This window comes from Lathyrus oleraceus, chromosome 1 (assembly GCF_024323335.1).
Source record: "Lathyrus oleraceus cultivar Zhongwan6 chromosome 1, CAAS_Psat_ZW6_1.0, whole genome shotgun sequence".
NCBI classification, from domain to species: domain Eukaryota; kingdom Viridiplantae; phylum Streptophyta; class Magnoliopsida; order Fabales; family Fabaceae; genus Lathyrus; species Lathyrus oleraceus.
In genome coordinates, this window is record NC_066579.1 from 332,935,695 (window position 1) to 333,079,873 (window position 144,179).

The 144,179-nt window shown below is 36.6% G+C and overlaps 7 protein-coding genes and 1 pseudogene across 7 annotated transcripts in view; 2 read left to right on the plus strand and 6 right to left on the minus strand.

The window, feature by feature from the left end:
- LOC127105329 (uncharacterized) overlaps window positions 1-1,700 on the minus strand; it is a 2,619-nt gene extending 919 nt beyond the window's left edge. Inside the window, exon 1 of the mRNA XM_051042508.1 lies at window positions 1-1,700. This exon is cut by the window's left edge and continues 919 nt beyond it. Within this exon, the coding sequence (XP_050898465.1) occupies window positions 1-1,700 (1,700 nt within the window).
- Window positions 1,701-13,562: 11,862 nt separating this feature from the next.
- Window positions 13,563-14,759, minus strand: LOC127105341 (uncharacterized; annotated as a pseudogene).
- Window positions 14,760-18,722: 3,963 nt separating this feature from the next.
- LOC127134358 (protein FLX-like 1) lies at window positions 18,723-24,364 on the plus strand. The gene is made up of 4 exons (XM_051061797.1): window positions 18,723-19,625; window positions 20,242-20,414; window positions 20,716-20,807; window positions 24,001-24,364. Exons 1-4 carry the CDS (start codon window positions 19,012-19,014, stop codon window positions 24,103-24,105), a joined length of 984 nt encoding a protein of 327 aa, XP_050917754.1. The 5' UTR covers window positions 18,723-19,011; the 3' UTR covers window positions 24,106-24,364.
- Window positions 24,365-24,986: 622 nt separating this feature from the next.
- Window positions 24,987-55,201, minus strand: LOC127105352 (uncharacterized). Its single transcript, XM_051042526.1, has 3 exons — window positions 54,873-55,201; window positions 54,005-54,785; window positions 24,987-25,079 (listed from the first exon to the last, which is right to left on the minus strand). Exons 1-3 carry the CDS (start codon window positions 55,199-55,201, stop codon window positions 24,987-24,989), a joined length of 1,203 nt encoding a protein of 400 aa, XP_050898483.1.
- A 5,834-nt stretch (window positions 55,202-61,035) lies between these two features.
- LOC127105361 (uncharacterized) lies at window positions 61,036-61,989 on the minus strand. The gene has a single exon (XM_051042538.1). It carries the CDS (start codon window positions 61,987-61,989, stop codon window positions 61,036-61,038), a length of 954 nt encoding a protein of 317 aa, XP_050898495.1.
- Window positions 61,990-78,293: 16,304 nt separating this feature from the next.
- On the minus strand, window positions 78,294-81,330 carry LOC127105372 (uncharacterized). Its single transcript, XM_051042550.1, has 3 exons — window positions 81,002-81,330; window positions 80,134-80,914; window positions 78,294-78,530 (listed from the first exon to the last, which is right to left on the minus strand). Exons 1-3 carry the CDS (start codon window positions 81,328-81,330, stop codon window positions 78,294-78,296), a joined length of 1,347 nt encoding a protein of 448 aa, XP_050898507.1.
- A 5,834-nt stretch (window positions 81,331-87,164) lies between these two features.
- On the minus strand, window positions 87,165-88,118 carry LOC127105381 (uncharacterized). The gene has a single exon (XM_051042558.1). It carries the CDS (start codon window positions 88,116-88,118, stop codon window positions 87,165-87,167), a length of 954 nt encoding a protein of 317 aa, XP_050898515.1.
- A 33,666-nt stretch (window positions 88,119-121,784) lies between these two features.
- On the plus strand, window positions 121,785-131,830 carry LOC127134374 (uncharacterized). Its single transcript, XM_051061798.1, has 7 exons — window positions 121,785-122,336; window positions 122,651-122,706; window positions 122,809-122,854; window positions 124,109-124,186; window positions 125,585-125,698; window positions 126,029-126,108; window positions 131,587-131,830. The coding sequence occupies exons 1-7, from the start codon at window positions 121,935-121,937 to the stop codon at window positions 131,660-131,662; spliced, it is 852 nt and encodes a 283-aa protein (XP_050917755.1). The 5' UTR covers window positions 121,785-121,934; the 3' UTR covers window positions 131,663-131,830.
- The last annotated feature ends 12,349 nt before the right edge of the window (window positions 131,831-144,179 follow it).

Below are 144,179 nucleotides of genomic sequence, written 5' to 3' on the forward strand. Positions count from 1 at the left end.
TCTGTGATGTACCTTTCAACAATAGATGCTTCAGGACGATAATAATTCTTCACATAGCCTTTCAATATCTTCATGTATCGTTCAAAAGGATACATCCACCTTAAATAAACAGGACCACACAATCTAATCTCTCTAACTAGATGAACAATCAAGTGAACCATGATGTCAAAAAATAAAGGAGGAAAAAACATCTCCAACTGACACAAGATAATAATTGACTCGTTTTCCATCTCGTCCAATTTATCAGGGTCAATCACTTTGTTACAAATATCATTAAAGAATAAGCACAATCTAGTTATGGCATGTCGGACATTTATTGGCAAGATGCCACGAATAGCCACAGGTAGTAGTTGTTGCATCAAAATGTGGCAATCGTGAGATTTTAAACCAATTAGTTTGAGATCTTGTATTGACACGAGACTTTTGACATTTGAGGAGTATCCATTTGGCACTTTCACACCTTGTAGACACTGGCAAAATTTTCTTTTCTCTTCTTTTGACAATGTATGGCACGCCGGTGGCAAATAGGTTTTGTTACCTCTTGGTTGAGGAGCTAACTCCTCTCTTATTTTCATCTTAACCATATCTAAACGAGAATTTAAACCATCTTTGGTCTTACCTTGAATATTAAGAAGTGTTCCGATTACACTATCACACACATTTTTTTCCACATGCATTACATCAATACAATGTCTTACATCAAGACTGGACCAATATGGAAGGTCAAAGAACACTGAACTCTTCTTCCATATATTATTACTTGTAATCTTTTTTTGTTTTTTTCCAAAACTAACACTTATGTTCCTCACCCGATGATAGACTTCTTCTCCAGTTAAGGCCTTTGGGGCAACTTTATACTCCTGATATCCATTAAAAGCCTTTTTCAATCTTCGATATGGGTGATTATGATTAAGAAATCTTCGGTGTCCAAGGTAAACAGTCTTTTTTCCTTTCTCTAATTGATGGTAGCATGTATCTTTTTCACATATAGGGCATGCTTTATGCCCCTTAACTTTATAACCAGACAAGTTACCATAAGCTGGAAAGTCATTGATGGTGCAAAATAACATAGCCCGCAATTTGAAAGTTTCATTTGAAAAACTATCAAATACATCAATTCCTTCATCCCACAACTTTCTTAAGTCATCAATCAACGGGCTTAGATAAACATCTATGTCATTTCCTGGTTGTTTTGGTCCAGAAATCATCATAGATAACATAACATGTTTCCTCTTCATGCACAACCAAGGAGATAAATTATAGATAATCAAGAGAACGGGCCATGAACTATGGTTACTACTTAAACTACCATATGGATTCATTCCATCAGTAGAAAGTCCAAGCCTAAGGTTTCTTGGTTCAATGCCAAAGTCTGGAAATAAAGTATCAACCTTCTTCCATTGCAAAGAGTCGGCTGGATGCCGAATTTTTCCATCACACTTCCTTTCTTCTGCATGCCATCTAATATTCTTCGCATCATTTAAATTACCAAACAATCGCTTAAACCTTGGAATAATTGGAAGGTACCATAACACCTTTGCTGGAGGACCCTTTGTGGTCACATCACAACCTTCATCATCACTCTTCTTCTTATAGCGTGATGTCATGCACTTGGGACATTTTTCTTTCTCTTCATTATCTTTCCAATACAATATGCAGTCATTAGGGCATGCGTGTATTTTCTTATATTCTATACCCATTGGACATAATATCTTTTTTGCCTCATAGGCCCGGTTCGGCAACATGTTTTCTTCCGGTTCTGCAATTTTTCTGGATAACTACATCTGAAGTGACCTTAAGTGCAGCAGGAATATTTAATTCATGTGGCATGGCAAAGGCCCAAATTCATATAAGCAGGTAAAGTATTTCACTGTATTCATTCATGAGAGATTCATTATGCAGACCAGAACAATATCATTGGAGTGAAGGCATTTTAATTAGTTTATTCATGAGAGGTTCATTATGCATCCCATCTTCTAACTTTCCCTGTATTCATTCTTGAAAGTCTTTTAAAATTTCTTTTGTAGTATGAGTTTATTAACGATGAAGCAGTTACGTATGATAGCAATGGAAGTGAGGTATCTAACTGTAGTTGCATGCCCGAATATAATAGCAGAAGATATGAAAGAAAAGATAGAACGACAAAAAGAAAAAGAAATTAAAGTGCCAATAGTGTTTTGCTTTGTTAAATTCTTGTGCAACTAGTTAGTGTGTTACTAACACTCAACAACTTTTGTAGAATGGTTACTATATCCTCCCTGTTTTTAGAACATATACCATCACCCTTATGCTTTCCTATATCGAGTATGTGTTGTAATTATAATTTTTCTATGTCTTTTAATCCGCTGTCCCGTACCTGAGTTTAGATTGGAAATGTGGCTTACCACAATGATGTGTTGTATGAAGAGCTGAGGAGGTCGATTCCTCATCTGGAAAATTTATTGCAAATAGCAGAGGAGGACAAAACCAAATCAAATGCAGCAGGTGCACTTAACCAAATTATGTATTATGTATTATGTATAAATTATGAGCAGAATGTTCCTATATGTGAGAGAGCATTGTCAAACATCACAATTATAGTATTCCTTATCAGAATAATACTACTTTAACCAAATTTAGAGAGTAACACTACAGCATGGTTATGAAATAGAAAGTTCATGAAAGAGCAATTTGCCAAACAACTACTTACAAGCTATAAGCAGTACTTCATGATTAAAATTTCAAGTTTCATCAACTCATTACTGGAAATCAAAATGGTTACAAACTTATAACAATAAAACTCTAGCTTCATATCAGGCATGTACATTTTAGCTGATGTCAACTACAACTGAGCAATACTATGGCTGCGAGTGTAAAACCTACCAAGAAACAGTTCTATATGGAAAGACACAAGGCAACCCCTAGCTTGGTTGTTTGGGTGATTGAAAAGTAAATTTAATTTAATTCTGAAGCATCAGTATTTCATAATGGATGAAGAGGAAAGTTCAACCGCAGTATGAATCAAAGCATATTGCAGTCAATTAAACAATTACTATAACTTCTAGGTAGTTTTCATCTTTCAACAGAGAAGCAAATGCCACACAAAGAAAGTATTGAGCTTAAATAGATTGGCACGGAAAATAGAATCCTACAAAGAAAGTATTGGGCACTGGTGCTCGGATGTCCTAGACGTTCACGGGGTTGGTTACTGCTCCACTAGGTAAGGTTGTATCCATATTGACGCTTCATAACTGTTTATCAGAATTGTTCAGTTGGCTAATCCTTTAAGCTATTTAAATCCATCTCCACAAAATATAGTTACCTATAATAGTGTCTGCATAATTGAGAAAGTTTTGCAATGGAGACTGATGCCATTCCATTGCAGCCCGTGTTGGCATTGCCAAAATTCTTATAACCATATATTGGAGACTGATGCATCGGGCATTTGAGTGGGGGAAGTGTTGGTTCAGAATGGACACCCTATAACCTATTTTTCAAAAATATTAGCACCTAGAATGTAGAAACATTCAGCCCACATCAGAGAGCTATTGGCAATTACAGAAGCACTAGCCAAGTTCAAACACAACTTGTTGGGAAACAAGTTTATTACTAGAACAGATCAAAGAAGTATGAAAATCCTGATGGATCAATCACTGCAAACTTCTGAACAACAGACGTGGTTACAGAAATTTCTGGGGTACGATTTCAAGATTGAATATAGACCAAATAGCTTACCAAATAGCTTACCATATGCAGACTCATGAACATAAAGAACAGGCATGCTCTGTTAAGCAGGCTTGCGACAAATCCAACAATCCTAATATAAAAGAACAGGCAGGCTCTGTTAAGCATGCCAGCAAATTCCAATGAAAATCCCATCTTGGAATTGTCGTTGGGCTTGGGAACTCGCGGAAAATGCCCTAAACGTTCAATCATAACATTGATACTACAATTTTAAATGAAAATCAAACAAGAAGCTGAAACATACTCAAACTGTTTCAGCATTACACAATCTGTGAAAGAGATCAGAATAATAGAACCATACGAAAATATACAAAAACTGTTTCAATGTTAATTCCAAACAGAACCAATGCACAAAACAATCAACACAACCAATGCACAAAACAATTAACACAACATTCAAAATCAACCATGTGTTCAAATATTATAGAGGCAGTGGGAAAAAGATTTACCTGATTGTCTCAAACTTGCAAATCAATAACCCGTTGTTGATGTTGCGTTATGTTTCTATGGAGATGAAAAAACCTTCTTCGATGAGTCGTCGAGCAGCTGCTAGTAGCTTTCGTAAAGATCGTCCAGCACAATGGTTAAAATAATTTTGATGAGTAAAGATCGTCCAGCACAATGGTTAAAATAATTTTGATGAGTAGATGAATGAAAACAAACGAATAAATGAATAAAGTACCTTCCAAGCGAGTTCGAAACTGATGGAATTAACGATGAAACTAGAAGAAACCCAGCAAAGAAAAGTAAGAACAACAACGAATGAATCAACTTTAATATCCAAAGCAGCGTAAAAGAGAGTATAGAAAACGGTAAAGAAGAATGATGAAGCCGTTGTGGGTTGTGAAGATTTCCGAGCAATCACGTTCTTTGTTCCTTTTTCACTATTTCTTGCACTTCATCGATGATGAAAAGTTTCTAAAATGTGAAATGAAAAGAAAATTTGGAACATGAGAAGTCATGGTTATATTTTAGGCGGTAATGATAAATTGTACTTAGGGATTCCTAAATTTACACCCTATTTTAATATAACGGGTTTAATATAAATTTAGTCATTTATATTGTTATAATTATACACCCTATTTTTAAATATAGGGTGTCTATTGTTATATTAATATTCCAAAATTTACACTCTATTTTAATATAACGGGTTTAATATAAATTTAGTCATTTATATTGTTATAATTATACACCCTATTTTTAATATAGGGTGTCTATTGTTATATATTAATATTAAAATTTATTATTTTTTTAAGAAAATTTAAGATTAAACAAATAAGAATAATAAAAGTTATTGTTTAAGGCACGAATATTTTATTTTTATTTTTAAATTTACACCCTTTTTTTGAATATCAGGTGTAATATAGAGTTGATAATAAATAATATTTGAATTTACCCCCGTTATTTAAAAATAGGGTGTCTATTGTTACGTACTAAAATTCAAAATAAGACTTTATTTACAAAACTGCCACCGCATTTGCTTTTTACACCCGTTTTTTGTAAAACGGGTGTAAATTTACAAATTATATTATTCTTTTTGTACTAGTGAAGAGATCACTTTGACGATTTTTTCATTTCAACTACTTACTTAAAAAGGTTAAATTATTGTATAAAAATACAATTCGTATCCAAATTTAAACCTAAAGCAAATATGTATTCCTTTTGTAACGATTTCTTATTTTTATTATAATAAGTATTAATAATAAAAAAACCAATTTAATATGGTCCAGAATCAAGCCTATAAATAGTCTTAGGTCCGTGAACCGTAATAAAATTATTTTTAATTATTTTTTTGTTTTTGATTCTGTTCATATCCATATGATTTCATTTTTATTTATCATTATGCCTTATTATTTAATCTTTGAATTAAATTTGTGCATAAATTAAAATTGATTTATAATGTTATTATCTTGTTAAACAATTGTATAAGAGATCTTATTTATTTAATTTTGTTCTCTCATATAATTGAGTTACTATGTCCAGTGATCATTATAATTTTGATTAATTTGGATTAGCCACAACATTCTTAAATTAATTGAGATTATTTTTTTAAAGTTTTGAGATCACATAAATTATTAGACATAAAATTGTAATTAATTATACGTGGTATAATGAATTTTATCCTACAGGAATTTTTATTATATTTGTATGATTAATTGGGATAAAGTATCAAAATATTTTCATAACTTGCCCACAGGAATTATGAATTGGTACATAATTTGATAGTTTTATCATAAAGTATTAATTTTGGATAGAAAAGCAAAATTATATCATGCACGTAAAGTGTGAGGTTTGAAAAATCTATCGCAATTTTTTAAAATCTTATTACATTAAAATTTAGCCCACGGGTAATTTTTATGTTGGAAGATTTATTTTATGATATGTTTATATTGATAATACATACAATTTAGATTATATTTATGCCTCAAATTTTGACATCAATTTTGTTTATCTTTTTAGCCTCTCAACCTGTTAATTTTTCTGATACCCGATGTGATATTCCCGAGCTCAGAGGAGATAACTATAAGGTGTGGAAGGAAAGAATTCTCCTTCATCTAGGATGGATGGACATAGATTATGCTATTAGGAAAGACGAACCACCTGCAATTACAGATGAAAGTACTCCAGCTGCAATCACACTATATGAGCGGTGGGAGAGATCCAACCGGCTCAGTGTGATGTTCATTAAGCCTAAGGTCACAAGTGGAATACGTGGTTCTGTCGATCAGCATAAGAATGTCTGTGATTTGCTGAAAGTCATTGATGATTAGTTCGTCACTTCTGAAAAGGCTTTGGCAAACACATTAATTATGAAATTTTCCTCCTACCAACTCACCAGTGTGAAAGGTGTGCGTGAGCACATACTGAAAATGCATGACATTTCAACTCAACTTAAGAAACTTGAGGTTTATATGTCTGACTCCTTCCTGGTGCACTATATTCTGAACTCTCTTCCGTCTGAGTATGGGCCTTTCAAGATCTCTTACAATACACATAAAGACAAATGGTCAATCAATGAATTTAATGACCATGTGTGTTCAGGAGGAAGAAAGGCTTGTAATGGAACAGAGTGAGAGTGCATTGCTGACAAGCACTCGCGGGAAGAACAAAGCTTTCAAAACTGATAAGTCACAAGCCAATCAGAAAGGGAAATTCAAAATACCACCGCAAGGTGATATCAAGAAAGAAGCAAAGTGTTACTTCTGTAAAAAGGGAGGACACATGAAGAAGGAATGCCCTGGATTCAAAGAATGGCTTAAGAAGAAAGGTAATTTTTTCTCATTTGTTTGTTATGAATCTAATATGACTGGTGTTAATATTAACACCTGGTGGATTGATTCTGGACCAACAATCCATATAACAAATTCCTTACAGGGTATGCAAAACCTAAGGAAGCCAGTGGGAAGTGAGCGGACTGTCCTATCAGGAAGCAGGATGGGCTCACATGTGGAAGCTATTGGAACTTGCAATTTAATTTTGAATAATGGTTTTGTTTTGAAATTAAGGACCTTTTATGTACTAAGTTTCTCACGAAACTTGATTTCAGTTTCTAGACTTGTACCTTTTGGATATTCCTTTAATTTTAAAGACACATTGCTTGAATTATTTTATAATTCAGAATGTGTTAGGAATGGTATATTATCTGATGGTCTTTATCGTATTAATTTACAAATCGAATCCATTTATAGTTCAATGCATGTTCAAACTGGCACTAAGCGGTGTAATATTAATGATAATTCTTCTATGTTATGGCATCAGAGATTAGGACATATCTCTATAGAGAGAATTAAAAGGTTAGTAAAAGATGGGGTACTTAATACCCTAGATTTTGCTGACTTTGAAACTTGTGTTGACTGCATTAAGGGAAAGCAACCCAACATGTCTAAGAAAGGTGCCAATAGAAGTTCAAGTATATTAGAAATAATTCATACAGACATATGTTGTCCTGATATGGATGCACATGGTCAGAAATATTTCATCACTTTCATAGATGATTACTCACAATATATGAATATTTATTTGCTTAACAATAAATATGAAGCATTGGATGCCTTCAAAGTCTTTAAGGCTGAAGTTGAGGACCAGTGTGGAAAACAAATAAAGATAGTGAGATCAGATCCGGGTGGTGAATACTATAGTAGATACACTGAGAGTGGACAAGCACCTGGTCCATTTGCTAAGTTTCTTCAAGAACATGGGATTGTTGCCCAATACACCATGCCCGGTTCTCCGAACCAAAATGGTGTTGCAGAAAGAAGAAACCGAACATTATTGAACATGGTGCGGAGTATGCTTAACAACTATAATCTTCCTAAATCATTGTGGAATGAAGCACTAAAGATGGTTGTGTATATTCTAAACCGGGTTCCATCCAAGGTTGTCCCAAAGACACCATTTGAGTTATTTAAAGGATGGAAGCCGAGTTTATGACATATGCGCGTTTGGGGATGTCCGTCTGAGGTGAGGATTTATAACCCACAAGAAAAGAAACTAGATCCGAGGACCATTAGTGGGTATTTCATTGGATATGCCGAAAGGTCTAAAGGTTATAGATTTTATTGTCCATCTCATACAACTAGGATTGTGGAGTCAAGAAATGCAAAGTTTCTTGAAAATCATTTGACTAGTGGGAGCGATCAAATCAAAAATTCAATTTCTGTGCATGATCATATAGAGTATGAACCTTCCACTTCAAGTAATAGATTGGTTACTATTTACAACATCCCTCAAGTTCAAATGGATGTTGATAAACCAATCATCGAGACTCCATAAGCTACTAATGATCCAGTAAATCAAGTTGATCATCAAGATGATGAGCAATTAGTTGAACAACAAGATCCACAAGAAAATGTTGATCAAACATTAAGAAGATCTACTAGGACAAGAAAATCATCTATTCCTAATGATTACATTGTGTATCTACAAGAATCTGACTATAATGTTGGAGCTGAGAATGATCCTGAGAGCTTTAGATAAGCCATGAGTTACAAAAAGTCAAATTTGTGGTATGATGCCATGAATGATGAAATGAATTCCATGAAAAACAACGACGTATGGGATCTTGTAGAGTTACCTAATGGGGCAAAGGCCATTGGTTGTAAATGGGTCTTTAAAACCAAGAAAGATTCATTAGGCAACATTGAGAGATACAAGGCCAGACTCGTTGCTAAGGGATTTACTCAAAAGGAGGGAATCGATTACACTGATGCTTTTTCTCCTGTATCAAAGAAAGATTCTTTTTGTGTCATGTTGGCATTAGTTGCATATTTTGACCTTGAGTTGCATCAAATGGATGAGAAAACAGCCTTTTCTTAATGGTGATTTAGAGGAGGAGGTTTATATGAAACAACATGAAGGTTTCTCTTCTAATAGTGGTGAGCATTTGGTTTGCAAGCTTGAGAGATCCATATATGGGTTAAAACAAGCCTCTCGTCAATGATATCTTAAATTCCATGAAACTATATCCTCATTTGGGTTTATTAAAAACCCCATGGATCAATGTATATACCAGAAGGTCAGTGGGAGTAAAATTTATTTTCTCATTTTGTATGTGGATGACATACTATTTGCAACCAATGATAAAGGTTTTCTACATGAGGTGAAATAATTCCTCTCTAAAAACTTTGATATGAAGGATATAGGTGAGGCATCTTATGTCATTGGCATTAAGATCCACAGAGATAGACTTCGAGGAATTTTGGGTCTATCACAAGAAACCTACATCAATAAAGTTCAATAAAGTTTTAGAGAGATTTAGAATGAAAGATTGTTCACCAAGTGTTGCACCCATTGTCAAGGGCGATAGATTTAATTTGAATCAATGCCCTAAGAATGATTTTGAGCGGGAACAAATGAAGAACATTCCATATGCTTCTGTTGTTGGAAGTCTTGTGTATGCTCAAGTATGCACAAGGCCCGACATTGCATTTGTTGTTGGAATCTTAGGAAGATATCAGAGTAATCCAGGCATGAATCACTGGAAAGCTGCAAAGAAGATGTTGAGATATCTTAAAGGAACAAAAGATTACATGCTAATGTATAGGCAGCCGAACAATCTTGATGTGATCGGCTATTCAGACTCCGACTTTGCTGGTTGTGTTGATTCTCGCAAATCAACATCAGGATATATTTTTATGATAGCTGGTTGAGCTATTTCATGGAGAAGTACTAAGCAAACCTTGGTTGCTACTTCTACTATGGAAGCCGAGTCTGTCTCCTGTTTTGAGGCTACTTCTAATGGTGTATGGCTTAAGAGTTTTATTTTTGGGCTTAAAATCATGGATTCTGTTTCTAAACCTTTGAAGATTTTTTACGATAATTCAGCAGCTGTCTTTATGGCTAAGAATAATAAAAGTGGAAGTCGAAGCAAGCACATCGACATAAAGTATTTAGCCATTAAAGAAAGAGTTAAAGATAAAATAGTAGTTATTAATCACATTAGTACTGATTTAATGATCGCTGATCCTTTGACCAAGGGCATGCCACCAATAAAATTTAAGGATCATGTAGAGATCACGGGACTTGGGTCCTCCTTGTGATTGTATACATACAATTTATTAATAAAACTCTTATATTGTGATGTTTTCTCATTTTCATGCGCGCATCAGTTTGAGAAAATATGTTACATCTGAACCAAGAGTAAACATTGGTTTATTCATCAAGTTAGTTACCACATTACAGATATATACTTGAAAATAGACGTGTTGTAATACATAGATGGAACTACTCGCTTTAAGAGGGACTATCTCTATAATTCACATATTTATTTCTTAAGTAAGTTTTCCACGACTCATTCATGCCAATAATCAGTTCTATGGACCAAGTGGGAGAATGTAACGGTTTCTTATTTTTATTATAATAAGTATTAATAATAAAAAAAAAATTTAATATGGTCCATAGTTTTGGGATTTTGGTTCTGAAAAGGGTATGATTTATTTTGATTTTAATGTAAATTGATATGACAATTTAATTGGGCGGTAATGAGTTTTAATGGCTTTAAATTCTTGATGATAGAATCAAGCTTATAAATAGTCTTTGGTCCCCAAAGCTTTCTCTCGTCAGAAAAGAAATACACCATCTATATTGAGAGAGCAAGAACTTGGAAGAATCAAAGGCAGTGCACTCACAATACTACAACAATGGCTGGAGGTAAAACCTCTAATTCTATTTCTGCATTTTGTTTTATTGATCTTGTTGTTCTTTTGTTATCAGGAACATATGATCAATATATATATATATATATATATATATATATATATATATATATATATATATATATATATATATATATATATATATATATATATATATATATATATATATATATATATATATATATATATATATATATATATATATATATATATATATATATATATATTAATCTAACACCTTTACCTTTATATTCATCTTCCGAAACAACAATAAAAATCAAATGTTTATTGCAGACTATCAATAATAATTATACAAGATGTATGAAAAATAAAGAATAAATATATTTGTAAAATACTCCATAGATAATATTTTTACTAACCATATAAACTGTAACATATAAACCATCTATAAAAATACCTTTATATTCTTTATTTTATTAAACTAGAACATATATAAACCAATGGTTTATATATAAACCTTAACATATATAAACCAATATTTTAAATATAAACGGTAAAATATATAAACCTATATTATATATAAACCTTAACATATATAAATCAGTATTTTATATATATACTATAAGGTGTGATAAGGCATACGTAAATATCAAACACAAAAAAAATCTCAAATATGAACTTTTGAACTATCATTGATTACATTACTTCAAATTAAATGAAACTCAATGATTGATAATCAACATTAAGAAAAACATAAACCTTACACATATTGTAAAATAAAATAAAAATCTCAAATTTGGAATCCTAATATCAAAAATAAAATCTCAAATTTAAATTGAATCAAATATGTGTAGCTCTGATACCACTTATTAGATCTGTTTATAACCTTATGATTTCTTTCGATATAGAAATCAAGAACAAAATTCTAAACTAATCCCTATGAGTCGATAACCCATCAACTTGTATCCCTTAAACCCATATCAGAATTCAATCGAATGATAAAAGTGCAAGCGTACCTGAGTTTTCCATTGGAAATCACTGAAGGTTTGCGAGTATTTGATCTTCCACTTTGTAGATTTTCTTTACGGCTCATTGATTCTCCTTTGATAGGGACGAAGAGAGATTCTAATAAGTCAATTTTTGTGTTGTCTATAGATGAGGATCATAACCCTTATAATTAACCTTAGATTTATTTCTCACTTTTCAATATTCTAATTTGACCCCTCATCAAATTAGATATTAATTTATGGTAGCTACACATTAATCTTACCTTTCATGATATTTATGCTTTTAGCTACGAGCTTATTAATAATTAGACCACTACAACTTTGGCTAATTACCTTATTGGCATTAAACGTGTAATATTACAATTGTGACCTAAAAAATTCTAACAAGAAAAAAGATACATGTTGTGCGAAAGAGACATGTAATCATTGACATGTAAATCAATAAATTTTAGTTGCAGGTAAAAGCTTATAACAAACATGAAAATTTCAATAAAAGTTTCAAACTTTAGTCATGAATAGAAAGTAAAAGATGTATATAAGACTGAAAAGGATACCTCGGTAAGCTGGCTTGCCAGAATACCCAAGAATTCGGTTGTTCCAAAAAAATTTCATAGTGTATTCATAGTAACTTTAAAGTGAATCAGCTTTGGTTCCAGATGTGACAGTTTGAAAGTTGATATCTGGTTGTTTGAGAGTTGAGATCTGACCATTTAAAGTGAAACGACAATAAATGATATGACCATTTTGCAAACACAAAACTTGATGCAAATTATTAATTAAAATAAAAGTAAAAATTAGGTGAATGGGAAGAGAGGTTGTGATTGAGAGCGTAGAAGTGGAAGATGATGAAGAGTGTTGATAAAGAGAAGTTGAATGTGAAGTTGAAGGTTGTTGAAGAGTGGTTGTGGCCAATACAGTAAGAGTAGAAGTAGTGAAACGGCGACGTAAGAGTGTTCCAGGGGTGGGTAGTTTCTCAACTTGAGAATAACTTATTTTCTTTGTCTGGACGATTGAAATTAGAGTTTTGAGTAAGAAAGTAATGAAATGAAACTAGGCTTCAAAGTGTATCAAGCTTTTTATTACAAAACTTATTAAATTCAAAATATTAAAAAAAAGTCACATCAAATAACACAATACCACTTAGACGACCGCATATGCAAAAGTTAACATTTTTTTTAACATTTAACCAAAATAATTAAATTGACTAACAAAACGGTTTTTAAGAGACTAATATGTAACATTTATTAAATAAGAGACTTAAATGAAACCTTAAATTAAGTTAAATGGCCAAAAAATGCATCAAGCCTAAGATTTATTAGTGTCGTATTTATTCAAAATAACTATAATTTCATTATTTACAAAATAGATAATTAAAATGACTTATTTAAAAATATGACAATTAAAATTCTAAAATAAATAAATAACAAAGAGATAAGTTATAATTTTTAAACTTTTTATGGGTAAATTACACTCATCTTAAAATGACATTCTCTTTAATTTCAAAACTAGTAATTCTACACGTGCGATGCACGGAAAATAAATTATATTAATAACAATTTAATAAGTAATTAACTAAATAAGTTAACATTAATATGAGCCATAATAATATCATAAAAGCAAAATAATAAAAACTAGATAGCATTGTTTGTTTTATAATCGTAAAAGAAAAACCAAAATAATATCATAATAAATAGTAATATCTATATGTAAACCTGATCTATCTCAAATTTTAAAAGATTTATTTATAAACTACGTTGTAAGTTTTGTCGGAGACATGATCTTCATCATCACATACAAGCAAATTCAACCCAGCACACAGAATTACGGGTGAAACAACAACATTTAATTGACCATGTAAAAATACAGTTTTTAGAAGATATATACCAACATTTCGAAGAGATTGACCTTGTCTCTTATTTACAGTCATAGCAAATGAGACAATAATAGGAAATTGCTTACGTGGAAATATGAAGAGAATTCCTGTGTCAGATGGAGTCAAAGACAATCTTGGGATATAAACCTTTTGTGCAATACTACTTTGTGATATAACTTTTGCCTCCTGTACATAAGTTCTCATCTATGTAATTATAAGTCGAGTTCCATTACATAAACCTGATTGTTGATCAATATTTCTCAACAACATTACTAGAACACCAATTTTTGGTCTTAACTCATGTGCTGGTAGACCAGAAGAATGAATGGTGTTAAGAAATTCAGGAGTATGAATATCATCAAGACTATTGTTGTTTTCACCAAACGAACATTGACTATCAACATTTAAGTATATTTTTTCATCACCTGGAATCAAAGTCATAATGTAGTTATTCAATGTATCAACAATATTATTTGCAGGTGCTAAGATTGCCTTATTCTGAAAAAAAGAAGTATAATTCATATTATCCAATAGTGGTGGATATGTGGTATTAAGCATTGAAGCAATATGGTTGCATATCTTCTTAATTAGCAAGTCATTTGGTATTGTAATTTCATTTTCACCATCATTATTTTCTCCGATGTTCCCATCACCAACTTTTAAAATCCAACTCAAGAACTCTTTTATGTCATTGAGATCCGAACACAAAAATGTAGATTGGAGTCTCATGCTTTTTATCAATACTAAGACTCGACAAAATTGCCAAAGGTATGAGGAGTTAATGCTAGCATGTACAATATATTGTGTCGTCCCTTTTGGAATAACAGGAATAATTTTCCCGGAATCACCGCCCAAGACAAAAAGTTTTCCTCCAAAAGGAAGATTCATACTTCTTGGATTAAAGACTCTAAGTATATCCCTAAATGATTTATCAACAACTTCAAAGCAATGTTTATGAACCATATGAGCTTCATCCCAAATAATAAACTTTGACTTAACAATTAATTCAGATAAAGGATCACCTGGCTTAATACGACACATAGAATTCTCAATGATATTTATTGGTATGACGAGTCTTGAATGGGATGTCCTTCCACCAGGAATAAGTGATGATGATATTCCACTCGAGGCCAGTGTCAAAACAATACTCCCTTTGATCTAATTGCAGTAGGAATCATACACCAATGTCTTACCGGTTCCACCATAGCCATATAGGAAGAAAAGTCCGCCACGATTATCATTCACGCTACTTATGATTGTGTCATATATGTTCATTTGTTCTTCAGTCATTGTGGAAGTGGAAGTTAATGTTTGGTTCTTTTATTTTTCTTATGAAACAAATCCATTAAAAGATTTAATTTTGGAAGTTCAAATTTTCCCTGACTATAACCTAAAGAAAACTTTGGAGTTGTTGGATTGTAGTGTTTTTGAACTCGTTCATCATACCACATAATTGCTCCACAATTATGACATGTTAAAGAAAGATCACCAATATCCCAATAATCTAATACAAATAATACTTAGAACATGAGAATAGTATAATAGAATAAATAAATAATTTAATATGAATTTATAAAAGTATACCTTAATTTGAATCAATAGTTGACCCCGTGTTTTATAGGGTAAGTTCACTTTCTTGCATACCATCGTGAATATCATGTTCAAATTCAATTGCTGGAATTCATTAGAAATCTATTTAAATGTCAATAAAACAACAACATATGAAATAGAAAAATATGCAAATAATTTGTTTAATACACATACAATTAAATACTTAAATAAAATACCATCATCATTCGTGTCTAAATTGTTATTCACATCATTCACATCATTTGGATTTAACGATTTATATTTGTGCATGGGTTCCTCAAGACCTACAATAATACCATCATCGAATAATTGATTGATTTAGACCTGATTTTCATATTGATGAGTTGACTTTGAGACACAAAAATTAAAAAATAATTTATGCGAGATAATATATATATATATATATATATATATATATATATATATATATATATATTATTTTCCTAAAATTTTAATTAATTTAAAAATCTTAAACAAAAAATCATCTTATTAAAAGTATAATTTTAAATATGTCTGCATGCTTTAATATTCAATGCATAAACTCTAGGAAATAATTTGATATCCAATAAATTAATAAGAAAAAATTTCTATCAATATTAACTACAAACAAAATTAACCATTACTTATGGTTTTGATTTAATGCACTTAGTTTTACTATAATTTATTAAATAATTATTTAATGATTCTTGAGTGATTACAATATTATTTAACTTCTATATTATTTTTCATATTGAATTTCTCTAATATTTTTTACCAATAATTTTGAACTATCTAAATTTGAAAACATGACTATTGTTTTTTGAATGAAATAAAGTAAAAAAGATACCAACCGGATGAATACTGAGAAATTACTTGATATCTAATAAATTAATAAGAAAACAATTTGAAAGGAAAATTTATATAAAATTTAATCACCTGACAATTTCTTGAAGTACTACTTGATTCTTCATTTTGTTTCATTATTCATAAATCAGTGTTTATGAGTAATGATTAATATAATTAAATAAGTTATTAGCAAGAAAAATAGAAGAAAACTTTTCTTGTTAATAAAAATAATATAATATGTATAAAAAAAGATTATCATCAAATATTAATAGACCAAATTTTTTCCTATAGTATAAACAACCAGTAACTTAATAGATTTTCCATCTTGTTTAATATCCTTCTTCTTGAAACTTGAATCTTTGACAACTAAGATTGAATAAACAAAATATTTTGTGAGATATAAATATAATAAAATAACTATAATTTATTTATAAAAGTCATATTAATATACCTTTTCATCAAGGAGGAGCAATTCAATACTGGAAATTTCTTGTGGGTTGTTATACTTAGGAACTTTCTAAAAACTAATTACCCGACCGTATATTTTTCAATTAACTTTTCCAGCCACAATGAAGAGTGATATTTGAAATAATCCGTAAATTATATAAAGATGAATAAAAATACAAAAAGTTAATTATTATGAGATGTGATATTGAAGAGATATTAAAAAGGAAAGACAAAAAAAAAAGGAAACATGAAGGAATAAAATATTAGTAGAAAGTTAGAAATAAAATGAAAACCATATATTCTCAGCATTGTTATTTTTTAAAAAGCCACCTATAATTAACTGAAAAGAGAGACGTTATTGAGTAATTAAAAAAAATATAACATAAAAGAAATCATCAAAGATAAGGTGAGGTTAATTAATTTTATTTAGGTAACTGTCTAAACAAAATGCAATGTGCAGGATCCACAACTGATTTAGTGGGGTGTCATATCCACATATATATTTTGTTAGACTATTTCTCATAACATATATCATCAATTTTTTAATAAAATGTTACCATCTTTTACCTTCTAAACTACTCAGACTATTTCTCATATTATAACCTCCCAATTCAAAATTACCCATTTTTTTTAAGTTGATTATTATATTCTTAACATTATGACTCAAAATAAACAAAATTTTAACAAACTTCAATTTAAAAGTTTGGTCTATTAATATTTGACACCCTACTCAAAATAAGCAAAATTTTAACAAATTTAAATTGATTTAGTGAGATGACGAACTATTTCTCCCATTACAACCTCCCAATTCAAAATTAGGCACATTTTTAATAAGTTGATTATTATATTCTTAACATTATGATTCAAAATAAGCAAAAAAAATTATTGATTAAAAGAAAACAATATTAAATTAGAGAGATATCATTATTAAATAAATAAATATAGTCAGTATTAAATAAATAAATAAAATAAATATAATAAATTATAGATTTAATGGGATAATATATTATAATAATTTAACTATTAATTAATAAATTAAAAGAAAACAATATTAAGTTTTAGTCATTATTAAATAAATAAATAAAAGCAAAAGTTTAACAAACTTAAATTGATTTAGAGGGATGACGGGCTATTTCTCATATTATTACCTCCCAATTCAAAATTAGGTACATTTTTATTAAGCTGGTTATTATATTCCTAACATTATGGATGAAAATTAGCAAATTTTTTATTAATTAAAAGAAAACAATATTAAATTAGAAGAAATAATAATTATTAAATAAATAAATATAGTCATTATTAAATAAGTAAACAAAATAAATATAATAAATGATAGATTTAGTGGAATAATATATTATACTCATTTAACTATTAATTAATTAATTAAAAGAAAATAATATTAAGTTATAGTCATTATTAAATAAAAAAATATATTGTAAATTACAGAAGTAACCTCCGTTTTATGGTTAAAAATACTAAAAGACTTAACAATCTTAATATAATATATAAGATATGCATAAATCTTCCTTAAATTCTATTAAAATGACATAGACACCTCTTTTAAAATCTATTAAAATAACATTAACATCTCTTTAATCTTAATGACAACTATGGTGACAAAATTGTCAGACTCGTTAAGCATGTCTATGACTGTTTTGGCTCCACTTTATTGTGGGATGAACAAAGTGTTTAGGTCCGCACCTCTACTATGCCCGCTCCATCCACTATTTTTGTATAAAATTTTACAAACATATGTATTAACTCAAATTTTTGTATTTTAAGCCTTAAAAAAAATGTATCAATCCCTTTCCATAATGACTTTTTACGGATTTTTTAAATTTTAAACATTCTCAATTATGTCCGTTCAATTTTGCTCTATCTTTATTTTATTTTTAAAAGACTAATTTAAACGAGACAGAAATATACACTTTCATTTCCATATTATAAACAAATTTCAGTTTTTAGATTTATTAAATAAGTAATGTATGTTGTCTATAGACTAAATATATTAATTATTTAATAAATCTAAAAATTGAAATTTGAAGGGGGAGTATATCTACAATTTTCTTTTGTCAATAAAAACTTACTTCTATTAGTATATAATATAGATTTAGGGAGTGCCTATTGTCAAACTAAACTTTTTGGTGTAAGTGTTATTTTAACCAAACCTGAGGGTCCAAACGTGTGATGGTGGGTGTAATTCTTTTATTTATTGAAGAGAGAGAGAGAAAAAGTGCTAGTAGCAACTCCTAAGATAGAGACATCTCCGAATACTTGAGACCGAGTGCGGCAGTTTCCTCCATCAACAACCATTTTTCATATTCTCTACTTTCGCATTCTTCAACCCAGCTTCTTAATTTCCTTCACTAACATTTTCAAAACCTAAAACCACAATCTTACTTCTCTATTCTCAACACTTTCAATTCAAACCATGTCAAATAGAAACCGCGGCCACCCTCATCCTCCTCCGCCACCTCACGCCGCCTTATCTCCACCCATACGTGATCCAATATTTTCCATGCGAGGCGGAGGAGGAGGCCATCCTCCACATCCATCTCTTTTAGAAGATTTCCGTGAATCCCAATTAGGGTTAGGCCACCGTCCTCCTCTTCACCTCCACCCCGCCGCCGTCATCGAGGAACGTCTCGCCGTGCAGCATGGTGAGATTCAGGGTCTATTAGGTGACAATCAAAGATTCGCTGCCACACACGTGGCCTTGAAACAGGAGCTGGAGGCTGCTCAGCATGAGCTACAGAGGATGGCGCATTTTAAGGATTCTCTTAGGGCTGATACAGAGGTGAGGATGAGGGAAATGTATGAGAGGGCGGGTCAGTTGGAAGCAGAGCTTCGTGGCGCTGAGGCGGCTAGGGCGGAGCTTCAACAGATTCATGGTGACGTTAAGGAGCTTACTGCTGTTAGACAGGATTTGTCTGGACAGGTGCAGGCTATGTCACAGGATTTGGCGAAGATGACTGCTGATTTGAAACGGATGCCGGCTTTGAGGGCTGATGTTGATGCTATGAAACAAGAATTGCAATGTGCAAGGTAGTACTAGTACTAGTGTTCAATGTTTTAAACTGTGGTTGTGTGTGATTGTAATTATGTTGTGATCTTTGATGTTGCGAAAATTTGCATACTAATATGACTTATGGGACCGAAGTTGAAGTTGTGTTGTAGTCAGAGATTCAGAAAAGAATTTGATATTGTGACTGCAATTCATAAAATTGTTGACATTGTGACTGCAGTTTATATATGCTGCATATGATTATGACTTAGTTATGCTTTTCTTTGAATTACGTTCTGGTCATTGATTTGTGGACTGATTACCCAAGATTGATTCCTAAACATGGAAACCGACAATATATGTGCAAGAGTTTCAATTGCAACTCTTTAATAAATATTGGAGAAAGCCCTTTAACGGTCATCGGGGGGAGATAGTAATATGGATCAAATAATACCTTGATATGATGTCGTAGTCCTATTATAAACTGTGTGAGAAGAGATCACACATCATTTAAGTTGAAATCATTTTCATCGTTTGTTATATATGCATATATTTGTTATTTTTTAAATTATGTTTTGAATTTTAGGCGTGTAGGTCAGGTGAGCCCTGCGGTATGTTAACACTGTTTTTATTTTTTTGTTGCTTCTTCCCCTTTAGAGCTGCCATTGAGTATGAGAAGAAAGGATTCACGGAAAATTATGAACATGGTCAAGTGATGGAGAAGAAATTAATTGCCATGGCTCGGGAGATGGAGAAGCTTCGTGCCGAGATTGCAAATGCAGAGAAAAGAGCACGTGCTACTGTTGCTGTCGCTGCCGCTGGGAATCCAGGTATAAAATTGGGCTTGTGTGTGTATTTATATTTGCCTTGTGGAACCTCTGCTGATTAATTGACTACATCTTGCCTCTTTCTCTGAAAATCAAGAATTTAGACTAGTACAACAAGCAAGCCTTATCCCACTAAGTGGGGTCGGCTACATGGAGCAACTTTTGCCATATTGTTATATTCAGGACATTGCTTCTATCCAAATTGTTAATTTCAAGATCTTTCTCAATAGTTTCTCTTATTGTTAATTTAGACTAGTAATGTTTTAAATTTCTTTGCTGTCTTCTGCTTTGATTTTATTTGTAGGTCCAGGGTATAATGCAAATTATGGAAATTCTGAGACCGGATATGCCGGAAATCCTGGAAATCCTTACCCGTCCTATTATGGCATGAACCAGGTAACATTTGTTATATTTTCTTGAGCATTGTTGACTTTATAATACGTTTTTGATCTGAACTGAGAAGCTAAGTTGACCTGCCCTAATCATAGAATTACTATTGCTTTTCATTTCTCAATTAAATCACTTCCATTTAGGTTTCTTAGAAAATCTTTGAGTTGTTTGTTACTATGGTTGAATTGGGGGGAATGGCCCATCTATGCAATAGTAAAACCCATAATTTGTCAATAAGTACTCATGTATAGAGATGGCGTAATATTCATATGATATTTTAATGGACTCAGTTAGTTGGATTGAGGTTAATTTCTTGATATGGATCGCCTAGAATCCATTTGATATCCACCAATGATCTGCTTTAACAACCATTTTGACGAGTAGTTAATTCAATTGTGTACTGTATACCGGATAACCAATCATTGATCGTGGGGGTACAGATACAAATTTCATGCACACAGGAGGATGTAAGTAATAGAACTGATCAAATCAAGGCAATGAAATTGTATTTTTTTGAATGGAAAAGACGAGCTCAATAGTTCTACAATGGTGGAATTGGAAAATGAAAGGATAAACCAGAGTTCAAGAACTCCTAATCGGAGCAATACGTAACACTCCTACCTCAGGGAAACTCTGCTAACTAACTTCTCAACAATATTTCTACAGTTTCCAGGTTCCAACTGTCAGTAGCTTGCCAAGCTAACTGCAAAATATTGAACCACCAGAATAGTCTCAACCCCACTGTACTCAGGTGGAAAATTGTTACATTCTTCCAAATTTAGAGAGGTCACTATGGCAGCAATCATAACTTTGAACTAAGAAAAAAGAGAGCTTATTAGAAGAATCCAATGTATTTTTCTTAGCTGTCCCTTCTACAATTTCTAGAACTTTGACCAAACCAAATCTTTCCATCTTTGAGAAGATATTTGTACAGAAGGATTGTAGTACTGATGCCATTTTTGTTTCCTTATTATATTCATTCTTAGCTAGCAAACATTCACTAGAATTAAGATAGGAACAATCCAAATAACACCTGGAGAAGCAATTCCCTGATCATCAACAAATGCTCCCAATAGATCCAAGCCTTTATCTGTCCATATCACTAGATCAATACTCTTGATGCAGTGTATTACTTTATTTGGCAACTCGGGAGGAAAAGATAAGAAGATTTGCATCACCCGACTCATTTTCTCTGATGAAGAAAAATTCTGCATTTTTATTCCAAGTCTCTGCGCCTCCTTAAGATTTACATCCCTCTTGTTTGGGTCTTGAGCCTTTGGTTCTTTGCATCTCCTTAAGATTTACATCCCTCTTGTTTGGGTGTTGAGCCTTTGGTTTGGGCTGCTTCATCAACTTCACTAGAAGGGTTCGTGGAGGGAACAACATGCGGGCCCTTGAAATTTTCATAGACGACTACAAACTCACCGAAATAGATCGTTGATGAGACGCTGTACGATTCAGAGATTGCTGCAACAGAGTTAGAGCATGCACCTGAGATGGAGGCAAGGGTTGACTTCGTGTACGCCATTTCCGTCGGATCTGACCTGGATCTAAGTGGGGCTCTACTATGCCCAACGTTCTACTTTCCTCTCCAATTTACTGGAATTATGTTGGGCCTGGCCCATTAGGTTAAAATGACACCCAAATCATCAATTTCCCAATTTTTCCTTATTGTATCTTCAATTGCCTATTTTACCCTTACTTTCTCTAAACCTTTCTGTAAAGATGTGGGGTCATAACGAGGTGCTTTAGTTGTAAAAGCCGAAAAGGTGAAGTGAGCCATATACAGATATACCAACTCTAAATCCCCAAAATGCAAAAATATTAGGTTGAAATTGAAGCTACAGACTTACAAGCAGAATCAAGTTTGTTTCCAGCCAATTTTTTTGGTAATACGGCCTATTATCCAATTCAGAAAGCGAGTTGAGCAAGTATTCATCTAGCGGCAACACAGTTGTATCTTGAAGTCATCCTTGCTCAATTCCCAGGTTTCGACCTTGCGGTCAAGGTTGCTCATTTGGGAGGGGGATATTATTGGGAATGAGCCTGAGCACAATAGAAGATATAAGGTCTGGATGGGTAATCAACGAGGAATAAGTCGTAATTCAGTAGTTAAACTCATTTTCAAACTGTAACAGCTAGTTTTCGTGTGTGAAATTAAGGGGGTCTGGAATAATTACAAACAACAACTGGTTCTATGATATGGTACTCCCTCCATAACGAGATATAAGTAGTATTTGGCACATCTAAGTTGTAACAAAATATAGCAAAAATTGATTATTTTCACGCTATTTAATGATATACACCGAAGACGCCCTTCGTAATTAGCAACTCTTTTTTATGCAATAAAATGAGATGAGGGGTAATTTAGACAATGGAGTTAAACTTTTAAATGAGATTAAGGAAGAGTAAGTGTGAAAAAATAATTATCTTAAGAACCGTGTAAGCGGTTAGTTGTACTTATATTTGTTATGAAGGGAGCTGCTATTAAATAGACAGACTGCGAATACAAGTTGTGACAGCTTATATTGAGGAATACTGGGTGATAGTAAATTAGGGGATTTTGGATTGGCCAAGGAGGCATTGGAATTTTTAAAGAAATGTGGTGTTCAGGTGTAAACCGACCCGTCCTTTGTAAATATGGATTTTTCCTCTTTACTTTCGTTGGTGATAAACCTGGGCTTTTTTCGCCTGGTTTTCCTTTTAATATCAATTTTGTAATATTTATGTTTGTTCTGGAACTTTTTTTCTGCACATGTAAATGGAAGCTCTGTGCAAGATTCAGATAGTCAAATTTGTTGATTTGAGGTTGTTATTTGCCTAACTTCCACCTGTTTTAGTGTTGTCAGTTTGTCTCCATGGCATTATGTCGACAATGCTTATTATATCCGCCATACCATGTTTATATGGTGGATTTTGGGTTGGCCTCCATAATTCGCCATTGATATCTAACCAGCAGAACACCATGTTTGACGTCTCAAACTGGTCTGTTTAAATTGGTCAATTCGTTATGCGTGGATGACAGAATTTTACTGTGTAGCTTGCAAAGAACTTTGTTTATTTACTACCCTAAATGTATTTGATTAGTTCATTTACAAAATCCTAAATGAATTTGACTATACATGTATTGTTCATTTTCCACCTTTATGTCGGTTTGGATATGTTGTTACATACTAATACTTTTACCGGCAAATTTCAGGTACAGCCTGGTGTGGAGAATTTTCAACAGTATGCACCTGGACCTGGACCTGGACCTGCTGCTTGGGGTGCATATGACATGCAGCGAGCTCAGGGACATCGATAGACTTGTATCCTGTTAAGAAATCTTATAACTGGTTACCTGGACTGCCACTTTCTAGGTTGGCTCAAGGTTCTACTCATGGGTATCATGGGAAATTGTTTCTTGGATGCTCCTCAAAATTGTAGTTATATTAGAAGGCCTGTATTGGCTTGATCATGCAGTAGATGGTGTTTGTGGTGTCGATGAATTGGATATCTTGTTATATAGTAACAGCCTATTTTTGAAGTGTGGCATTTATGCTAACCTTACACCTTTGTCTTTAGCTTATGTTTTTCTTCCACTCTTATCTCATATTGATATATAAGGTCGCTTATCATCAACATTGTTCACTTACAGTTAGATTTTATGTAAATACTAGTTGTGGTTAATCACCACCAAAGAGAACAAGTTAAATAAAAGCTGTTCTTTTGTTCCTTTGTTCACTTGTAAGTTGTAATAGGCTTTCTGAAATTGTTTGTTTGAATTTGCGTAAGTACAATACATCATGCATAAGAGAGAATACAATTGTTCACAAAATAACAAACACAAAATAAGAGAACCAATCAAGGAAAATTAAAACATAAACATGTTGCTTAATTAAATCACCATTAGAAAAGTTAAAATCCTTCTTCTTAGCTTTTAACAACCCATAAACAACTTTTAAACTTTATTGGGCATCTCACAATTTGACATGGGTGATGATGCACATTATTATGAACAACATAAGAGACACTTGGCCATTTTAGTATAGTTAACTACTCACATCACATTCGAAGAAATGATTAGCATTTTTTTTCTAACCTAGAATCCCTTGAGCAAACTGACGAATTTTGTTCTAAAATACCATGAGTTAAGTTATCATTTGTCGTATTCTAAATGTTCTTCGTATGCGCCAAACGATTTGACTAAGATTTGATTGATAAGAACTTATATATTTCTTTTGCTGAATAACCTTTGTCATTATCGAGACTCCATGTCCATTTATCTGAAACATTAACCTACATAACCACATAAACCACACATCACAATACTATATAACATTCTCTTCCTCCCACGCAAAAATCTTCGGTCACCACCGTCAAGATTCCACCTCAACTAATTCATCACAGCGACTAATATATGATTCATATAAAGCTTCTACATGTAAGATCTCATACACTTGAATTTACTTTTTAAATGAAATCCTTATGGTTGGGGAGCCACTAATATATTATTGACATAAAGCATGTAAGATCTCTACACTTGAATTTACATTTAAAAAATTCTTATAGGTGAGAGTGAAGAAGAGAGTAAAATTAATTGAATTAGTTAGGATAATGTTTCCGCTCCTTTAGAATAAGGTGGTTTGGTGATAAAAACTTGAGATTTTTGATCTTGCATATTGTTAGAAAAATAGAAGTTCAAATTATATAAAAAAGGAGGAGATTCTAGTATAGAGTGTGGATAAATAGATGTGAGATGAACGAGAAGACCATTAATGTAAGGGTTAGAGATAGATTGTTTTGGTGGAAGAATATTTTCCAAATAGATATAGGTGGTCAAGAATCTACTCATTCTTACTCAATAAAAAAAAGTTTAAAAGAACCTTTTTACATAAATGTCAAGCTCTTCTAACACGTTATGGTATAAAGATTTCCAGAAAGCAATACCATCAAAAATTTCATGTTTGGTATGAAAATTGCTTCGAAATAGAACTGATTCAAATGATAATATACTTAGATGATGTGTGATTGGGCATGGATCTTTACCGTGTCTATGAGGGTATGGGAGTGTAAAGTCGGTATCTCATATGTTTTTAGAGTTCTTGGTTTTGGCAGGTGTATGGTTTGTTATTTATCAATGGGTTATGATTTCGATAACCTTGCAAGGTTTGTTGCATCTAGAACAATTTTGAGGTCAGTAACATAACATTCTAAAAATGTGTTGGTGTGGTGTGGTTTGAAAGTGTTTAGAGGAGCATTTAAAAGTTAAGAACCAAGAAAATTTCTCGCAATAAAGATATTTGCATAAAAAGATGGTAAATGATATTTGAGAATCTGCAAGATGAGGTACAATACATGGTCTCAAATTTCCAACAATAAACTAAGGCCTCATAATAGATTTGAAACAATTAAACCATAAATAAATAGGATTCTTAATTGTTTTATCACGGTCGAATTGTAACTAACCTACACATAGTTTCCAAAAACTTAAGACGACAATAATTGTAAAAGCAACTTACTGAAATTAATTACATATTAAAACAAATAACAACAAATATAGGAATGAACAATGGTGTTTGAATCCAAAGTCTTGTCATAGCGCTTGATATTGCGTGAGGATTTGGTGGGCATAGTATGTTATTTCACCGTTCTGCGTGGAGTGACAATATTAGAATTCATAGTTCAACTTGCATGCATATTGGTGATTCTAAATAGTTAAGTTGATCTTTTGCAGAATGTTTGTGTTGGTGTAAGTCCTAGAGACCAATATTTTTGATACTTGTATCAAATTATTTATTAATAATAAAATACATTTATTTATTATATTTATTTTTCCAAAATAATAAAGTCAATATAAAAGCTAATCCGTTTAATGAAACATTAAATGCGACTTAATCATGAAATTCCATTAAACGTAAGCATATATCCATAATCAAGCTTTATCGTAAAGTGGAATAATATTAAAACATAAAGATTATTATATCGATAGACTGATGATCACATTTCATAGATCATGGATAAAGAGTTATCAAGTCTTCACATAAGAATGAATGTTGTGAGTAATATTTATATTGGATTAACCCATCATGAGAATACTACATAGAATGTTATGCAAATGTCATAAGTTATTCTCAAAGTGATAATGGTATATACCATCCTTCAACCTGACACCACTATGAACCTTAGATGTAGAGTCCAATGCTTTATTTCCACTCAAACATTGTATGTAATAATATGACCATTATCCTATGTCTCTAACATGCATTAACACCAAAATTCTATTGTCCATTATACTATGTCTCTAACATGCATTAGCACCAAAATTCTATTGTCCAACCTCAAATAGTTGTGACTTCTACATAAGTCCAATTACGATTGCTTAACATAACGCTAAATTTTTGACACAAAAGGCATAGCATTCTAGTTAGTGAGATTGTAAGTCTCCCCTCTTTCATGGTATTATGTGAAAACTTGGCCTTTTTTCCTTCCTTTGGAAGATGTCTTGGTTCAAGGATCCATGCTTGTGATAAGTGGGTTGAGTGTTCTCCAAAAAATGACTTAAAAGAAAAAGAAAAAGAAATAATAACCTTTAACTCATTAACAACTAACATTTACTTTCAAGTTATTTACTTTAATGCACTTTACTTTTAAGCTCTATTCGTTTGCCATTATTCATACAATTCTAATTGTTTATGTTAATGTCTTTTTCACTTTGTCCATTAGGGTTGTATTTTGTGATATATTTTGCTTGTGTATATTGTGTTGTTTGGTCTTTGGCCATTAATGTACATAACTAGAACAAAACCCCTAAAAAACATCTTGTGTGAATTGTTAGTTTGATCTGAGACAATTAGACTTAGAATTTAGGCAACACTCCCTATGCAAAGGACTAGGCCAATGCCAACTTTCACGTAACCAAGTGCTTGTAATCTGAAACTTCATCTGATATATCATTAAAGATTCATTTGAGTTCATCTGCAACATGATCATTGTGAAGCTGTTATTTTGAACCCGTGACTTGTAGCATTATGGAATTCATCTACTACAAGGGCAAATTTGAAGAAGATCATGGAATGGTTAAGCTTGGATGTGGCTATCTTTATTTGATGCCTTGCTTTCGCGGTGAGAATCAGATATCAAGCTATTGTATTAACTTGAATCACAAAACATTAAATGTTCACCATCAAATTTTAATTTATCCAAGGGAAGGGGAAAAGATCGAATAAAACCCTAATTGTGCAATGTAAAAACAATGCAAAAAGATCTAAAGTTCGGGGGTTGGTTATACTAAGGGAAGGTATTAGCATCCTCAGTATCTATATTATCCTATAGGAACCTTTTGAAAGTATTTGTGTTATGTTATTATTTGTTTTCTATTATTTGGAAATGTTTTATTGGGATGGACTTAAAAGTTTTATTAAGTTTGCTCGCCAAAACTTCGCGGTCATGTGCCTATGTATCCTTATAAGGACGGAATCAGAGCAACCGTAGTTCACCTGGCTAAGGGTGAAAGAACACTTGGTAGTGATCAAGGTTCCAAAGGGGGAAGTAAGTGTTCATAATAAACATACTTACAAGAGTGTAATACCTCAAAATTTGCCCCCCTCATTCATGCATTCATTTTTAGGTCATTTAACATTTCATATTGCATTTCATCATGTCAATCGGAATTAGATCCAAGAAGCTTGAATATCATCCAAGACACTTTGTGGGTCCTATCTGGGTGATCAGTCAACACAAGGGAATGACTTGAGATACTTCCAACATGTTCAAATGGGGTCTATTCATCAGTCAAAACGTTAATCTTGAAGGAGCAAAAGTTTGTTCATGAGCTGTCATGCTCGCTAGGCGAGCAGAATGGGTCGCCTAGCGAGTCCCAAGAAAAGCCACCAGAATCACCTACGCTCAGAGGAATTTCTTGAACTGTCATGCTCGCTAGGCGAAGCCCACGCATTTTGAAAAAAATAAATAAATAAAAAACAAAAAAAAAACAAAAAAAAACGAAACAAAAGACGAAAAACGAAAAACGAAAAATAAAATAAATAAATAAATAAATAAATAAATAAATAAAATATAACAGAAAAATCTTGGACTTGGACCTCTCTCATTTGAGCCCACAAAGCCACGAAAATCAGGTTATAAATTCTAAAAAAAATTCAGTGAAAAAACGCTAGAGAGATTCTAACTAATTCAGAGCAACCTCCAGAGACTGAAGGGAACTCATCTGCAAAGAACCAATTCCCTCTCATATAAACCCTAAGATTGTTCTGCAAAGCCAACGGTGCAATTCAATTTCAATCGATCCTCCCCAATCAGTTTTTTGTGAGGGCTCACATGACTCCTGAAAGGATAGCTTGCTTGGCATTCCACTTTATTTGTGGGATACCATTTGGAGATTTATTCCGATTACCTGTATTGACTTGCTTTCTTTGATGGTGCCAGCTCGGGAGATCTCTGGGTTTCTTATTTCTTTAGTTGTTATTATTTCAGAACTTTATCCGTATGGTAGACCTCTTGATCCCTTTATCTTTCCCGCATTTTACCGCTTTCTTAGCTGGAAGACCTCGATAGGAGGCAATGTTTTCTTTTGTTTGTTTACTTTTGTGCCCAAAGACCTCCAAAAGGAGGCACCAGTGCTAAAGACCTCTACGAAGAGGCAATTGACGGATAAAAGGGATTAGTAATCAATCCTCAGTTATTCAGTGTGTCGTTCTTTATGCTCGCACTACGTGCTGATGCTTCAGAACAAAAGCCCAAGATCTTTTGTCCGGTCAGTCAGTGGAGAGGGTTCCACCTTTCTGAATCCCCACTTTTTGTCATGAGCTCACCCTGTCTAGGGTTAAGAGCTATGAGGTCTTATCCTCATTACCCTTTTGATCTGCTCACCCTGACGTTCAATGTCAGTGGTTAAGAGCCCATTTGATTACCTATTCCGTGGCTTGTTTGTCGAGGTTGATATGACCCCTCTTGACTAAAGCCTTACCCATGTAGGTTTGAGCCCCCTTGGTGGCATTTTACTTTATGCATGTTTGTTTTGTATGGTGTGATCGTCTCCCCATAGGATTGCTAGGCTTCGTATAGTCTCTCGTTTGCATGTCAATTAAGGTAGCACTGTTCCTTCGTCTAGGACTTCCTTTTTTGTATGAGCATTCCTAAAACCCAAACAAACTCATTGATTTTTCTTCTCCTAAGAACACGTTAACTCCTTCTACTACAGGCGAGTAAGTCTCCAAAGGTCGAGCATCCGGTAGATTGCGTAGTAACGTCGTTCATCTAAAAAACACAACCCTTAACCCGTAGTTAGCCGAACTACGGTTTGCTCTGATTCTCATTCCAGATGAGATACGTAGGCATAAGACGCGATGTCTTAGCGAGCACACTCCTCTTTAACCCATAGGCAGCCGAGCTACGAAGACTCTGATTCTCATATTCAGATGAGATACGTATGCAATGGATGCGACATCCGTGCGAGTCATTTCCTTTTAACCCCTCTTTTAGTAAATAGTACATTAGATAAACCCACACCCTTTAGACAAGAACAACAAAAGTGGATCCCGTAGAGTACTACGGATGCGTAGGGGTGCTAATACCTTCCCTTCGCATAATCGACTCCCGAACCCAAGATTTGGTTGCCAGACCTTGTCTTTTCCTTTCCTTTTTTTCCAGGTTTACTTCGAGCGTTTCCTTTCCCTCCTTTGGGATAAATAACGCACGGTGGCGACTCTTCTGTCATTTCTTTCCCGTCAGTTGTTTTTTCGCATCTCCTTTTTCAGGTTGCGACAACTGGCGACTCTGCTGGGGACCCTGGTTCCCCTGAGCGAGTCCCTCCTAGCTTTTGTAGGTTGTTTGTTTATTGGGTGTTCATTCTTTTGTACAATTATTTATTTTTCAGCATTTACCTGCTTCATTGCATTGTGTACTTATCATTGCTGTATCTGTTGGCTCTGCTGTTGGTTTGTTTGTTTGTTTGTTGGGATGGGGTGTTCTATGAGAGATAAGCCCATTACCCAGGCTTGAGTGTACACACAGGTTTTAGAGTGGATAGTCATGAGGCTTGCGAGGCGTGTTGCTACGTTAAGTCGTTCATGAAGACCCACATCCATACGAGGTTTCTTTTGGATATATTCTGTCCTATGGGTGTTCCATAACGGCAGATGTTCCTCTAGAAATCGTCGAATCTGGTGACCATTTCCCGAGAACTCAGTCGAGGCCTCTCCTCCGAGACGTGATTATGTTAGCTCTGGTGGGCGCATTCTCGCTGATCAATCCGAGGACCCCGAGACTGGGAACTTGCTATTAGGATGTCCTGTTGAGGGGAGTCAGTGGAGGTCTTTTATCCCGTAATAATGCCAAACCTTCAGTGGTAAACGTATTATTCTCGACAGAAGGGCCGAAGTTGACAAACTTCTGTTCTTAGAACCTACCAGTGAGGGGCGGGCTAAATTCAGGAAACCTTAACCTCCAACCAACCCGGTTTTTTGGAGCAGAGTTTTGATCTTGTATTATATTCTTCAGTGGGTTTCTCTTCAGACAGTGTGACCCAACAGATATTCAAGCAGATACAGCAACCTTGATTTGCATGTCACTGCATTGCATCACATCATTTGCATTCATATCATTTAACACATGTTTATCTATTCCCAGGGGTTCATATCTTCTTCTTGATTCTAGTCGGGGTTTTCTTCTTACACTGTTTATCAAATGTGAGACTGGAATCAAGGGGGTAGAATGCCCTTTGGAATTGATAAACATGTCATTGCATTTGCATATCCATCAGCATGTCTTGCATAACAGGTACAGCCGCAGTATTCTCAGTTATTTGGTGTTCCACTAGCAGGATAGCTGATTCAGGAATTCACCGGTACGGTACCCGCAGAAACCACCAGAGAGTAATGGAAAGCCTACAAGCAGAGCTCGCCGAGATGAGGATCCGCATGACCCAATTCATGGATGTGGTTCAAGGGGTGGCTCAGGGACAGCAAGAGCTCAGGCATATGATGCAGAGGAATCCCGCCACTACTCAACCAGAGACGTTGACTGATCCCCCAGCTGGAGAGGCTAACAGACTCAATGGACCGGGGCCTATCCCAATCCCACATGGCAACCCTGGTCAACAGCCCGTCCATGATGACCAGGAGGATCAGTTCCCCTTGCTTCAAGAAGACTTTGGTATGGGTCATGGTATGAACCCTATGTTTCGGAGACTGGAAGAGAGGTTGAAGGCAGTGGAAGGACATAATCCTTTGGGAGTAGACGTTGCTGACTTGGGATTGGTCCCAGGCGTGAGGGTGCCACCAAAATTCAAGGTCCCGATATTTGACAAATATAGTGGAAACTCTTGCCCAAAGACCCATGTGCAAGCCTACTTCCATAAAATGGTTGCATACTCTGACGATGAAAAGTTGTTTATGTACTTTTTCCAGGATAGCCTAGCTGGGGGATCCCTGGAATGGTATATGAGGCTGGACAGAGCCCACATCCGCTGCTGGAGGGATTTGGCTGAGGCTTTCGTGAAGTAGTATCAGTATAATGCAGACATGACTCCGGACAGAACTCAACTTCAGAATCTGTCTCTTAAAAGCAATTAGTGCTTCAGGGAATATGCTCAACGTTGGAGTGAGACAAATTCCCGTGTTCAACCTCCTATGTTGGAGAAGGAAATGGCTAACATGTTCATGAACACTCTTCCCGGACCTTATTTGGAGCGCCTGGTGGGTTGCAATGCCTCCAACTTTGCTGATGTAGTCTCTACCAGAGAGAGGGTGGAGAATTACCTAAAGACATACAAGACCCAGAGTGGAGGTGGATCTTCATCAGGGGTGAAGAAGCCGTTCATTCAGGGACAGAAGAGGAGAGAAGGGGATGCAAGTGCCATATCTTCTTATCAGAACAGGGATAACCGGAGGAATAACTTTCAGAACTATCATCAGCAACCGTATGTTGTGGCTGTGACCATTCCACCTGTAACACCACTACAACAACAACAACCACAACATCAGCAAACTCAGTACCAGCAACAACCATCAGGTAACAGACCCGCCTATCAACAGAGGCAAAGGATGATGGACCGGCGTTTCGACACTCTTCCAATGTCGTACGCTCAGTTACTTTCTAGTCTTCAACAACTATCACTTGTGCAGTTACGCACTTTGGCTCCTCCCGTTGGTAGACTTCCGATGGGTTACGACGCCAACGCTAGGTGTAGCTTCCACTCTGGGGCACCTGGCTACAATATTGAGAACTGCAAAGCTTTTAAGCACGTAGTTCAGGACCTCATAGATTCAAAGGCCATCGACCTTGCACCGGCTCCGAATGTCGTCAACAATCCCATGCCCCATCATGGTGGTGCAAATGTTAATATGATGGAAGGGGAAGCCAGATCCGTCAAAGATACGTTGAAGCTGAAGACTCCGTTGTCGGATATCAAGGGATACTTGTTGAAGGCCGATGTTTTCCCCGGTTGTGGGAAGGGTTGTTTGGATTGTGATACTCAGGGTGGAGGTTGTTTGAAGCTACAGTAGGGTATCCAGGCATTGCTCGACAAAGGTATCCTCCAGGTTGAAGATTTGTCTGTCCAAGAGTCTGCAGAAGGGGTTGAGGAAGAAGTGTTTGAAGATGCTACTGATGAATTCGCAGATGTTGTTCCTACTGATTCTGTGATCCACGATGATGTTGTCGCTGATATTCCAAACATGGAGTTTGATTCTGATGTACTTGCTGAACTTGATTCCGATGTTTCGGATGTGTGTACTTCAACGCCTCAGACTCTTCAGGGGCCGATTACTTTCTCCAGCGCTGGCGTCATCCAATATGGCCAGGTCTCTACGGTCAACGATGAAGATGGGGATAATGATTGCGACATCGGTAACTGGGTGCGTCCGAGGATCCCGGGTGAAGTCATCAACAATTGGTCTTCTGAGGAGATTGTCCAAGTCACTTTTCCGAAGGAGTAATTTTTCTTGTTTATTCATGCATATCCAAGTCTTACGTTCCGCCCAGGGCGTAATGACTCATTGTAGGGCTCATCTATGTGGATACCTGCATTTTTATCATAAATAAAGGACGTCTTTTTGCATTCAAATATTTTGTTCACCGTCTTTCTATTTTTGCAGTTTTCAAAAATAAAAAAAAGTACATATTTGGCAATGTTTTGTTTAGTTGTCACTTCTTGTTCACACTCATAAGCATATACCATCACTCATGCAGATGCACGTCACCGGATCCTATTGATAACGATTCTGCTCTGGCTCGCTTCGACTTTGAAAATCCAATCTTTCAAGCTGAAGAAGAGGGTGATGAAGACTGTGAACTCCCTGAAGAACTTACCAGGTTATTAAAACAGGAGGAAAGGGTCATTCAACCGCATCAAGAGTCTGTTGAAGTGATTAATCTCGGCACCGAGGACGTCAAGAGAGAGATCAAGATAGGGGTTGCTTTGGAAGATAATGTGAAGAAGGGGTTGATTGAATTGCTGCAAGAGTATGTTGACATCTTCGCCTGGTCTTATCAGGACATGCTAGGGCTTGACACAGATATTGTGGTACACCGTTTGCCTCTCAAAGAAGGTTGTCCTCCGGTCAAGCAGAAGCTCAGAAGAACAAGACCAAAGATGGCTGTCAAGATAAAGGAAGAAGTGCAAAAACAGTTGGATGCAGGGTTTCTAGCAGTCACAAATTATCCGCCATGGGTTGCAAATATCGTTCCAGTACCTAAGAAGGATGGAAAGGTACGGATGTGTGTTGACTACCGGGATCTGAACAGAGCTAGTCCTAAAGATGATTTCCCATTACCTCACATCGACATTTTGGTGGATAACACAACTCAGTTCTCGGTATTCTCCTTCATGGATGGCTTTTCTGGCTATAATCAAATTAAGATGGCACCATAAGACATGGAGAAGACAATATTCATAACCCCATGGGGCACCTTCTGCTACAAGGTGATGCCGTTTGGTCTGAAAAATGCCGGAGCAACATATCAACGAGCGATGGTGACTCTGTTCCATGATATGATTCATCATGAAATCGAGGTTTATGTTGATGATATGATTGCCAAATCTCAGACGGAAGAAGAACATTTGGTGAATTTGCAGAAATTGTTTGAGCGTTTGAGAAAATTCAAGCCGAGGCTTAATCCGAACAAGTGTACTTTTGGGGTGAGATCTGGAAAATGACTGGGTTTTATTGTTAGTGAAAAAGGGATTGAGGTGGATCCGGCCAAAGTGAAAGCGATACAGGAAATGCCTGAGCCAAGAACAGAGAATTAAGTCCGTGGTTTCTTAGGGAGGTTGAACTACATCGCAAGGTTCATCTCTCACCTAACAGCCACGTGCGAGCCGATATTCAAATTGCTGAGAAAAGATCAGGCTATCAGGTGGAATGATGATTGCCAAAGGGCTTTCGAGAAGATAAAAGAGTATTTGCAGAATCCTCCTATCCTTATGCCTCCGGTCCCAGGGAGACCGCTGATTATGTATTTGACAGTACTAGACAATTCCATGGGTTGTGTTCTCGGTCAACACGACGAGACAGGTAGGAAAGAGCATGCCATCTACTACCTGAGTAAGAAATTCACAAATTGCGAGTCAAGATACTCGATGCTTGAAAAGACGTGTTGTGCACTTGCATGGGCTGCAAAGCGTTTGAGACAATACATGCTGTCTCTTACAACCTTACTGAACTCCAAGATGGATCCAGTCAAATACATATTCGAGAAGCCAGCTCTCACCGGAAGGGTTGCTCGTTGGCAAATGGTACTGACAGAGTACGATATCCAGTATACATCCCAGAAAGCCATCAAAGGGAGTATTCTGTCAGACTATCTTGCTCAGCAGCCGATTGATGATTATGAGCCGATGAAGTTTGATTTTCCAGATGAAGACATCATGTTCCTCAAGATGAAAGATTGTGAAGAGCCAGTTGTTGAGGAGGGACCTGATCCAGACGAAAAGTGGGCTTTGTTGTTTGATGGGGCTGTCAATGCCAGAGGAAGTGGAATTGGCGCTGTCATTACTACTCCGAAAGGTGCCCACATGCCTTTCACCGCTCGTCTGACTTTTGAGTGCACAAATAATAAAGCTGAGTATGAAGCCTGTATCTTGGGTATTGAGCAAGCCATTGATTTGAGAATCAAGACTCTGGACATCTTCGGAGATTCAGCTCTAGTGATCAATCAAGTGAATGGTGATTGGAACACCCTCCAGCCCAATTTGGTCCCTTACGGAGATTACACGAGAAGACTATTGACTTTCTTCAAAACAGTAAAGCTGTATCATATACCTCGTGATGAGAACCAGATGGCAGATGCTCTTGCCACTCTATCCTCCATGATCAACGTGATTCGGTGGAACCACGCTCCCAGGATCGACGTGATGCGCTTCGATAGGGCCGCATATGTGTTTGCTGCTGAACTGGTAGTTGACGACAAGCCCTGGTATCACGACATCAAGCGCTTTCTGAAGAATCAAGAGTACCCTGCAGAGGCATCCAACAATGATAGAAAGACTTTGAGGAGATTGGCAGGCAGTTTCTTCTTGAACAAAGACGATGTGCTGTATAAGAGGAACTTCGACATGGTTTTGCTCAGATGCGTGGATAGACACGAAGCAGACATGTTAATGCAGGAAGTTCATGAAGGCTCCTTCGGTACTCATGCCGGCGGACATGCAATGGCTAAGAAATTGTTGAGAGCGGGATATTACTGGATGACCATGGAATCTGATTGTTTCAAATATGCTCGGAAGTGTCATAAATGCCAGATTTATGCTGATAAGGTACATGTGCCGCCAAATCCTTTGAATGTGATGTCTTCGCCGTGGCCTTTTGCTATGTAGGGCATCAATATGATTGGAAAGATTGAGCCGACCGCCTCCAATGGGCATCGCTTCATCCTTGTTGCCATCGACTATTTCACTAAGTGGGTTGAAGCAGCATCGTTCGCGAATGTCACCAGACATGTGGTTGCCCGTTTTATCAAGAAAGAAATCATTTGTCGCTATGGGATTCCTGAAAGAATCATTAATGATAATGGTTCTAATCTCAACAACAAAATGATGAAGGAGTTGTGCCAGAACTTCGACATTCAACATCACAATTCTTCCCCTTACCACCCTAAGATGAACGGTGCTGTTGAGGCGGCAAATAAGAACATAAAGAAGATTGTGTAGAAGATGGTAGTTACGTACAGAGATTGGCATGAGATGCTACCCTTCGCCTTGCACGGGTACCGTACTTCAGTACGTACATCGACCAGGGCAACCCCTTACTCCCTTGTGTATGGTATGGAAGCAGTCCTACCTGTTGAAATGGAGATTCCTTCTCTAAGAGTCCAGTTGGATGTCAAGTTAGACGAAGCTGAATGGATTCAGACAAGGTTCAATGAGTTGAGTCTTATCGAAGAGAAGCGAATGGTAGCCATTTGTCATGGGCAGTTGTATCAGAGTCAGATGAAGAGAGCCTTTGATCAGAAAGTGCGTCCTCAATGCTTCCAGGTCGGATATTTGGTGTTGAAAAGGATCCTTCCTCCTCAGACAGATCACAGGGGCAAGTAGACTCCTAACTCTGATGGACCGTATATTGTCACCAAGGTTTTTGATGGTGGGGCCTTAATGCTTGCAACTATGGATGGTGAAAACTTCACTTCCCCTGTGAACTTAGACGCAGTTAAAAAATACTTCGCATAAAATAGACCCGCTGGACAGTAAAAAGAATAGTCCAGGCAAAAATGGGCATCCCGACAAACCAAGAAAATGAAAAGGTTCGGACAAAAATTAGGGATTAAAAATGAAAAGATCGTACACCCGGTAAGTTGAAAACCTGAAAAGGCAACTTAGGCAAAAATGGGTATCCCGGTGGATTGAAAACCTGAAAAGGGCGATCCAGGCAAAAGTTAGGGATTAAACGAATGACTGCGTTTTGAGTAGTTCTGAATCTCATCTCGTGTCAATGACTGGAAACTTTTGAAGGATAGGAAACAGTCCAATCACTCTTTTCAGAAAGCTGATCATCTGGAGGATCTTGAAGACGAGCAAGTCATAGCAGAATTAGAACCCAATAGAAATCCATTTCACATTACCATTAGATTAATTTCTGTTTTTATCTTTTGTGCGATTACCTCTTTCCAGGGATTGCTTCCTGATGTAAATGCCTATTCAGAGGCCATTCAATCAATAAAATCATGTTATTCAGTATATCTCTGTTTTCATTTTCATTTTACTGTTTTGTTTGCAAAAATGATGTCCGAATTTTTGATAAACATTGCATCATGAAACATAAGAGCTTTACAGGTACATGCTTAATAAACATTTAAAATTGTTGTAAATGTTAAGTGCTTTAGATCGTCTATTCAGAACAGGTACCCTCGGGGAATTTCCTTAAGGTTCCCAGCCGATGATCGCGAATGTTTTCCCCCAACAGTCAAAGTTGGTATCTTATCCCTGCAGAGCTGATCAGAGCATTGGATTCTTCGATCCCCAACAGGCTCTCACTGCTGTACCTCCCCCAAGCGGTTGTTTCAGAATATACACTCCCCAGTAGAGTTGACAGTGTCAGACTATATATCCTTAGCGGAGTTGACAGTGCCAGACTGTATCTTCCCAGCAGAAGCGGCTGCTCCTCAGGGTTCGATGCCAGATCGATGATCTCGACGCCAGATCCATGGTCTCTTTCCTTGAAGCAGAATCTCGGTACCGTATCGGTGTTTGCTTCCCCTGCTAAGTCGTCTTTCTCGTAGATTATGGTTGCCAGAACCACTATCGCTTTCCCCAACAGCAGGTTTTCAGTGCCGTTCTCTCCCCAGTCAGAGTCTCGGTATTTCGTCATTGTTAGAACACCGTGTGGCTGGTCATTTCCCCACAGCGTTCTTTGCGTTGTGCATCTCCAACAGCCTTGCCAGGGTCCAGAAGATGGTGATCATTTCCCCAGCAGATTCCCTTGCCTCGGCTTGGCATTCTACCCAGCATTTCGCATCCCTGCATGTAGAATCATATTGCATTGCATCCTCCCAAATCGCGTAGTATTTCCATTTTCATGGAGCATTACGCCATTGAAAAATTCAAACATACGCATGTAAGCATAAAACATTCTCGGTATCCCAAGTGATGAGCCAGAAGTTGTTTCCAGTACTCAGACTGAAGATTGTTCATGACTTACCTTTATTATTCCCAGCAAGGGTCATTGGCCCACGCACCGCCTCTATTATCTTTCCCTATTTCTGCCGATACTGACAGGCATGAAGTTTTTCCGGTATTCAGACCGAAGTGGCATTCAGGCCAATTTTCCGATGTTCAGATCAAAGAAGTTTCCGACATTCAGGTCGATGAAACTTGTGGCATTCAGGCCAGTGTCCGGTATTCAGACCGAAGTGGCATTCAGGCCAGTTTCCGGTATTCAGACCGAAGTGGCGTTCAGGCCAGTTTTCCGATGTTCAGATCGAAGAAGTTTCCGACATTCAGGTCGATGCAACTTGTGGCATTCATGCCAGTTTCCGGTATTCAGACCGAAGTGACATTCAGGACAATTTTCCGATGTTCAGATCGAAGAAGTTTCCGACATTCAGGTCGATGCAACTTGTGGCATTTAGGCCAGTTTCCGGTATTCAGACCGAAGTGGCATTCAGGCCAGTTTCCGGTATTCAGATCGAAGTGGCGTTCAGGCCAGTTTTCCGATGTTCAAATCGAAGAAGTTTCTAACATTCAGGTCGACGCAACTTGTGGCATTTAGGCCAGCCTCTCGGTGTACAGACCGATATTAATAATCTCATATCTTCCGATGTTCAGATCGAGGTCATTTCCAGTATTCAGACTGATGAGCGGCATTCAGGCCATGGTTATTTCTATGTTACCATTTATTTTGGTATCCAGGTTAACATTCTTTTTCGGTATTCAGACTGACTCTCACCGTACCAGACAGATTCTTCTTTCAAGACCACCTCTTTGCCGATTCTGACAGGCATTGTTACTTCACTTCACTTCAGTGCAAATTTTCGGGCTTTTATTGTATTCAATCCCTTGATACCTCGAAAGTGCGAAAGCCGCTGCTATCTTCTTTTCGGGTCTCCAGTTGATTGAATATGGGCAGCTGTAATACCTCAAAATTTCCCCCTCTCATTCATGAATTCATTTTTAGGTCATTTAACATTTCATATTGCATTTCATCATGTCAATCGGAATTAGATCCAAGAAGCTTGAATATCATCCAAGACACTTTATGGGTCCTATCTGGGTGATCAGTCAACACAAGGGAATGGCTTGAGATACTTCCAACATGTTCAAATGGGGTCTATTCATCAGTCAAAACGCTAATCTTGAAGGAACAAAAGATTGTTCATGAGCTGTCATGCTCGCTAGGCGAGCAGAATGGGTCGCCTAGCGAGTCCCAAGAAAAGCCACCAGAATCACCTACGCTCAGAGGAATTTCTTGAACTGTCATGCTCACTAGGCGAAGCCCACGCGTTTTGAAAAAAATAAATAAATAAAAAACAAAAAAAAAAACGAAAAAAAAAAATGAAAAACGAAAAAAAAAACAAAAAACGAAAAAATAATTAAATAAATAAATAAAATATAACAGAAAAATCTTGGACTTGGACCTCTCTCATTTGAGCCCACAAAGCCACGAAAATCAGGTTATAAATTCTAAAAAAAATTCAGTGAAAAAACGCTAGAGAGATTCTAACTAATTCAAAACAACCTCCAGAGACTGAAGGGAACTCATCTGCAAAGAACCAATTCCCTCTCATATAAACCCTAAGATTGTTCTGCAAAGCCAACGGTGCAATTCAATTTCAATCGATCCTCCCCAATCAGTTTTTTGTGAGGGCTCACATGACTCCTGAAAGGATAGCTTGCTTGGCATTCCACTTTATTTGTGGGATACCATTTGGAGATTTATTCCGATTACCTGTATTGACTTGCTTTCTTTGATGGTGCCAGCTCGGGAGATCTCTGGGTTTCTTATTTCTTTAGTTGTTATTACTTCGGAACTTTATCCGTATGGTAGACCTCTTGATCCCTTTATCTTTCCCGCATTTTACCGCTTTCCAAAAGGAGGCACCAGTGCTAAAGAACTCCACGAAGAGGCAATTGACGAATAAAAGGGATTAGTAATCAATCCCCCGTTATTCAGTGTGTCGTTCTTTATGCTCGCACTACGTGCTGATGCTTCAGAACAAAAGCCCAAGATCTTTTGTCCGGTCAGTCAGCGGAGAGGGTTCCACCTTTCTGAATCCCCACTTTTTGTCATGAGCTCATCCTGTCCAGGGTTAAGAGCTATGAGGTCTTATCCTCATTACCCTTTTGATCTGCTCACCCTGGCGTTCAATGTCAGTGGTTAAGAGCCCATTTGATTACCTATTCCATGGCTTGTTTGTCGAGGTTGATATGACCCCCGTAGTTAGCCGAACTACGGTTTGCTCTGATTCTCATTCCAGATGAGATACATAGGCATAAGACGCGATGTCTTAGCGAGCACACTCCTCTTTAACCCATAGGCAGCCGAGCTACGAAGACTCTGATTCTCATATTCAGATGAGATACGTATGCAATGGATGCGACATCCGTGCGAGTCATTTTCTTTTAACCCCTCTTTCAGTAAATAGCACATTAGATAAACCCACACCCTTTAGACAAGAACAACAGAAGTGGATCTCGTAGAGTACTAAGGATGCGTTGGGGTGCTAATACCATCCTTTCGCATAATCGACTCCCGAACCCAAGATTTGGTTGCGAGACCTTGTCTTTTCCTTTCCTTTTTTTCCAGGTTTACTTCGAGCGTTTCCTTTCCCTCCTTTGGGATAAATAACGCACGGTGGCGACTCTTCTGTCATTTCTTTCCCGCCGGTTGTTTTTTCGCATCTCCTTTTTCAGGTTGCGACAAAGAGTTACAAACTCTTACTTTAATCTAAGTTGGAAGTGAGAATGACTCTAACAAGGTCAAAGGGAAACTAGGGATTGCTAAACTACCTATGACATTAAGTCAATAAAGAGGTCTTTCCCTTGGATTTAGGCAAAAAGATAAACAAAATATAAGCAAGATGAAGAAGATGTTCAAGCATGACATCAACAAATATAAGGACATGATAAAGAAGATGTTCAAGCATGACATCAACAAAGATAAACAAATGGTAAAGAAGATGTTCAAGCATGACATCAACAAGGACAAACAAATATGAAGAAGATGTTCAAACATTACAACCACAAAGATAAGCAAATGAAGAAGATGTTCATACACGACATCAACAAATATAAGCGCATGATAAAGAAGATGTTCAAGCATGACATCAATAAAGATAAACAAATGGTAAAGAAGATGTTCAAGCATGACATCAACAATGACAAACAAGGATGAAGAAGATGTTCAAACATGACATCCACAAAGATAATCAAATGAAGAAGATGTTCAAGCATGACATCAACAAATATATGGAAGCATGATCATAACAATATCAAGCATGGTATGTAAACACATATGTACAACACGTGAACATGAACAAATATACAATAACATCAATCAAAGATGTATAAAGTTAACATGAATATGAATGACATGGATATATCATCGTGAAGAAACAAAAATGAATGACATAACAAAACATGAACATGTATATGGATGTCATAATAAGTATGAATGAACATATGTATGCATGAAGTAAGACATGGTTTGGACATAACATCAACTTAATCATGAAAACAATTTAAGGTATTAAAGACATGCATGTTAAGGTTCAATATGATCACAAATAAAGGTTCAACATCATACAAAAAGTTTGAACATGTAAGCATACAAGTCATACAAAGACATGTTATTACAAGTTTAAAGCATTTGTAAACACATAAACAAAGACAAACACAAGGGAACACATGCACACAAAGGTTCAACAAGACATAAAATAATGACATGTGAATCATGGATCAATGGCAAAATAAGCACACAAAAGTTCATGGCATATTAACAAAAGTTCAAAGCACATAAACATGTAAACATACATTAAAGTAAGTCATAATTAGGTCAAAACCAAGAGTAACATATTAACAACATCAAAAAAAGTTCATATATAATGCACAATATTCATACAAGTCATGGTGATCAAGAAAAATTAAAGTATCAACCAAAGAAAGTAATTTGAAACCCTAAAACAATCTTAAAAAGGTACCAACTTTAGACAAGTATAAGTATGTGAAAAATAAATCAATTCTGGAATTTTTTTCTACCTTTATAAAATAGACAAAATTATGAATACATAGCAAAAAGAGTGGGTCAAATAAACTTAGGGATCATCAAGTTATGAGCATTTGCAGTTATGAAAAGTAACAAAAATAAATAGGCAAAAAAATAATGAATAAAAATGGGTTTGGGGCAAGCAAGATTCAAACCTCGGATCTCTTGCACACACAAAGCATTAACACACACACTCTAACCGCTGGGGCGGTGATACATCCAATAAATAAAACACAAACACTAATATACATAATAAAAAGGTTCAAGAAATTGGAAAATGACACTAACTCATCAAATTCTTCCTTGTGTTCTTGCATGTTTCTTTTCATTTTTTTTCTTCAAACTTTCAACAACCATAACTCTCTCAAATTTCCATGAAATTAAAAACCGTGAGAACCTAAATTGCTCTATTTTTTTGTAAGGAATCTAATGGTATCATTATCTCATCCTAAAACTGAATGTACAAAGCGTGCCAAGGCAAAAACCAGAACTGCAGTTTTAATTTCCAAACAATAAAATCTTAATGTATGAATATGGTATAATGCATACAGTAGCAAACACACAACAAACACACTATGTACTACATATTTACTTCAATAAATATTCAAGAATGATGCATTCACAAGAGTTTTCAAGTGTAAGTGCACTTACCTATTGGAGAAAGTCCAATGCTTCTTCTTAGCTACTACAGAGATAAGAGAGAGATTCTACCAACCTTGTTAATCCTCGAGGATGGTGTTTGAATAATGAAAATGTCCAGAAACAACTTGTATTATCTCACACAAATGTTCTTGCAAAATGAAAAAGTGAAATGGTGAATGATAAAATAGAGGCTACAAAACTTGTTCAAGTGATTAAACAGGATATAAATGATGTCTAAAGATGATTTGTGGTGTTTGTTTGGAAGATACACGTGGAGAATAAGTTTGGTTAGAGAACTTGCAAAAATAGTGTGTTTTTGCAAATTCTAATGGAATGGGAGTTGGATGAAGTGTTGAGGGGTTATTATTGTGTGTTTTGAGGCTGAAGGGATCCCTCTATTTATAGGAAAAAAGTGAGGATTGGAACCTGTCGCATCCGCGAAAAACAACCGGCGGGCTTGAAACAAAAACAACACAGAGCCGCCACTGCGCGTTATTTATCCCAAGATAGGGAAAGGAAACGCTCAGAGAAACCTGGAAAAAGCATGGTCTCGCGACCAAAGAGAAAGGGTAAGGGAGTCGGTTACGCAAGGGGAAGGTATTAGCACCCCTCACGTCCGTCGTACTCGACGGGATCCACGTTCTAAAAAGAAAAGGTTGCTAAAACACCACACACACACGCACCGAAGACAACACAGGTGGGGTTAAGGGGAAGAGAGCTCGATAGGACGTCGCATCCTATGCCTACGTATCTCGTCTGGAACGAGAATCAGAGCTGCCGTAGTTCGGCTCACGCACGCCAAACAAGACACACACACCCACAGGCAAACCTGGAACCCGACAACCACTCGATGGAATTACGTCAGCTTCCGAACCAAACAAACACAATCAGGATACGTACAGCCAATCGCTGGGCTTACGTCCATATCTTGACACACAAGCAGATAACAAGTTGACACACACAAAAAGAAAAAAAGTGCCCGGAGAGACCTCGCACGGTCTCCTGCCTACATACCTCGTCTGGAACGAGGATCAGGGCGATGTAGTTCCCCTGAAAGAGAAAGGAAGAACATGCAAACTAGTAGGGAGTCGGGAACTCGAGCCTACAAGTCATCAAGCAAGCCAGAAGAGACGCTGAGACGTCAGAAGAAACGGCACACACAGACTAACAGGGAGTCGGGAACTCGAGCCTGATAGCTGCCAAACAAAACACACGCAAAAAAGAAAAGGGTGCCCGGAGAGACCTCGCACGGTCTCCTGCCTACATACCTCGTCTGGAACGAGGATCAGGGCGATGTAGTTCCCCTGAAAGGGAAAGAAAATCTAGCCAGAAACCAAGGGAAGACACACTACCAGGGAGCTGGACTCGAGCCTAGTGTTGTCATGCATCATTGCCCTACGTTGAGGTTTCTACCTACTTGCACAACTGCAAGCTAATCCTATCCAGGAAGAAAGCAAGCATACAAGCATACAAGCAAACAGAGCAAACAAATATTCACAAAGCACACACTATAACCAGTCAAGTGGGCTCAAACAATGGGTTTGACTGCCGAAGCAAGTCATCTGTACATGGGTAGTGTTCGCTCTTAACCTTGCCATTGCGAGGCTAAGGTGAAGCAGATGAAAGGTGAGTGAAGATTAGACTTCACAGCTCTTATCCCTGACCAGGGAGAGCTTCATACAAAGGAGCGTGGGTCCAGAATGAAGGGACCCTTCTACGCTCAAGACTCTGACTCGATTGTGCAACAGCACAAGATCTTGGGTTTGTGTCCCAATGCGTCAACACACAGCCGTGTGAGCAGAGGGACGACTCAACAGAATAGCGGGGGATAGATTGCATATCCCTATGATCCGCCAATTGCCTCATAGAGGTCTTTACCTGCTTGGGCACAAATGTAAACAACCACAAACATCGCCTCTTAAGGAGGACTTCAGACAGTTGCCTGGCCAAGTAACAGGCCAGGTCTTCCAGACTACATGGAGAATAGAAGTCCTACCTCAAGTGGTTTAAAAACCAAGCAGCAGCAAGCAAGTTCTTAAAGAACTGTAAGCGACTAAATGTACCTGAAATCAATCAAGTATCATCAGTACTCAGACAAACCAACAATAAACAGCAAAAGTCAATCTATACAGACAACACAAATTAATGCACATAAGTGCAAGCCATAATCCCAAGCTCAAGCTTTAATCCCTACAACACAAAGTCAAGTTAGTTTATAAACATCAACCAAACTCAATTCAAATTGCCTTGAAGCAATCTCCTTAAGCTTTGTGCATTTCATCCTGAAAATCCACACCAAATGTGAGAAACTAGACCACTAGGCCAAGTCTAGGGTCCAAAAGGGAGAAAAAAATCTAAACAGCAGGTGATTCTCAGCCAAAATCAAATTAACACAAATCACAAGCAAATGCAATTGGTCCCATGCTCATACCATTCACCAATATCATTTCATGCACAATTTAACATCAATCACGCAATTTACAACTTCAATTGACCAAACAGAACTATTTCACTCAAAAGCATACCAAAACCATTCAATTAATTCCACAAAAATTCACACCAAAACAAGACATATTCAATGTATAGCATGTCAATTTTCAGCTCAATTGGACAAAAGAAAGTAGGTCAATGAAAATCAAGAAATCCAGACACAACTATTCAAGCCAAACCAAGACATTCAAGCAAACATCCACTTCAAAAATTCATAAAACAGTGACAACATATTAGAAATTAATAGGATCAAAACTATGACGTCCTATAATGTGTCTAGAATGCTCACACCAAATTTCATCTTCATCCAATACACTATGAGAATTTCACAAAGGATATACAAACATGTGTCACACAAGGTTGCAAAATGAGCATACAGTGAAGAAAATTATCAATCAAATGGAAAATGCCATAGAAAAATCCAGAAAAAATCACATGTTATCTTGACATATCAATGATCATTCATGCAAAACATTGGCTCAACCAAACAATCCTAGGTCATGCAAATAAATTCAGAAAGTTGACCTAGCTTGGTGTGACACAAATTGTCACACCTTACTTAAAAAAATTATATCTAACCAACCAAGTCTCCAAAAATCACAAACTCTACATGAAAATCACCATCAGCATGTCCAGAATAAGCACACAAATTTTCAATCATTTCTTTACAAGTATGAGCATTTCATGATAGATATGGCAAAGTGTACAAAAATATGACACATCAAACAATCCCTAAGCATTTTATTTTTCTACTCATGCAAAAAATTCCAAAAAATATCCATTAAATTCTACACATTCTCATGAGAAAAATGCAAAAAATTGCACTCAATTTGGATGATTTTTGAATCCTATAGGAATTTTTGAAGTTCAATGAATCAAAGGAAATAATGAAATGAAAAAGAAATAGAATAATTAGTTAATTAAATAGGCAGTGGCATTTTTGAAAATATGTGGAACTTTGCCAAAACGGCGCCGTTTCAGGCGCAAAAATGAAATAATCTCATTGGTTGGAAGCGGCGCCAAACAAGAATTTGAAAAAGCCAGGCCAATGAACGGATCAAACACATCACTATTCACGTTCTTCATCCCAGGAAAATCCAGAAATCCAAGAACATCATGAACATCAAATTTTCACAGAAATTAACATGCTTATAACCAATGGAAAGGTCTGAGCATGAGGATTCCAAATATGTAACCTAATTAACCTAACCCTAACTGTACAATCCGGATCGAGCGATTTAGGTTTTGCATTCAAATATTAAAATCACAATATCTCATTCATCAACTAATCATAATCAAAACCAAGAGCATCATGCTACTCTATGTTGAACGCACTACACAAGCCCTAACATAGTTAAGGAAATGAAGAGATTCGAATTTTATGTACCTTGCAATGGCAGTGATGATTCTTGAAGCCTTGGCGCGCGATGATCCAAAACAGATGCAAGAGAAGCTTTAGGAAGTTGACTGGAGATGTTAGGTTAGCTCGAGGATGCTTCTATTGGAAGAAATCGCAAATTGCCATTGTTGAACCAAAGATGAACAGTCCTTATTCGTGAGGTTATGGTGATGCTTCCTCAAAACAGTTGAAGATCCATGTTCATAGAGCACAAAGCAAAAAGAATCACTCGAATTGATGAAGAATTGAAGGAGTTTTGTTGAATTTGGTTCTTGAAGCTTCTTGATGAATTTGGAGAATTGGAGGGAAAATCAGTTAGAAAACTTTGTGAATTGTGATTGTCATCAAATTCAGTTACAATTAAGCTCTTATACTTCCACTTAATCACCTTATTAATCACCAATTAACCAAAATGAAAATGATTAGCTTAATGCAATTTCTTAAGGCAAGGGCAAAATTGGTATTTCACATCAGGCTTTGTGACAGCTGTATGACAGCTCAGACATCTTCCAAATATCATTTGTGATGTGCTGGCTTTGATCCCATGGCAATTGGCCTTGTAATATTCATTTTCACTATGCTATGCCAAATTGTGTATTTTCAAGTGAAGTTCCAAAATGACTTAGTCAAATATTTCACTTTGCAAGCTTATGACAGTTCAAACCATCTCCAATTGGCATATGTGAGGTGTTGCAAAAACTCCCATGCCAAAATTCCCATTATTTCTCAACTTGGACCATTTTGCCCTTGGACTTTTAATTGTGCACTTGAAAAATGACCTTTTGCATTGACCATTTTTGATGAATTCCAATTATGCACCATGAAAGTACATGTCAAATGGAGTTTGCACATAAAAAGATCATCCAATTTGGACACTCCATGTGAAAGTTATGCCCCTTTGATTATAGGTCTTTTTTGAAATTGAATGGACCATAACTTGCCAACCATACATGGGATTTTCAAGTTCTTGGTCTTTTTGGAAAGGTGAGAACAAGATATACAACTTTCATGTTGAACAAATTTTCATTTGAAGCTTCCTTGGACATGTAAATTTATGGTCAAAAACTTTCCATTTTTGGAAACTTCCATTATAAGTCACTTTCTATTTTTGGCAATTTCTGTTCTGACTTTATTTTCTTCATTCTTGAGCTTTGACATGTCAAATAACACTTGTTCCAACATGAATGAAGTGTATCCAACTCTCTCCCACCTCCAAATCCATAAAATCAAGCACAGTTGACCACAGTTGACTTTTTCAATTGATAGATGAATTTGGCAATGCATTGATCAATCTGAGCCCCAATCCTCTGATGAAATGGCTCAAGGGTGAAACCCTAGCCTCAATAAGCTCCATATAACCATGAAATGATCCTCATATCCATCATAGACCCCATCTCCTAGCCATGCCCTGATTGGCCCAATACAACTGATTAGGGTTGACCAGTGGTCAAAACCCTAATCTCAAGGAATCTTGATCAAACACTTGATGATGACAAACCATGATGATGATGATGAATCATTTCAAACAAGATAAGGACCAATCCCCTTTGAGAACCACAAAACCCTAATTTGGACCTCCACATCCTCAGATGATTAATGACCAGTCCAATGAAACCCTAGCTTGCACATGACCTCTTCATCTCCTGATCAAGACTTAAGAGGATGACTTGTACAATGTAACCACATGATATGCAATATGCAATGCTTAATGACCTAAAAATGATATGCGATATGTTAAGCTAGTCCCAAGAGAAGAGGGCAAATTTTGAGGTGTTACAGAACCGATTAGAAACACAGGTTGTGAAGTTATGGTTTTGGTTGAGAATGAATGAGAAGTTTGCATGAATAATTGAGTTTCAAGGAGTTTGTCATATTTCCCCAACCTCTACAAGGTTGCTTCTGATCTCTTAAGATTGTTTGTGATCTTTAGGGACACGTTTCAAGGGTGAAAGAGTGAGTTGTTGACATAAAGCTTGCTTTATCAAAGTAGTAATGTGATTTTTTGCAAATTCACCCATAAATGGTATAATGCAATGGGCAAAACCTCAACTCCTTGTGTAATGCACTTAGAATTCATATGAACATTTGATTATGGAGAGATTTATACACAAGAGGACCTGCAGTCAAGAGATTTTCACATTTGAAATGGTTTTCCTCCAAAAATTCATCATGAACATGACTTGAAATTCAAGTTTGGAACCCCAACTTCCCATTTTCGAAACTCATAGCTCATGCATGGGAAAAAAATGTACTTGTACTTTTTAAAAATCCCCAGACATGCTCTACAACTTTCATGTTTTGAGTTTTTTCTTAATCAAAGTGGATCATGATGAAAACTAGCTGTAAAGTTTATCACTTTTTAGGGATCAAAGTTGACTTGAATTTGTTTAAGTGTTTCAACTTGAGACTCCAACTTTATAGCCTCATAACTCAAAATCCTGGCACTTTTAGGGAATCAACCCTCTAGGAAAAAGTTGAAGTATGGAATAAGAGCTTTCATTTTAGCTTTGGAGCAAAAAAATGGCTGCTCAGATTGGAAGTTATAGCTTGAGAATGTATTGCACTTGAACATGAAATTTGGATACTTAAGTGAAATTTTCAATGTTTTCAAGATTGCCCTTTTTGCAAATAACCTCATTTATCTTGATTTTTCTTGATCGAATTCATCAATTAAGCATATACTCATGAAACTTAACTTGAGAAGTTCATATTTGATCATAAATCTCAAAAGTCAAAGGTTTGACTTTGTAGTGCATTGATTGTGTATCAGATGAATTTGAATTTCTTGATCTTCAATGAATTCAAACTCTTGATCCAATTGAACATCATGGATGGGCCCTAAGGCGTACTTTAGTGTGTTGAGTGATGTCTCAAGGCTTGAGATCATGTCTTGATCAAAATTCTTAGATGAAATTGAATGTTGTTGAGAAACCCTAATTAGTAAACCAGATGAAAGTGAAACTTGATGCACTTGTGATTAGGCCACAATACCCTTATTTGTTGATGGAGTGAGATATCTTGAGTGTATGAGAACTTGATTTATTGATGATCAATCCAAAAATTTGACTGATCAATACTTTGAGCTCTTTGAGGGAAACCCTAATTCACATATGAAACAAACCAGACATATCTTGATCTTGAGGTTAGCTATGCATGAATGATGTCTAGGATGAAAATGATTATGAAATATAGTGGTGAAATTTGGGGTGTGACAGTTGCCCCTATTTAAATAACTTTGCCAAATGGCATGAGTGATGATAATACTCATGAAATCAGTGTGAAAGGTATTTAAATATAGGAATAACCGGAAATTTTGCCCTTAGATGCAATGGCATGCTATGTTATGGACAAACAAACTCTCTTTTTGGTATTTTTTTTCTTCAGCTGGGGATATGATGCAAAATGCAATGAATTCTAGAATGATGATTTATGATGAATGATGAATATGATATGTAAAAAATGATGGAGATAAAGTATAATATCAATGACCACGAGCAATAACTCACTGGGGATAACATGTACTAGTAAAAAACAAACTGGGGAATATTCAAAGCAGTTGATCATCAGATTCAGGAATGACCGGATGACACTGAGAATAACAATAAATAAACAAACTAGAAATAAGTGATTGATCACAAGTTCAGGCATGACCGGATGACACTAAAAATAGCAAGCTGGAAGTATTTAAAGTGATTGATCAACAGGTTCAAGCATGACCGATTGACATTAAAAATAGCAAACTGGAAGTATTCGAAGTGATTGATCAACAGGTTCAAGCATGACCGGTTGACACTAAAAATAGCAAACTGGAAGTATTCAAAGTGATTGATCAACAAATTCAGGCATGACCGGATGACACTAAAAGTAGCAAACTGGAAGTATTCAAAGTGATTGATCAACAGGTTCAAGCATGACCGGTTGACACTAAAAATAGAAAATTGTAAGTATTCAAAATGATTGATCAACAGGTTCAAGCATGACCAGTTGACACTTAGAAATATCCTCATTGGAGTTTTCAAACAAGATAAAACATCTAATCCTCTGGAAATTCCTTACAATGAAGAGTTCAAATATGACCTTCAGGAACCATCAGGAAGAATACAGGATAATTAAACTCTTCTGTATGTGCCAAATCAGATTGGATTTTATACCACAAGCAAAGGTATCACGACCATCTTCTAGCGGATTTAATGCCAGCAATAATTGGACTTTAACAATGATGTCAACAATAATTGTACTTTCAAAGTAGAATGCCAGTAACAACTAGACTTCAAGGGAAATATTGGGGTTAACCAATTGGACTTTCATAAGGGACGCCAATAACTTACTAGAAAAAAAAACATTGGCCATGTTCAAACTTCGAGATACCAACAACAATTGGATTTTCAACTGGAATGCCAGTGATAGCTGGACTTTTGGAGTTAGAAGAACGACAACTAAGAATAAGGATTTAGATTAAATGTCAAATGCACATGATTGAGCATGATGTGAATGATCATGATATGCAAATGCTGACTCTGGAGAGACAAATAGTTTTGTGGAGACTTAATGGGGAATACATCCTCAACACCAGTAACTTAAATAAGTATCACAAGATGGACACTAAGGAGATCCTCAAACTTGAGATTTTCACACAATCGAAGGATTTATCCAAGAGTACTTGTCAATTTAGACTTCAATGGGAATTTCTATATTGACAGTGTAAAAGTGCTTCTACAACCTTGAGACTTATTGGGGAGAAAAAACATTTCCCTTTCACTGTTTCCATATGTCAAAGAAAAATTATGTTTTTCAAAGTTTTTTCAAAACATTTTCATTTTCAAAAATCATTATTAACAAACAAATAACATTTTGCATAACAAGGAAAGGTAAGAGAAGTACAAATGACAAAATTGATAGGCAAAGTCTGTTTTTTATTCAAGAATGGTAGCTTGCAAGTGGAAAAAGCTCCACGGAGTATTACATTTCGAAGATGACAATAGGGAAAGGTTTACATTAAATCCAATAACCACTACTATCCCTAATAACTAAGATTTTCCCAAAACTTTGCTTCTGATGAGAGCAACTAGATTGATCTTCAACTTTGATTCTTTAGTAATGGTAAATAATCTGATACAGTCAAATTCCTTTTGTCCCTAATTTTTGCCTGGACCGCCCTTTCGGGTTTTCAATCCACCAGGATGCTCTTTTTTGCCTAAGTCGTCCTTTCGGGTTTTCAACTTAGCGAGCTTTCATTTTTTTTTACCCCTAACTTTTTCCTGGATCTCCTTCATAGTTTATGATCCACCGGGATACCCATTTTTTTCCTTAGTTGCCTTTTTAGGTTTTCGACTTACCGGTTTTATTTAGGCATAATATTTTTTGACCGCATCAGAGTTCACAGGATGTGAAAGCTCTTCACCATCCATAGTTGAGAGAATCAAGGAACCTCTGAAGAATGTTTTCTTCACAACATATGGGCCTTCATAGTTGGGACTCCACTTTCCACGCATATCCTTGTGTACTGGCAAGATCTTCTTGAGTATGAGATCTCCTTCTTTGAATTCACGAAGACGGACTTTTTTGTCAAATGCCCTCTGGATCCGCTTCTGGTACAACTGACCATGACACATATCAGTCATTCTCTTCTCATCAATGAGGTTCAATTGGTCATATCTATTCTGGATCCATTCAGCTTCCTCTAGCTTGGTCTCCATTAAGACTCTCAAAGATGGCATCTCTACTTCAATTGGGAGAAGTGCATATATCTCATATACTAGAGAGAAGGGGGTTTCCCCTGTTGAAGTGCGAACTGAGGTTCTGTATCCATGCAAAGCAAAGGGTAACATTTCATGCCAATCTTTGTAAGTTTTCACCATCTTTTGCAGAATTTTCTTGATATTCTTATTTGCGGCTTCAACAACTCCATTCATCTTCGGACGATACATAGAAGAGTTGTGATGTTCAATCTTGAAGGTCTCACATAACTCTTTCATTGTTTTGTTGTTCAAATTTGTCCCATTATCCGTGATAATTCTACTTGGAACTCCATAACGACAAATAATCGGGTTCTTGATGAAGCGGGTAACCACTTGTTTTGTCATGTTGGCATAGGACGCAACTTCTATCCATTTGGTGAAGTAGTCAATTGCAACCAAGATGAAATGGTGACCATTAGAAGCTTTAGACTCAATTTCCCCAATCATATCAATGCCCCACATTGCGAAAGGCCAATGTGATGATAAAACATTCAACAGTGTCGAAGGCACATGCACCTTGTCAGCATAAATTTGACATTTGTGACATTTTCTAGCATAGTTGAAACAATCAGACTCCATGGTCAACAAATAATAACCAGCTCTCAATATCTTCCTAGACATGGCATGTCCATTGGCGTGAGTTCCAAATGATCCTTCATGAATCTCTTTGATCAACATGTCTGCTTCGTGTCTGTCCACGCATCTGAGCAGAACCATGTCATAGTTTCTTTTATATAGCACCTCGTTGCTAAGGAAGAATTTGGATGCCAACCTCCTTAGAGTCTTCTTATTTAGGGTTGTTTCATTCACTGGGTATTCTTGATTTTGTAAGTAGTTCTTGATATCATAGAACCGCGGTTTCTCGTCAATTTCTTCTTCAACCAATATACAATAGGCTGGCGCAATTTTCCTCTCAATTATGATGAGTGGTGCCTCATTGAGAAATCTAACTTGGAACATAGAGGCTAACATATCCAAAGCATTTGCTATCTGACTTTCTTCTCTCGGAACATGATGGAAGGTGATTTCATCAAAGTACTTTATCAATTCCATAATGTGGGCATGATATGGGATTAACTTCTCATCACGAGTTTCCCATTCGCCTTTGACTTGGTAGATCACCAAGGATGACTCTCTATATACTTCAAGGATCTTGATACCCAAGATACATGCTTCATACTCTACAATGTTTTTGGTACATTCAAAACACAATCTTGCTGTGAAAGGAGTATACCCACCATTGGGATTCATCAACATAGCTCCCACACCATGCCCCATGCAATTGAAGGAACCATCAAACATTATCTTCCAACAGGAACCTGGCTCGGGACCTTCATCTGGGCTTGGAGTTTCACAATCTTTCACCAACATAATGTCTTCATCTGGGAAATCAAACTTCAATGGCTCACAGTCTTCGACAGGATGATTAGCGAGGTAGTCAGACAAAACAATTCCTTTGATGGATTTATGGGTTATGTACTGGATGTCGTATTCAGATAACAACATGTGCCAACGGGAAAGTCTTCCAGTCAAAGCAGACTTCTCAAAGATATACTTTATTGGATCCATTTTGGAGATCAACAAAGTAGTGTGACAAATCATATATTGCCTAAGATGTATGGCAGCCCATGCTAAAGCACAACAAGTTTTCTCTAAAAGTGAATATCTGCTTTCACAATCAGTAAACTTCTTGCTCAAGTAGTAAATGGCATGCTCCTTCTTTCCAGTTTCATCATGTTGACCTAGTACGCAACCCATGGATCCTTCGAGCACAGTCAAATACATGAAGAGAGGCTTCCCTGGAATGGGTGGAATCAAAATAGGAGGTTCTTGGAGATAACCTTTAATCTTCTCAAAAGCTTGCTGACAATCAGAATTCCATTCAATTGCTTGATCCTTTCGGAGCAAATTGAATATAGGCTCACATGTAACAGTCATGTTGGAAATAAACCTAGAAATGTAGTTCAATCGTCCAAGAAAACCTCTAACTTGCTTTTCAGTTTATGGAGCCGACATTTCTTGTATCGCTCTGACCTTTCCTGGATCTAATTCAATTCCTCGTTGACTAACAATGAAACCAAGTAACTTCCCTGATCGGACCCCAAACGTACACTTAGCTGGATTTAGACGCAATATGAATTTTCTGAGGCGCTCAAATAGTTTCAAGAAATGGTCCAAATGATCCTCCTCACTCTGTGATTTGGAAATCATATCATCCACATAGACCTCAATATCCTTATGCATCATGTCATGAAAGAGGGTGATCATCGCCCTTTGATAGGTTGCCCTTGTGTTCTTGAGACCAAAAGGCATAACCTTGTAGCAGTAAGTTCCCCATGGTGTGATGAAGGTGGTCTTTTCCATGTCATCGGGATCCATCTTGATTTGATTATAGCCTGAAAACCCATCCATGAAGGATTAAGCAGCAAACCTACCAGTGTTATCAACCAAGGTGTCAATATGTGGGAGAGGGAAATCGTCATTCGGACTAGCTTTATTCAAATCCTTGTAGTTCACACACATTCTGACCTTGCCATCCTTTTTAGGTACTGGAACAATGTTAGCTACCCATTGAGGGTACTTTGCAACTGCAAGGAAGCTAGCATCAAACTGTCTTTTGACCTCTTCTTGAATCTTCAAAGCCATGTCTAATCTTGTTCTTCGGAGTTTTTGTTTTACTGGTGGACAATCTGGTCGGAGTGGTAATTTGTGAACAACAATGTCTATGTCTAAACCGGGCATATCTTGATACGACCATGCAAACACATCCACATATTCTTGTAAAAGCTTGACCAATATTTCTTTGATGTCTGCCCCAAGTGTTATACCAATCTTGACCTCTTTCTTTCGCTTCCTCGGTGCCAATGTTGATTGTCTCTACCTGCTCTTAATGTGGTTGGAGATATGTGTACTCGTACTCAACCAATCTTGCCAGTTCGTCGGGAACATCACAATCTTCCTCACCCTCTTCTTCAACTTGGTAGATTGGTGAATCAAAGTTAAGAGTGAAAGTAGAGTCATTGGATTCAACATGGTTTTCTTTTATTCTGCATGTTTAAATGATTTGTTTTTATTAAAAGTAAAAAAAAAAAGGAATACAAGAGGAAAATGATTTTCATTTTAATGGTTTTGAAAGATTTCCATTTTTCTTTAAAAGTGAAAGAGAAAAAGCAGTAAATGAACAAACAGGAATTTAACAAAATGCCTTCATTTATATAATCTTGAAAATGCAAAAGGGTGGCCCTACAAAATAGTCCGTAGCTTTGGGCATAACTATGGAATTTTGAGAACAACAAAGAAAAATAACAAATTTCTTTGACAAAGGAAACATCTTTGGGATTTCAATCGCCTTCCAATTGTTCAAAGCCATATCACATTGGTACACAAGGTTGCTCAAATCTTCATCTTCAAGATCTTCATCAATAGCATTGACTTGGTATCCAATGCTGACAAACACTTCTTGGATAGTCTTCGGACATTCTTTGATGGAGGTTGATGCTCCCTTCTTGGCATTAGTTGGTTTGTAACCCAACCCATAACGGTTCGGCTTTAGTTTTACATCAATAACATCTCCCAACCTTCAGGACTTCCTTCCTCAATGGTTGATCTTGCTTTCTTCCATGATGAGAAAGATAGAATACCATTCCCCTTTGGTTCTTCGACTTCCATAAGGACAGCGTTGGCTATTTCAAGAGCTTGGAAAGAACTTTCCAAATCATCCTCATCAGCCTCAATGTAACTGAACGAAGAGAGGTGGCTTACCATAAGATCTTCCTCACCAGACACAATTACCAACTTATCATCAATAACAAATTTCATATTTTGGTGCAAGGTGGAAGTCACGGCTCCAGCGGCATGAATCCACGCTCTTCCAAGCAAACAACTATAATTTGGATTGATGTCCATAACCCTAAAATTAATTTCAAACACATGTGGACCAATTAATATTGGCAGCTCCACCTCCCCTATGACGGTCCTCCTCGATCCATTAAATGCCTTGACAATTAGTGCACTTGGCCTCATCTAAGTCCCTTGATATTCCAACTTAGCGAGTGTCCTCTTAGGTAAAACATTCAGAGAGGAGCCAGTGTCCACAAGGACTCTTGCTAGGGTATCTTCTTGGCATTTCACAGATATGTGCAAAGCACGGTTATGGTCTTAGCCATAGGGGTGGCAAAACGGGCTCGGCCCGCTGGGCATGCCCGTTTTGCCCGCACTTTTGTGCGGGGCGGGCCAAGAATTTAGGCCCTCACCCTCAAATATGTCCGCCCCGCCCCGCCCCGTTTTTTTCGCGAGCTTTTGCAGGCACGTGTATTTACATAAATTTTTGCATTTTTAGGCTTAAAGAGTGTAGTGCCCGCGGGCTTTCCCCTCCCCGCCCTCACTTTTTTACGGGGCGAGTCTAAGTTTTAGGCCCACATCCTCAATTATGACTGCCCCGCCCCGCCCCGTTTTTTTGCGGGCTTTTGTCGGGCGGGCCTAAACGGGGCGGGCATGCCCGTTTGCCACCCCTACTTAGCCATCCTTCATCAAATCTTCTCTACTGAAGCTAAGATGGTTGCATGCTGTAATGTTGGCAATGACCCCATCAAATTGATCAATAGTAATGTCGTGAGTGACATGAGCCCGAGCTAACAATTTCTGCAAGGCACTTCTATGAGCTGGAGAACTCATGAGAAGAGACAAAATGGATATCTTTGAAGGAGTTTGATGCAGCTGATCAATAATCTTGTAATCACTCTTCTTGATAATCCCCAGAAATTCAACATCTTCATCAGTTGTGATCACCCCTTTTCCTTTATCGGTAACAGTGGTGGTGATTTCTTTCGGTGGAATTGGCGGAGCCAAGTTGAACTAAGGGGTATAAATGCGACCACTGCGGGTCATTCTACTTCCTACTGCTATATCAGTGCTTGCAATATTTAGACCTTCTTTATGACTTACTTTCTCAGACCTTTGGGTAACCACAACTGTATCATACTTCCAAGGATCTGCTTTAGTATTCTCAAAAGGAAAAGATCTAGGCCTTTGGACAACCAATGGATTAGGCATATTGAAGACTGGTTTAACTGATTCTGGAATGTTGAAAATTGGCTGAACAATAGTAGAATCTGGAATGTTGAATACTGGCTCTGAAATGTTGAAGATTGGTGTTGTAGTATATAACTCAGGTAGATTGAAGATGGGTTCAATCACTGCTACCTCATTCTTTTTCATACGACTGCTTACTTGCAACACACCTTGGTTAATTAATCCTTGAATATCTTTTCGGACCATTTCACATCCTTTATGACCAATAGTACATTCTTCACAACTCTTATGGTAATTCTTCAACAAACCTGCCTCCACTAAATTTGCATTAAAATCTCTGAGCGGAGTCTTGATTTTGGTTGCATCAAGAATCAAACCTTCATCAGGCTCATCGTCAATAGCATTTACAGACCCGTGAGCGGGAAAAGGATTATTTTTGACATTCGAACTGGTATCCCCAAATGAAAGAATCTTTTTCTCAATCAATTCCCTCACAATATCTTTCAAGGCATAACAACCTTCTAAATCATGCTCTGGGGCGCCTTCATGGAATAAACAATGTGCATTGGGATTGTAATATGGTGGGAGAGGATCTGGTGGAGGTCCCAAAGGTCTTGGAACAACTAAACCTTTCTTTAACAATGACATATATAATTCAGTGTAAGACATAAGAATCGGAGGAATCAGAGGTTTTCCACCTTGTCTCCTATTTTGAAATGGAGCATTTTGGCGCGGAGCTGGAGTCCTTTGTTGATAAGCTGGAGCGTTGGGCGCTTGTTGATAAGTTGGTACGTTGGGTGTTGTTTGAAAGATCGGAACTGCTTGAGTCGACTGATACACTGGGACTTGTTGATTAAAAGTTGGTGTAATAGCTGCTACATACGGCTGTTGAACAAATTATGGTTGTTGAACATACTGTTGTTGAGCAAAAGATTATTGCTTTTTCCAAGACTGATTCTTTCTTCTACTACCCATCACTGCATTTGTTTCTCCTTCCTTTTTTATGGAAACTACTACAGAATTTCTTGGTGTTATTGTTATTGTTGGAATTACTAGCTGAAATAATCATCTTGCCATTTTTTAAGCCAAGTTCCACTTTGATACCCACGACCACCAAGTCAGAAAAACTTGGAGTCATGCTTCCCACTATCCTTTAAAAAAATTATGGTCGCACTGTGTCGACGAACCAATCTGCCAATTCGTTTTCTGTTAATGGAGGTTCCATTTGAGATGCAGTCTCTCTCCACCTTTGTGCATATTCTTTAAAGGATTCAGAATCCTTTTGGGACATGCTCAACAATTGCCTTCTACCAGGAGCTAGATCCATGTTGTACTTGTATTGTTTGATGAAAGCATCAGACAAATCTTGGAAACAACGAATGCGAGTCTAATCAAGGGTCAAGTACCATTTGGAAGAGGCACCTTTCAAATTGTCTTAGAAACAGTGGATCATGAGTTTGTCATTGTCCACGTGAGGCTGCCATCTTTCTATAATACACGATGAGATGAATTTTGGGACAAGTAGCTTCTTTATATTGATCAAGGTTGGGTGTCTTGAATTTTGCGGGGATCACCAATCCAGATACAAGGCACATTTCTCTAGCAGCAGCACCAAAGATCTAATCACCTTCCATTGCTCTCATCCTTTTCTCAATGGTTTCAACATTTTCTCTCAACTTTTCATGCCTTTCATCACCTTCTTCATACATATCAGGTATATCATACACTTGTTGATGATCATCGAAGTACGGTTGAACTCAAGTGTGCATGGTAGTGGGTGCAAAAATGGGAATCACTTGATTAACTTTAGTAGTTAATGGAACTGTATGTTGAGTGGACTGTCCTTGAGGAGGAGGCACAAAACCATAAGAAAGACCAAAGGGAGGCCAAGTTGCTGGAGTAGTAACTGCTGGCTAAGGAGTAATCACCAGATTAACGATCTCAGAAACAATTGTGGGTTGAGTATCCATCTTTGCACGTATTACTTGCAACATCTCCATGATTTGACCTATATTCCCATGTAGATCTGTAAGCTCTTCATTGACTCTTTCCATATCTTGCTCTTGCTCGGCCATTCTACGTCGGGCTTGAGCTCTGGTGTTGTACTGGTGTGAAGGTCTCAGTGTGGAAACTATTGGAGGAGAAATGACGGAAGTGAGTTTTTATTTTGATAAAAAATGCAAGTGTGATGACATATGCATGAACGCAATGAAAATGCAAATTTTAAAAAGTTTCAAGGAACTTAAGAGATAATTGCAAACATCAAAAGGAAAATGACAATGATCAAAAGAAACTCATTTCATTAATCAGAGAGAGTTACAAAGTTTGAGTAAACTTCCAAAAGTTATAAACGAAGCTAAATAAAAGCTAAATAAAAACTAAATAAAGTCCTAAGGAGATTCCCCTAGTAGCCTCAAGTTAAGCTTCTTAATTTGTTCTTCCATCTCAGCCTTCTTGAACACAAGCTTGTCCACGATCAACTTCCAAGGAGTATCTGACTGAATGCCATAGGAAAATAAATCCTCTTGCACCTTCCTCTTTTTGTTGGAGAGCTCTTCTTCATTCTTCATCTTCAAATGCCTTTGAAGTTCTACATACTCATTGTTGATGATTTGATACTTGTTCTTCTAAGCGTCCTTTTCTCGCTGCACTGTGGTCAAAGCAATCTTCAACTTCTCTGCATCAATCATGAAGATATAGGTAGGTCCTTTGTCAACTAAAGGCAAAGGCTCTTAGAGAGGTTAAGGCATTTTCAAGCTGATGGCCCTATCTTGAACCCATTTAAGGTAAGGTTCTAAAGATACACAATTTGTCTTCCCTAAAACTTTCTTTTCTAGCTTATGAACATGGCGCCAAGCCTGCATAATCTTCTCTTTGAGCGCTTTGCAATCTTTACATTCCTTAAAGAACAAACCATCCAAGTGAATATTCTTTGGCTTATCGCTCATTGGATAACCGAGTTGACGACTAGCTAGGATTGGGTTGCAACTGATGCCTCCTTTTGTACCAAGAAGAGGTCCATTAGAAAATCCTCCACAACTATCAATGATACTAACTCCATCATAGTCACGACTATACCAAACAATATCTAAATGTGTGAGCGACATAATCTTTTGTGACCATAAAAGACCATCCTTAAGATTCCAAAAAGCATGAGACCTTGGCAAGTGAGAAATAAACCACTTGTACAACATAGGCACGCAACATGTAATCATTCCCCCGCTATAAGAATTCCTCATATGAACAGGATGATAGACATCGACAAGCAAAGTAGGAACTAGATTTCCTATTAAGAAGATCTTGATGGCATCCATGGCAATAAAGTCATCAAAACTAGGAAATAGGAACAATCCATAGATAAGTAGAGCAAAATCAACCTCAAACGCATCTACACTCCTCATTCTAGCAAAATACTGAGCTTTGTTCATTAGAAACTTAGCTGTCAAACCAAGCATTTTTCCTTTTGTGGTCATGTGATCCCTAATCTCTGACATTTTCAAGTAAGTAACCTTTGCAATGTCTTGATCTTTGGGATCTTCCTCCAAACCAGAAAATGGAGCTTGACTAGAAATAGGAACACCAATCAAATGAGAGTATTCTTCAAGTGTTGGCATAAGCTGATAGTCGGGGAAAGTGAAACAGTGATACATAGGATCATAAAGTTGAATCAAAGTAGGAAAAAGTCCATCTTCCATGTTGATCTTCAAAAGAGAGAGCAAATGTCCATATCTTTTGTTGAAAGCCTCTGTGCCAACAACCAAAGATCCCAATCTCCTTAGGTCTTCTAACTTAGGGCTCTTGAAAGTGTACTTTTAAGTCTTTTTCCTTCCAAAATCCATGATAAACCTAATGTTTGCAACAAAAGTTCCTAAGTTCCTTGAAAAATTTGTTTAAAAAATGATGTTTATGATGCATGGATGCATGAATGCACAAACACATAAACAAGGGTCACACACAAATAGGATTCAAAGGTTCGACGTTGCGAGCATGAGGCCATGGGTCTAACCATCCCAAATGTACTATGGGTTTATTTTGTACCTGTACAACGGGTTCTACAAAGGTTCCCAAAAATCATTTGAGTGTAGTATCGCGTATAAACTATTTCGGATTTACACCTTCATAGTCATCGCACTACATCCTAAAGACCAAGTGGGGTAAAGGGGGTTACTAAGGTCCTCAGCTTCTCAGGTTACCCAAATCAATATAGTATGTGTTTTCATAATTGATTGATCAACAATACTAATTGTAAAGGGAACCTCCACATGAGTGGTGGATTCTCAAGTCAGCTTGTTCGGGATTAAACTCTCTATAAGCCTTCTTGACTATACCACATCCTATCTTATTTATGTACACTCAAGTCCGGGTTAGGACTTACCTCACCACACAATGGATCACCCAAAATAAAGATCCAAACAAACAAGGAAAACAACTAAAAATAACAACACAAATATAATCAAAATAGGCTTAACCCTCTTTCAATGTCTCCCCGGTGAAGTCGCCATTTCTGTCGCAGTGAGAATTGGATATCAAGTTATTGTATTAACTTGAATCACAAAACATTAAATGTTCACCACCGAACTTTAATTTATCCAATGGAAGGGGAAAGATCGAATAAAACCCTAATTGTGCAATGTAAAAACAATGCGAAGAGATCTAAAGTTCGGGGGTTGGTTATACTAAGGGAAGGTATTAACATCCTTAGTATCTATAGTATCCTATAAGAACCTTTTGAAAGTATTTGGTGTTATGTTATTATTTGTTTTCTATTATTTGGAAATGTTTTATTGGGAAGGACCTAAAGGTTTATTAAGTTTGCTCGCCAAAACTTCGCGGTCATGTGCCTACGTATCCTTATAAGGATGGAATCAAAGCAACCGTAGTTCACCTGGCTAAGGCTGAACGAACACTTGGTAGTGATCAAGGTTCCAAAGGGGGAAGTAAGTGTTCATAATAAACATAATTACAAGAGTTACAAACTCTTACTTAAATCTAAGTTGGAAGTGAGAATGACTATAACAAGGTCAAAGGGAAACTAGGGATTGCTACACTACCTATGACATTAAGTCAATAAAGAGGTCTTTCCCTTGGATTTAGGAAAAAAGATAAACAAAATATAAGCAAGATGAAGAAGATGTTCAAGCATGACATCAACAAATATAAGCACATGATAAATAAGATGTTCAAGCATGACATCAACAAAGATAAACAAATGGTAAAGAAGATGTTCAAGCATGACATCAACAAGGATAAACAAATATGAAGAAGATGTTCAAACATTACATCCACAAAGATAAGCAAATGAAGAAGATGTTCATACATGACATCAACAAATATAAGCACATGATAAAGAAGATGTTCAAGCATGACATCAACAATGATAAACAAATGGTAAAGAAGATGTTCAAGCATGACATCAACAATGAAAAACAAGGATGAAGAAGATGTTCAAACATGACATCCACAAAGATAATCAAATGAAGAAGATGTTAAAGCATGACATCAACAAATATATGGAAGCATGATCATAACAATAGAAAGCATGGTATGTAAACACATATGTACAACATGTTAACATGAACAAATATACAATAACATCAATCAAAGATGTATAAAGTTAACATGAATATGAATGACATGGATATATCACCGTGAAGAAACAAAAATAAATGACATAACAAAACATGAAAATGTATATGGATGTCATAATAAGTATGAATGAACATGTATATGCTTGAAGTAAGACATGGTTTGGACATAACATCAACTTAATCATGAAAACAATTTAAGGTATTAAAGACATGCATGTTAAGGTTCAATATGATCACAAACAAAGGTTCAACATCATACAAAAAGTTTGAACATGTAAGCATACAAGTCATACAAAGACATTTTATTACAAGTTTAAAGCATTTGTAAACACATAAACAAAGACAAACACAAGGGAACACATGCACACAAAGGTTCAACAAGACATGAAATAATGACATGTGAATCATGGATCAATGGCAAAATAAGCAAACAAAAGTTCATGGCATATTAACAAAAGTTCAAAGCACATAAACATGTAAACATACATTAAAGTAAGTCAAAATTAGGTCAAAACCAAAAGTAACATATTAATAACATCAAACAAAGTTCATATATGATGCATGTAGCAGGAAATTCATGATCATTAAGCTATTGACAAACTAAAGATCAATTAACAAGAGTCGCCACCGCGATTTTATTGTTTCCAAGGGAAAAGGGAAAAATGCAAACAAAACCTAAATAATAAGAAGTTTTCAAATAAAAACTAATAAAAATAAGAGATCATAGGTAAGGGGGTTGGTTACACAGAGGGAATGTATTAGCATCCAAAGTGTCATAGGTACTCCTATGGAGCCCTTTTTGTGTGCATATGTTATTTGTATAAAGTGATGTTTACAAACAAATAGAATGGGGGGATGAGAAAAGAATGGATTAATTATATTTTTGTGTTGGACAAGACCTTCGGCCTCGTGCCTACGTACCAACATAAAAATGAGGGATCAAAACCTCGTAGTTCGTGCTATAAATTTCAAAGTGAGTTAGTTGGTTTTTATCCAAAATTAAGTTTGAAAGGCACAAAGGCCTAAAATGGTTTGAATGAGTTAGTTCTTTTTGGCGTTTTTGAAAGTTTAAGTCAAGTATGGTTAAGTTCATTTACAAGTTTGATTTAAGAAAACAAGTTTGAAAATGCAATGACATAAGGCCAAAGTTTCTACCTTTTTGAAAGTGGTCAAAGTTTAGAACAAAAATAGTTCACACAAAGAAATTTTGAAAATGAAGGGAGAGATTTTTAAATTAAAGAAGTGGGGAGAAGATGAAGAGACTATCCTAGATACAAGAAATTTAAAAGTTTAAAGTTGCAAAGATCTGACCAAATGGGAGCAATCCAATAGACAAGTATGTCAATAGAAACCCAGAATTCCCTTGGACTTTTTAGAATCAAGCAACACACAAATGCACAATTATATCAAACTTGAAGAGCAAAGACATCAAATAAAGATGGCCACATCCAAGCTTATCCACTTCAATGATCTTCTTCAAAATATCCCATGTAGAAGATGAAATCCACAAGTCACAGGTTCAACATAACAGCTTATCAATGATCAATGTTGTAGATGAATCTGGAGAGATCTTGAATGATGTATCAGATGAATTCAAACTTGCAAGTTCTTGGTTCTTTAACAAATTGGCATTGGCCAAGTCCATTAGCAAAGGAATGTTGCATAAGTTCTAAGTCCAATTGGGGAGATCAAAATAACAGTCCACTCAAAAAGTTTTTTAGGGTTCTTGTTATTATTATGTGCGTTAATGGTCAAGGACCAAACAAACAAACAAGGCAACAAAGTATATCACACAATATGGTCCAAGTGAACAAAGTGAAAATTGCATAAATATAAATAATTAGAATGATATGTACAATGACAAATGATAATAAAAATAAATTGCATTAAAAGTAAAAGCTTGAAAGTAAAGGTTAATGGTTAGTAAGTTAATAGTTAGTTTTATTTTGATTTTGATTTTAAGACATTCTTTGAAGAACACTCAACCCAATTGCCACAAGCATGGATCCTTGAACCAAAGCATCTTCCAAAGGAAGGAAAGAGGGCCAAGTTTCCACACAATACCATGGAAGAAGGGAGACTTACAATCTCACTAACTTGAATGCTTATGCCTTTACGTCACAAATTTAGCGCTATGTTAAGCAATCGTAATTGGACTTATGTAGAAGTCTCAACTATTTGAGGTCGGACAATAAACTTTTGGTGTTAATGCATGTTGGAGACATAGTATTAAGAACTATGCTCATTAAACATACCACACGCAAAAAAATATGCAAAGGTGTGGGCTAATCTCATTCATACTCATGTTAATCTTTCAATCAACTAGCATTAGGACTTAGAGATATCATTGGCCAATTGAAATCAATGGATGAAGAAGGGGAATAAGATGAAGGGGGAAATGGATGAATGAAATCACAAATTGGTCAAAGGAGGACTTTTATCAAATTAATAGTATTCATTCATTTTGGAAGATGGAATGTACATTCCGTCAATCCCCTAAATCCAATAATATTAATTTGACAAAGTCAAATCAACCTTGACCAAGGCCCAACAACAAATGAGAAACTCAAACAAGTCAATCCAAATGGTCAACACAATTAAAACGGCATTTATTCAATTAAAAATATTAAAATAATGCATTAAATTCAAATATGTTTTGTCCAAATCCTAAAATCACATCAAAACACCAAATAAATGGCCATGTGATTTATCATAGGTCAAACAAGGTCAAAGGACCTTGGATAAAAAAAATTCATAATTTTTGGACATTTAAAAATATTTTTAAACAATTAAAAACAAATGAAAAATCAATTAATTCATGAAAAATATTAATAATGATCCAAAAAATAATTTTAATTCATAATATGAAAGATAAAAATATTTGAAAATTTTCAGTGAAAGTCCCATATTTTTTGGATCAATATTAAATTTATTATGAATTATTGAAAATAATGGTATTAAATGGAAAATCAGAAATTACAAAAAAACGTGGACCATCAGATCTCCCTCATTAATTGAGGTGGCAGATCTAATGATCTAAAACACGCGTTCCATATGTTCCTTAGTCAACAACGTGGCAAAATGAGTAATCAAATCTAGCGGTTAAGATTATAACGTGGGACTTGGATCAAGTGGTCCAGAGGTGAGACACCTCATCGTCGGAGCCGGAGCTCCGGTCATCTTCCCCGGTGAGCTCCACCGGTCTGGTTAAGATGAACCATCACCAAAATGCAAAACAGGGACATGATTTTAAAGAGAAAACATCACTGAGCAAGAGTATCACCTCCATTTCTTCCAATTCCAACTATATTGAGAGATATGTGGAATTGAAAAATGAGGTTCATGATCTGAGTTGCTTCGATTCATCATCAAAACAACTCAAACACCTTGCCTACATTGGTAGGACTTCAGCCAACACAATAATCGAGAGAATTGAGCAAAAAACAAGGAGAATCGAAGAGATCAATTTTTTTGAAATTTACCTTCGATGGAGGTCTGAACTTGCTAGATCTCGATCTGAATTATGCTTTGCTTCACTCCAATGGCTTACAGAAGAGGAATGGAATGGCTTAGAATCAATGGACTTCTGGAGAATTGAATTCCAAAACAGTGGAGATTCAAGCTCAAATTCAGTTGAATTTCTCAGGCTTATCCTCTCAATGTGAAAGGTTTTTTATGGGGAATCAAAGTTGGTGCAGTGTGTGTCTTGATTGTGAGAAAATGAGCTTCAATTTATAGAGGATTCAAGTGTTAATTGCACACTCCATTCAAGTTTCTAAAATTGGTAAAGTGAGGTCAGCTGATGCGTGGGCGCGCGTAGGCCCATCAAATGACTGTCATATGTCCAAATTTGAAGTTCAAATATGTTGAAGCAAGCTTGGAATGCAAGGCAATTGAGAATTTGAATTTGATGTTTGATCTATGACACATGATACCAGTGTGTTTAAGCCATGTGCAACCTATGCATTTCTCATCCAAAATGCATGAATTTTAGCTCTTTAGAAAGGTAAGATCAAGAGGAACAAGTTTGGTGTTGAACACTTTCTCATTTGGAGCTTGGAACTTGGAGATATTTGAGGTGGAAGTTTGGAAAAATTTGACATATTGAAAATTTTCTAAGTGTCAAGCCATATGTCACAATATTCCACCTTGCTTAACTTTTTATGGGAGCTTCAAATGAGAAACGTGTCTTCATAAAAGTTGTAGCTCTATCAAATACCTTTAAAATGGTCACAAATTTCATGTGATTTGGATTTGAAATGATAGAGGTATGCATTTTTGAAGTTTGGCAAAATCACTTGATCAATGGTATAGGTCAAAAGTGACCTATAATATAGCCTCATATCACATGTGTAAAGAAGTTGAATTAGCTCACACTCCAATCATCAAAGTTGAAGTAGACACATTGAATTTTATTGTGCAACTTGGAAATATTTCAGATCATAAAAATTAAGCAAGTTATGGCCTTGGAAAGTTGACTTTCAAATTAGGGTTTAGACAAAATGACCTATAATGTTTCAACATAGAAAATGATAATCCAAGAAAAACTAGCTCTAGGTATCAACATGAAAGTTGTTTATAATGTCATTTAGAGTAAGTGTGCTCTTTTAATCATTTTCATATGGTGAAAATTGTAGGAGATAGGGTATAGGGAGACCTAATTTGATAAGATGAATTCATCTGGCCAACCACCATCAACCAACTTGCTAATTTCCAATTCTCTTAACTTTCTTGGCTCATGGTAGATCATATATGCATAATATGATGAAATTTAAAGTGTCCCTTGAGAAATTTGATCAATTGGTGAGATAGCTTGTTGGAGAAGTTACTCAAGATACCTAGTCAAATTAGGGTTTCCAATGCAAATCACCCTCAAACTCTTGAAGCAAACTTGATCAATATAACATGTAGAAACAATTGAGACTCATACATGATACTTATAACCACTCTTGAGTCAATTCTTGATGGTGCTCTTTGTTCATGAGGGTCTCAAACCCTAGGTGTGATCAATGAATCAAGGAAACCATGTCCCTTCCTAAAAAAAAGTTAGATAGATACAAAGACATATTTTTGGTATTTTGGTTAGTGAAATGATAAAAATACAAGTATGATATAATCACAAAGTGCTTGGTGATCTCTCCCAAAACAAACCCAATGAAAAGGGGTAAGGAGGATGCCAAGATATGATCCCAATGCTAATACTCCTGATGAAATGCATGAGAGATCTTAGGGTCAAAATTGGGGTCTTACAGCTGCCCCTATTTAAGGACATTCTAACTGAGGAGGTGAAGGTTAAAATCTTCATGTCGACTCAGTAGAATGGGCTTAAATAACAACATAGAGAAACAAATTTTGGCCCATAAGAGACCTCATGATGCATATGATATGAATGCAAAAGTTAATGCTTTGTAGGGAAATATTGCCACAAAGGAAAAAGAAATCAGAGAAGTCGAAAATCCGTAGGAGTATAATGCATTCCGTAAGGAAAACTCACTGGGGCGATAGAGACTCTAGGGGATAAAAGGAGTTACGCGTAGGCCAGACTACGACTTAAAACTACTAGGGGACTCGAGGGGATCCATATAAAAATGGAGAGACGCAGCCGGGGAAACACACATCTGCAGGGGATACGAATAATTCAGGATAAAACTGAAGTATTCGACCTGTGCAGGGGAAAACGACTTCACTAAGGAAATGCGCACTCGACTCGACTGGGGAGAAAATAAAATTTCAACACAGGAGGAGCAAACATTTATTATCTACTACCTGTTACTGGGTAAGGAGATAATAAAACTCTGACAGAGAGGACATCCGTCATCGGTTAGGATGAACATATCAAGTATGACTCGCTGAGGACCGCCAGGAGGAAGTATTCATTACCAGTTACTGGGTAAGAATAGCCTTGCTGGGGAAAACTGCAGAAAAACAGATTTATAACTACCAGTTACTGGGCAGAAGACCAAAGGTGAGAGTATCCATCATCGATTAGGATGAACATATCAAGGATAAACTCGACAGGGAAGAAAATTCGTCACTGATTAAGATGAACATATCAAGGATAGACTTGCTTGGGGATGTCAAGGAGGATACCCGTCATCGGTTAAGATGAACATATCAAAGATATACCAACTGAACATCAAAGGGGAATTACATCTATCAAAAACTGGATAGAAAAGCCGTTGGAGAGAGAATCCGTCACCGATTAGGATGAACATATCAAGGATAAACTCTGCGAGGGGACAAAAATAGGATTTACAACTACCGGTTATTGGGTAGAAGACCAATCAAAGAGAAAATCTGTCACCGGTTAAGATGAACAAATCAAGGATAGACTCTGAAAGGGGAACAAAAATAGGGATTACATCTATCAGTTACTGGATAGAATACCAAAGAAGAGAGAATCCGTCACTGGTTAAAGTGAACATATCAAGGATAGACTCCGCTCAAGGGGAACAATAGGATTTACAACTACCAGTTACTAGATAGAAGACCAACAGGAGAAGGAAACCTGTCATTGGTTAGGATGGACATATCAAGGGTTAACTCTCTGGAGAAACAAAATAGGGATTACAACTACCTTTGTACTGAGCAGATTACCAAAGATGAGAATATCCGTCACTGGTTAAAGTGAACATATCAAGGATAGACTCACACGGGGGAATGAAATATATTCGTCACCAGTTAAGATGAACATATCAAGGATATAATTTCGGAGACTCCATTGGGAGAAAAGAGGTACTTTTGTCGGGTATTGGGCAAAAAGTAACAAACCACAAACTAAGAAGAGTATTACCAGCTACTGGGTAATAGACTCTTAGGGGACCAAAACATCTATCTAGGTAAGAGCTAGAAAGACCAATCAATCAAGACTCGACCCAATGAGGACATAACTCAAGGGGAGTAATTCCATCCGGAAAATTTGTCGGAGAGGAAACTGAAATAACAATCATCCACGAGGAAACAAATTCAGTGGAGAAACAGAGGAAGGTTAAAGTCTTTTCTACTTAAGGACTGACACTCTACAATTGAATGAGGACATACACTAGATTTGGTATGGGGATAAAGTACTGCCATAACAGAGAACAAATCAAATATGTAGGATATGAAAAAATCATAAAATTATATGAATGTATATGTATATGTATATATGGTGATTATGCTGACAAAACGATCACGAAGGATACAAAGATGTTGCAAAGAAATTGAACCACCGGTACAATCCTCGGTCAATCCATAAAAATCGTGGAGACAAACTGCTGTAGAGCAGAGAGATCAACATCCCAAAAACTCAAACCCTACCCGGGGAAGGAGGAGATCTGCTGAGGACAAAACACATCCAACTTTAGGGAATTTTAGGTCAACACCATGGAAATGGGAGACAACCCTACTGGGGAGAGATCACACAGCCGCTCAGAAACCAGGAGGAAACTCAGACTGGGAGCAAAGGTACAACGATTGGTGGAGATACCAAAACGATCTACTAGGGAGAGATCACACATCTTCTGATGACGATCTACCTGCTGAAGAAGAACGAACTCCGCTGGGAAGGCCGAAACTCTGGTAGGGACCAGGACACGCCGCTGGGGATATACAAGCATCTTAGCGACTTTACTGGGGAAAAATAATACGCCACATAGTATATGAATCAACCAACTCAGCTGGGAAAAGAAAGAAACTCCACTGAGGAACCAACACTCCACCGGAGAACTGAATCCACTAGCTGGGAACAAGAACCAACACTTATACCTAGAGATACTTGAAGAGTTACTGCTTGGGAAACCTCAGATGCTTCGCACTTAAGCACTTGCTATTCACTGAAATATTGTTGATATTACTGTTACTTGCTTTGGAAAAGTTCTTGCTTTTATATATTTAAGAAAAGTATGAATTTTGATTTAAAAATTTAATTTCAAAATGATCATAATAAAATTTAAAACTACTGGCTGAAGTAAATAAGAGTAGAAACAATTGGATAAAAGCTCAACTTTATTTAATAAAATGGTAGTCTGTAAATGACAAGACTCCATAGATTTTACAAAGTTGAAAATGGTAATTTACATGGAAAAGGGGTACATTGAATACAAATGATCCTTAATCCTTCTACCAAATCTTGATATCCACTATGCTTTCGACCGTTGCTGAAGATGAACCAATGTCAACCCTTGCGCTCAAACAAGTCTTCAAAAATCACTGAAGCTCAGCAGAATGCAGTTACTTGCCATAATCCCTAATTTTTGCATAAGTTGCCCCAAGGTGGGGTACTCAAATTATCAGGAAATTATTTCTGTTTTTATGTCTCTAATTTTTGCCTGGATCTCCCTTTCGGGTTTTCAATCCACCGAGACGCTCATTTTTGCCTAAGCTGCCCTTTCGGGTTTTCAACTTAGCAATTTGTTCTTTTATTTTTTAGGCGAAGTATTTCTTGACTGCATCTACGTTCACAGGACGAGTGAACTCTTCACCATCCATAGTTGTAAGAATCAATGTACCACCTGAAAAGGCTCTCTTGACAACATATGGGCCTTCACAATTTGGAGTCCATTTTCCTCTGGAATCTGGCTTGAACGACAAAATATTCTTGAGCACAAGGTCACCTTCTCTGAACACTCGAGGTTTGACCTTCTTATCAAAAGCTTTCTTCATTCTCTGCTGATATAACTGACCATAACACATTACAGTCAATCTTTTTTCTTCAATCAAATTCAACTGGTCAAACCTGGTCTGACACCATTCAGCTTCAGCCAACTTGGCTTCCATGAGCACACATAATGAAGGAATCTCAACCTCTACGGGGAGCACTGCTTCCATACCATAAACAAGAGAGAAAAGGGTTGCCCCTGTTGAAGTGAGGATAGATGTACGATATCCAAGCAAAGCAAAAAGAAGCATCTCATGCCAATCCTTATACGTGACAACCATCTTCTGGATAATCTTCTTGATGTTCATATTCGCAGCTTCAACAACCCCATTCATCTTGGGTCTATAGGGATAAGAATTATGATGTGCAATCTTGAAGTCTTTGCAAAGAGCTTCCACCATATTGTTATTCAAGTTCGATCCATTATCAGTAATGATCTTACTTGGCACACCATAACAGCATATAATCTGATTCTTGATAAACCTCACAACAACTTGCTTGGTCACATTTGCATATGATGACACTTCAACCCATTTTGTGAAATAGTCAATTGCCACTAAAATGAAACGATGTTCATTCGAAGCTTTGGGCTCAATCATCCCAATCATATCAATTCCCCACATGGAGAAGGGCCATGGGGAAGAGATAACATTCAATAGTGTCGGAGGAACATGAATCTTATCAGCATAGATTTGACACTTGTGGCATTTCTTCACAAACTTGCAACAGTCATATTCCATTGTCAGCCAATAGTAACCTGCTCGCAACATCTTCTTCGCCATTGCATGTCCATTGGAATGAGTACCAAAGGAACCTTCTTGCACTTCGGTCATCAACAAGTCTGCTTCGTGTCTATCCACGCATCTGAGCAAAACCATGTCGAAGTTTCTCTTGTACAGTATATCATCATTCAAGTAGAAGTTATCGGCTAATCTTCTCAAAGTCTTCTTATCTTTCAAAGATGCCCCAGGCGGGTAAATCTGACTTTGGAGAAAACATTTGATGTCGTAATACCACAGCTTCTCATATTTGATCTCTTCAACAACAAACACATGAGCTGGCCTATCAAGACGCATCACAGATAAATTGGGAACTTCATTCCAATATTTCACTACAATCATTGATGCCAACATTGCAAGAGCATCTGCCATCCGGTTCTCATCTCGAGGGATATGACGAAATTCAACCTTTGTAAAGAAAATTGAAATCCTCCTCGCATAAGTATCAAACCGGGTTGATTCGTCTCCCATTCTCCTTTGATTTGATTCACTACCAGAGCTGGATCACCGAAGACATCCAAATACTTGATTTTGAGATTCATGGCCTCTTCAAGCCCCATAATGCAAGGTTCATATTCTGCCATGTTATTTGTACACTTGAAAGTCAATCTAGCTGTAAATGGAAGGTGCGTGCCTTTAGGAGTAAGGATCACTACCCCAATGCCGTTTCTATATTGATTAACAACTCTATCAAATACCATGCCCCAACGGGAACAAGGTTCTGGCCCTACATCTAGCAATGGTTCATCACAATCTTTCATTTTCAAGTATAAAATCTCTTCATCAGGAAAATCATACTGCACTGACTGGTAATCTTCAATTGGTTGGTAAGCCAAATGGTCAGCCAAGATACTACCTTTGATCGCTTTCTTAGATCGGTATTCGATATCATACTCTGATAACAACATCTGCCAACGGGCAATCCTCCCAGTTAAAGCAGGCTTCTCAAATATATACTTGATTGGATCCATTTTGGATATCAACCAAGTGGTATGATTCAACATATACTGACGCAGACGCTTAGCAGCCCAAGCCAATGCGCAACAAGTCTTCTCAAGCATAGAATACCGAGTCTCACAATCGATGAACTTCTTACTGAGGTAGTAAATTGCAAATTCTTTCTTCCCAGTCTCATCTTGCTGACCAAGAATACAACCCATACTATCTTCGAGTACAGTCAAATACATGATCAGTGGTTTTCCTTCAACAGGGGGAGACAAAATCAGAGGTTCAAGCAAATACTCCTTGATACTGTCAAAAGCTTTCTGGCAGACTTCAGTCCAATCACAAGACTGATCTTTCTGAAGAAGCTTAAATATAGGCGCACATGTGGACGTCATGTGGGAAATGAATCTGGAAATATAATTCAAGCGGCCGAGAAAACCTCTGACTTGCTTCTCAGTTTTGCGCGCAGGCATCTCTTGTATTGCTTTGACCTTGGCAGGATCAACTTCAATGCTTTTCTCGCTGATAATAAAGCCCAACAACTTACCAGAACGAACACCAAAAGTACACTTATTGGGATTCAGGCGGACTTTATACTTCCTCAAACGTTGGAATAGCTTCAACAAATGTTCAACATGTTCCTTTTCATCAATTGATTTAGCAATCATGTCATCGACATACACTTCAATCTCTTTATGCATCATATCATGAAAAAGAGTATTCATTGCTCTCTGGTAAGTTGCACCAGCATTCTTTAGACCGAAAGGCATCACTCTATAACAGAATGTTCCCCAGGGTGTAATGAATGTTGTCTTCTCCATATCCTCGGGTGCCATCTTAATCTGATTATATCCGGAAAATCCATCCATAAACGAGAAGACTTTGAATTTAGCAGTATTGTCTACCAACATATCAATGTGTGGCAGAGGGAAATCATCTTTCGGACTGGCTTTATTCAAATCTCTATAGTCAACACACATGCAGACTTTTCCATCTTTCTTTGGCACGGGCACAATATTGGCCACCCATTGCGGATACTCAGCAGTTACAAGGAAACCAACGTCAATCTGCTTCTGAACTTCCTCTTTAATTTTCACAGCCATATCTGGATGCGTTCTTCTCAACTTCTGCTTGATTGGCGGGCATTCTGGCTTCAATGGCAATCTATGCTCCACAATATCAGAATCCAACCCAGGCATGTCCTGATAGGACCAAGCAAACACATCTGAATACTCTCGAAGAAGATCAATTAACCCCTTCTTAGCATCTAGACACAGTCGAGACCCAATCTTGACTTCCTTCACATCATCCTCGGAACCCAAGTTGACTAGCTTAATCTGCTCTTCAAACGGCTGAATAATCTTCTCATCTTGCTCAAGAAGGTGAGACAGTTCATCACTTGCTTCTACATCACCTTTCTTCTCGGCTTCAAACACAGGGAATTCAAAATTTGGAGAAGGAGAAGGACCATTGTATTCAATGGGGTTAGGAACCAACCTGCATAATGATTTGATATTTTGATTTTAGAGAAGTGAATTTGTGACCAAATATTATGCAGATGGACAATTATATTGTTTATTTATGTTTTTTGTGATTACCATTCAGAAAATAAGCAAAAAGTAAAAACAAAACATCAAAGATGTGGATGAATAAAATTAATTTTATTGATGATCAATTTAAAATGCCCAACAATGTTCACTTCTCCCTTAGGCATAGGATAAGGATTTTAAAATGTAAAAAGCAATTACTTAGATCGATGAAAAATAACAGGAATATCAACAGCAGTCCAATTGTTGCATGTCTGTCCATGCGTCACATAGTTGGTGCAGTCTTCCTCTTCGTTGTCCTCTAGCACAACAACTAAGTGTTGCTCATTCCCATGAATGAACCCTCCGCTACGGAAGCTGAGTTCACAGTCTTCATCACCCTCTTCTTCAGCTTTGTTCCCTAACATTGATAGTTTTATTGATGTTAACACCATTAGACTTTTCTTGATTGGGAATCCTGTGCCTACTTTGTTGGGTGATATGTACTTCTCTTTGCATCTAAGGAATTCTAAGGGTGGTGGAACGATTGTCTATTGCATTCCTCTCCTGTACAAGTGGTTTATTTCGCAACTTGCCTTAGACGCCTGCTTTTGTGGAGAACAAACAATGTCTAAGGTGGTCTTAGAGACTTATGTCTCTCACTAATGATGATATAGTTTGGTATGATCCGTCCTTAAGCAGTTTGGAGATTATTAATAGTTGTGGTGAATGTGCCTCTCATTGGTACACAAGGAGGAATTAACTACAACCCTGCTTTGGCTCGTCATCAACTTGGGTTCCCCTTGAGAGACAAACCTGAAGAAGAGGGTGATGAAGACTGTGAACTCCCTGAAGAACTTACCAGGTTATTAAAACAGGAGGAAAGGGTCATTCAACCGCATCAAGAGTCTGTTGAAGTGATTAATCTCGGCACCAAGGACGTCAAGAGAGAGATCAAGATAGGGGTTGCTTTGGAAGATAATGTGAAGAAGGGGTTGATTGAATTGCTGCAAGAGTATGTTGACATCTTCGCCTGGTCTTATCTGGACATTCCACCCAGGCAGTCTGTTTCTTTCCAATATTGCTAAGAAAATGATTCGAATATTTATGAATGTTTTGGAGGGAAGACGAATATTTATGGCTTGCAAGCTCTTACAGCTTGAGCCTAATATTCGGGATTACAACTGGATATTCCCTCCAGGTAATCTTTTTCTTCCAACTTTATTAAGAAGATGGTTTGAGATATTTACAGGTGTTTTGGAGAGAAGACGAATATTTATGGCTTGCAAGCTCTTACAGCTTGAGCCTAATATTCGGGATTACGATTGGACATTCCATCCAGGTAACCTTTTTCTTCCAACTTTATTAAGAAAATGATTTTGAATATTGGAGTGTTAAAGAGAAGACGAATATTTATGGCTTGCAAGCTCTTACAGCTTGAGCCTAATATTCGGGATTACGACTGGACATTCCATCCAGGTAATCTTTTTCTTCCAATTAATAAGAAAGTGAATGGAATATTTGAGTGTGGAAGGGAAGACGAATATTTATGGCTTACAAGCTCTTACAGCTTGAGCCTAATATTCGGGATTACGACTGGACATTCCATCCAAGTAATCTTTTTCTTCACGTTTTATTTAGAAAATGATTTGAATATTAAAGAGAAGACGAATATTAACGGCTTACAAGCTCTTACAGCTTGAGCCTAATATTCGGGCAAAGTTCCAGCATAACGAATCAGTAACATGATCGTTGAAATTGGGGGTTTCCCAACCGAGACCGCGTTTAAGGAGCTTCTTTTTTATGGGTGAATTAGTAGTGAGTTTTCTCTCTTTCGCCGATCTTTTGTGGCGGTGCCGATTCGATTACTTCACCTGGTTCTTCGTCGGGTTCATCTTCCTCTATCTCTGTTAATACTGCCATGGTTACTGGTTAGTTACCCACCTTTTTCCTTTGCTCTCTGTCTTAACGATAAAGTGATGGAAATGGATTTATGAGAATGATGATCGAGATTGCAACCCATTGAGCTCAAGGTTCTTAGTTTTTCTTTCTTGGATTTCTTGAAACCAGATTGTTGTTGTTATGCTAATTATTGCTTGTTGCAGGTGAACAAATGGTGTTATTGCAGAAGTTGGTATGCTGTTTGGGAATCTTCATGGGCAGAGGTTTCCTGTTGGATGCGGACGGGTGGGTCTCGTGCATATCTACTGCTTCTCGATTTCTAAGACAGAAAAAGTTCAAATAGTCCTGTGGAGAAAACACTGCTTCGAGCCCAACTTCAACCAAAGTATTGTAAATTGTCTTGTACATCATTTCCATTGTTTTATGCTGCCAAAATAAGATCCGTTGAGTGGCAGCACCTGTTGGATCACCCTCTGGCCACATTGGAATAATTATGTATACTGCAAACCTCTCGTTTGCCTTTATTTTTTCAGCAATCTTAAGGGCAATCTCTATTGGAATTAAATTATTTGCACCAAGGTCTTTATATTCGCTCCAATTGTATGAAGAACCAATGAAATATTAATTCTCTATATAAATGTAATGCTGCGCGGCACGAATGACCTTTACATATGCTGTATGTATGCTCATGCCAATCAACACATTCTTCCCACATATTAGATTCTTTTCCAATGCATCTTTTGGCTCCTTTGGAAATCCTTCGACAGAGGTTGAATCAATGGAACGAAATATCTGAGTATGCCAAGCTTCAGGATTATCATCACCAACACTAGGAGTATCAGACACGTGAAACTCTTTCTATCTTGAGCAATGCATCATCATACAAACGCTTTTTTTTTGTAAGTTTCACAGTTCTTAACCAACACTCCTCAAAGTTGGTCAGAATATCGTAAGCTGCTGGACCATCAATTTTACAATGCAAGTCATGCCATGGTTCCCTTGGACAGCCACCAGTACTACCCGTGAAAGTAGGGTTGTGATAGTCATCCATGTGCAGTGTCTGCAGTGATCTAAAGAGGGGATGGGGGGTTATTTGGGAATTCTTATGGTTATACCTCGGTCGTAATTTTTTGGATGAATTTTGGGAATTGGTTGTAACGTAGGAGTTAGTTGTAGGATATGGATGTGATGCATTGTTATGCTTAAATGTTAAATGAAAATGTATGAAAATGAGTTTGGAAATGTTTGAAAGTTAAATATTATTGAATGTTATGAAATGAGTAGGTACCATTTTGATTTTGAAATGTACCATGGATATAAAATGGATTTTTTTAGAAATAATCCAAGACTAATTTAAATATCAATTTAAATAATAATAAAAAATCAGTAGAAAACCCAATAAAAATCAAATTAATCCAATAATTTGTTAAAATTACTTTTGACATCAATTCTAACATCTATTTGAAAATTAAAATCAATTAGAGTTTTGAATCATTAGTAAAAATAACAATTAAAATTAAATTGAAATTTGGGAATTAAACTTAATTCGAAATTAAAATCAAAAATTGAAAAATTACAAAAGTCAAATGATTAAAATCCATTTTATAGTCAAAAGCACCATGATCAAAAAGGCATAGACAATGATCAATGTGTAACAAAAATATGGAGTTGGGAATGAATGTATGCAAATGAACTTTAGGCCAAGTGCCAAATAAAAAATAAAAAAATGGAAAAATTCGGGATCAAAATCGGGGTATGACGTTGAAGTGCGAACTGAGGTTCTGTATCCATGCAAAGCAAAGGGTAACATTTCATGCCAATCTTTGTAAGTTTTCACCATCTTTTGCAGGATTTTCTTGATATTCTTATTTGTGGCTTCAACAGCTCCATTCATCTTCGGACGATACATAGAAGAGTTGTGATGTTCAATCTTGAAGGTCTCACACAACTCTTTCATTGTTTTGTTGTTCAAATTTGTCCCATTATCCGTGATAATTCTACTTGGAACTCCATAGCGACAAATAATCGGGTTCTTGATGAAGCGGGTAACCACTTGTTTTGTCATGTTGGCATAGGACGCAACTTCTATCCATTTGGTGAAGTAGTCAATTGCAACCAAGATGAAATGGTGACCATTAGAAGCTTTGGACTCAATTTCCCCAATCATATCAATGCCCCACATTGCGAAAGGCCAATGTGATGATAAAACATTCAACAGTGTCGAAGGCACATGCACCTTGTCAGCATAAATTTGACATTTGTGACATTTTCTAGCATAGTTGAAACAATCAGACTCCATGGTCAACAAATAATAACCAGCTCTCAATATCTTCCTAGACATGGCATGTCCATTGGCGTGAGTTCCAAATGATCCTTCATGAATCTCTTTGATCAACATGTCTGCTTCGTGTCTGTCCATGCATCTGAGCAGAACCATGTCATAGTTTCTTTTATATAGCACCTCGTTGCTAAGGAAGAATTTGGATGCCAACCTCCTTAGAGTCTTCTTATTTAGGGTTGTTTCATTCACTGGGTATTCTTGATTTTGTAAGTAGTTCTTGATATCATAGAACCGCGGTTTCTCGTCAATTTCTTCTTCAACCAATATACAATAGGCTGGCGCAATTTTCCTCTCAATTATGATGAGTGGTGCCTCATTGAGAAATCTAACTTGGAACATAGAGGCTAACATATCCAAAGCATTTGCTATCTGACTTTCTTCTCTCGGAACATGATGGAAGGTGATTTCATCAAAGTACTTTATCAATTCCATAATGTGGGCATGATATGGGATTAACTTCTCATCACGAGTTTCCCATTCGCCTTTGACTTGGTAGATCACCAAGGATGACTCTCTATATACTTCAAGGATCTTGATACCCAAGATACATGCTTCATACTCTACAATGTTTTTGGTACATTCAAAACACAATCTTGCTGTGAAAGGAGTATACCCACCATTGGGATTCATCAACATAGCTCCCACACCATGCCCCATGCAATTGAAGGAACCATCAAACATTATCTTCCAACAGGAACCTGGCTCGGGACCTTCATCTGGGCTTGGAGTTTCACAATCTTTCACCAACATAATGTCTTCATCTGGGAAATCAAACTTCAATGGCTCACAGTCTTCGACAGGATGATTAGCGAGGTAGTCAGACAAAACAATTCCTTTGATGGATTTATGGGTTATGTACTGGATGTCGTATTCAGATAACAACATGTGCCAACGGGAAAGTCTTTCAGTCAAAGCAGACTTCTCAAAGATATACTTTATTGGATCCATTTTGGAGATCAACAAAGTAGTGTGACAAATCATATATTGCCTAAGATGTATGGCAGCCCATGCTAAAGCACAACAAGTTTTCTCTAAAAGTGAATATCTGCTTTCACAATCAGTAAACTTCTTGCTCAAGTAGTAAATGGCATGCTCCTTCTTTCCAGTTTCATCATGTTGACCTAGTACGCAACCCATGGATCCTTCGAGCACAGTCAAATACATGAAGAGAGGCTTCCCTGGAATGGGTGGAATCAAAATAGGAGGTTCTTGGAGATAACCTTTAATCTTCTCAAAAGCTTGCTGACAATCAGAATTCCATTCAATTGCTTGATCCTTTCGGAGCAAATTGAATATAGGCTCACATGTAACAGTCATGTTGGAAATAAACCTAGAAATGTAGTTCAATCGTCCAAGAAAACCTCTAACTTGCTTTTCAGTTTATGGAGCCGACATTTCTTGTATCGCTCTGACCTTTCCTGGATCTAATTCAATTCCTCGTTGACTAACAATGAAACCAAGTAACTTCCCTGATCGGACCCCAAACGTACACTTAGCTGGATTTAGACGCAATATGAATTTTCTGAGGCGCTCAAATAGTTTCAACAAATGGTCCAAATGATCCTCCTCACTCTGTGATTTGGAAATCATATCATCCACATAGACCTCAATATCCTTATGCATCATGTCATGAAAGAGGGTGATCATCGCCCTTTGATAGGTTGCCCTTGTGTTCTTGAGACCAAAAGGCATAACCTTGTAGCAGTAAGTTCCCCATGGTGTGATGAAGGTGGTCTTTTCCATGTCATCGGGATCCATCTTGATTTGATTATAGCCTGAAAACCCATCCATGAAGGATTAAGCAGCAAACCTACCAGTGTTATCAACCAAGGTGTCAATATGTGGGAGAGGGAAATCGTCATTCGGACTAGCTTTATTCAAATCCTTGTAGTTCACACACATTCTGACCTTGCCATCCTTTTTAGGTACTGGAACAATGTTAGCTACCCATTGAGGGTACTTTGCAACTGCAAGGAAGCTAGCATCAAACTGTCTTTTGACCTCTTCTTGAATCTTCAAAGCCATGTCTAATCTTGTTCTTCGGAGTTTTTGTTTTACTGGTGGACAATCTGGTCGGAGTGGTAATTTGTGAACAACAATGTCTATGTCTAAACCGGGCATATCTTGATACGACCATGCAAACACATCCACATATTCTTGTAAAAGCTTGACCAATATTTCTTTGATGTCTGCCCCAAGTGTTATACCAATCTTGACCTCTTTCTTTCGCTTCCTCGGTGCCAATGTTGATTGTCTCTACCTGCTCTTAATGTGGTTGGAGATATGTGTACTCGTACTCAACCAATCTTGCCAGTTCGTCGGGAACATCACAATCTTCCTCACCCTCTTCTTCAACTTGGTAGATTGGTGAATCAAAGTTAAGAGTGAAAGTAGAGTCATTGGATTCAACATGGTTTTCTTTTATTCTGCATGTTTAAATGATTTGTTTTTATTAAAAGTAAAAAAAAAAAGGAATACAAGAGGAAAATGATTTTCATTTTAATGGTTTTGAAAGATTTCCATTTTTCTTTAAAAGTGAAAGAGAAAAAGCAGTAAATGAACAAACAGGAATTTAACAAAATGCCTTCATTTATATAATCTTGAAAATGCAAAAGGGTGGCCCTACAAAATAGTCCGTAGCTTTGGGCATAACTATGGAATTTTGAGAACAACAAAGAAAAATAACAAATTTCTTTGACAAAGGAAACATCTTTGGGATTTCAATCGCCTTCCAATTGTTCAAAGCCATATCACATTGGTACACAAGGTTGCTCAAATCTTCATCTTCAAGATCTTCATCAATAGCATTGACTTGGTATCCAATGCTGACAAACACTTCTTGGATAGTCTTCGGACATTCTTTGATGGAGGTTGATGCTCCCTTCTTGGCATTAGTTGGTTTGTAACCCAACCCATAACGGTTCGGCTTTAGTTTTACATCAATAACATCTCCCAACCTTCAGGACTTCCTTCCTCAATGGTTGATCTTGCTTTCTTCCATGATGAGAAAGATAGAATACCATTCCCCTTTGGTTCTTCGACTTCCATAAGGACAGCGTTGGCTATTTCAAGAGCTTGGAAAGAACTTTCCAAATCATCCTCATCAGCCTCAATGTAACTGAACGAAGAGAGGTGGCTTACCATAAGATCTTCCTCACCAGACACAATTACCAACTTATCATCAATAACAAATTTCATATTTTGGTGCAAGGTGGAAGTCACGGCTCCAGCGGCATGAATCCACGCTCTTCCAAGCAAACAACTATAATTTGGATTGATGTCCATAACCCTAAAATTAATTTCAAACACATGTGGACCAATTAATATTGGCAGCTCCACCTCCCCTATGACGGTCCTCCTCGATCCATTAAATGCCTTGACAATTAGTGCACTTGGCCTCATCTAAGTCCCTTGATATTCCAACTTAGCGAGTGTCCTCTTAGGTAAAACATTCAGAGAGGAGCCAGTGTCCACAAGGACTCTTGCTAGGGTATCTTCTTGGCATTTCACAGATATGTGCAAAGCACGGTTATGGTCTTAGCCATAGGGGTGGCAAAACGGGCTCGGCCCGCTGGGCATGCCCGTTTTGCCCGCACTTTTGTGCGGGACGGGCCAAGAATTTAGGCCCTCACCCTCAAATATGTCCGCCCCGCCCCGCCCCGTTTTTTTCGCGAGCTTTTGCAGGCACGTGTATTTACATAAATTTTTGCATTTTTAGGCTTAAAGAGTGTAGTGCCCGCGGGCTTTCCCCTCCCCGCCCTCACTTTTTTACGGGGCGAGTCTAAGTTTTAGGCCCACATCCTCAATTATGACTGCCACGCCCCGCCCCGTTTTTTTGCGGGCTTTTGTCGGGCGGGCCTAAACGGGGCGGGCATGCCCGTTTGCCACCCCTACTTAGCCATCCTTCATCAAATCTTCTCTACTGAAGCTAAGATGGTTGCATGCTGTAATGTTGGCAATGACCCCATCAAATTGATCAATAGTAATGTCGTGAGTGACATGAGCCCGAGCTAACAATTTCTGCAAGGCACTTCTATGAGCTGGAGAACTCATGAGAAGAGACAAAATGGATATCTTTGAAGGAGTTTGATGCAGCTGATCAATAATCTTGTAATCACTCTTCTTGATAATCCCCAGAAATTCAACATCTTCATCAGTTGTGATCACCCCTTTTCCTTTATCGGTAACAGTGGTGGTGATTTCTTTCGGTGGAATTGGCGGAGCCAAGTTGAACTAAGGGGTATAAATGCGACCACTGCGGGTCATTCTACTTCCTACTGCTATATCAGTGCTTGCAATATTTAGACCTTCTTTATGACTTACTTTCTCAGACCTTTGGGTAACCACAACTGTATCATACTTCCAAGGATCTGCTTTAGTATTCTCAAAAGGAAAAGATCTAGGCCTTTGGACAACCAATGGATTAGGCATATTGAAGACTGGTTTAACTGATTCTGGAATGTTGAAAATTGGCTGAACAATAGTAGAATCTGGAATGTTGAATACTGGCTCTGAAATGTTGAAGATTGGTGTTGTAGTATATAACTCAGGTAGATTGAAGATGGGTTCAATCACTGCTACCTCATTCTTTTTCATACGACTGCTTACTTGCAACACACCTTGGTTAATTAATCCTTGAATATCTTTTCGGACCATTTCACATCCTTTATGACCAATAGTACATTCTTCACAACTCTTATGGTAATTCTTCAACAAACCTGCCTCCACTAAATTTGCATTAAAATCTCTGAGCGGAGTCTTGATTTTGGTTGCATCAAGAATCAAACCTTCATCAGGCTCATCGTCAATAGCATTTACAGACCCGTGAGCGGGAAAAGGATTATTTTTGACATTCGAACTGGTATCCCCAAATGAAAGAATCTTTTTCTCAATCAATTCCCTCACAATATCTTTCAAGGCATAACAACCTTCTAAATCATGCTCTGGGGCGCCTTCATGGAATAAACAATGTGCATTGGGATTGTAATATGGTGGGAGAGGATCTGGTGGAGGTCCCAAAGGTCTTGGAACAACTAAACCTTTCTTTAACAATGACATATATAATTCAGTGTAAGACATAAGAATCGGAGGAATCAGAGGTTTTCCACCTTGTCTCCTATTTTGAAATGGAGCATTTTGGCGCGGAGCTGGAGTCCTTTGTTGATAAGCTGGAGCGTTGGGCGCTTGTTGATAAGTTGGTACGTTGGGTGTTGTTTGAAAGATCGGAACTGCTTGAGTCGACTGATACACTGGGACTTGTTGATTAAAAGTTGGTGTAATAGCTGCTACATACGGCTGTTGAACAAATTATGGTTGTTGAACATACTGTTGTTGAGCAAAAGATTATTGCTTTTTCCAAGACTGATTCTTTCTTCTACTACCCATCACTGCATTTGTTTCTCCTTCCTTTTTTATGGAAACTACTACAGAATTTCTTGGTGTTATTGTTATTGTTGGAATTACTAGCTGAAATAATCATCTTGCCATTTTTTAAGCCAAGTTCCACTTTGATACCCACGACCACCAAGTCAGAAAAACTTGGAGTCATGCTTCCCACTATCCTTTAAAAAAATTATGGTCGCACTGTGTCGACGAACCAATCTGCCAATTCGTTTTCTGTTAATGGAGGTTCCATTTGAGATGCAGTCTCTCTCCACCTTTGTGCATATTCTTTAAAGGATTCAGAATCCTTTTGGGACATGCTCAACAATTGCCTTCTACCAGGAGCTAGATCCATGTTGTACTTGTATTGTTTGATGAAAGCATCAGACAAATCTTGGAAACAACGAATGCGAGTCTAATCAAGGGTCAAGTACCATTTGGAAGAGGCACCTTTCAAATTGTCTTAGAAACAGTGGATCATGAGTTTGTCATTGTCCACGTGAGGCTGCCATCTTTCTATAATACACGATGAGATGAATTTTGGGACAAGTAGCTTCTTTATATTGATCAAGGTTGGGTGTCTTGAATTTTGCGGGGATCACCAATCCAGATACAAGGCACATTTCTCTAGCAGCAGCACCAAAGATCTAATCACCTTCCATTGCTCTCATCCTTTTCTCAATGGTTTCAACATTTTCTCTCAACTTTTCATGCCTTTCATCACCTTCTTCATACATATCAGGTATATCATACACTTGTTGATGATCATCGAAGTACGGTTGAACTCAAGTGTGCATGGTAGTGGGTGCAAAAATGGGAATCACTTGATTAACTTTAGTAGTTAATGGAACTGTATGTTGAGTGGACTGTCCTTGAGGAGGAGGCACAAAACCATAAGAAAGACCAAAGGGAGGCCAAGTTGCTGGAGTAGTAACTGCTGGCTAAGGAGTAATCACCAGATTAACGATCTCAGAAACAATTGTGGGTTGAGTATCCATCTTTGCACGTATTACTTGCAACATCTCCATGATTTGACCTATATTCCCATGTAGATCTGTAAGCTCTTCATTGACTCTTTCCATATCTTGCTCTTGCTCGGCCATTCTACGTCGGGCTTGAGCTCTGGTGTTGTACTGGTGTGAAGGTCTCAGTGTGGAAACTATTGGAGGAGAAATGACGGAAGTGAGTTTTTATTTTGATAAAAAATGCAAGTGTGATGACATATGCATGAACGCAATGAAAATGCAAATTTTAAAAAGTTTCAAGGAACTTAAGAGATAATTGCAAACATCAAAAGGAAAATGACAATGATCAAAAGAAACTCATTTCATTAATCAGAGAGAGTTACAAAGTTTGAGTAAACTTCCAAAAGTTATAAACGAAGCTAAATAAAAGCTAAATAAAAACTAAATAAAGTCCTAAGGAGATTCCCCTAGTAGCCTCAAGTTAAGCTTCTTAATTTGTTCTTCCATCTCAGCCTTCTTGAACACAAGCTTGTCCACGATCAACTTCCAAGGAGTATCTGACTGAACGCCATAGGAAAATAAATCCTCTTGCACCTTCCTCTTTTTGTTGGAGAGCTCTTCTTCATTCTTCATCTTCAAATGCTTTTGAAGTTCTTCATACTCATTGTTGATGATTTGATACTTGTTCTTCTAAGCGTCCCTTTCTTGTTGCGCTGTGGTCAAAGCAATCTTCAACTTCTCTGCATCAGTCATGAAGATATAGGTAGGTCCTTTGTCAACTAAAGGCAAAGGCTCTTAGAGAGGTTAAGGCATTTTCAAGCTGATGGCCCTATCTTGAACCCATTTAAGGTAAGGTTCTAAAGATACACAATTTGTCTTCCCTAAAACTTTCTTTTCTAGCTTATGAACATGGCGCCAAGCCTGCATAATCTTCTCTTTGAGCGCTTTGCAATCTTCACATTCCTTAAAGAACAAACCATCCAAGTGAATATTCTTTGGCTTATCGCTCATTGGATAACCGAGTTGACGACGAGCTAGGATTGGGTTGTAACTGATGCCTCCTTTTGTACCAAGAAGAGGTCCATTAGAAAATCCTCCACAACTATCAATGATACTAACTCCATCATAGTCACGACTATACCAAACAATATCTAAATGTGTGAGCGACATAATCTTTTGTGACCATAAAAGACCATCCTTAAGATTCCAAAAAGCATGAGACCTTGGCAAGTGAGAAATAAACCACTTGTACAACATAGGCACGCAACATGTAATCATTCCCCCGCTATAAGAATTCCTCATATGAACAGGATGATAGACATCGACAAGCAAAGTAGGAACTAGATTTCCTATTAAGAAGATCTTGATGGCATCCATGGCAACAAAGTCATCAAAACTAGGAAATAGGAACAATCCATAGATAAGTAGAGCAAAAACAGCCTCAAACGCATCCACACTCCTCATTCTAGCAAAATACTGAGCTTTGTTCATTAGAAACTTAGCTGTCAAACCAAGCATTTTTCCTTTTGTGGTCATGTGATCCCTAATCTCTGACATTTTCAAGTAAGTAACCTTTGCAATGTCTTGATCTTTGGGATCTTCCTCCAAACCAGAAAATGGAGCTTGACTAGAAATAGGAACACCAATCAAATGAGAGTATTCTTCAAGTGTTGGCATAAGCTGATAGTCGGGGAAAGTGAAACAGTGATACATAGGATCATAAAGCTGAATCAAAGTAGAAAGAAGTCCATCTTCCATGTTGATCTTCAAAAGAGAGAGCAAATGTCCATATCTTTTGTTGAAAGCCTCTGTGCCAACAACCAAAGATCCCAATCTCCTTAGGTCTTCTAACTTAGGGCTCTTGAAAGTGTACTTTTAAGTCTTTTTCCTTCCAAAATCCATGATAAACCTAATGTTTGCAACAAAAGTTCCTAAGTTCCTTGAAAAATTTGTTTAAAAAATGATGTTTATGATGCATGGATGCATGAATGCACAAACACATAAACAAGGGTCACACACAAATAGGATTCAAATGTTCGACGTTGCGAGCTTGAGGCCATGGGTCTAACCATCCCAAATGTACTATGGGTTTATTTTGTACCTGTACAACGGGTTCTACAAAGGTTCCCAAAAATCATTGACCCATCTTTCAGATATTATCAACATGCCAATTACTCGAGAGTTAATAATATTCTCAAGAGAATCTCATTTGAGTGTAGTATCGCGTATAAACTATTTCGGATTTACACCTTCATAGTCATCGCACTACATCCTAAAGACCAAGTGGGGTAAAGGGGGTTACTAAGGTCCTCAGCTTCTCAGGTTACCCAAATCAATATAGTATGTGTTTTCATAATTGATTGATCAACAATACTAATTGTAAAGGGAACCTCCACATGAGTGGTGGATTCTCAAGTCAGCTTGTTCGGGATTAAACTCTCTATAAGCCTTCTTGACTATACCACATCCTATCTTATTTATGTACACTCAAGTCCGGGTTAGGACTTACCTCACCACACAATGGATCACCCAAATTAAAGATCCAAACAAACAAGGAAAACAACTAAAAATAACAACACAAATATAATCAAAATAGGCTTAACCCTCTTTCAATGTCTCCCCGGTGAAGTCGCCATTTCTGTCGCAGTGAGAATTGGATATCAAGCTATTGTATTAACTTGAATCACAAAACATTAAATGTTCACCACCGAACTTTAATTTATCCAATGGAAGGGGAAAGATCGAATAAAACCCTAATTGTGCAATGTAAAAACAATGCGAAGAGATCTAAAGTTCGGGGGTTGGTTATACTAAGGGAAGGTATTAACATCCTTAGTATCTATAGTATCCTATAAGAACCTTTTGAAAGTATTTGTGTTATGTTATTATTTGTTTTCTATTATTTGGAAATGTTTTATTGGGAAGGACCTAAAGGTTTATAAAGTTTGCTCGCCAAAACTTCGCGGTCATGTGCCTACGTATCCTTATAAGGATGGAATCAAAGCAACCGTAGTTCACCTGGCTAAGGCTGAACGAACACTTGGTAGTGATCAAGGTTCCAAAGGGGGAAGTAAGTGTTCATAATAAACATAATTACAAGAGTTACAAACTCTTACTTAAATCTAAGTTGGAAGTGAGAATGACTATAACAAGGTCAAAGGGAAACTAGGGATTGCTACACTACCTATGACATTAAGTCAATAAAGAGGTTTTTCCCTTGGATTTAGGAAAAAAGATAAACAAAATATAAGCAAGATGAAGAAGATGTTCAAGCATGACATCAACAAATATAAGCACATGATAAATAAGATGTTCAAGCATGACATCAACAAAGATAAACAAATGGTAAAGAAGATGTTCAAGCATGACATCAACAAGGATAAACAAATATGAAGAAGATGTTCAAACATTACATCCACAAAGATAAGCAAATGAAGAAGATGTTCATACATGACATCAACAAATATAAGCACATGATAAAGAAGATGTTCAAGCATGACATCAACAATGATAAACAAATGGTAAAGAAGATGTTCAAGCATGACATCAACAATGAAAAACAAGGATGAAGAAGATGTTCAAACATGACATCCACAAATATAATCAAATGAAGAAGATGTTAAAGCATGACATCAACAAATATATGGAAGCATGATCATAACAATAGAAAGCATGGTATGTAAACACATATGTACAACATGTTAACATGAACAAATATACAATAACATCAATCAAAGATGTATAAAGTTAACATGAATATGAATGACATGGATATATCACCGTGAAGAAACAAAAATAAATGACATAACAAAACATGAAAATGTATATGGATGTCATAATAAGTATGAATGAACATGTATATGCTTGAAGTAAGACATGGTTTGGACATAACATCAACTTAATCATGAAAACAATTTAAGGTATTAAAGACATGCATGTTAAGGTTCAATATGATCACAAACAAAGGTTCAACATCATACAAAAAGTTTGAACATGTAAGCATACAAGTCATACAAAGACATTTTATTACAAGTTTAAAGCATTTGTAAACACATAAACAAAGACAAACACAAGGGAACACATGCACACAAAGGTTCAACAAGACATGAAATAATGACATGTGAATCATGGATCAATGGCAAAATAAGCAAACAAAAGTTCATGGCATATTAACAAAAGTTCAAAGCACATAAACATGTAAACATACATTAAAGTAAGTCAAAATTAGGTCAAAACCAAAAGTAACATATTAACAACATCAAACAAAGTTCATATATGATGCATGTAGCGGGAAATTCATGATCATTAAGCTATTGACAAACTAAAGATCAATTAACAAGAGTCGTCACCGCGATTTTATTGTTTCCAAGGGAAAAGGGAAAAATGCGAACAAAACCTAAATAATAAGAAGTTTTCAAATAAAAACTAATAAAAATAAGAGATCATAGGTAAGGGGGTTGGTTACACAGAGGGAATGTGTTAGCATCCAAAGTGTCATAGGTACTCCTATGGAGCCCTTTTTGTGTGCATATGTTATTTGTATAAAATGATGTTTACAAACAAATAGAATGGGGGGATGAGAAAAGAATTGATTAATTATATTTTTGTGTTGGACAAGACCTTCGGCCTCGTGCCTACGTACCAACGTAAAAATGAGGGATCAAAACCTCGTAGTTCGTGCTATAAATTTCAAAGTGAGTTAGTTGGTTTTTATCAAAAATTAAGTTTGAAAGGCACAAAGGCCTAAAATGGTTTGAATGAGTTAGTTCTTTTTGGCGTTTTTGAAAGTTTAAGTCAAGTATGGTTAAGTTCATTTACAAGTTTGATTTAAGAAAACAAGTTTGAAAATGCAATGACATAAGGCCAAAGTTTCTACCTTTTTGAAAGTGGTCAAAGTTTAGAACAAAAATAGTTCACACAAAGAAATTTTGAAAATGAAGGGAGAGATTTTTAAATTAAAGAAGTGGGGAGAAGATGAAAAGACTATCCTAGATACAAGAAATTTAAAAGTTTAAAGTTGCAAAGATTTGACCAAATGGGAGCAATCCAATAGACAAGTATGTCAATAGAAACCCAGAATTCCCTTGGACTTTTTAGAATCAAGCAACACACAAATGCACAATTATATCAAACTTGAAGAGCAAAGGCATCAAATAAAGATGGCCACATCCAAGCTTATCCACTTCAATGATCTTCTTCAAAATATCCCATGTAGAAGATGAAATCCACAAGTCACAGGTTCAACATAACAGCTTATCAATGATCAATGTTGTAGATGAATCTGGAGAGATCTTGAATGATGTATCAGATGAATTCAAACTTGCAAGTTCTTGGTTCTTCAACAAATTGGCATTGGCCAAGTCCATTAGCAAAGGAATGTTGCCTAAGTTCTAAGTCCAATTGGGGAGATCAAAATAACAGTCCACTCAAAAAGATTTTTAGGGTTCTTGTTATTATTATGTGCGTTAATGGTCAAGGACCAAACAAACAAACAAGGCAACAAAGTATATCACACAATATGGTCCAAGTGGACAAAGTGAAAATTGCATAAATATAAATAATTAGAATGATATGTACAATGACAAATGATAATAAAAATAAATTGCATTAAAAGTAAAAGCTTGAAAGTAAAGGTTAATGGTTAGTAAGTTAATAGTTAGTTTTGTTTTGATTTTGATTTTAAGACATTCTTTGAAGAACACTCAACCCAATTGCCACAAGCATGGATCCTTGAACCAAAGCATCTTTCAAAGGAAGGAAAGAGGGCCAAGTTTCCACACAATACCATGGAAGAAGGGAGACTTACAATCTCACTAACTAGAATGCTTATGCCTTTACGTCACAAATTTAGCGCTATGTTAAGCAATCGTAATTGGACTTATGTAGAAGTCTCAACTATTTGAGGTCGGACAATAAACTTTTGGTGTTAATGCATGTTGGAGACATAGTATTAAGAACTATGCTCATTAAACATACCACACGCAAAAAATATGCAAAGGTGTGGGCTAATCTCATTCATACTCATGTTAATCTTTCAATCAACTAGCATTAGGACTTAGAGATATCATTGGCCAATTGAAATCAATGGATGAAGAAGGGGAATAAGATGAAGGGGGAAAGGGATGAATGAAATCACAAATTGGTCAAAGGAGGACTTTTATCAAATTAATAGTATTCATTCATTTTGGAAGATGGAATGTACATTCCGTCAATCCCCTAAATCCAATAATATTAATTTGACAAAGTCAAATCAACCTTGACCAAGGCCCAACAACAAATGAGAAACTCAAACAAGTCAATCCAAATGGTCAACACAATTAAAACGGCATTTATTCAATTAAAAATATTAAAATAATGCATTAAATTCAAATATGTTTTGTCCAAATCCTAAAATCACATCAAAACACCAAATAAATGGCCATGTGATTTATCATAGGTCAAACAAGGTCAAAGGACCTTGGATAAAAAATTTCATAATTTTTGGGCATTTAAAAATATTTTTAAACAATTAAAAACAAATGAAAAATCAATTAATTCATGAAAAATATTAATAATGATCCAAAAAATAATTTTAATTCAGAATGTGAAAGATAAAAATATTTGAAAATTTTCAGTGAAAGTCCCATATTTTTTGGATCAATATTAAATTTATTATGAATTATTGAAAATAATGGTATTAAATGGAAAATCAGAAATTACAAAAAAACGTGGACCATCAGATCTCCCTCATTAATTGAGGTGGCAGATCTAATGATCTAAAACACGCGTTCCATATGTTCCTTAGTCAACAACGTGGCAAAATGAGTAATCAAATCTAGCGGTCAAGATTATAACGTGGGACTTGGATCAAGTGGTCCAGAGGTGAGACACCTCATCGTCGGAGTCGGAGCTCCGGTCATCTTCCCCGGTGAGCTCCACCGGTCTGGTTAAGATGAACCATCACCAAAATGCAAAACAGGGACATGATTTTAAAGAGAAAACATCACTGAGCAAGAGTATCACCTCCATTTCTTCCAATTCCAACTATATTGAGAGATATGTGGAATTGAAAAATGAGGTTCATGATCTGAGTTGCTTCGATTCATCATTAAAACAACTCAAACACCTTGCCTACATTGGTAGGACTTCAGCCAACACAATAATCGAGAGAATTGAGCAAGAAACAAGGAGAATCGAAGAGATCAAATTTTTTGAAATTTACCTTCGATGGAGGTCTGAACTTGCTAGATCTCGATCTGAATTATGCTTTGCTTCACTCCAATGGCTTACAGAAGAGGAATGGAATGGCTTAGAATCAATGGACTCCTGGAGAATTGAATTCCAAAACAGTGGAGATTCAAGCTCAAATTCAGTTGAATTTCTCAGGCTTATCCTCTCAATGTGAAAGGTTTTTTATGGGGAATCAAAGTTGGTGCAGTGTGTGTCTTGATTGTGAGAAAATGAGCTTCAATTTATAGAGGATTCAAGTGTTAATTGCACACTCCATTCAAGTTTCTAAAATTGGTAAAGTGAGGTCAGCTGATGCGTGGGCGCGCGTAGGCCCATCCAATGACTGCCATATGTCCAAATTTGAAGTTCAAATATGTTGAAGCAAGCTTGGAATGCAGGGCAATTGAGAATTTGAATTTGATGTTTGATCTATGACACATGATACCAGTGTGTTTAAGCCATGCGCAACCTATGCATTTCTCATCCAAAATGCATGAATTTTAGCTCTTTAGAAAGGTAAGATCAAGAGGAACAAGTTTGATGTTGAACACTTTCTCATTTGGAGCTTGGAACTTGGAGATATTTGAGGTGGAAGTTTGGAAAAATTTGACATATTGAAAATTTTCTAAGTGTCAAGCCATATGTCACAATATTCCACCTTGCTTAACTTTTTATGGGAGCTTCAAATGAGAAACGTGTCTTCATAAAAGTTGTAGCTCTATCAAATACCTTTAAAATGGTCACAAATTTCATGTCATTAGGATTTGAAATGATAGAGGTATGCATTTTTGAAGTTTGGCAAAATCACTTGATCAATGGTCAAAAGTGACCTATAATATAGCCTCATATCACATGTGTAAAGAAGTTGAATTAGCTCACACTCCAATCATCAAAGTTGAAGTAGACACATTGAATTTTATTGTGCAACTTGGAAATATTTCAGATCATAAAAATTGAGCAAGTTATGGCCTTGGGAAGTTGACTTTCAAATTAGGGTTTAGACAAAATGACCTATAATGTTTCCACATAGAAAATGATTTTCCAAGAAAAACTAGCTCTAGGTATTGTAACACGGTGGGAGAACTGACTTTAGTTGAATGTTGCGGATAGCAAGAGTCGCCACCGACTTTTATTTTATCCAAAAGGAAAGGACATAAAAGAACAGGAAAGACCTTAAAAAGATTTTGAGTTCGGGGGGTAAGTTATACAAAGGGAAGGTATTAGCACCCTTTATATCCATGGTTATCCATGGGCTCTTAGTTACTTAGCTCACTTTGTTTGTTTGCAAGAGTGTAGTGTGTGATTAGAAAAATTTCTTTAAGTACTTTGTAATGACCCTCGTATGGGTGTATACAAAGCCTAGTTTAGAAATTGTGAGGTGTAAAAGTAATTTTGAAAAGTGTGAGCAAGTAACTATGAGATACCTACCCTAGATTAAGTCTTTCGTGTTCTCGTATATTCTTTCAATGGTAAGACTGTCCCTATTATTAAGGAATAGGTAGTCATTACCTTGGATGTGTTTAAGGGACGGGCGTAGGGTCATCGTATGGTCAATGAAGGCAACATAAGGGGTGTCTTTAGCAACTCGTAGGGACTATCATCATATTTACCGAAGGGACAAGATCATTATATCGTAGGCAACCTCGTAGGGACTTGATCTTTTAAGTTTATAGGGACTTGATGATTTTTCTGTTTGAAGGGACTTTGCTTAAGACACCCCTATTTTCGAGGGACTTGACCATTTAAAGAAGGCAACCAAGAGGAATACCCTAGGAAGTACAGATGGCGATCAAAGATCGACTTACGTGTGTGAGTGTTATTTTTCAGATATTTGTCTTGAATTTAATTTTCTAAGTTCAATTATTTACAGTTAGTTTTTTGCACTCCCTAAATTACTAACCACGCAATAAATATTTACAAAAATAAAAGCAAGAAAAATAAATTCCTAAACTATTACATGACTATGGGACAGATACATAATAATCAAGCGAGAAAGAATAAATTTACAACCTATACATTTGTTCCTAATATTATAAATAAAACAAAATTAAAATAAGGAAAATAATGAAGCAAAAATAGAATAGATAAAAGCAAATAATAATAAAATAATAAATAAACAATGGTAATAAAGCAATAATAAAATAACAATAATAATAAAGTGATAATAAAAAGGTTAGAATTTTAAAAGAAATTATTTTAGGTTAAACAAGTTAGATTTTTTTAGAAGTTATTAGAAAAATATGAGTTTAAAATAAATTAGTAATAATAAAAGAATTTAAAATACATTAATGTACAAATTATAAAATAAAAGAGTTATATGAAAAATATTAAGTTAGTTATTTACAAAATAAATAAAGATTATAGAAAATATCAAATTATTAGATTAATGGGTTTATTATTATTATTCAATTAGAAAAATGGTCAATTAGATTTTATTTACAAAATATATAAGGATTTATTATTATAAGTAAGTAATAAAAAAAGTTATTAAAATAGTTAGTATTTATTATTTATTTACAAAAAATATAAAGGTTATAGAAAAATATTAAATAATTAATTTAGTAGGTTTTCACGCCCTACATTACTAAACCACGCAGTTAATATAGGATCAATGGCAGGAATTTAAATGGCAGAAAAATAAATGGCAGAAAAATAAAATGGCAGAAAATAAATGGCAGAAAATAAAACCCTAATTATTACAACGCTTTGGTGCAGTTACATAATAAAGATGGCGAAAAGTAAAACTGAAAATATTACAAGTTAAAACTTAAAATATTACAAGGGCGAAGCAGTTACAGTGTATGAATAACATAAATATGAGCGAAAATAGGAAATAATAATAAGGTTTGTTAAGGTTTAAGAAAAGGTTTATGGTTTAGAGGAAACAACACGGTTAAAGTTTTAGGTTTGAAATTTAGAGTTTGTGGCGAAATTGTCAGGGTTTAGGAAAAATCAGGGTAGTTAGTTATAAAAAAAAATGTGCAGATCTAAATATATGTATATAAAAAAATATGAATTAAAAAAAACAACGGCGTTGCTAGCGCAAAATTGCGATCATCGCAACTGGATCGGATAACACAAATGTCACGCCTCATACACGTATATGTGAAAACGGCGTATTGACACGATCCGATCCGAAAACATAATCAAATTATAATATAAAATAGAAATATATATATATATATATATATATATATATATATATATATATATATATATATATATATATATATATATATATATATATATATATATATTTAACACACTAGTTACATATTATAAATTATATATTATATGATCCATATGCATTTTTATTAACAACAAAATTATTATTATATTATATTATATATTATGAGACATGTAAAACTTATATAAAAACAAACACATCAAATACATAATACAATGAACCAAATTATTATACATGTTATACTTATGTGCATAAAAAAAGCAAAACGGCGATATCCTGATATATTTAACCAAACCGCATGTATCTGGAATACATAACACAGTCACACATATGAACATGTATTTGAAACACAGTAACAAATATATCAACAAAATAGATAAAGTATATATCATATATAAACTATTACCAAACTGTGTGTACGATAGTATAGATCAGCCCCTCTCAGTTTCTCTTTTTTGTTCTGTCTTTTGGCCTCTCTATCAGTCATGCTAGTAAATATATATAGCAACAAATTAGATTAATGATAATGGGCCTAAGTTTATTTTGAAACCCAATATTAAATTAAAAACTGAATAAAGTTAAATAATTAAAATAGTTAAAATTAAAATAAAAACTAATTAACCTATTTATTTATTCTAGACCCAATATTAAATTAAAACTGAATAAAGTTAAATAATTAAAATAGTTAAAATTAAAATAAAAACTAATTAACCTATTTATTTATTCTATACCCAATATTAAATTAAAACTGAATAAAGTTAAATAATTAAAATAGTTAAAATTAAATAAAAACTAATTAACCTATTTATTTATTCTAGACCCAATAAAAATAAATAGACTCAAAAAAATAAAAATAAAAAAATAAAAATAAAAAATAAAATAAATAAATAAAAGTCGGGCACCAAAATGCTCGAAAAAATAAAATGAACACGTCAAAATAATCAGCGCGAAATAAATGACTCGGAAAAATACAGCGTTTGGTCGGATTTTGAAATAAAAATTATGACCGTTTAAACTGCTCAGACTGATCAACATATGACCAAAAATAGTCGTAAAAATATTTTTAGCATGTCAAATTAAACCACGTGAACCGCAGATTAATGTTACCGACATTTGCAAACTTAAACTTGACATTTTTTCGTTGACTAATTTTAGGCACAGTTAAAAAGTTAATTTGACCAGTCTGTTTGTAAATTCCGAGAAATTATTCCGGCTAATATTAAGACAGAAAAAAAATGTTATGCTATGAAGATGATGCAAATGAATGTGAAACAAAAAATTGGTTAGAGTTAAAAATAGAGGGCAAATTTTGGGGTGCAATAGGTATCACCATGAAAGTTGTTTATAATGTCATTTAGAGTAAGTGTGCTCTTGTAATCATTTTCATATGGTGAAAATTATAGGAGATAGGGTCTAGGGAGACCTAGTTTGATAAGATGAATTCATCTGGCCAACCACCATCAACCAACTTGCTAATTTCCAATTCTCTTGACTTTCTTGGCTCATGGTAGATCATATATGCATAATATGATAAAATTTAAAGTGTCCCTTGAGAAATTTGATCAATTGGTGAGATAGCTTGTTGGAGAAGTTACTCAAGATACCTAGTCAAATTAGGGTTTCCAATGCAAATCACCCTCAAACTCTTGAAGCAAACTTGATCAATATAACATGTAGAAACAATTGAGACTCATACATGATGCTCATAACCACTCTTGAGTCAATTCTTGATGGTACTCTTTGTTCATGAGGGTCTCAAACCCTAGGTGTGATCAATGAATCAAGGAAACCATGTCCCTTCCTAAAAAAAAGTTAGATAGATACAAAGACATATTTTTGGTATTTTGGTTAGTGAAATGATAAAAAATACAAGTATGATATAATCACAAAGTGCTTGGTGATCTCTCCCAAAACAAACCCAATGAAAAGGGGTAAGGAGGATGCCAAGATATGATCCCAATGCTAATACTCCTGATGAAATGCATGAGAGATCTTAGGGTCAAAATTGGGGTCTTACAGCTGCCCCTATTTAAGGACATTCTAATTGAGGAGGTGAAGGTTAAAATCTTCATGTCGCCTCAGTAGAATGAGCTTAAATAACAACATAGAGAAACAAATTTTGGCCCATAAGAGACCTCATGATGCATATGATATGAATGCAAAAGTTAATGCTTTGTAGGGAAATATTGCCACAAAGGAAAAAGAAATCAGAGAAGTCGAAAATCCGTAGGAGTATAATGCATTCCGTAAGGAAAACTCACTGGGGCGACAGAGACTCTAGGGGATAAAAGGAGTTACACGTAGGTCAGACTACGACTTAAAACTACTGGGGGACTCGAGGGGATCCATATAAAAATGGAGAGATGCAGCCGGGGAAACACACATCTGCAGGGGATACGAATAATTCAGGATAAAACTGAAGTATTCGACCTGTGCAGGGGAAAACGAATTCACTAAGGAAATGCGCACTCGACTCGACTGGGGAGAAAATAAAATTTCAACACAGGAGGAGCAAACATTTATTATCTACTACCTGTTACTGGGTAAGGAGATAATAAAACTCTGACACAGAGGACATCCGTCATCGGTTAGGATGAACATATCAAGTATGACTCACTGAGGACCGCCAGGAGGAAGTATTCATTACCAGTTACTGGGTAAGAATAGCCTTGCTGGGGAAAACTGCAAAAAAACGGATTTACAACTACCAGTTACTGGGCAGAAGACCAAAGGTGAGAGTATCCATCATCGATTAGGATGAACATATCAAGGATAAACTCGACAGGGAAGAAAATCCGTCACCGATTAAGATGAACATATCAAGGATAGACTTGCTTGGGGATGTCAAGGAGGATACCCGTCATCGGTTAAGATGAACATATCAAGGATATACCAACTGAACATCAAAGGGGAATTACATCTATCAAAAACTGGATAGAAAAGCCGTTGGAGAGAGAATCCGTCACCGATTAGGATGAACATATCAAGGATAAACTCTGCGAGGGGACAAAAATAGGATTTACAACTACCGGTTATTGGGTAGAAGACCAATCAAAGAGAAAATCTGTCACCGGTTAAGATGAACAAATCAAGGATAGACTCTGAAAGGGGAACAAAAATAGGGATTACATCTATCAGTTACTGGATAGAATACCAGAGAAGAGAGAATCCGTCACTGGTTAAAGTGAACATATCAAGGATAGACTCCTCTCAAGGGGAACAATAGGATTTACAACTACCAGTTACTAGATAGAAGACCAACATGAGAAGGAAACCTGTCATTGGTTAGGATGGACATATCAAGGGTTATCTCTCTGGAGAAACAAAATAGGGATTACAACTACCTTTGTATTGAGCAGAATATCAAAGATGAGAATATCCGTCACTGGTTAAAGTGAACATATTAAGGATAGACTCACACGGGGGAATGAAAGATATTCGTCACCAGTTAAGATGAACATATCAAGGATATACTTTCGGAGACTCCATTGGGAGAAAAGAGGTACTTTTGTCGGGTATTGGGAAAAAAGTAACAAACCACAAACTAAGAAGAGTATTACCAGCTACTGGGTAATAGACTCTTAGGGGACCAAAACATCTATCTAGGTAAGAGCTAGAAAGACCAATCAATCAAGACTCGGCCCAATGAGGACATAACTCAAGGGGAGTAATTCCGTCCGGAAAATTTGTCGGAGAGGAAACTGAAATAACAATCATCCACGAGGAAACAAATTCAGTGGAGAAACAGAGGAAGGTTAAAGTCTTTTCTACTTAAGGACTGACACTCTACAATTGAACGAGGACATACACTAGATTTGGTATGGGGATAAAGTACCGCCATAACAGAGAATAAATCAAATATGTAGGATATGAAAAAATCATAAAGTTATATGAATGTATATGTATATGTATATATGGTGATTATGCTGACAAAACAATCACGAAGGATACAAAGATGTTGCAAAGAAGGTGAACCACCGGTACAATCCTCGGTCAATCCATAAAAATCGTGGAGACAAACTGCTGTAGAACAGAGATATCAACATCCCAAAAACTCAAACCCTACCCGGGGAAGGAGGAGATCTGCTGAGGACAAAACACATCCAACTTTAGGGAATTTTAGGTCAACGCCATGGAAATGGGAGACAACCCTACTGGGGAGAGATCACACAGCCGCTCAGAAACCAGGAGGAAACTCAGACTGGGAGCAAAGGTACAACGATTGGTGGAGATACCAAAACGATCTACTGGGGAGAGATCACACATCTTCTGATGACGATCTACCTGCTGAAGAAGAACGAACTCCGCTGGGAAGGCCGAAACTCTGGTAGGGACCAGGACACGCCGCTGGGGATATACAAGCATCTTAGCGACTTTACTGGGGAAAAATAATACGCCACATAGTATATGAATCAACCAACTCAGCTGGGAAAAGAAAGAAATTCCACTGAGGAACCAACACTCCACCGGAGAACTGAATCCACTAGCTGGGAACAAGAACCAACACTGATACCTAGAGATACCTAAAGAGTTACTGCTTGAGAAACCTCAGATGCTTCGCACTTAAGCATTTGCTATTCACTGAAATATTGTTGATATTACTGTTACTTGCTTTTATATATTTAAGAAAAGTATGAATTTTGATTTAAAAATTTAATTTCAAAATGATCATAATAAAATTTAAAACTACTGGCTGAAGTAAATAAGAGTAGAAACAATTGGATAAAAGCTCAACTTTATTTAATAAAATGGTAGTCTGTAAATGACAAGACTCCATAGATTTTACAAAGTTGAAAATGGTAATTTACATGGAAAAGGGGTACATTGAATACAAATGATCCTTAATCCTTCTACCAAATCTTGATATCCACTGTGCTTTCGACCGTTGCTGAAGATGAACCAATGTCAACCCTTGCGCTCAAACAAGTCTTCAAAAATCACTGAAGCTCAGCAGAATGCAGTTAATTGCCATAATCCCTAATTTTTGCATAAGTTTCCCCAAGGTGGGGTACTCAACTTATCGGGAAATTATTTCTGTTTTTATGTCTCTAATTTTTTCCTAGATCTCCCTTTCGGGTTTTCAATCCACCGAGACGCTCATTTTTGCCTAAGCTACCCTTTCGGGTTTTCAACTTAGCAAGTTGTTCTTTTATTTTTTAGGCGAAGTATTTCTTGACTGCATCTACGTTCACAGGACGAGTGAACTCTTCACCATCCATAGTTGTAAGAATCAATGCACCACCTGAAAAGGCTCTCTTGACAACATATGGGCCTTCATAATTGGGAGTCCATTTTCCTCTGGAATCTGACTTGAACGACAAAATATTCTTGAGCACAAGGTCACCTTCTCTGAACACTCGAGGTTTGACCTTCTTATCAAAAGCTTTCTTCATTCTCTGCTGATATAACTGACCATAACACATTACAGTCAATCTTTTTTCTTCAATCAAATTCAACTGGTCAAACCTGGTCTGACACCATTCAGCTTCAGTCAACTTGGCTTCCATGAGCACACATAATGAAGGAATCTCAACCTCTACGGGGAGCACTGCTTCCATACCATAAACAAGAGCGAAAAGGGTTGCCCCTGTTGAAGTGAGGATAGATGTACGATATCCAAGCAAAGCAAAAAGAAGCATCTCATGCCAATCCTTATACGTGACAACCATCTTTTAGATAATCTTCTTGATGTTCTTATTCGCAGCTTCAACAACCCCATTCATCTTGGGTCTATAGGGATAAGAATTATGATGTGCAATCTTGAAGTCTTTGCAAAGAGCTTCCACCATATTGTTATTCAAGTTCGATCCATTATCAGTAATGATCTTACTTGGCACACCATAACATCATATAATCTGATTCTTGATAAACCTCACAACAACTTGCTTGGTCACATTTGCATATGATGACGCTTCAACCCATTTTGTGAAATAGTCAATTGCCACTAAAATGAAACGATGTTCATTCGAAGCTTTGGGCTCAATCATCCCAATCATATCAATTCCCCACATGGAGAAGGGCCATGGGGAAGAGATAACATTCAATAGTGTCGGAGGAACATGAATCTTATCAGCATAGATTTGACACTTGTGGCATTTCTTCTCAAACTTTCAACAGTCATATTCCATTGTCAGCCAATAGTAACCTGCTCGCAACATCTTCTTCGCCATTGCATGTCCATTGGAATGAGTACCAAAGGAACCTTCTTGCACTTCGGTCATCAACAAGTCTGCTTCGTGTTTATCCACGCATCTGAGCAAAACCATGTCGAAGTTTCTCTTGTATAGTATATCACCATTCAAGTAGAAGTTATCGGCTAATCTTCTCAAAGTCTTCTTATCTTTCAAAGATGCCCCAGGCGGGTAAATCTGACTTTGGAGAAAACATTTGATGTCGTAATACCACAGCTTCTCATATTTGATCTCTTCAACAACAAACACATGAGTTGGCCTATCAAGACGCATCACGGATAAATTGGGAACTTCATTCCAATATTTCACTACAATCATTGATGCTAACATTGCAAGAGCATCTGCCATCCGGTTCTCATCTCGAGGGATATGATGAAATTCAACCTTTGTAAAGAAAATTGAAATCCTCCTCGCATAAGTATCAAACCGGGTTGATTCGTCTCCCATTCTCCTTTGATTTGATTCACTACCAGAGCTGAATCACCGAAGACATCCAAATACTTCAAATACCATGCCCCAACGGGAACCAGGTTCTGGCCCTACATCTAGCAATGGTTCATCACAATCTTTCATTTTCAAGTATAAAATCTCTTCATCAGGAAAATCATACTGCACTGACTGGTAATCTTCAATTGGTTGGTAAGCCAAATGGTCAGCCAAGATACTACCTTTGATCGCTTTCTGAGATCGGTATTCGATATCATACTCTGATAACAACATCTGCCAACGGGCAATTCTCCCAGTTAAAGCAGGCTTCTCAAATATATACTTGATTGGATCCATTTTGGATATCAACCAAGTGGTATGATTCAACATATACTGACGCAGACGCTTAGTAACCCAAGCCAATGCGCAACAAGTCTTCTCAAGCATAGAATACCGAGTCTCACAATCGATGAACTTCTTACTGAGGTAGTAAATTGCAAATTCTTTCTTCCCAGTCTCATCTTGCTGACCAAGAATACAACCCATACTATCTTCGAGTACAGTCAAATACATGATCAGTGGTTTTCCTTCAACAGGGGGAGACAAAATCAGAGGTTCAAGCAAATACTCCTTGATACTGTCAAAAGCTTTCTGGCAGACTTCAGTCCAATCACAAGACTGATCTTTCTGAAGAAGCTTGAATATAGGCACACATGTGGACGTCATGTGGGAAATGAATTTGGAAATATAATTCAAGCGGCCGAGAAAACCTCTGACTTGCTTCTCAGTTTTGGGCGCAGGCATCTCTTGTATTGCTTTGACCTTGGCAGGATCAACTTCAATGCCTTTCTCGCTGATAATAAAGCCCAACAACTTACCAGAACGAACACCAAAAGTACACTTATTGGGATTCAGGCGGACTTTATACTTCCTCAAACGTTGGAATAGCTTCAACAAATGTTCAACATGTTCCTTTTCATCAATTGATTTAGCAATCATGTCATCGACATACACTTCAATCTCTTTATGCATCATATCATGAAAAAGAGTATTCATTGCTCTCTGGTAAGTTGCACCAACATTCTTTAGACCGAAAGGCATCACTCTATAACAGAATGTTCCCCAGGGTGTAATGAATGTTGTCTTCTCCATATCCTCGGGTGCCATCTTAATCTGATTATATCCGGAAAATCCATCCATAAACGAAAAGACTTTGAATTTAGCAGTATTGTCTACCAACATATCAACGTGTGGCAGAGGGAAATCATCTTTCAGTCTGGCTTTATTCAAATCTCTATAGTCAACACACATGCAGACTTTTCCATCTTTCTTTGGCACGGGCACAATATTGGCCACCCATTGCGGATACTCAGCAGTTACAAGGAAACCAACGTCAATCTGCTTCTGAACTTCCTCTTTAATTTTCACAGCCATATCTGGATGCGTTCTTCTCAACTTCTGCTTGATTGGCGGACATTTTGGCTTCAATGGCAATCTATGCTCCACAATATCAGAATCCAACCCAGGTATGTCCTGATAGGACCAAGCAAACACATCTGAATACTCTCGAAGAAGATCAATTAACCCCTTCTTAGCATCTAGACACAGTCGAGACCCAATCTTGACTTCCTTCACATCATCCTCGGAACCCAAGTTGACTAGCTTAATCTGCTCTTCAAACGACTGAATAATCTTCTCATCTTGCTCAAGAAGGTGAGACAATTCATCACTTACTTCTACATCACCTTTCTCCTCGGCTTCAAACACAGGGAATTCAAAATTTGGAGAAGGAGAAGGACCATTGTATTCAATGGGGTTAGGAACCAACCTGCATAATGATTTGATATTTTGATTTTAGAGAAGTGAATTTGTGACCAAATATTATGCAGATGGACACTTATATTGTTTATTTATGTTTTTTGTGATTACCATTTTTAGAAAATAAGCAAAAAGTAAAAACAAAACATCAAAGATGTGGATGAATAAAATTAATTTTATTGATGATCAATTTAAAATGCCCAACAATGTTCACTTCTCCCTTAGGCATAGGATAAGGATTTTAAAATGTAAAAAGCAATTACTTAGATCGATGAAAAATAACAGGAATATCAACAGCAGTCCAATTGTTGCATGTCTGTCCATGCGTCACATAGTTGGTGCAGTCTTCCTCTTCGTTGTCCTCTAGCACAACAACTAAGTGTTGCTCATTCCCATGAATGAACCCTCCGCTACGGAAGCTGAGTTGCATCTCTTCTGATCTAATAGTTGATAAGCTCTTCTGGAACCCCAAACCAGTTCTTCCATTGTTCTCGACGACCTCTACCACACGCTCCCACTGATCAATAGAACCTTCTTCAACAATTCTCTGCGCATCTTTCAGAGAGGACATATGTGCCCTAACTCTCTTCTCAGCAGCAATAGATAAGGCTTGGAACGGCGTTCCAACCTCATTCTTAGCTTCCACATATGAAAAATATGACAAATGACTTACCAACAATGCTTTCTCACCTCCCACAATCACCAACTTGTCATTCTTGACAAATTTGAGCTTATGGTGTAGAGTGGAAGTAACAACTCCTGCTTCATGAATCCATGGCCTTCCCAATAAACATCTGTAGGCCGGGTGAATATCCATTACCTGGAAATAATCTGAAAATCACTCGGACCTATCTTGACTGAAAGGTCCACTTCACCAATGACTGTCTTGCGCGAGCCATCAAAGGCCTTGACAATTACTCCACTATACCTCATGGGAGCTCCTTGGTATGATAACTTCGACAATGTTGATTTTGGAAGCACGTTGAGTGAAGACCTAGTATCAACTAGCATGTTTGACAAGGCATCTTCTTTGCAATTCATCGAGATATGTAAAGCCAGATTGTGATTCCTTCCCTCCTCATGGAGTTCTTCATCACAAAAACTCAGATTGTTGCATGAAGTGATGTTAGCTACAATGTGATCAAATTGAGCCACATTAACATATTGTTTTATGTATGCCTGTTCGAGATCTCTCTGGAGTGCTTCTCTGTGTGCTTCAGAATTTAAAAGCAGAGACAACACGGAAATCTTCGAGGGAGTCTGAAGCAACTGCTCGACCACGTTATATTCACTCCTCTTGATCAACCGGAGTACCTCATCATCATCACTATTGGCTTTAAAATTGTTGGATTCACCAAACTTATCTCTTGAACAGCCCACAGGATCTACACTAGGAACCTCCGCCTTCTTACCAACAATCAATTCTTCCTTACTCTCAGGGACAACTGGCCCAAAAACTCGACCACTGCGGGTCACCTTCGTAATGTCTGCAATGCTTACTACTGAACTGGTCGTAGGTAATTGGACCTCTTGACCTTTCTCAATCATCGTAGCATTATATTGATACGGTATAGCTTTATCAGATGCATACGGGACTGGGCCCGCCAACCGTATTACCAACGGTGAAACTGATCTATTACTGACATTCTTGCTGCTATTATACTGCATCACCAACCGCACTAGTTGCTTAAAAATGGGAATAATGACATTAACATCGTCATCTATATGACGGGATTGAACGATCTGAATCATGCCTTCATCCATCAGACGCTGGATGTCCCTTTTCACAATAACGCACCCCTTGGGTTCACGCTACAAATATCACAACCTTCGTGATCATGTTCACATTCACTCACTAAACAAATATCTTTATGCATTTGCACCAAAGATCTTTGGATAAAGCGGACATTGAAAACTTTGAATTCACCTGGACAACCGTCCACCATATTCACTGAAGTATTCCCATGAGCGGGCAAGGGATTAGCTTTCACATTAGGCGCGCGGTCTTCGAAAGACACCATGCCACTCTTCATAAGCTTTTGCACCTCATATTTCAACGAATAACAGTTCTCAATATCGTGCCTAGGTGCACCCTGGTGAAAAGCACAATGAAGCTCAGGTTTATACCACCATGGAAGTGGTTCTGGGATCTATGGTGGACTCCTCAGTTGGATCAAATTCTTGAGGACTAAAGATGGGTACAACTCAACATACGACATAGGAATCAGGTCAAAAGAGTCCTTCTTCCTCTCGAAGTTCTGTTGCTGGTGATGATTGTTGTTGGAATTGTAGTTGTTGTAGATGTTTGTTCTTTGTTGCGGTTGTTGTTGTTGACATTAATTTTGATACTGATGTTGTTGTTGTTGTTGTTGAACTGGTATTGTTGACTGATTGGAAAACACTGGAATAATAGAAGATACCTGATGATGATGACGTTGACGGGGTAGTAAATTCCTTCTTGCTTGAGACCTCCTCTGCCTCCCACTACTTATTGCATTTGTTTCATTTTCCTTCCTCTTGCTAAAATTTCTCCCATGCTTCTTGCTAGTTGACGCCTCTTCTTTCGACAATCGTCCTTCACGGACCCCCTCTTCAAGTCTCATCCCCATATTTACCATTTCGGTAAAATCAGGGCACTGGCAATCATGCGTTCATAGTAAAATGAACTCAGGGTTTTGAGAAATATTTTCGTCATCTCCTTCTCCTCCAAAGGAGGAGTAATCTGGGAAGCCAACTCTCTCCAACACTGGGCATATTCTTTGAACGTCTCCTTGTCTTTCTGAGACATGGACCTCAGCTGGTCCCTATCCGGCGCCATATCCACATTGTACTTGTACTGTTTCACGAAAGCCTCTCCTAGATCATTGAAAGTGGGGATGCTTGTGCTATCTAGCCCCATATACCAACGGAGCGCAGCACCTGTCAAGCTATCCTGGAAACAGTGAATCAGTAGTTGATCATTATCTGTCTGGGTTGACATTTTATGGGCATACATCACAAGATGATAGAGTGGACAAGAGTTCCCTTTGTACTTCTCAAAGTCAGGCACTTTGAATTTGACAGGGATTTTGACATTGGGCACTAAGCACAGTTCAACAGCACTATTCCCAAATAGATCTTTGCCTCTCAGCATTTTCAGTTCCTTGCGTAGCTCAAGGAATTGGTCCTTCATCTCATCCATCTTCTCATACACGTCCGGGCCCTCAGATGGCTTAGAATGATAGATGGTGTCTTCTACTCGCGGCAAAGTGTGCACAACGGGAGGTGGCACAAACATGACCGGGCTAGATGCCGGAATAGAAGCAAAAGTAGGAGCGAAACCCTCTGGCACAAAATTGGGTGGCATTCTCCAAGGGAATCCAGCAGGAAGATTCAAAGGGAAGTGGACGGTGGCAGCAGGCACTATAGAGGTAACTACTTCAAAAATGACAGTCCTTGCGGGAGGAGTTGCATGCGTTGGAGAAGCTTGGCTCTGAGCAGCAAGAATTGACTCCATCATGGCAGTCAGTCGGGCGATTTCGTCCTTCAACTCTCTGTTCTCTTGCTCAAGGTGTTCCATGATCTTTGGATGATTGGCTCGAGTGTTGTACTGGTGAGTCAACTTGGCTAAAGCACAAAAGAACACCGATCAGACACCTGGCAAAAACCTGCTTATGCAAATGATGCATGAAATGCAATGCTTGATTTTATTTCCAAGGAACTTACTATATCATTTGCAAATATATAAAAATTGAAATGGCAATTGCAATAATTTTGATATGACCAAAAAATCTCTTTATATAAATTGGAAGGATTACACTGAGTACAATTTAAGAAACCAAAATAAAAGATACTAGAGAGAAGAAGACTAGACATCCTAAGGATCCCTAACAACAGTGTCAACAGATCTGACTGAAGGCGCATACTTCCTTCGAATGCGACGAATCTCGATCTCAAAAGAGGCCTTCATCTGAGTCTTCTCGAGGACAAGTTGGTCAACAATCTTCTTCCAAGCAACGGAAGGCTGAGGCATGCTAGAAGATGAAACCTCTGACTCTCTCTGTCTCTTCGTCACTCGGTCTTCAAGTAGCTCAATAAGTGCATCTTTGTCCTTAGACTCCAATAGCAACTCTTCATGCTTTTTGCTCAAAGCATGGAAACGCTCTTCCCATATATCCTTCTCTTGCTTCATCTTGATGAATGCGTCTTCCAACTCCTCTACATCTTAGTTAGGGAGAGTTAATGGCTCAACCACAACCATAGACATAGGTCTCTCACAAGGATAAGGCATCTTTAATTCCATAACTCTCTTCTTCACCCAAAGAGTGTAAGCTTCCAAAGTTACACAATTGCGCGGACCAAGCTCGAATCTTCCTTTCCTATGCACATTATGCCAAGCATGCACAATCTTCTGCTTCAAATGTTGGGGATCTTTACCCTCTTGATAGAAAAAACCTTCTAACAAAGTGTTATTAGGTTTGTCTCTCAAGGGGAACCCAAGTTGACGACGAGCCAAAGCAGGGTTGTAGTTAATTCCTCCTTGTGTACCAATGAGAGGCACATTCACCACAACTATCAATAATCTCCAAACTGCTTAAGGATGGATCATACCAAACTATATCATCATTAGTGAGAGACATAAGTCTCTAAGACCACCTTAGACATTGTTTGTTCTCCACAAAAGCAGGCGTCTAAGGCAAGTTGCGAAATAAACCACTTGTACAGGAGAGGAATGCAACAGACAATCGTTCCACCACCCTTAGAATTCCTTAGATGCAAAGAGAAATACATATCACCCAACAAAGTAGGCACAGGATTCCCAATCAAGAAAAGTCTAATGGCGTTAACATCAATAAAACTGTCAATGTTAGGGAACAAAGCTAATCCGTAGATGAGCAACACAAATATAACTTCAAAAACATCCACACTACCAGCTTGAGCAAAAGTGATAGCTTCCTTGATGAGGAAATCAGATGGCAACCCAAATAACCCTCCTTTTTTCACCCAATGAGCCTCTATCTCAGACTTCTTCAATTGAAGAGCTTCAACAATAATACTAGACCGGGGAATCTCCTCCAATCCACAAAAAGGTACTCTACTAGAAACAGGTATCCCCAAAAGATGAGAATACTCCTCCAAGGTAGGCATAAACTGAAAATCTGGGAAAGTGAAACAACGGTAGAGAGGATCATAGAACTGCACCAATACACACAACAATCCTTCAACCAAATTAGCAGACAAGATGGATAAAAGCTTCCCATGACATTGTTTGAATTCCAAGGGATCTAATACAAAAGATGCTAGCTTCCTTAACTCTTTCAAGTCGGGACATCTGAAACTGTACTTCTTAGTGTTCCTTCGTCCACAATCTATGGTCTGAAAATATTTGCAAATGATACCTTAGTTCCTTGAAATTTTATGTGATGAATGTTATGATGCCCATGAAATGCATGAATGCAACAATCACAAGTAAGGGATCACACACAAGGCAAACAAAGGTCAAGGGATGAATCAAGTCATTGCTAATATCAACAATCCATTTTGGTGGATTATGGTTTACACCTTATCAACACCCAAGTTCCATTGATATTGACAAGACTTGATTGGATCAACCAAGAATCAAGGGTTTGTTGCAAGTCACGAGCATGGAATATGGGTAAGAACCATCCCAAAGGAGTGAACTAAGGATAAAACATGTAGATCATGTTCTAAAAAAGTTCCCAGAGTCTTAATTCCATCTATCAGATATTAAAGGTTAAGATGACTGACTCATCGACCCATAATATTCTCAAGAGAAACTCGTCTGAGTGTAGTATCGCGTAACAACTGTTATCAAGTCTGTACTTGAACAGTTTCCGCACTACGCCCTAAATAGGCCAAGATGGGTTAGGTGTTCTAAGGTCCTCAACTTCTCAGACCCAATTAGAAATAGTCATGACTAACCATAAATACTTGCGTGACATTCCCATATCCAAAAGAGTCTCCACTGAGCAGATGGATCTCAAGCCAACTTGTTAAGGACTACTCCACACAAGCCGAACATGACTATACCATCCTCCTATCTTAATTGCACTCAAGTTCGGGTTAGAACTTATGTCACCACTCAGAGATCACCAAGCACAACAAGCAAATTATATCACACATACATATATACAAACATCACATATATACAAATATATTCACACAAAAAGTAGGCTAAATCCACTGGAGACTACTCCCCATCAGAGTCGCCTCTTAATTTCTATAGCGGGAAATTCATGATCATTAAGCTATTGACAAGCTAAAGATCAATTAACAAGAGTCGGCACCGCGATTTTATTGTTTCCAAGGGAAAAGGGAAAATGCGAACAAAACCTAAATAGTAAGAAGTTTTCAAACAAAAACTAATAAAAATAAGAGATCACAGGTAAGGGGTTGGTTACACAGAGGGAATGTGTTAGCACCCAAAGTGTCCTAGGTACTCTTAGGGAGCCCTTTTTGTGTGTATATGTATTTTGTACAAAGTGATGTTTACAAACAAATAGAATGGGGGGATGAGAAAAGAATTGATTAATTATATTTTTGTGTTTGACAAGACCTTCGGCCTCGTGCCTACGTACCAACATAAAAGTGAGGGATCAAAACCTCGTAGTTCGTGCTATAAATTTCAAAGTGAGTTGGTTGGTTTTTATCAAAAATTAAGTTTGAAAGGCACAAAGGCCTAAAATGGTTTGAATGAGTTAGTTCTTTTTGGCGTTTTTGAAAGTTTAAGTCAAGTATGGTTAAGTTCATTTATAAGTTTGATTTAAGAAAACAAGTTTGAAAATGCAATGACATAAGGCCAAAGTTTCTACCTTTTTGAAAGTGGTCAAAGTTTAGAACAAAAATAGTTCACACAAAGAAATTTTGAAAATGGAGGGAGAGATTTTGAAATTAAAGAAGTGGGGAGAAGATGAAGAGACTACCCTAGATATAAGAAATTTAAAAGTTTAAAGTTGAAAAGATCTTACCAAATGGGAACAATCCAATAGACAAGTATGTCAATAGAAACCTAGAGTTCCCTTAGACTTTTTAGAATCAAGCAACACACAAATGCACAATTATATCAAACTTGAAGAGCAAAGACATCAAATAAAGATGGCCACATTCAAGCTTATCCACTTCAATGATCTTCTTCCATATATCCCATGTAGCATATGAAATCCACAAGTCGCAGGTTCAACATAACAGCTTATCAATGATCAATGTCGTAGATGAATTTGGAGAGATCTTGAATGATGTATCAGATGAATTCAAACTTGCAAGTTCTTGGTTCTTCAACAAATTGGCATTGGCCAAGTCCATTAGCAAAGGAATGTTACCTAAGTTCTAAGTCCAATTGGGGAGATCAAAATAACAGTCCACTCAAAAAGTCTTTTAGGGTTCTTGTTATTATTAAGTGCATTAATGGTCAAGGACCAAACAAACAAATCAGGCAACAAAGTATATCACACAATATGGTCCAAGTGGGCGAAGTGAAAATTGCATAAATATAAACAATTAGAATGATATGTACAATGACAAATGATAATAAAAATAAATTGCATTAAAAGTAAAGGTTAATGGTTAGTAAGTTAATAGTTAGTTTTGTTTTGCTTTTGATTTCAAGACATTCTTTGGAGAACACTCAACTCAATTGCCACAAGCATGGATCCTTGAACCAAAACATCTTCCAAAGGAAGGAAAGAAGACCAAGTTTCCACACAATACCACGGAAGAGGGGAGACTTACAATCTCACTAACTAGAATGCTTATGCCTTTATATCACAAATTTAGCGCTATGTTAAGCAATCGTAATTGGACTTATGTAGAAGTCTCAACTGTTTGAGGCCGAGCAATAAACTTTTGGTGCTAATGCATGTTGGAGACATAATATTAAGAATTGTGCTCATTAAACATACCATACACAAAAAATATGCAAAAGATGTGGCCTAATCTCATCCATACTCATGTTAATCTTTCAATCAACTAGCATTAGGACTTAGAGATATCATTGTCCAATTGAAATGAATGGATGAAGAAGGGGAATTAGATGAAAGGGGAAAGGGATGAATGAAATCACAAATTGGTCAAAGGAGGACTTTTATCAAATTAATATTATTCATTCATTTTGGGAGATGGAATGTACATTCCATCAATCCCCTAAATCCAATAATATTAATTTGACAAAGTCAAATCAACCTTGACCAAAACCCAACAACAAATGAGAAACTCAAACAAGTCAATCCAAATGGTCAACATAATTAAAATGGCATTTATTCAATTAAAAATATTAAAATAATGCATTAAATTCAAATATGTTTTGTCCAAATCTTAAAATCACATCAAAACACCAAATAAATGGCCATGTGATTTATTATAGGTCAAACAAGGTCAAAGGACCTTGGATAAAAAAATTCATAATTTTTGGGCATTTAAAAATATTTTTAAACAATTAAAAACAAATGAAAAATCAATTAATTCATGAAAAATATTAATAATGATCCAAAAAATAATTTTAATTCAGAATGTGAAAGATAAAAATATTTGAAAATTTTCAGTGAAAGTCCCATATTTTTTGGATCAATATTAAATTTATTATGAATTATTAAAAATAATGGAATTAAATGGAAAATCAGAAATTACAAAAAAACGTGGACCATCAGATCTCCCTCATTAAATGAAGTGGCATATCTAATGATCCAAAACACGCGTTCCATATGTTCCTTAGTCAACACCGTGGCAAAATGAGTAATCAAATCAAGCGGTCCAGATTATAACGTGGGACTTGGATCAAGTGGTCCAGCGGTGAGACACCTCATCACGGAGCCAGAGCTCCGGTCATCTTACCCGGTGAGCTCCACCGGTCTAGTTAAGATGAACCATCACCAAAATGCAAAACATGGACTTGATTTTAAAGAGAAAACATCACTGAGCAAGAGTATCACCTCAATTTCTTCCAATTCCAACTATATTGAGAGATATGTGGAATTGAAAAATGAGGTTCATGATCTGAGTTGCTTCGATTCATCATCAAAACAACTCAAACACCTTGCCTACATTGGTAGGACATCAGCCAACACAATAATCGAGAGAATTGAGCAAGAAACAAGGAGAATCGAAGAGATCAAATTTTCTGAAATTTACCTTCAATGGAGGTCTGAACTTGCTAGATCTCGATCTGAATTATGCTTTACTTCACTCCAATGGCTTGCAGAAGAGGAATGGAATGGCTTAGAATCAATGGACTCCTAGAGAATTGAATTCCAAAACAGTGGAGATTCAAGCTCAAATTTAGTTGAATTTCTCAGGCTTATCCTCTCAATGTGAAGGGTTTTTTGTGGAGAATCAAAGTTGGCGCAATGTGTGTCTTGATTAAGAGCAAATGAGCTTCAATTTATAGAGGATTCAAGTGTTAATTGCACACTCCATTCAAGTTTCTAAAATTGGCAAAGTGAGGTCAGCTGATGCATAGGCGCGCATAGGCCCATCAAATGATTTCCATAAGTCCAAATTTGAAGTTTGGATATGTTGAAGCAAGCTTGGAATTCAAGGCAATTGAGAATTTGAATTTGATGTTTGATCCATGACACATGATACCAGTCTGTTTAAGCCATACGCAACCTATACATTTCTCATCAAAAATGCATGAATTTTAGCTCTTTGGAAGGTAAGATCAAGAGGAACAAGTTTGATGTTGAACACTTTCTCATTTGGAGCTTGGAACTTGGAGATATTTGAGGTGGAAATTTGAAAAAATTTGACATATTGAAAATTTTCTAAGTGTCAAGCCATATGTCACAATATTCCACCTTGCTTAACGTTTTATGGGAGCTTCAAATGTGAAACGTGTCTTCATAAAAGTTGTAGCTCTATCAAATACCTTCAAAATGGTCACCAATTTCATGTCATTTGGATTTGAAATGATAGAGTTATGCATTTTTGAAGTTTGGCAAAATCACTTGATCAATGGTATAGGTCAAAAGTGACCTATAATGTAGCCTCATATCACATGTGCAAAGAAGTTGAATTATCTCACACTCCAATCATCAAAGTTAAAGTAGACACATTGAATTTGATTGTGCAACTTGGAAATCTTTCATCTCATAAAAATTGAGCAACTTATGGCCTTGGGAAGTTGACTTTCAAATTAGGGTTTAGACAAAATGACCTATAATGTTTCAACATAGAAAATGATTTTCCAAGCAAAACTAGCTCTAGGTCTCAATGTGAAAGTTGTTTATAGTGTCATTTAGAGTAAGGTTTCTATTGGAATCATTTTCATATGGTGAAAATTGTAGGAGATAGGGTCTAAGGAGACCCAGTTTGATCAGATGAATTCATCTAGCCAACCACCATCAACCAACTTGCTAATTTCCAATTCTCTTGAATTTCTTGGATAATGGTAGATCATATATTCATAATATGATGAAATTTGAAGTGTATCTTGAGAAATTTGATCAATTGGTGAGATAGCTTGTTGGAGAAGTTACTCAAGATACCCAGTCAAACAAGGGTTTCCAATGCAAATCACCCTCAAACTTTTGAAGAAAACTTGATCAATATAATATGTAGAAACAATTGGGACTCATACATGATGCTCATAACCACTCTTGAATCAATTCTTGATGGTGCTCTTTGTTCATGAGGGTCTTAAACCCTAGATGTGATCAATGAATCAAGGAAACCATGTCCCTTCCTAAAAAAAGTTAGATAGATACAAAGACATATTTTTGGTATTTTGGTTAGTGAAATGATAAATATACAAGTATGAGATAATCGCAAAGTGTTTGGTGATCTCTCCCAAAACAAACCCAATGAAAAGGGGTAAGGAGGATGCCAAGATATGATCCCAATGCCAATGCTCCTGATGAAATGCATGAGGGATCTTATGGTCAAAATTGGGGTATTACAATGTACAATATTCATACAAGTCATGATGATCAATAAAAATTAAAGTATCAACCAAAGAAGGTCATTTGAAACCCTAAAACAATCCTAAAAAGATACCAACTTTAGACAAGTATAAGTATGTGAAAAATAAATCAATTCTGGAATTTCTTTCTACCATCATAAAATAGACAAAATTATGAACACATAGCAAAAAGAGTGGGTCAAAAAGACTTAGGGATCATCAAGTTATGAGCATTTGAAGTTATGAAAAATAACAAAAATAAATAGGCAAAAAAACAATGAACAAAAATAGGTTTAGGTCAAGCAAGATTTGAACCCAAACCTCACCCACACACAAAGCCTTAACATACACACTCTAACCATTATGGCAGTGATACATCCAGTAAATAAAACTCAAACACTAATATACATAATAAAAAGGTTCAAGAAATTGGAAAATGACACCAACTCATCATCTTCTTCCTTGTGTTTTTGCATGTTTCTTTTCTTTTTTTTTCTTCAAACTTTCAACAACCATAACTCTATCAATTTTCCATGAAATTAAAAATCGTAAGAACCTAAATTGCTCTATTTTTTGCAATAAATCTAATGGTATCATTATCTCATCCTAAAACTCAATGTACAAAGCGTGCCAAGGCAAAAACCAGAATTGCATTTTTAATTTCCAAACAATAAAATCTCAATGCATGAACATGGTATAATGCATACAGTAGCAAACACACAACAAACACACAATGTACTACATTTTTACTTCAATAAATATTCAAGAATGATGCATACACAAGAGTTTTCAAGTGTAAGTGCACTTACCTATTGGAGAAAGTCCAATGCTTCTTCTTAGCTACTACAAAGATAAGAGAGAGATTCTACCAACCTTGTTGATTCTTGAGGATGGTGTTTGAATAATGAAAATGGCCAGAGACAACTTGTATCATCTCACACAAATGTTCTTTAAAAATGAAAAAGTAAAATGCTGAATGATAAAATAGAGGCTACAGAACTTGTTCAAGTGATTAAACAAGTTCTAAATGATGTCTAGAGATGATTTATGGTGTTTGTTTGGAAGATACACGTGGAGAATAAGTTTGGTTAGAGAACTTGCAAAAATAGTGTATTTTTGCAAATTCTAATGGAATGGGAGTTTGATGAAGTGTTGAGGGGTTATTATTGTGTATTTTGAGGCTTAAGGGATCCCTCTATTTATAGGAAAAGAGTGAGGATTGGAACTGATTAGAAACACCAGTTGTGAAGTTATAGTTTTGGTTGAGAATGAATGAGAAGTTTGCATGAATAGTTGAGTTTCAAGGAGTTTGTCATATTTACCTAGCCTCTACAAGGTTGCTTCCGATCTCTTATGATTGTTTGTGATCTTTAGGGACAAGTTTCAAGGGTGAAAGAGTGAGTTGTTGACAAAAAACTTGCTTTATCAAAGTAGTAATGTGACCTTTTACAAATTCACCCATAAATGATATAATGCAATGGGCTAAACCTCAACTCCTTGTGTAATGCAATTAGGATTCATATAAACATCTGATTATGGAGAGATTTATACACAATAAGACCTGCTATCAAGAGATTTTCACATTTGAAATGGTTTTCCTCCAAAAATTCATCATGAACATGACTTGAAATTCAAGTTTGGAACCCCAACTTCCCATTTTCGAAACTCATAGCTCATGCATGGGAAAAAATGTACTTGTACTTTTTTAAAAATCCCCAGACAGGCTCTACAACTTTCATGTTTTGAGTTTTTTCTTAATCAAATTGGATCATGATGAAAACTGGCTGTAAAGTTTATCACTTTTTAGGGATCAAAGTTGACTTGAATTTTTTTAAGTGTTTCAACTTGAGACACCAACTTTATAGCCTCATAACTCAAAATCCTTGCACTTTTAGGGAATCAACCCTCTAGGAAAAAGTTGAAGTATGGAACAAGAGCTTTAATTTGAGCTTTGGAGCAAAAAAATGGATGCTCGGATTGGAAGTTATGGCTTGAGAAAGTAGTGCACTTGAACATGAAATTTGGATACTTAGTGAAATTTTCAATGTTTTCAAGATTGCCCTTTTTGCAAGTAACCTCATTTATCTTGATTTTTATTGATCAAATTCATCAATTAAGCATATAATCATGAAATTTAACTTGAGAACTTCATATTTGATCATAAATCTCAAAAGTCAAAGGTTTGACTTTGTAGTGCATTGATTGTGTATCAGATGAATTTGAATTTCTTAATCTTCAATGAATTCAAACTCTTGAGCCAATTGAACATCATGGATGGGCCATAAGATGTACTTTAGTGTGTTGAGTGATGTCTCAAGGCTTGAGGTCATGTCTTGATCAAAATTCTCAGATGAAATTGAATGTTGTTGAGAAACCCTAATTAGTGAACCAGATGAAAGTGAAGCTTGATGCACTTGTGATTAGGCCATAATACCCTTATTTGTTGATGGAGAGAGATCTATTGAGTGTATGAGAACTTGATTTATTGATTAATAATCCAAAACTTTGACTGATCAATCCTTTGAGCTCTTTGAGGGAAACCCTAATTCACATATGAAACAAACCAAGCATGTCTTGATCTTGAGGTTAGCTATGCATGAATGATGTCTAGGATGAAAATGATTATGAAATCTAGGGGTAAAATTTGGGGTGTGACACTTGCTCTTCAATTTAATATTGTGTGCCTTGTTTGTTGCTTGATTCTAATGTCCAAGGGAATTTGGGTTTCTATATGACATTCTTGTCTATTGGATTGCAGCCCATTGGTCAAATATTTTCAACTCTTAACTTTTAATTTTTGTGCTTAGGATTAGCCTCTTCATCTCCTCCCCATCTATTTAATTTCAAAATCTCTCCCTCCTTTTAGAAAACTTCTTTGTTTGTACTTGTTTTTTTCTCAACTTAGACCCTTTACAAATTAGAAACTTTGGCCTTATGCCATTGCATTTTCAAACTTCTTTTCTTAAATCAAACTTGTAAATAAACTTAACTATACTTGACTTAAAATTTTCAAAAGCCAAAAAGAACTAACTCATTCAAACCATTTTCTAGGCCTTTGTGCCTTTCAAACCTAATTTTTGTTAAAAGCAAAGCATCCACTTTGAAATTTGTATCACGAACAACGAGGTTTTGATCCCTCATTTTTATGTTGGTACGTAGGCACAAGTCCGAAGGTCTTGTCAAACACAAAAATAGAATTAATGAATTCTTTTCTCATCCCCCCATTCTATTTGCTTGCAAACATCATTTGTACAAAATACATATGCACACAAAAAAAGGCTCCCTAGGAGTACCTAAGACACTTTGGGTGCTAACACCTTCCCTCTATGTAACCAACCCCCTTACCTGTAATCTCTGACATTTTATTATTTTTGATTTGAAAACTTCTTATTTTTGGGTTTTGTTCGTATTTTTCCCTTTTCCCTTTGGAAACAATAAAAACGCGGTGACGACTCTTGTTATTTGATGTCTTACTTATCTATAGCTTGATGATCGTGAATTTACCGCTACAGGTTACCTCTCATTACTAGACCAGGGAGCGTGGCGAAGGGGGGAAAATCTGAGATATTTTGTGGGACCGTCGTGGATTTGACAGAAACCTTAGCAACTTTGGTGGTCACTTTGGAAGCTTTACTTGAAGTAGCCATTGTTGTTGAGAGTTTGAAGAAAATCTGGGTTTTGTTTTGAGTTTGTTTTTGGAAGAAGATGAAAAGATTAAGTGCTTGTGGTTTTCAGAAAGCGTAAAAAAGAGAAATGAGTAAGAAATGTGCCTTTTATAAGTTTTTTGGAAGAGAAATAGTTCAAATCATCATTAATGGTTGACAAGTGAGTGGGACACGTGTCTCTCCAGGATTACATAGTGGAACAGTGGATGATGCCTTGGTACAAGGGTAAAGATGCTGCGTGGACTTAGAAATATTTTTAGTAGTTTAAGGTGTTTTTTGACAGAGACGTCACCAGTTGTGGTTCGACGAGGGATTCTAATTCAAATAAAGGAGGGAAATTTTGTTCTTATATAAACTGTTGAAAATACACATGGAGCATAATGGATAGTTACATGCATGCAAATCACCACTTGTCTCAATTTGGTGGAAAGGCTGTTAGAAACAGTTACTTCGATTAGTATAAATAAGAGGTCTTAGTGTTAGGATCGTGTGTGTGTTCAAGTGTGTACAAAATTTGTCAATTTTACCAAAATATCTGTGTACAGAGAAAGAGTAAATTGAGAAATGTACGTTTGATGTTACACCATTGTTTTTTACTTGAAGTAATTTAATCAATTCTTTATTTCCAGAATTATACTTTTACCCATAAATTTATCTTTACTGCCATTTACTTTTGATTTACAACATCCTTTTTGCCCTCTTTCATTTTATATTTTCACTAAATCCTTTAATGAATTACTACCGGTATGAACACCGTCAAAGTGTTTATGTTCATTAGAATTTACCTTCAAAAACAGTTACCACATGTCCTAAGATCAATCTGATCGATCATGTAAGTAACCAAATATAGTAATTTGGAAGATCAACAGTTGTTTACCAATTTTCACGATAAACACACATATAAAAAGAAGGAAATGAAAAGCCTACCAAATATGAGAAGTGAAATCTCTTGGATTGAATGAACTATAATAGAGGCCGAGAAAACTCTTGAATTAGACACAATGTAGTAGAAGTTGTGAGAAAAGTTAAAAAATGACGGAAATGAGATTTCTTATGCACACTTTTGTTCTTGTATTAAAGTATGTTATGATGGAATTGAGGAATGAGGAATGTTTAACACGATGACATCACTCAAAACACATTTGAAGTTATACTTTCGTAGTTTTTACGGAGATAAACTTCCCTAATATTTCATGACAAAATGAGGGTGATTCACTTACAAATTACTACGATGTGGATTTTTGGTGCGTCTAAAAATGTATATTTGCATTTGACACATTTATAATTTTTCACGGAGATGTGTAAACACCACTAAGGATGCCACAAACAATCCTGAAATCATACTTAGACATGTTTAAGTATATTTGAAATGATGACAATCTGAGGATACCCGCAAATAATAATTATTTTAAAAACAATAAAAATATGTAAAATTAAAATAATTATTCATTAAAATAAATTGGTATGAAGATACATATACACACAATTTAATACATATAATTTATAAGAATATAAAAATATGAATATATTCAATGAATACATGTACGAATGCTAAGTGTAGTTTTTTTCAAATCGCCGAGTATCGATACCATCGTTTCCTATCCAATCGCTACCATTTCCAAGTCACAAATTCACCATTTACATTTTGTTTTCATCTAAATACACCATGCATATATTTTTTGAAGTTTAAATTGGACTTTATGCTTGCAATTTTAATTAGCTTACCAAAATAACCAAATTTGAACTCCATGAAACGTGATTTAACATTAAATCCCAATACTTAAAACGTATATCTTCTTTATTTCCATTTTAAATTTTAACACCAAAATATTCAAACTGCATCGAAACCATCATTACCACCAGTAAGGTAACGCTCAAAATATTTTCTCTAAACTTAATCTTGATTTATTATTATTTACCCATTTTTAGCCATGAATCTTTACTACTTTCACTACCATACTAACACTTACGTTACTTTTCTTCGGGCCCCACATCGAAAAATTCAAAACCCAACCATGCTTTTTTCCTTTTTCATTTCTTTCTCTCTTTTATTAATTATTTTCCTTTCCCTCCTTTTTTTCTCCAATCTTCACACAATAAAATTACAACACAATCGATACTCCAATGCTTCTCAGAAAATTTTCATCTTCATAATAATCATCACAGTTCAGTTCAAGATCGCAAACGATGTCGTTAGATCCAGCTGCAACCGCCACAACCGCCACAACCGCTACAACTCCAAGACCTATTTCGCCATTCCCAAATCCAAACTCGAAACCGCACCATCACTACACATCGCATTCTCATCAGCAACAACAGCAACAACAACAAACCCTTCCTCTTCGTACTCCAATTCCATTTCATTACCCGTTCCCTTCTCCCTCGCGCGCCGCCGCTAATCACGCTGTTGGCGGTTATCCGCCTCCGCCTCCGCCGCCGCTTTTGTATTCTCACGGAGGTGGTGTTCGCGGTATGAATTTGGATTATCTAAGTCACGCCTTGCACGTGACTAGACCTCTTTCTCACGTGCAGTTTCCTCATCTTGCTGCTGCTGCTACTTCCTCGCCTACCGTTAAAGGACACCTCAAGGTTTTGTGATTTTCGACTTTGAAGCTTTTTTTTCTTGTTGATTTTTTGAATTGTGTGCAAATTGGCTTAGGTGAAGGGTAAAACGGAGAACGAAAATTTGGAATTAAATGTTGATTATGATTTTTCCTTTTTGTTATGAGGTGCGGTTTAATTATATTAATTGTGTATAAATTGAATTCAATGTTTGTAGATGGTGAATTCCATTGGAGTATTTGCGGTTTGCAAGTGTTTCTTGTTCTTGCTGATATTTTTATCTTGAATTTTTTAGTGTTTTTTTTTTCAATGGATTTACTTTTGGTTTTGTTTTGTTTTAGGTTACTGGTAGATCTGCGGTTTCTGATGTCAATGGTCATAAGGATGCAAGTGCGAGGTAAATTTCTTTGGATGATGTGTGGTGTATTCAATTTAGGTTTTTTTTTTCATGGTTTCTTTTGCTTATGGGTTGGATTGATGTTTCTGATGTGTTTCTTAGAGAAAGAAGCAGAGATGACACACTTACTGTTGTTAGAGACCGAAAAGTGAGCCCTAATTCTCTTACTTCTCACCCATAGCAAAGTTTATATCTTACAATTACAGTTGATATGTTCATGAACTAATCTGTGTTTAGTTTGCAATTTCAAGTGTAAAATTCTTTTCCCTTTTGTGTGTGTTGTGACATGGAAGTATATTAATAGATTGCAAATACTTGCTTGATTTATTTTTGAAACACCTTGAGAATTGCATATGTCTGTTACTGCTAGTATATCTATTTTTGAAACACCTTGAGACTTGCCTCTCACTTAAACTTATTTTTAGACCATATTTCATCCACATTTGAGACTCTCAACAATATTGAATAGTGGTGAAGCTACAGTGAAACTTAAGTATAAGATTACATTACAATGGGACCAAAGAGAGATAAGAATTCTAATCTTATAAGTAATTTTATAATTAACATTAGTAAGTAAAATGGCTTCAAATCATTTTGGATTAGTCAAAGTTTTGACCAAAAAGTTATAATACATTGCTGATCATCTGTGCAACCAACTAGGTTCATGACACAACTAAATTGAAGTTCTTAAAATATATTCATATATTATATTATATCCAACCTTGTTGGTTCAGTGACATGGTGCCTTATTTGTTTGTTGTAAAATCATGTCTCTGCAGATATTCATTAAGTTGGAAATTCTAGCTCAACTTGTTATGCAATATTTTTGATTCTTACAACTTAAATTATGTTTTAGTTAGGTTTGATTTTGAGAAAAGTAACATTTTAAATTTCTTGGGCCAATATAATTTATTATAGATGTGAGGATGCACACAATTCTAGAAAAAGAATACCTATATTCATCCTTCAAAAGCAGTTCTACTTTCCCATTTGAAAAAAATCAATTCTTCCTAACCCACTTTCAAATATCATTTCCAAACACTTGTTTAACATTAATTCTTTTAATACCAACGTTTTTTCTTCAAAATCACCTCTATCCGTTTTTCCACGGATTTTAATATATGGCCCCCTTGCTCTTGTGCTTTTGCTTATTTTTAATGAAGATTTGGTCTGCTGCTGCTGCTGATTGGGTAGACTTTGAGGTGCCAACATGTTTGGGAATTTGGGATTTCAGCCTCTATTGATATCCATGCAAGTCAATCTTGTTTTTATATTAATTCTATCAAAACTTAAAACGAACAAGTCATAAATGTTAAGCCCAATGGATTTTTAATGTTCATTCTTTCTCTTGTGATATATATATTTTTTATCATGTTAATTATGTTGTATTTCAAAAATTTAGGTCAGAATAACAGAGGATGGTTCTCTATATGCACTCTGTAGGTCATGGTTGAGAAATGGTGTAAATGAAGAAAGCCAGGTACCCCCTTCTGAATTAAAGCATGTAATAATGACATCCTATATTATTCTGTTAGTCTCTTATAATCTTGATGAAATGATACTTACTTGCTCTGTTGATTTATGAAAACAACATCAACTATTGCCAAACCTTTGCTATAATTGAACCACATTTTAGATGTTGCGCTCTCATATTACTGCTAATCTATAAGTTCTTGTTGAGAAGACTTGATAAATGTTTGGTTGCATCTTGTCCTTTACAATAGTAGTTACTTGTTTGCAATTTTCAATGAAGTCAAGCTTTATTTGCATAAGCTTGACTTCATTGCAAATGCATTATATTTTCTATCGTTCAGCATTTTTGAAATCAAAGAAATTAGTAAATATTTAAGAATTAGAACTAAGTGGTTTCTTTTGGCTAATTTATGTGCTTTTCCTGTGGGACGCAATGCTTCCACTAGTAATGCATTTGCAATAGGGTTTAAATCAGTGGTGGAGTATGGGCATGCTTCAATTTTAACTTAACTATGAAGTTGGGGTTCTAAAACCATGGCTAGCATCAGTGTTGTTGAATATCGGCCCTATGGTGGATTGTGGGGGCGGTATTTCAGCACACCTCCATAGAAAAGGGGTGGCATTGCAGCCACCATGAAGGTAACAGACATGGCGGTGTGACGGAAAAAGCGGAAAAGACATTTTTTTTGTAAAAACAAAAAAAATGTGGCTTGGGTCATGTGACCTTTTCCCAGGCCCAAAATGGGCTAAAAATTTCTCACAAACCCTAAAAAATGGTTGCTTTACCAGTTTACCCTCTTCTCTCTCTACTGTCCACCTTGTTCTCTTTTTAAATTTGTCCGCCATGCTTCTGCCTTTTGCTGTTATGCTATCTTTTATATGGTAGTGGTGGATTTTTGGCTTGCCGCCATAAACTGCCATCAGCAACACTGGCTAGGATATAGCCATCCTAGACCAGTTAGTTAGATTCTAATGAAATTATGCTAGAATTTACTTATTTTGATCCATTTCATCTGAAATAATCTGTTAAGATCATTAAACGGAAAGCTTTGTCACCAAAACATAACTTTTGCATGCTAGTGAAGTGGTATACTAGGTTTTATTCCGAGTTTAGAAAAAAGTTTGTCAGGATGATCTGTATGCTATTTGGTTTCCTAACAACATTAATGGAAGCCTCTAACTTTTTTCTAACCGATCTTCTCAAACTTGGTTGCAAATATTTATGGCAATTATGCTTTCTTTCTTTGTAACCTTCTTATAGTGCCGTGCTAAGGTTTACTATTATGTTATGGCCGATGACTTACTTCTTGGGGCTGAATATTTTATATTCATCTCTGCTTATTTGATATGTTATTTGGTTTTTTATTTATTTACTTATAATTTTTTATTTCGTTATACTTGACAGCCACCACAGAAAGATGCAACGATGGCACTTCCCAAACCATCACCTGCATCTATAGTGGACACCTGTACCTCAAACAAGAAAGATGATGAAAATGACGAAGATGAGCAAGAAGAGGTTGGGTTTTCTGGTTAACTGCCTATAAAAGTCATTTGTGAAAATGAAGTTCATGGACTTGACACTATTTGCGAATTGCCTGAGAAATTTGCTCCAAACCTTTTCATTTAGACAATCTACTTCAATTATTTAGAATTTCCTAATCTACATAAGTACAGGCAATCTATTAAAATATTCTTAGAGGTATGGTAGATTGGAAATAGGGTATAATTAACACATAGAAAATAGCCATTTCTTTGAAACTAGAGTTCTTTGGTTTTAATTCTATTCTGTTATGTCTTTATTCCATTAATCCATATCCTTTGAGTTGATGCACATCTCTGCTTTCAGGACGAGAAGTCTGTTGAGCACTTATCGACACAAGATCTATTGAAGAGACATATCAAGCGTGCAAAAAGGGTTAGAGCACGGTAAGTTTATTTTTTAGCACCTTGTTTATTTATTCTTCATCTTATGATTTGTGGTAAGAACATTGCGTGACTGGATTGGCATCACATTATAAACTGTGATACATCTACATACTGAGTGTTCTTGATTAACCATTTGGGTTATATGAAATTGTGAATCCACACTATATTGAAACATCTGAAATGCTCAAGTGTTAATTAAAAGTTAGCAGGACAGCTATATATATGCGTCTGGTTTACGTGGTTAGTAAAGCTGTTCTGATGGAGTAAGTAATTAAGCTATCACTAGTTGTACTACTTCCTCTGGTGCACAAATCAATTCTAACTTTATAACGAGTATAAGCTACTTTTAAAGTGGAATTGAAATGTTATTTTATTTTCAACAACTTGATTATCTCAACAGTCTCCCTTAAGCTTGTTCATATATATGCATCAACTTTGGAACATATTTGGGGAAAATATTCGCTAGCTGTTCATTAGAAAGTTCCAAGTATGTGACTCCCCAGAAAGAATCATTCTTACAGATAGAATGGCATTCAATCTTTGCCTTTACTCTGTTCATGGAAGATTCAATTAGATGCAATATGTAATGTATGAGTCATATCAAACACACTAAGTGATCAATACCTATTCGGAAAGGGGTTGGGTTACTGACCTGTTCCCCATGTTTTGCTGCTGTTTTCACTTTTTTCGTGATATAATTGGGCAGTGTCACCGACCCTTGAATACGTACGGCTCACGCGGTCCCAATTGTCCTTGGCTATTTCGAAGAACATGCAGGTATGATTGGTGTGGGTTTCATGGAATCCCATAACCAAGACATTATCAAGGTCTTCTTCATCCCATTAGGCAATTTTTTTGTCCTTCTTGCCTGGCTCAAAAGATGAAATATGTCCTCCGCCCTTGAGATAGATCCTGCCTGATTAGTTACAACTGTACCTACTTTACTTGTGTTGAGCAAAAAGATTAGTATTGTTTAGAACTGTTTAGAATTCAGTTACAACAAACTCTATACTGAGTCAGCATAGCTGTAACTAACCGAGTTAGTTACACTGTCCTATAAATAGCAGTAAGCTATTTCCTGTAAGAAATTGAATTAGTTTCTATCAATTAAATAATATTCTCAAATAATTCTCTCAATTCCTATAAATTGATCCATGGTGGGCCATACTTTGCATTCAAATACACAACGTATGGACCACCATTGATCAATTACAGAAAACTCAAATCGACGGAAAGTCACGTCAATTGCGTTATGGATTGATATCTATCGAAAGTAGCAGATATATTTCTCAATTTCTAGGAAGAATTCATCAAATTGCTGATATACTTGAATCAATTGGTGATCCAATTTTGCATCAAGATCAACTTGAAACAACTCTTAATGGACTTGAGTATCAGGGTCTAACGTCAATCAATTCCGTACTGTGATTACGCGTGTCCTATGTCTGTTGCAGAAACGATGCTGATTTTGCATGAAGCTAGGGTTGAACGACTCTCACGGAACCTATCAGGAATCTCAATCTCAGTGAATCTTAATCAAGGTTTGCCGTAACCAATGTCTCATCCTGATTTGGTCAGCTCTCAGGAATCTCAGTCTCAACAGTCCATTCAGAAGTCTCAATAATTCATTGGATTTCAAGGTGCTCTGCTCGTGGAGGTTTTGTGATCAATGTTAGATCTGTTTTAAGAAAGGTCATGATACAAGCATTTGTTACCATCACCCCTCCACACAACCCCCCATCATCTAATCAATGGTTAAATCCTACACCTCACTCTTATTTTTCACCTCAACCTAACGTCTCCAATCAGTAGCACAACATTGCACCTCAACAAATTCAATCCAATTAGTTGTCAGCTTTCTCTAATCAACCTCAATGGCATGGAACTCCTCCATGGTTTCCTCCTAGAGCTTCCTCGCTACCTACACCTTAGTTCCAATCTAAACAACCTCAAGCTTATCTCACTGGAATTGAAGATGATAACTCTCAATTTTCACCTTGACAGTGGTACCTGACTCAGGAGAGACTGATCATGTCACTCATAGTTCTGGCAATTTCTTAGAAAGCATTCTTGTATCTGGAGTAGATCAAGTAATGCTTGGAAATGGATAAGATTTTGCCTATCACCTCTATTGGATTCACAACTCTTCATTCCTCACACAACCACACACCACTCTCACTCTACACGACCTGTTATTGGTTCCTAATATCACCAAGAATTTAATTTTTGTGAGCCAATTTGCTAAGGGCAATCTACTTTTCTTTGAGTTTCATTTTGATGCATACCTTGTTAAATCTTAGGCTAACTCTTAAGTTCTACTGCAAGGATCTCTTGGGAAAGATGAACTCCACTCCATTGATCAACTGCAACCTACAAAATCTGGTTCTATCAATCAAAAATCACCTTATGTTCACATACTCACCAACACCACACTTTCAACTATAGATTTGTTTCTAATGCAAATAGAAATGTCACTAGCATTGGACCTTTTTTGTACACCATGTGGCACACTAGATTGGGTCATCCTCATCATGCATCACTTAACTATTCTCAACATTATATTCCTATACCTATTCAATCAAAGTTAGATTTCTCCCCATTTTTCTCTATTTAAAAAATTCTCGACTACAAATTTCTTAAAGCCTTTGGCTGTGCCTGCCATCCACGTTTAAGACCTTACCATCCCCACAAATTTGCATATCACACAAGGGAGGGCCCATTTCTTTGTTATTTTTCTAACCACATGGGCTACAAATGTCTAATCTCTCTAATACCTCAATGAACTCAGTTTCCCCTACCGCACCATGTTTCCAACAACTTCATGTCTCACAACCAGTTCAACTAATGTATCAATCCCCTTTCCCTCCTCATTTTTCCCAAAATACCTCCCCCAATCATCACCTCATTCTAGTCTCTCTAATACCTCTCACTCATTTACACATTCATCTGAATGTACACAGTCAATTGAATCTGAACACTTCCCCTCTCCTAATCAGCCTTCTAATGTAACTTCTTGCCAAAACATCACCTCAATTTCACCTGCACATCACTGTGAAGACTACCCTACCCCAGCTACTTCACTTGTGTCCTTGATTCCTTCTACTGTGCATAGCTTCTCTGCTATCCCCTTCAACCTTACAAAATTCACCCTCAAAACACTCACTCCATGACCACTAGGCCCCTTCAACCTTACAAAATTCACCCTCAAAACACTCACTCTATGACCACTAGGGGAAAACATGGCATAGTTCAACCTAGACTTTATCCCACACTTCCACTAACTTAACTTGAACTCACTTATTACAAACTGACACTCAAGAGTCTAAAGTGGCAGTCGGCTATACAGAATGATTACAATGCCCTCATTAACAACAGTACTTGAACTCCCACCTCTCTTCCTACAATTGGTTAGGTGTAAATGGCTGTTTAGAGTAAAACAAAATCCAGACAGATCTATTCTAAAATACAAAGCAAGTCTTGTTGCAAAGGGGTTTTATCATCAACAAGGACTTAACTTCCAAGAGACTTTCTCTCCACTAGTCAAACCTGTTACAAGAAGAATTGTACTCACACAATGGCATATCACCCGGTTGGATGTAAACAACGCTTCCTAAATGCCTTCCTAAATGGGTTGCTTGAAGCGGAAGTCTGCATGCAACAAACACCTAGATTTCTCAATTCAGACACATCTCTAGTAGGCAAGCTAAATAAAGCCATCTTTGGTCTAGAACAAGCACCCGAGGCCTGGTTTTGAAAGGCTTGCTACAGCTCACTATAAAGTGAAGTCCACACTCAACTTGAAAAATCAGTACCTCAAGTAACAAAATACCAAAACCCAACCAGGAAATAAAACCCCACATCTCAAAATGAATAATGTTATATGGATAATGTTTCTAATGATATGCAAATGGAAGGTAGAAAATAATAGAAACCATGATATTATATCTTCATATGCAAGTTAATAGAAGTAAAGGTTATAGAATTGTCACAAGTACGAGTAAGTTGACTGACTTAAAAGAAGCAAGACACAAAAAGATAGATTTTAAAGATAATAAAGGTAGAGGCGTGACTTAACAAATGCCTGTCAATTTGGACTTAACTAGCACTAACAAGGGTGATATATGAAATCTTTAGTTCTGGCAAATTTGAGAAAATGATGGATTTCCAACTATGTGATTGGAAGCACTAGTAGTAGTATATAAGATCAAGGATCAAGCAAACTTAGAGAGAAACTAAGCAGTTGAATTCCAAGATTTTGCAACAGGTGAATGCTGATGAGCTGTATTGAGTCGATGATACTCCTTTAGACTTTGAAAGAATAGTATGGTTGATAGTGCTAGCCTTGTCTGTTTATCAGAAGCAGGAGGGGAGGTTAAGACTAAGCAACTGTTACTGATATTTCAGGAAATCTGATATACTGTTAGCACGTTTTCTGTGAATTCCCCATATGTTTACAATATGAGCACTGTCGGCAACCTCCATGTTCGTCACATCCATCTCGCTGCCTTAATCACAGCCTCTCCGTTGCAAGCTTCTCGATTGTTTCAGCGCCAAATCAGCCAATTATTGGCATAGCTTACAAGATTGATGATATCTTCTGCTCTGGGAACACTGGGATTAATCAGAATTTCGTTATGAACAAATTCGAAATCTCTATTAAATCTCTATTAAAGACCTAGTAAACGGATAAGCACTTCTGTCGTGAACCCACTATGATTAGTCAACATTTGGTTCTGAACAGATGCCAAAGCAGTAACCAAAAAGAAATTGACATCGCAATTGCAGACTAAAAAAGTTATTGAAATGTGATGGGAGGTAATTCAAAATGTAGCTAAACTATGAACCACAACATAATATCATTAACATCGTTTGATTAAAATTCTTTTGGTCTTCCAAATGTCCATAAACCAATAATTTTGTATCAATAAACTGCTTCAATGGAACAGTTAAGAGTCCTATTTTGGATTGGCTCTCTTAAAATTTAAAGTCTCACTAATAAAACTACCGAAGTTTTCCTCTTTTAATCTTATCAAGTATTAACACATGATATTGTAAAATTTGTATGCTAATATTAGTTAAAAGTTGAACCTCAAAGGAATAGATTAATAGACGCTTCATTTAGAAGCATTTGATTTGCTAAATTCTGAGTTTGCTCCCTTCTCTGGTTTTTGATTTGCTAAATTCTGAGTTTGCTCCCTTCTCTGGTTTTTCTGAATAAAAAAAAAATTTGAACGTTTATTGCCTTGGGTATTGTTGGTGATGGCATACCTTTTGAAAATTTAACATTACTTTTGAAAATTTGACAATATTAATTCAAATTTATAATTTGGACTTATATTTGAGTTGTTTAATTAATTTTGTCATAATCTATAGGATAGTTTGGATTTTTTGAACACATGCATAGTTTCTACAAACCAAGTTTGAGGTGAAATAAATTTCAAATACTAACATTGTTATTGTCACTTATGCTGCTTGTAGTTTAAGGGAAGAACGGTCGCAGCGCATTGCAAGATACAGAAGTAGGCTAAGGCTTTTGGTTCCTCCGCCGGCCTGAACAGTTTAGAAATGACACTGCTGGGTATTGACCTTGCTGACTCTAAAGATTAGGGTTACTAGATGAATCTTCACTGTAATGTATTGAATTTAAAATCGTTTGCGGTTCCTTGAAAAACAAGGTTTATCCTGTGTAAAAATCTAATAAGAAATGGATCTAGATTTTACATCTTTTCTTTGTAGTTTCTAGCATGGGTAAAATCTTTTCTTTATAGTTTCTAGCATGGATTGTTTTTTATCTATGAAGTAGAGACACCTTGAAAACGACTATGAAATTGACACTATGTCATCGATAATAATTATAAAAAAAAAATAAAAAAATAAAAAAATCATAAGTGTCGGTGTAAATGTCCGATCAATAAAATTGTAGTAGTTAGTGTTTGAGTGAGTAGAAATGAATCAGAAACCTCACTCAACCAAATTTTTGTTTGTGTTTGTAATCTAGGATTGTAGTTTTAATTTATGATCTCATGTATATTATAGATCCGTTTGTTTTAGGTTTAAAAAAAAAATTTCTTCTTTGTATTTTTGAAAATGGATTCTACAAAAATATTTTAAATTGGTAATATGTAACTTAAGTTCATATGGTGAGTGTTGTTTTGTTTATCTATTTATATTTTGACAACAATAATCCAATAGTAGCGCAGTGATGTAAGTTTCTCGATCATATGAACTTAAGCTACATATTACCAAATTTGTGCAAAGAAAAAACAAATTGTAGTCCGTTTTAAAATGTGAAGATCAACAATTTAAAATGTAGTCCGTTTTTTAAATTTATTTTTTATAAATTAAAAGATTGAATTGTTTATTGTATAACATAAATATAAATTTATTGAAGATTAAAACATAGTCAAAATCACAATTTAAAAAAAATTGTATCTCAAAAATGATTTTTAGAAAAAGCTATTTGAAATAACTTTAAAATTAAATGATTTTTTGAAATTTTGATATCGAAAAAAAGTATCGATAAAATGATAAAAGATCTAAAATAACATTTTAAGAATAATTATTCAAACAAAATTTTCATATGAGGTTTTTATGAAAAATTTCTTTGTAATTTTTTTTTATACTAAAATATGTAACACTATAAAAATCATTTTAAAAAAAAGGCAAAACAAACGGGCCCTATGAATGACACAATTTGGACTAGCTTTAGCTTATTGGAGTTTCGCAAAATTAATGTTTTTTACTTAAAGTTTCAAGTTGATTAATGTTTATGGTAAAGTAAAATAGGAATCTATGAAAGAAAATATAATTAGAAGTTAATTTCAAATATTTGAAAAATTATATTACGTTCATTTTATTACATCTTGGTTTTTGATTTTTGATGTGTGCGTTAAGAAATATGCAAAATTTTCACAACTAGCTTAAGCTTCAAGTTTTTTGATTTTTGATGTGGCAGTTGAGAAATGTGTAAAATTTTCACAACTAGCTTAAGTTTTATTTTAGAGGAGCATTTAACTTATCACCCCACAATTAAATTTGATACTCCCATATATTTTCGTAATTCACAAATTATTTATGAATAAATTTGATTCAAAAAATGCGAATGAAATTTTTAGTATTCATGCAAAATTGGTAACCGATCCAATTTATGGTAGTTCATTTTTAAATTGTCGATATAATTTTTTTCTGATTTTATTGAAAATTTTAAAAAATTCTATAGTATAACGAAAATTTCAAAAAATATGGTAGTTTATCGAAATTTTTGAAATTTTTATTAGTGTAAATTTTGTATTTCAAAATTTTCAATTTTTTTTTTGACAATCCTAGAATTCTTTTCAGAAACCATTGAATTTTTATTGAAAATTTTAGAAAATTATGATATTTTTTTGAAATTTTTGATACATACAATTAAAAACCCAAAAATAAATAAATGTCCAGAATGTAAAGATGTCAAGTTTAATCGAAGGGGTGACAAGTTAATTCCTCGGATTAGAGATATCAAAAAAGTTTATATAATAAAACCTCAATAATCAAAATGAATATTATTTTACCCTTTATTTTTAAACCTCTCAATTTTTTGTTTTTTTATACAAAATCTAATTTGATTTGAAATAAAATATTTTAATTTTTAAAAATAAATATTTTAGAAAATTAAATTTTAATTTTATTTTTGAAAAATAACTTTGTTTTAGGAAAACAATTTTGTTATTAAATAATAAAATTTTTCTATAATAAAATTTTTTAATAGCAATTTTAATTCTTTTATTTTTTTAAAATTTTAATCTCTTAAAAGAGACCAAAATTCAACCAAACTTAATAAGGAACAAAATCGTAATTTTCAAAATGGGATGACAAAAATATTTGAAAATAAATAAATTAGGGAATCAAAATTGCCATTAAGTCCGATAAAAAAATTGATTTAAAAAAAAAGATTTTGTTTCGAAAAAAAAGTTGATTTTTTTATATTAAAAAAACCAATTTTTTTATTAAAACAAAGAAAAATCATTTTTTTTTGAAAATAAAAATAGTTGACTTTTTTAATAGTTAATTTTTTTCAAAAAAAAAGTCAATTTTTTCAAAAACACTTTTTTTTTTGAAAATAAAAAAAGTTATTTTTTTTTGGAAAATAAAAAGTCAAAATTTTACAAAAATATATAAATTAGTTTTATTCATAAAAAAATTGAAGTTTTCCTTAAATAAAAAAATTATTTTTTTTCGAAGATAAAAAATACTCGATTTTTTTCTGAAACTCAATAAACAACACTAACTCATCCAACAATATGCACTCTTGCAACAACGACACGACGAACCAACTCTTTACACATAAAACATCTCAGAGAAGCATAAGCTTCTCCCTTGTTGAGAATGTATCAAGTGTGAGTAGTGTGAGTAATAGTTTCGCATTAGTTAGAAATATGGAGACTTGAGCATTTATAAGTGAGAGAACCCACCCACATATCACCTTAAGGTTTTAGGTGAATATGTGGTGTGTCTCTCACAAAGGTGTTGCTTCAAAAAGAAGAAGTCCCACGATGTTCAATACTCCCTAGTGAAAAACTCCCCCAACAAATGGTATCATGAGCCTTTGGTTCAAGAAATGGACCGACTTGTATCGAAAGTCAAATGGTTCCAGTGTGGTGTATAAGAAACATTTTGTTGAAGAGTGTCAACGACGCCAATGTGGTGAATAAGAAACGTTCCTTGCGGTACAAGAGTTTGTGGAAGTAAGAAGACCTTTCACTTGAGGGAGAGCATTGTGGACTCACACTTGAGCGGGAGTGTTGAGAATGTATCAAATGTGAGTAGTGTTGATAATAATCCCACATTGATTGGAAATATGGAGACTTGAGTATTTATAAGTGAGACTTGAGCATTTAAGGTTTTAGGTGAATATGTGGTGTGTCTCTCACAAATGTGTTGCTCCAAAAAGAAGAATTTCCACAATATTCAATGCTCCATAGTGAAAAACTCTCCAAACATCCCCCACTTGTTTCAATCCTTCCCCTGCCAACAAGCGGTAAGAGAAAACAAACAAACACCGACAATGTTTCAGACACATGTCGTGTACTAGGCTACAAACAATATTACAAAAATCTGGCCGGACGAACCGACTTACTCTGATACCACTATTGTAACATCCTATTTCCAACACATAATTATAATCAAATCAGAGATTTTTCACAACATTCACACATAGAATGTTACACATCTCGAAACACACTTGTTGATCATGTACCACTTAATTTAAATAAACATGCAACACATGTCATCGCATGCTCACATTCACTTAGAGTATTATCTAGCAGAAATACTCAATTAAAACACACCAATTCAAATCTCATAAATAAATCTCATATCATAATTAAAACGGCATCGACTCGTAAGTCTTCTCCAAATGCTTATCACATCCAAACATAAAGTACAAGAGCATACATTATCTCTTAGAAATCTCAACATAAAACAAAGAAATCGCTCCCCAATGTTACATATCAGGGAATAACCAAAGCTAAAATAAAGAAATTAAAATAAATATCTCCAGGAACAAGCTCTTACTCACAGTAGCAACTCTACTTTTGAGTATCTGCACAATGTCCATGTAAAGACAATATTTAAATATAAGGGGTGCAAAATCACATTCAATAACAACAAACCTATACTTCAAGGTAAAATACCAACATATAGCATAATCTACACAATTCTCAAATCATAGTATATCAATTACATTCTCACACCAACTCGTCAATTACAACTCATTCACATACCAATCACACACAAATTACACACAACATCAATATCATATGCATTTGTCTCATTATGCATCTCATACTCAAAATGCAACTCCATACAACTCGATGCAACTCTTTGCATGTGGTACCAACTCAATAATGATTCACTCGGGAACCGAGTCCCCTTTTTGAATCCATGGCCCCCCCACTGAGCTTCAAGCCTCCTTTCTGAGCTTGGGGACAAGCCACTATTCCCCTATCTGAACTAGGAACCTGCATCTTGACACAACTCAACATGGATGCATGAACATGTTAACAAAATCTCAATGTGTTAAAATCCTTATTCTGATCCTAACATACATGCATTGACAAACTCGCGTAATCCCCTCTTTTGGATTACCACAACAACTCAACACGATACTCAACAGAGCAACACAACTCGAGCACATATGTTAATTCAACTAAATATGATTATTAACTCTCATCTATACAACTCACCTTTAACTCATTAATACATATCTCAACATGTATAATTTATCAATTCATACTCATAACTCATAAGCAAATTCATCACAGAACTCATCGTCAACATAACATCAACAATACATATAAGCCTCATCAATTAATCATATTAATGCAACATATTCAATTTCTAATTACATTATCACTTGATAGGAAATCATGTTAGCTTTCTAACGGTTCAAACAACGTCTCAATTGGACCTACAGAATGAAAGATTCGGCGAAGCTTGTCGAACAACACAATAAAAACAAAAGCAGAAATTTCCGCCATTTGGCCTATGACAACCGATTGTCATCCGGTGCAATCGGTTGCCACCAAAACATATTTCGCTTCTAACTTCGTAAAAAAATCACTTATTTTGTGATAGGAAATCAATTGTCATCAGGTGCAATCGACTGCACTATTATTTCTTTTCAAAATTACAACTTATACAATTGATTGTCATCTGGTGCAATCGATTGTCACTGTAGTTTTTTTTAAAAAAATTTCAGTTTTCATCACACGATCTCCACCAAACCAGTTCCAATTTTTGTTCGTTCAAAAACATCCCCATATATAATCTATCAGGATCAATACATATATCACAATAATTATCATCAATCTATCCATTTTTCTCATGAATTAAACACATGAATTCATGCCCTAAATCATTCAATCTCATATCAATTTTCATGGGTTCAATTGATTTCAAGAACACAACAAAATGTAAACACACAAAATTGCAATTCACATCATGACATTTAAAAACAAAATTATCATCAAATTTTTATCAACATTCATCATAACTCAAAGGAATAACAAATCCTATAGGAGGTTAAGGGTCCGTCCACTTTACCCTTCATACATATACCTATTATTGAAAGCATTTCCCCTTACCTTAGATTCTTCCAGCAAAATTCTTCTAAGCTCTATTAGTGGGTGCTCTCCCTATGTCTTATATTGCTCTTTCTCTTGCCCTAGCCCCCCTTTCCTATTTTCTCCCCAACATTCTACGTACCGCTCAACTCCATCATTCCAATTCTCTTTTTACACTAAAAGCATAGTCTCCTTATTAGACTATTCATATTTTACCCTTACTTTTCTCTCAAATCCCCACCTTGCTCTCAATATCTCTACAACTTCTATTTTCTTTTTTATCTTTCTATTTTATTTAAATAATAAAATAAAAACATTATTTCAATTAATAAAATAACAGTGTGCGAAATACAGTGTGCGAAAAAACAACCGGCGAAAGAAAATGACAGAAGAGTCGCCACCGTGCGTTATTCATCTCAAAGGAGGGAAAGGAAACGCTCGAAGTAAACCTGAAAAAGGAAAGGACAAGACGGGGTCTCGCAACCAAATCTTGGGTTCAGGAGTCGGTTATGCGAAGGGAAGGTATTAGCACCCCTACGCATCCATAGTACTCTACGGGATCCACTTTTGTGGTTCTTGTCTAAAGGGTGTGAGTTTACCTAATGTGTTTATTTACTAAAAAAGGTTAAGAGAAATGACTCGCGCGGATGTCGCATCCACTGCATATGTATCTCATCTGAATATGAGAATCAGAGTCTTCGTAGCTCGGCTGACCTATGGGTTGGAGGATGTGTGCTCGCTAAGACATCGCGTCTTATGCCTACGTATCTCATCTGGAATGAGAATCAGAGCAAGCCGTAGTTCGGCTAACTACGGGGTTATGGATTGGGTTTTGGACGAACAACGTTACTACGCAATCTACCGGATGCTCGACCTTTGGAGACTTACTCGCCTGTAGTAGAAGGAGATAACATGTTGCTTTGGGTTTTAGGGTTTGTTCGCGTTGTAGGAACGCGCATGCAAAAAGGAGGTCCTAGGCGAAGGAACAGTGCTACCTTAATTGGCATGCAAATGGGAGACTATCTGAAGCCTCGTGTCCTATGGGGAAGCGATCACACCGCACAAAACATGTATCTTAAAGTAAAATGCCACCAAGGGGCTCAAACATTGCCTCCTATCGGGGTCTTCCAGCTAAGAAAGCGATAAAGTATGAGAAAGGGAAAAAATTACCACACGGATAAAGATCCGAAGTTACAGCAATTAAAGGATTAGCAACCCTGAGATCTCTCCAGCTAGACCATCAAAGAAAATCAGTCAATACGAGTAATCAGAATGAACCTCCGCATGGTATCCCTGCAAGAGTATGTGAGTCCTCACAAAAACTCGACAAAAGGTTAGACAAACAAGATGAAATCTAAGGAAAACAATGCCATGGCAACACAAGACAAGTTAGAACAAACAGAACAAAGAAAAAACGAAAACTGTTGCGTTCGCTACTGCATCGCCTGGCGAAAGCTTAGCGAAGCTTCGCTGTGTGCTCGCCTAGCGAAGCAGCTAGCGAGCGCCTGCGGGTTTTGAATTTCCCATCGATAACAGTACGATTTTAAGGATTCCAAACCCTATGGCATTCATTTCGGAAACGAAATTATTAAACATTCAAGACACTATTCACATATTCATACGCAAACATAAACCCGTGTGCAAAACCTGACATTACCTGAATAGACGATCCAAAGCACTTAAAATTTACAGCAATTTTAAATGTTTATTAAGCATGTACCTGTAAAGCCCTTATGTGTCATGATGCAATGTTTATAAAAAATTCGGACGTCATTTTTGCAAACAAAACAGTAAAATGAAAATGAAAACAGAGATATGCTGAATAACATGATTTTATTGATTGAATGGCCTCTGAATAGGCATTTACATCAGGAAGCAATCCCTGGAAAGAGGTAATCGCACAAAAGATAAAAACAGAAATTAATCTAATGGCAATGTGAAATGGATTTCTATTGGGTTCCAATTCTGCTATGACTTGCCCGTCTTCAAGATCCTCCAGATGATCAGCCTTCTGAAAAGGTGATTGGACTGTTTCCTACCTTTCGAAAATTTCCAGTCATCGACATGAGATGAGATTCAGAACTAACTCAGAACGCAGTCATTCGCTTAATCCCTAATTTTTTCCTGGATCGCCCTTTTCGGGTTTTCAATCCACCGGGATACCCATTTTTGCATAAGTTTCCTTTTCAGGTTTTCAACTTACCGGGTGTACGATCTTTTCATTTTTAATCCCTAATTTTTGCCCGAACCTTTTCATTTTCTTGGTTCGTCGGGATGCCCATTTTTGCCTGGACTATTCTTTTTACTGTCCAGCGGGTCTATTTTATGCGAAGTATTTTTTAACTGCGTCTGAGTTCACAGGGGAAGTGAAGTTTTCACCATCCATAGTTGCAAGCATTAAGGCCCCACCATCAAAAACCTTGGTGACAATATACGGTCCATCATAGTTAGGAGTCCACTTGCCCCTGTGATCCGTGTGAGAAGGAAGGATCCTTTTCAACACTAAATCTCCGACTTGGAAACAACGAGGACGCACTTTCTGATCAAAGGCTCTCTTCATCCGACTCTGATACAACTGCCCATGACAAATGGCTGCCATTCGCTTCTCTTCGATAAGACTCAACTCATTGAACCTTGTCCGAATCCATTCGGCTTCGTCTAACTTGACATCCAACAGGACTCTTAGAGAAGGAATCTCCACTTCAACAGGTAGGACTGCTTCCATACCATACACCAGGGAGTAAGGGGTTGCCCCGATCGACGTACGTACTGAAGTACGGTACCCGTGCAAGGCGAAGGGTAGCATCTCATGCCAATCTCTGTACGTGACGACCATCTTCTGCACAATCTTCTTTATGTTCTTATTTGCCGCCTCAACAACGCCGTTCATCTTAGGGCGGTAAGGGGAAGAATTGTGATGCTGAATATTGAAGTTCTGTCACAACTCCTTCATCATTTTGTTGTTGAGATTAGAACCATTATCAGTAATGATTCTTTCGGGAATCCCATAGCGACAAATGATTTCTTTCTTGATGAAACGGGCAACCACATGTCTGGTGACATTCGCGAACGACGCTGCTTCGACCCACTTGGTGAAATAGTCGATGGCAACAAGGATGAAGCGATGCCCATTGGAAGCTGTCGGCTCAATCTTTCCATTCGTGTCAATGCCCCACATAGCGAACGGCCACGGCGAAGTCATCACATTCAGAGGATTTGGCGGCACATGCACCTTATCAGCATAAATCTGGCATTTATGACACTTCCGAGCATATTTGAAGCGATCTGATTCCATGGTCATCCAATAATAACCCGCTCTCAACAATTTCTTAGCCATTGCATGTCCGCCGGCATGAGTACCGAAGGAACCTTCATGAACTTCCTGCATTAACATGTCCGCTTCGTGTCTGTCCACGCATCTGAGCAAAACCATGTCGAAGTTCCTCTTATACAGCACATTGTCTTTGTTTAAGAAGAAACTGCCTGCCAATCTTCTCAAAGTCTTTCTGTCGTTGTTGGATACCCCTGCAGGGTACTCTTGATTCTTCAGAAAGCACTTGATATCGTGATACCAAGGCTTGTCGTCGACTACCAGTTCAGCAACAAACACATATGCGGCCCTGTCAAGGCGCATCACATCGATCCTGGGAGAATGGTTCCAACGAATTACCTTGATCATGGAGGATAGAGTAGCAAGTGCGTCTGCCATCTGGTTCTCATCACGAGGTATATGATACAATTTTACTGTTGTGAAGAAAGTCAACAGTCTTCTCGTGTAGTCTCTGTAGGGGACCAGAGTGGGCTGGAGAGTATTCCAATCACCATTCACTTGATTGATCACCAGAGCCGAATCTCCGAAGATGTCCAGAGTCTTGATTCTCAGATCAATGACTTGCTCAATACCCAAAATACAGGCCTCGTACTCAGCTTCATTATTTGTGCACTCAAAAGTCAAATGAGCGGTGAAAGGTATGTGGGCACCTTTCGGAGTTGTAATGACAGCACCAATTCCACTTCCTCTGGCGTTGACAGCCCCATCAAACAACAAAGTCCACTTTTCATTTGGATCAGGTCCCTCCTCAACAACTGGCTCTTCACAGTCTTTCATCTTGAGGAACATGATGTCTTCATCTGGAAAATCAAACTTCATCGGCTCATAATCATCAATCGGCTGCTGAGCAAGATAGTCCGACAGATGGCTTTCTGGGATGTATACTGGATATCGTACTCTGTCAGTACCATTTGCCAACGAGCCACCCTTCCGGTGAGAGCTGGCTTCTCGAATATGTATTTGACTGGATCCATCTTAGAAATCAACAAGGTAGTATGGTTCAACATATACTGCCTCAGTCGGCGAGCAGCCCAGGCCAAAGCACAACAAGTTTTCTCAAGCTGCGAATATTTGATTTCACAGTCGGTAAACTTTTTGCTAAGGTAGTATATGGCATGCTCTTTTCGACCAGACTCGTCATGCTGTCCCAATACACACCCCATCGAGTTCTCAGTCACTGACAGGTACATTATCAGAGGTCTCCTAGGAACTGGAGGTATAAGGATTGGAGGTTTCTGTAGATACTCTTTTATCTTCTCGAAAGCCCTTTGACAATCTTCATTCCACCTGATAGCCTGATCTTTCCTCAGCAATTTGAAAATTGGCTCACACGTGGTTGTCAGGTGAGAGATGAACCTTGCAATGTAGTTCAACCTCCCTAAGAAACTACGGACTTGCTTCTCTGCTCTTGGCTCTGGCATTTCCTGTATCGCTTTTACTTTGTCGGGATCCACCTCAATCCCTTTTCCGCTAACAATAAAACCCAGCAATTTTCCCGATCTCACCCCGAAAGTGCACTTGTTCGGATTAAGTCTCAGTTTGAATTTCCTCAAACGCTCAAACAGTTTCTGCAAATTCACCAAATGTTCTTCTTCTGTCTGAGATTTGGCAATCATATCGTCCACATAAACCTCGATTTCATGATGAATCATATCATGGAACAGAGTCACCATAGCTCGTTGATATGTTGCTCCGACATTTTTCAGACCGAACAACATCATCTTGTAGCAGAAGGTGCCCCATGGGGTTATGAAGGTTGTCTTTTCCATGTCTTCTGGTGCCATCTTGATTTGGTTATAGCCAGAAAAGCCATCCATGAAGGAGAATACCGAGAACTGAGCTGTATTATCCACCAAAATGTCGATGTGAGGTAACGGGAAATCATCTTTAGGGCTAGCTCTGTTCAGATCCCGGTAGTCGACACACATCCGTACCTTTCCATCCTTCTTAGGTACTGGGACGATGTTTGCAACCCATGGCGGATAATTGGTGACTGCTAGAAACCCTGCATCCAACTGCTTTTGCACTTCTTCCTTTATCTTGACAGCCATCTCTGGTCTTGTTCTTCTGAGCTTCTGCTTGACCGGAGGACAACCTTCTTTGAGAGGCAAGCGGTGTACCACGATGTCTGTGTCCAGCCCAGGCATGTCCTGATAAGACCAGGCGAAGATGTCAACGTATTCTTGCAGCAATTCAATCAACCCCTTCTTCACATTGTCTTCTAAAGCAGCCCCTATCTTGATTTCTCTCTTGGCGTCCTCGGTGCCGAGATTAATCACTTTAACAAACTCTTGATGCGGTTGAATAACCCTTTCCTCTTGTTTTAATAACCTGGTAAGCTCTTCAGGGAGTTCACAGTCTTCATCACCCTCTTCTTCAGCTTGAAAGATTGGATTTTCAAAGTCGAAACGAGCCGTAGCAGAAACGTTATCAATAGGATCCGGTGATGTGCATCTGCATGAGTGATGGTATGTGCTTAGGAGTGTGAACAAGAAGTGAAAACTAAACAAACCATTGCCATTTTTTATTTTGAAAAACTGCAAAAATAGAAAGACAGGGAACGAAATATTTGAATGCAAAAATACGTCCTTTATTTATGATAAAAATGTAAGTGTCACATAGATGGGCCCTACAATGAGTCATTACGCCCTGGGCGGAACGTAAGACTTGGATATGCATGAATAAACAAAGAAAATTACTCTTCAAGAAGAGTGACTTGGATAATCTCTTCAGAAGACCAATTGTTGATGACTTCACCCGGGATCCTCGGACGCACCCAGTTGTCAATGTCACAATCACTATCCCCATCTTCTTCATTGACCGCAGAGACCTGGCCATACTGAATGATGCCAACACTGGAGAAAGTGATCGGCCCCTGAAGTGTTGTAGAAGTCAAAACTGGCTGATACCCAATCCCGAACTTATCTTCTTTCATTGGTAATTCCAACAGACGCCCCCAACCGGGAGCAACACCTGAATCCACCACGGCCCGTGCCTGCTTAAAGGATGAGATAGAGGCACCCGCCTTAACCTCTTCCACCGGAGATGCATCCTTGACTTGAACTGACTCAAAGGCCTGACACAGAGTCTCATGAATTTCACCTTCTATTTCTACATACTTGAATGTAGACAGGTTATTGACCAGGATGTCCTCCTCACCACAGACGGTGATAATTCGTCCGTTGACTGGAAACTTAATCTTCTGATGTAGAGTTGAAGAGACTGCCCCAGCATTACGGATCCAAGGACGACCCAGCAGGCAACTGTAGGAAGGACTGATATCCATCACGTAGAAGACAGTGTTGAAGGTTTGTGATCCAATCAGAATTGGCAATTCTACCTCTCCAAACACCGATCTCTTAGAACCATCGAAGGCTCTCACAATAAGATATGAAGGTTTCAAGACCAAACCCTCTACTTCCAACCTCGACAGGGCTCTCTTGGGTAGCATATTAAGAGAGGAGCCTGTATCCACCAGAACATGCGATAACACGGTGTCCCTACATTCCATCGAGATGTGCAGAGCCTTGTTATGATTGCGTCCGACTGGTGTCAAGTCAGAATCGGTAAAACCCAACCAGGGATCAGCCTCCTGTATACAACCCATAAGGACTGCTCCTCACTTCATCCAGTAATGC

Excerpts from the sequence above, each read along its gene's own strand:
- LOC127134358 (XM_051061797.1), top strand. The coding sequence starts at position 19,012 with ATGTCAAATAGAAACCGCGGCCACCCTCATCCTCCTCCGCCACCTCAC. Across the intron at positions 19,626-20,241 it reads CAAGAATTGCAATGTGCAAG|AGCTGCCATTGAGTATGAGA; the intron begins GTAGTACTAGTA and ends CTTCCCCTTTAG. Across the intron at positions 20,808-24,000 it reads CCTATTATGGCATGAACCAG|GTACAGCCTGGTGTGGAGAA; the intron begins GTAACATTTGTT and ends GGCAAATTTCAG.
- LOC127105352 (XM_051042526.1), bottom strand. The coding sequence starts at position 55,201 with ATGACTGTTACATGTGAGCCTATATTCAATTTGCTCCGAAAGGATCAA. Across the intron at positions 54,786-54,872 it reads TGGGCTGCCATACATCTTAG|ACTTTCCCGTTGGCACATGT; the intron begins GCAATATATGAT and ends TTTGACTGGAAG. Across the intron at positions 25,080-54,004 it reads AATTCTTCCTTAGCAACGAG|GTTAATGTTTCAGATAAATG; the intron begins GTGCTATATAAA and ends GTGGTTATGTAG.
- LOC127105361 (XM_051042538.1), bottom strand. The coding sequence starts at position 61,989 with ATGGAAGATGGACTTTTTCCTACTTTGATTCAACTTTATGATCCTATG.
- LOC127105372 (XM_051042550.1), bottom strand. The coding sequence starts at position 81,330 with ATGACTGTTACATGTGAGCCTATATTCAATTTGCTCCGAAAGGATCAA. Across the intron at positions 80,915-81,001 it reads TGGGCTGCCATACATCTTAG|ACTTTCCCGTTGGCACATGT; the intron begins GCAATATATGAT and ends TTTGACTGAAAG. Across the intron at positions 78,531-80,133 it reads AATTCTTCCTTAGCAACGAG|AAAGAGTTTCACGTGTCTGA; the intron begins GTGCTATATAAA and ends TGCTCAAGATAG.
- LOC127105381 (XM_051042558.1), bottom strand. The coding sequence starts at position 88,118 with ATGGAAGATGGACTTCTTTCTACTTTGATTCAGCTTTATGATCCTATG.
- LOC127134374 (XM_051061798.1), top strand. The coding sequence starts at position 121,935 with ATGTCGTTAGATCCAGCTGCAACCGCCACAACCGCCACAACCGCTACA. Across the intron at positions 122,337-122,650 it reads CCGTTAAAGGACACCTCAAG|GTTACTGGTAGATCTGCGGT; the intron begins GTTTTGTGATTT and ends GTTTTGTTTTAG. Across the intron at positions 122,707-122,808 it reads CATAAGGATGCAAGTGCGAG|AGAAAGAAGCAGAGATGACA; the intron begins GTAAATTTCTTT and ends TGTGTTTCTTAG.